This window comes from Rhinoraja longicauda, chromosome 3 (assembly GCF_053455715.1).
Source record: "Rhinoraja longicauda isolate Sanriku21f chromosome 3, sRhiLon1.1, whole genome shotgun sequence".
NCBI lineage: Eukaryota > Metazoa > Chordata > Chondrichthyes > Rajiformes > Arhynchobatidae > Rhinoraja > Rhinoraja longicauda.
The window spans coordinates 509,697-629,936 of NC_135955.1; the positions used below are offsets into that span (position 1 = coordinate 509,697).

General features: G+C 47.7%; 1 protein-coding gene across 1 annotated transcript; it reads right to left on the minus strand.

Annotated features, from left to right (window-relative positions):
* Positions 1 to 2,317: 2,317 nt before the first annotated feature.
* nup155 (nucleoporin 155) lies at positions 2,318 to 114,184 on the minus strand. The gene is made up of 35 exons (XM_078430845.1): positions 113,858 to 114,184; positions 111,318 to 111,455; positions 110,442 to 110,538; positions 106,644 to 106,714; positions 105,294 to 105,386; positions 100,568 to 100,734; positions 100,352 to 100,457; positions 98,323 to 98,396; positions 97,991 to 98,082; positions 92,386 to 92,483; positions 90,789 to 90,941; positions 81,292 to 81,392; positions 78,737 to 78,907; positions 77,973 to 78,083; positions 72,336 to 72,430; positions 69,749 to 69,834; positions 66,458 to 66,520; positions 66,064 to 66,223; positions 57,670 to 57,736; positions 53,679 to 53,794; positions 53,009 to 53,106; positions 45,533 to 45,666; positions 41,206 to 41,397; positions 35,717 to 35,855; positions 35,483 to 35,618; positions 30,686 to 30,839; positions 29,158 to 29,262; positions 26,229 to 26,383; positions 21,986 to 22,115; positions 9,398 to 9,511; positions 8,367 to 8,487; positions 5,170 to 5,280; positions 4,610 to 4,746; positions 3,382 to 3,488; positions 2,318 to 3,285 (listed from the first exon to the last, which is right to left on the minus strand). The coding sequence occupies exons 1-35, from the start codon at positions 113,994 to 113,996 to the stop codon at positions 3,147 to 3,149; spliced, it is 4,170 nt and encodes a 1,389-aa protein (XP_078286971.1). The 5' UTR covers positions 113,997 to 114,184; the 3' UTR covers positions 2,318 to 3,146.
* Positions 114,185 to 120,240: the final 6,056 nt, after the last annotated feature.

A 120,240-nucleotide genomic window follows, 5' to 3' on the forward strand; every position in this document is an offset into this window, starting at 1 on the left:
TCGGGGCGCGGCTCGGCCGCGGGACAACAGCGCCCGGTGCGGCTTGGCCGCGGGGCCTTCCATCACCCGGCGCGGCCGCGGGATTTTCCATCACCCGTGCGGCTCGGCCATGGGACTTACCATCGTCCGGTGCGGCTCGGCTACGGGGCCTTCCATCGCCCGGTGCGGCTCGGCCACGGGGCCTTCCAACGCCCGGTGCAGCTCGGCCACGGGTCCTTCCATCGCCCGGTGCGGCTCAGCCACGGGACTTACCATCGTCCGGTACGGCTCGGCCACGGGGTCTTCCATCGCCCGGTACGGCTCGGCCACGGGGCCTTCCATCGCCCGGTACGGCTCGGCCACGGGGCCTTCCATCGCCCGGTACGGCTCGGCCACGGGGCCTTCCATCGCCCGGTGCGGCTCAGCCACGGGAGTTACCATCGTCCGGTACGGCTCGGCCACAGGGCTTTCCATCGCCCGGTACGGCTCGGCCACAGGGCCTTCCATCGCCCGGTACAGCCGCGGGACGTTCCAGCGCCCGGTGCAGCTCGGCCGCGGGACCTTCCATCTCCTTGTGCGGGTCAGTCGCCTCGGTAGGGGTCGAGCTGTCTGTCCGTGGGAAGGGCATGGGGGAAGAGAGAGGAAGTTTTTTTTGCCTCCATCACAGTGATGGGGTGTTTGGAGTCACTGTGATGGATGTTTGTGTTGGGGTTGTGTGTCTTGTGTTTTTTTGCTCTGTGACTGCTGGCAAATTAATTTTGTTCGGTAAAACGAATGACAATAAAGCTATTCTGTATTCTTTCTGTAACTCAGCAGGCCAGACAGCATCTCTGGAGAAAAGGCATATTCCTTTTCTCCAGAGATGCTGTCTGACCTGCTGAGTTACTCCAGCTTCTTGTGTCTATCTTTGGTTTAAACCAGCATCTGCAGTTCCTTCCTAAACATTTAAACTTATGGAGTTGTGATCACTATCCCCAAAATGCTGGAGTATCCATATTGTTTTAGATACACCAAATTCTGCTCTGTCCAAGTGCCAGTCATTGTGGGGGAAGTTGCAGTCACCCACTATGTCAACCCTGTCATATCTTTCTGTAACTTGTCAACATATTTGTTCCACCATCTCCAGCTGGCTATTGTCAGGTTGCAGTACAATTTCATTAGAGTAATTGCAGCTTTTGGGCTCCACCTTTGCAATAAATTGGTGAAATATTTCATGGCATCATGTTGTCTTTCCCTTCTGAGTTTGAGTTTGAATGTCCTGCTTTGAAGCCTTCGTCAGCAGCTTCCTACATTCTCCCCATGTCAATGTTAACGTGATTGGTCTCTTTATGAAGTAAATATAACAGGTAATAGCAAGACGGTGGCAGCACGGTGACGCAGCGTAGAGTTGCTGCCTTACAGTGAATGCAGCGCCGGAGACCCGGGTTCCATCCCGACTACGGGTGCTGTCTGTACGGAGTTTGTACGTTCTCCTCGTGACCTGCGTGGGTTTTCTCCGAGATCTTTGGTTTCCTCCCACACTACAAAGACGTACAGGTTGGTAGGTTAATTGGCTTGGTAAGTGTAAATTGTCCCTAGTGGGTATAGGATAGTGTTAGTGTGCGGGGATCGCTGGTCGGCGCGGATCCGGTGGGCCGAAGGGCCTGTTTCCACGCTGTATCTCTAAACTAAAAAACACTAAACTAAGACCAAGAGGGACATTTAGTAAAATACCATTTAAAAAAAATTGATTGGAACTGAAATTTATTTTCTGCCAGGATAATGGAAACAGGGCCTTCAAAATGGAACTCAATAGGTACTAGATACAGAGCTATACAGCAAGGAAACAGGCCTTTAACCCATCTTGTCCATTACAACCAAGTGTTCTTGGGGAAGCAACAGGGCTAATGGGTGAATCTGTGCATGAGGGTCATGGGTGTGGTGTTTCATAAAAGGCCTCAGTACGAAGAGCTCGTTTCCATGCAGGGCTGGTCCGCAAGGAACCTTGTTAGTTGTGTCTTTTCTGAAAAGGATTCTGCTCTTCCCCTAATGGACTGCATGATTCAAGATCTGCATCAACAATTCCCACACCGAACAGAATTGTGAAATGGCAAGGACCCGCTCACTTTACAAGACAGGTGAATGGGTGATGAGCAGCGATTGCCACCGCCTGTGAATGGATGTGAAACAGAGCTGCATCATCCCAGGAGCACTGCATGCATCACCGCGACAATGCAAGTCTTGGGCATGTGCTGTTACTCTATCAAGCAAATTTGAGTGTGAACTTGTGTGCCTCAGTGCCCATGTGTGAGTGCTGTGAGGGAGCACACTTGCTAACACACCCTTTAAACTATCCAAGGTTCACTTTTATTCAACTGCTGCAGAAAATTAATTTACATTAAAAAAATGAAAATATATTTAAATTGAGTAGATAAAAAAGGGTTTGGGTGCTGGGAGTGGGAGAGAGCTGAGATAGATGCTCCTGAATAACCTCTTCCATGAGGCTGTCACTGAGATCAGTGGAGACACACCCTGAGCTGGTCACAGCTCCCAAAAAAGAGAGCTCTGTCATTGGGAATCTGCTTCTGAGCAGTCATGCAACATGCACGAGCTGAATCGAGCCGTTGTGAGCAGTGAGACTCCAGTCCCCAGCTCCAGCGACCAGCCCCAGTCCACAGGTTGGATCTAGCCGCTGGAGTGGTGAGACTCCAGTCCCCAGCTCCAGCGACCAGCCCCAGTCCACAGGTTGGATCTAGCCGCTGGAGTGGTGAGACTCCAGTCCCCAGCTCCAGCGACCAGCCCCAGTCCACAGGTTGGATCTAGCCGCTGGAGTGGTGAGACTCCAGTCCCCAGCTCCAGCGACCAGCCCCAGTCCACAGGTTGGATCTAGCCGCTGGAGTGGTGAGACTCCAGTCCCCGGCCCCAGTCCACTGGCTTGATATCAACCATTGGAGTGGTGAGACTCCAGTCCCTGGTTCCAGGGACCGGCCCCAGTCCCTGGTTCCAGGGACCGGCCCCAGTCCACGGGCTGGATTGAGCCGTTGGAGCGGTGAGACTCCAGGGACGGGCTCACTGGTCACAGACTGTGATGCAGGATCCCAGCTCAGGGAGCACCTGGACTGAGCACAGCGCAGACCCCTGGAGAAAGCCCAGAAACGCCATGGATGTGCGAGTGTCCAGGCGAGCTGTCAGTGCAGGCGGTCGAGCTTGGCTTGGAGGGACTTGAAATTTCCAATCGTTGCTTGTAGGACACCGGTGGGGCTCATTGACTGAAGCTCGACAAGGAAGCGGCCGATCGCATCCAGGCAGTAGTTGGTGAATCTCCGTCTGGAACACAGCAACGTTCAGTGAGCCTTCAGAAAAACAGACACCATCAAATACAGCAGGGAGCAAGAGGCTCTCCACAGAGCACCCAGAACTCACCTCTCGTGGGCTGGAACTTTGCTGGGTTCTTGCACATACGCACTCAGAAGAACATGAATACACTCCAGCAAGTGCAAGGGCTTTTTAACCCTCTGCCAATATGGATCCTAAAATGAGGGCATATTAAAGTATGTTAGAAACTGCAGCAAGCGTAGGACATAGGCTCATGGTAGAGGCGTGCATTAATGAAGCATACACACCCTTACTATACAGTCACACAATGCAAAAACAGGCCCTTCAGCCCGATTCACCCATACCAACTAAGCTAGTCCCGTTTGCCTGCAGTTGGCTCATATCTCTCTAAACCGTTCCCATCCACATACCTGTGCAAATGGCTTAAACATTGCCATTGTACGCATTTCCACAGCTTCCTCTGACCACGTTCCACAAATGCAATATCCTCTGCATGAAGAAATGACACCTCTGGTCTCAAATTTTTCCCTGAGCTCACGTTAAACCTGTGCCCTCTAGTTCTGGACTCCTCTACCCTGGGAACAAGACTGTGATGATTCATCTAATGTATGTTCCTGATTATTTTGTGTGACTCTCAGCCTCCAACCCTCCAGGGTCAGTCCCAGCCTGTCCAGGCTCTCCATCAAGCCTTCCAGTCCTGTCAATATTTTCTGCACCATTTCAAGCTTATGACATCCGATCTTTTCTAAGATTGGAAAGACTGGGCTTGTGTTCACTGGAGTTTAGCAGGATGAGAGGGGATCTTATAGAGACATATAAAATTATAAAAGGACTGGACAAGCTAGATGCAGGAAAAATGTTCCCAATGTTGGGCGAGTCCAGAACCAGGGGCCACAGTCTAAGAATAAAGGGAAGGCCATTGAAAACTGAGGTGAGAAAAAACATTTTCACCCAGAGAGTTGTGAATTTGTGGAATTCTCTGGCAGAGGGCAGTGGAGGCCAATTCACTGGATGAATTTAAAAGAGTTAGATAGAGCTCTCGGGACTTGTGGAGTCAAGGGATATGGGGAGAAGGCAGGCACGGGTTATTGATTGTGGATGATCAGCCATGATCACAATGAATGGCGTGCTGGCTCGAAGAGCCAAATGGCCTCCTCTTGCACCCATTTTCTATGCTTCCATGTAACAGTATATGCACACACACACAAACATTAATCCTAATGCCTGCAGCACACACACTCATACACATATCCAAACACACATACACACACACACACATACACACAGCCGAAAGTGCATATTCCACGGCTCGTACCCTTGTCTTGAAGAGTTGTGTGTAGACCTCCAGCAGTCTCGGTAAGGCTATTCCTATCTCCTGCATCGTGTAGGTCACAAAGCCAGTGTCCCAGGTGAGCACACACGATTGCTGTTCCAGATACTGCACCAGGTACTCTGCAAAGACAAGACAGTCAAAGACCCATCCAGATGACTCCACCTTACACCCTACCATTAGGCAAATACGCGTCGAGATGACTCCACATCTTACCCTACCTCCAGTCCACCAGAGCTTCCTACTACTCACTCATAGCTCTAAGGTGTGTGTGTGTGTGTGTCTGTCTGTGTGTGTGGGGTGTGTGCATGTGTGTGGGGTGCGTGTGTGTGTGTGTGTCTGTGTGTGTGGGGTGTGTCTGTGTGTGCGCGCGTGTGCATCTGCATGTGTTTCATGTCCAACTGCGAAAGCCAGATACAGTGTGGATGGAGATATTGAAAGATGATCTCCTTCCCACAGCAGTTGCAATGTGTTGCTACTACTCCTTTCCCTGCCCTCCCAAACATTTAATTACACAACTCTCGGAATCATGGACCTGTACTTACCTAGTGGGAAATAGCGTGGTGTCCCAGCATAAACCTTTCCCAGAGACACAAGCTTCATGCTCAGCGTCTGCATCCGATCCATGGAACTCATCAGCCTGCTGTCACCCAACTCTGGAAAAACACCAACGGCAGCAGAAAGTCAGCAGAGGGGAAGGATGCGATTACATTTGAGGGACTGTGAAGGGATTCACCAAGCTGTTGCCAAATACGGAGCATCTTGGTTTACGAGGAGAGATTCGGTTTGTTAATTTCAAACATACAACATAGAAACATGCCCTTCAGCCCACTGGGTCCACACTGACCATCAAACACTCCTTCACAGTAGTCCTGTGGATTGGAGGATAGCTAATGTTATCCCACTTTTCAAGAAAGGAGCGAGAGTGAAAACGGGGAATTACAGACCAGTTAGTCTGACATCGGTGGTGGGGAAGATGCTGGACTCAATTATTAAAGAGGTAATAACGGTGCATTTGGATAGCAGTAAAAGGATAAGTCCAAGTCAGCATGGATTTATGAAAGGGAAATCATGCTTGACTAATCTTCTGGAATTTTTTGAGGATGTGACAAATAAAATGGATGAAGGGGAGCCAGTGGATGTAGTGTATCTAGACTTTCAGAAAGCCTTTGATAAGGTCTCACACAGGAGATTGGTGAGCAACATTAGAGCACATGGGATTGGAGGTAGGGTGTTGGCATGGATAAAGAATTGGTTGGCAGACAGGAAGCAAAGAGTAGGAGTAAACGGGTCCTTTTCAGAATGGCAGGCAGTGGTGAGTGGAGTGCCGCAAGGCTCGGTGTTGGGGGCGCAACTGTTTACCACACATATTAATGATTTGGACGAAGGAATTAGAAGTAACACTAGCAAGTTTGCAGATGACACAAAGCTGGGTGGCAGTGTGAACTGCAAAGAGGATGTTAGGAGGTTGCAGGATGACCGGGACAGGTTGAGTGAGTGGGCAGATGCGTGGCAGATGCAGTATAACATAGATAAATGTGAGGTTATCCACTTTGCCGGCAAAAACAAGGAGGCAGATTATTATCTCAATGGTGTCAGGTTAGATAAGGGGGAAGTGCAGCGAGACTTGTACACCAGTCACTGAAAGATGGCATGCAGGTAAAGCAGGCAGTGAAGAAAGTTAATGCCATGTTGGCCTTCATAACGAGAGGATTTGAGTATAGGAGTAGAGGTTCTTCTGTAATTGTATAGGGCCCTGGTATGACCACATCTGGAGTATTGTATACAGTTTTGGTCTCCTAATTTGAGGAAGGACATCCTTGTAATTGAGGCAGTGCAGCATAGGTTCACAAGATTGATCCCTGGGATGGTGGGACTATCATATGAGAAAAGATTGAAAAGACTACGCTTGTATTCACTGGAGTTTAGAAGGATGAGAGGGAATCTTATAGAGACATATAAAATTATAAAATGACTGGACAAGCTAGATGCAGGAAAAAAGTTCCTAATGTTGGGGGAGTCCAGAACCAGAGGCCACAGTGTAAGAATAAAGGGGAGGCCATTTAAAACTGAGACGCAAAAAAAACTTTTTCACCCGGAGAGTTGTGAAATTGTGGAATTCTCTGCCACAGAAGGTAGCGGAGGCGAATTCACTGGATGCAATTAAAAGAGAGTTTGATAGAGCTCCAGGGGCTAGCAGAATCAAGGGATGTGGGGAGAAGGCAGGCATGGGTTACCGATTGTGGATGATCAGCCATGATCACAATGAATGGCGGTGCTGGCTTGAAGGGCCAAATGGCCTCCTCCTGCCCCTATTTTCTATGTTTCTATGGCTGAGGGCTAGGACTGGCAGTTCTAGTGTTCTGGGGTAAAATGCTACTGGATACAGGTGAAGAAAGAGAGGAAGTGTGTTTTTGATTAGGGAAATCATTACAAAGTATATCGAGGGGATACTCCTGCAGGATTATTGAGTGAACTGGGAAATAAAAAGAGTTGATCATTTTGATGGGGTTGTGCTATCAGCCCTGCAAGTTGTTAGTGAGAATTAGGTGAGCAAATATTTAGGGAGATTACAAATAATTGTAATAGTGATTGCAATACACTGCAATTTAGAAGGATGAGGAGATCTTATTGAAACGTATAAGATTATTAAGGGGTTGGACACGTTAGAGGCAAGAAACATGTTCCCAATGTTGGGGGAGTCCAGAACAAGGTGCCACAGTTTAAGAATAAGGGGTAGGCCATTTAGAAGTGAGATGAGGAAAAACGTTTTCAGTCAGAGACTTGTGAATATGTGGAATTCTCTGCCTCAGAAGGCAGTGGAGGCCAATTCTCTGAATGCATTCAAGAGAGAGCTAGATAGAGCTCTTAAGGATAGTGGAGTCAGGGGGTATGGGGAGAAGGCAGGAACGGGGTACTGATTGAGAATGATCGACCATGATCACATTGAGTGGCGGTGCTGGCCTGAAGGGCCGAATGGCCTCCTCCTGCACCTATTGTCTATAATAGTGGCAGATTTGCTCTTTCCAAATATGAACTGTGGCTGCCATGGTGCTTGGGCCTTGAATGCAATTAGGATTAGCGTCAGGGTAAAGTTTATCAGGAGCATTTTCTCAATATGTAAATGGCCCGACGAAAGAAAGACCAAGATGTGACCTCAGTCATAAAAGACAGAAACAGTCCCTTCAGCTCAACTTGTCCATGGTGACCAAGATACCTCATCTAAGCTAGTCCCACCTGTCCACGATTGGCCAATATACTCCAAAACCTTTCCTATCCATGTACCTGTCCAAATGTCTATTAAATGTTGTTATAGTACCTGCCTCAACTACCTTCCCTGGCAGCTTCTTCCAGAAACAGAGGGTGGAGAGTGGGTGGAATGCCCTGCCAGGGTTGAAGGTTGAGGCAGATAGGATTGTGGCATTTCAGCAGCTTCGGATAGGCAAATGGATATGCAGGGAATGAGGAGACGTGGATTATGTGCATGTAGGTAAGAGATGGTTCTGGCATCATGTTCAGCAAAGACTTTATGGACCAAAGAGCCTGTTTTTCTGTACTGTTCTTTGTTCTATACCTACCACCCTCATATGGAAAAAGTTGCCCATTAGGCTCCTTTTAAATCTTTCCCCTCTCACCTTAAACCTTTGCTCCTGGGTCTTGATTGCCCTCCTCTGGGTAAAAGACTGTGCATTCACCTCATGATTTTATACACATCACTAAGTTTGACATTTTCCACACTCACCTTTCTCTATAATTTCTTGCCAGAGTGCCTGCACGAGGATAGTGTCCGAGTGACCTGCACAATGGATGATGGCCAGCTTACACTCAGAGAGTCGGAAGTGATCTGCAAACTCTCCATACAACTGCAGAAAATAATCTCAGTGTTATACAACAACATTGGTCACAGCGGTTCACCTCACTATGCCTTCCGCTAAAGAGCTGACACAATTAGTTCTCCCTTTACTCACAGCCCTTCAATTTTCTTCATCCAGCATTTATTCAGCTCATTTTGGAAAGTTATTCCATCTGATTTCATAACTTTCTCAGGCACCATATTCTGGAGCACAGCTTGCTGGATGGAAACTTCCTTTCTGCCTCAAACCATGACCTCGTGCTTTAGGCCCAAATGCCATAGAGACATAGTGTGCAAATAGGCCCTTTGGCCTAACTTGCCCATGCCAACCAACATGCTACTGTCTACACTAGGCCCACCTGAAAAGTATCCATGCATTTATTGCTTTGAAACCAACATGTCTTTAAATCAAATCTCACTCCCAATTCCAATTCTCACACCTTACACCTGGGCAGCTTACACCCCAACTGTAAGAATATTGACTTCTCTAACTTCACATAACCCTTGCTTTCCCTCTCTCTCCATCCCTCCCCCTACCTAGTTCTCAGACCAATCTGACTGTTCCCCTGTTTAAATCTTTTCTCTGTTTGCTTCAATGTCACCTTCTTCTGGTTAACAATGATCTATTCTACATTTTCCTTGATTGCCATCTCTTTTGATGTCTTGTTTTCACCCCTTACACTTCCTTATCTCTTTGGGTCTCCCTCTCCCCTGACTCTCAGACCCGAAGAAGGGTCTCGACCCGAAAGGTCACCCATTCCTTCTCTGCAGAGATGCTGCCCGTCCCGCTGAGTTAGTCCAGCATTTTGTGTCTATCTTCCTTTCTCCCTGGATTGTGTTTATCACGGGTGTAAGCTCAACATTTAAAAGTTTTTCTACATTAACTCCCAGTGAAATGCGGGCCCTTCCGCCGTGCTCACCTTGGTGATGTCCATGAGCTCGGAGTCAAGCTGAGAGATAGCTTCCTGCACGGATGGGTGCTGGGAGTAGTTGCGTGCCAGCGTATCCTGAATCTGGAGCTGTATCCTGGCTACCTGGCAGACAATGGAAAATATCTTTTGATGAAATTACACTATAGAGGGAATAAACAGATGCAGTCACCAAGACCTCAGGCGTGAGAGCACTCTGACTCGAGCCAAACGGCTGTGCAGATGCTAACTCATGTGATAAGTCGTGCAATGCTGAACCAAGAGAGGGCCAGCACTGTAAAAGATGGTGCTTCTGTATTGCATCAAGGCCCTTGTAAAACAAAACCCTTACATGCTGGAGATGTGGGGGGAAAAAACAACGTTCCGTAAAACAGTGGCTGTGGAATTTTTTTTTGAGTTAATGTTTCCCATTGAAGATCTTAAATCAAAAGATGGCAAAGTCAGAAAATAATTGTGTTAATTTGCAGAGATGGGGAATGGCACCAACTGGTTGTGAGGGCTCAAGAATCAAACTCATCTATGTCGAGGAGACACAAAGGAAAATCAGGAGTGAGGCAAAAGTATCACATTATCTAAGGGATACAAGTTGCTGGAGATCTGAAGTCAAATACTTGGCATTTTGTAAATGATGCAGCAGCAGTGGAGAGAATAATGTGGTTCCTTTACATTAATGGGGTTAACTTTACAGTTAATGGGGTTAACTTTGATCGTGGCGTTAACTTTAACAGTGGGGTGAACTTTAACAGTGGGGTGAACTTTAACAGTAGGGGTGATCTTTAACAGTAGGGGTGAACTTTAACAGTGGGGTGAACTTTAAACAGTGGGGTGAACTTTGTTGATGGGGTTAACTTTAACATAGAAACATAGAAAACAGGTGCAGGAGGAGGCTATTCGGCCCTTCGAGCCAACACCGCCATTCATTGTGATCATGGCTGATCATCCACAATCAGTAACCTGTGCCCAACTTCTCCCCATATCCCTTGATTCCACTATCTCCCAGAGCTCTATCTTACTCTCTCTTAAATTCATCCAGTGAATTGGCCTCCACTGCCCTCTGTGGCAGAGAATTCCACAAATTCACAACTCTCTGGGTGAAAAGTTCCTTCTCACCTCAGTTTTAAATGGCCTCCCCTTTATTCTAAGACTGTGGCCCCTGGTTCTGGACTCGCCCAACATTGGGAACATTTTTCCTGCGTTTCGCTTGTCCAGTCATTTTATAACTTTATATGTCTCCATAAGATCCCCTCTCATCCTTCTAAACTCCAGTGAATACAATAGACAATAGACAATAGGTGCAGGAGTAGGCCATTCAGCCCTTCGAGCCAGCACCGCCATTCAATGCGATCATGGCTGATCACTCTCAATCAGTACCCCGTTCCTGCCTTCTCCCCATACCCCCTCACTCCGCTATCCTTAAGAGCTCTATCCAGCTCTCTCTTGAAAGCATCCAACGAACTGGCCTCCACTGCCTTCTGAGGCAGAGAATTCCACACCTTCACCACCCTCTGACTGAAAAAGTTCTTCCTCATCTCCGTTCTAAATGGCCTACCCTTTATTCTTAAACTGTGGCCCCTTGTTCTGGACTCCCCCAACATTGGGAACATGTTATCTGCCTCTAATGTGTCCAATCCCCTAATTATCTTATATGTTTCAATAAGATCCCCCCTCATCCTTCTAAATTCCAGTGTATACAAGCCCAATCGCTCCAGCCTTTCAACATACGACAGTCCCGCCATTCCGGGAACTAACCTAGTGAACCTACGCTGCACGCCCTCCATAGCAAGAATATCCTTCCTCAAGCCTAGTCTTTTCAATCTATCCTCATATGACAGTCCCGCCATCCCAGGGATCAATCTCGTGAACCTATGCTGCACTGCCTCAATTACAAGGATGTCCTTCCTCAAATTAGGAGACCAAATCTGCACACAATACTCCAGATGTAGTCTTACCAGGGCCCTATACAACTGCAGAATAACCTCTTTACTCCTATACTGAAATCCTCTCGTTATGAAGGCCAACATGCCATTAGCTTTCTTCACTGCCTGCTGTACCTGCACGCCAACCTTCAGTGACTGGTGTACAAGGACATCCAGGTCTCGCTGCATTCCCCTTACCTAACCTGACACCATTGAGATAATAATCTGCCTCCTTGTTTTCGCCGCCAAATTGGATAACCTCACCTTTATCTATATTATACTGCATCTCCCATGTATCTGCCCACTCACTCAACCTGTCCCGGTCATCCTGCAACCTCCTAACATCCTCTTTGCAGTTCACACTGCCACCCAGCTTTGTGTCATCCGCAAACTTGCTAGTGTTACTTCTAATTCCTTCATCAAAATCATTAATATATATAGTAAACAGTTGCGGCCCCAACACCGAGCCTTGCGGCACTCCACTCACCACTGCCTGCCATTCTGACAGGGACCCGTTTACTCCTACTCTTTGCTTCCTGTCTGCCAACCAATTCTCTATCCATGTCAACACCCGACCCCCAATACCATGTGCTCTAATTTTGCTCACCAATCTCCCGTGTGGGACCTTATCAAAGGCTTTCTGAAAGTCTAGATACACTGCATCCACTGGCTCCCCTTCAACCATTTTACTTGTCACATCATCAAAAAATTCCAGAAGATTAGTCAAGCATGATTTCCCTTTCGTAAATCCGTGCTGACTTGGACTTATCCTTTTACTGCTATCCAAATGCACCGTTATTACCTCTTTAATAATTGACTCCAGCATCTTCCCCACCACCGATGTCAGACTAACTGGTCTGCAATTCCCCGTTTTCTCTTTCGCTCCTTTCTTGAAAAGTGGGATAACATTAGCTATCCTCCAATCCACAGGAACTGATCCTGAATTTATTGAACGTTGGAAAATGATCTCCAATGCGTCCATTATTTCTAGAGCCACCTCCCTGAGTACCCTGGGATGCAGACCATCAGGCCCTGGGGATTTATCAACCTTCAGTCCCATCAGTCTACCCAATACTATTTCTCGCCTAATACAAATTTCTTTCAGTTCCTCTACCCCCTAGATCTTTTGTCCTCTTGTACATCTGGAAGATTGTTTGTGTCTTCCTTAGTGAAGACTGATCCGAAATACCAGTTGAACTCTTCTGCTATTTCCCTGTTACCCATAATAATTTCACCCGTGTCTGCCTTCAAGGGACCCACATTTGACTTTGCTACTCTTATTCTCTTAACATATCTAAAGAAACTTTTACTGTCTTTCTTTATATTTTTGGCCAGCTTCCCTTCGTACTTCAGCTTTTCAGCCCGTATTGCCCGTTTTGTAACCTTCTGTTGTCCTTTGAAAGTCCCAATCCTCTGGCTTCCCGCTACTTTTTGCTGTGTTATACATCTTTTCTTTTAGTTTTATTCCATCCCTAACTTCCCTTGTCAGCCACAGTTGCCTCCTACTCCCCTTAGAATCTTTCTTCCTCTTTGGAATGAAATGATCCTGCGTCTTCCGGATTATGCCCAAAAATTCCTGCCATTGCTGTTCCACCATCATTCCTGCTAGGATCCCTTTCCAGTCGACCTTGGCCAGCTCCTCTCTCATGCCTTCATAGTCCGCTTTGTTCAACTGCAACACTAACACTTCCGATTTAACCTTCTCCCTCTCAAATTGCAGATTAAAACTAATCATATTATGGTCACTACCTCCAAGCGGTTCCTTTACTTTGATTTCTCTTATCAAATCTGGTTCATTGGACAACAATTGGGCAGCAGCAGCAATCAGCAGTAGCACCAGCAGCAATCAGCAGTAGCAATCAGCAGTAGCAGCAGCAGCAATCAGCAGTAGCAGCAATCAGCAGTAGCAGCAGCAGCAATCAGCAATCAGCAGAAGCAGCAGCAGCAGCAATCAGCAATCAGCAATCAGCAGAAGCAGCAGCAGCAAGCAGCAGTACCAAGCTGTGTTGCTTGGGAAGTAGTGTGTGGGGATAGTAAGGAGTAAGACCTGTGTGATCTCCCGGACTAGTTTCGATCGCCTAACTTGGGGTCGGAGAGGAATTTCCCGGATTTTTTCCCAAATTGGCCTGGGTTTTTAATCCGGTTTTTCGCCTCTCCCAGGAGATCACTCAGTTCTTTTGGGTGGGCGGTTGGAGCGGTTGGAGTAGCGGCCAGGCGGTAGGTTTAGTAACCGAGCGCGGGGCTTTGTTTGGAGAGTATGACTGCCAGGGCAGTTTTTTGTTCTGGGTGTCGGATGTGGGGAATCTGGGAGTCTGATAGTCTTCCAGACATCCACATCTGCGCCAGGTGTGACGAGATGGGGCTCCTAAGGGACCGTATTAGGAACCTGGAGCGGCAGATTGATGACCTCCGTCTGATCAGGGAGAGTGAGGAGGTTATAGATAGGAGTTACAGAGAGGTGGTCACTCCTAGACCACGGGAGGTAGACAAGTGGGTCACTGTTAGGGGGGCAAGGAACAGAGGCAGGGACTAGGGAGTACCCCGGTGGCTGTACCCCTTGGAAATAAGTACTCCTGTTTAAGTACTGTTGGGGGGGACAGCCTACCTGGGGGCAACGACGGTGCCCGGGCCTCTGGCAAGGAGTCCGGCCCTGTTGCTCAGAAGGGTAGGGAAAGGAAGAGGAGAGCAGTAGTAATAGGAGACTCTATAGTGAGGGGGTCAGATAGGCGTTTCTGTGGACGCAGTCGGGAGACCCGGATGGTGGTTTGCCTCCCTGGTGCCGGTGTCCGGGATGTGTCTGAGCGTGTCCAGGATATCCTGAAAGGGGAGGGAGAGGAGCCAGAGGTCGTGGTACATATAGGTACCAACAATATAGGTAGGATAAGGGAAGAGGTCCTGAAAGGAGAATTCAGGGGGCTAGGAAGAGAGTTAAAAAAAAGGACTTCCAAAGTAATAATCTCAGGCTTACTGCCTGTGCCACGCGATAGTGAGAATAGGAATGGAGTGAGGTGGAGGATAAATATGTGGCTGAGGAACTGGTGCAGGGAGCAGGGTTTCAAGTTTCTGGATCATTGGGACCTCTTCTGGGGGAAGTATGACCTGTACAAAAAGGACGGGTTGCATCTGAACCCGAGGGGAACCAATATCCTGGCGGGGAGATTTGCTAAAATAACTGCGGAGACTTTAAACTAGTACGGTTGGGGGGAGGGACTCAAACACAGATAGCTAATAGGCAGTGTGTGAGGCAGGAGGCAGAAAAGGGAAACACTCAGACCCAATATGTAGGAGAGAAAGAAGGGAAAAGAAATAAACTGAGAATAAGAAATGATGGGTCCCTTAAATGTGTATATTTTAATGCTAGGAGCATTGTAAGAAAGATGGATGAGCTTAGAGCCGGGATTGACATCTGGAAGTATGATGTTGAGGCGATCAGTGAAACATGGTTGCAGGAGGGTTGCGATTGGCAATTAAATATTCCAGGATTTCATTGTTTCAGATGTGATAGAATCGGAGGGGCAAGAGGTGGGGGTGTTGCATTGCTTGTCAGGGAGGATATCACAGCAGTGCTTTGGCAGGACAGACTAGAAGGCTCGATTAAGGAGGCTGTTTGGGTGGAACTCAGAAATGAGAAAGGTTTGGCAACACTTATAGGGGTGTATTATAGACCGCCAAATTGGGAACGAGAATTGGAAGAGCAAATATGTAAGGAGATAGCAGATATTAGTAGTAAGCACAGAGTGGTGATTGTGAGTGATTTCAATTTTCCATATATAGACTGGGAATCACATTCTGTTAAAGGGCTGGATGGTTTGGAGTTTGTAAAATGTGTGCAGGATAGTTTTTTGCAGCAATACGTAGAGGTGCCTACCAGAGAAGGGGCAGTGTTGGACCTCCTGTTAGGAAATGAGATGGGTCAGGTGACGGAGGTATGTGTTGAGGAGCACTTTGGGTCTAGTGATCATAATGCCATTAGTTTCAATATCATTATGGAGAAGGTCAAATCTGGACCAAGGGTTGAGATTTTGGATTGGAGAAAGGCTAATTTTGAGGAGATGAGAAAGGATTTAAAAGGAGTGAAATGGAAATTGTTGGATTTGTTGAATTAGGAGGATTAAAGAAGAGGAGGTACGGACACTTTTGAAGAATATAAAAGTGGATAAGTCTCCAGGTCCTGATAGGATATTCCCTAGGACATTGAGGGAAGTTAGTGCAGAAATAGCAGGGGCTATGACGGAAATATTTCAAACGTCATTAGAAACAGGGATGGTGCCGGAAGATTGGCGCATTGCGCATGTTGTGCCTTTGTTTAAAAAAGGTTCTAAAAGTAAACCTAGCAATTATAGACCTATTAGTTTGACGTCTGTGGTGGGAAAATTAATGGAAAAGATACTTAGGGACAATATATATAATTATTTGGATAATCAAGGCCTGATTAGAAACAGTCAACATGGATTTGTGCCTGGAAGGTCATGTTTGACTAATCTTCTTGAATTTTTTGAAGAGGTTACCAGGGAAATTGATAAGGGCAAGGCTGTGGATGTTGTCTATATGGACTTCAGTAAGGCATTTGACAAGGTTCCACATGGAAGGTTGATTAAGAAGGTTAAATCGTTGGGTATTAATAGTGAGGTTGCAAGATGGATTCAACAATGGCTGAATGGGAGATACCAGAGGGTAACGGTTGACAATTGTATGTCAGGTTGGAGGCCAGTGTCTAGTGGAGTGCCCCAAGGATCTGTGTTGGGTCCACTGTTGTTTGTCATTTACATTAATGATCTGGATGATGGTGTGGCAAATTGGATTAGTAAATATGCAGATGATACTAAGATAGGTGGAGTAGTTGATAGTGAGGTAGATTTTCAAAGTCTACAGAGAGACTTGGGCCTTTTGGAAGGGTGGGCTGAAAGATGGCAGATGGAGTTTAATGCTGATAAGTGTGAGGTGCTGCATTTTGGTAGGACAAATCAAAATAGGACGTACAAGGTAAATGGTAGGGAATTGAGGAATGCAGTGGAACAGAGGGATCTGGGAATAACTGTGCATTGTTCCCTGAAGGTGGAATCTCATGTGGATAGGGTGGTGAAGAAGGCGTTTGGTATGCTTGCCTTTATAAATCAGAGCATCGAGTATAGAAGTTGGGATGTAATGTTGAAATTGTACAGGGCATTGGTGAGGCCGAATCTGGAGTATGGTGTGCAGTTCTGGTCGCCAAATTATAGGAAGGATGTCGACAAAATGGAGAGGGTACAGAGGAGATTTACTAGAATGTTGCCTGGGTTTCAGCACTTAGGCTACAGAGAGAGGTTGAACAGGTTGGGTCTTTATTCTTTGGAGCGTAGAAGGTTGAGGGGGGACTTGATAGAGGTTTTTAAAATTTTGAGAGGGACGGACAGAGTTGAGGTGGGTAGGCTTTTCCCTTTGAGAGTGGGGAAGATTCCAACAAGGGGACATAGCTTCAGAATTGAGGGACAAAGCTTTAGGGGTAACATGAGGGGGAACTTCTTTACTCAGAGGGTTGTGGCTGTATGGAATGGGCTTCCGGTGGAAGTGGTGGAGGCTGGCTCGATTTTATTATTTAAGAGTAAATTGGATAGGTATATGGATAAGAGGGGATTAGAGGGTTATGGTCTGAGTGCAGGTAGATGAGACTAGGTCAGGGAGAATGGTCGGCGTGGACTGGTAGGGCCGGACAGGCCTGTTTCCATGCTGTAGTTGTTATATGTTATATGTTAACACTAAATCCAGAATTGCCTTTTCTCTGGTAGGCTCCAGTACAAGCTGCTCTAAGAATCCATCTCGGAGGCACTCTACAAACTCTCTTTCTTGGGGTCCAGAACCAACCTGATTTTCCCAGTCTACCTGCATATTGAAATCCCCCATCACCACAGTGGCATTACCTTTGTTACATGCCAGTTATAACTCCTGCAGCAACTTACACCCTACATCCAGGCTACTATTTGGGGGTCTGTAGATAACTCCAATTAGTGTCTTCTTACCTTTACAATTCCTCAACTCAATCCAGTGACTCGACCTCGTCAGTCCCTATGTCACTCCACCGCCTCTGCCCACCTGCCTGTCCTTTCTATAGGCTGTATAACCCTGAATATTAAGTTCCCAGGCCCGATCCTCCTGCAGCCACGTCTCTGTAATCCCCAGAATGTCATATCTACCAACCTCTAACTGAGCCTCAAGCTCATCTACTTTACTTCTTATACTTCGCGCATTCATGTACAATACTTTTAATTCCTTACCCATCTCACCTTTCACATCGATTCCTATTACACTTGGCCATACTCTCCTATCCTTTTGTGAGCTTTCTTTCCCGTTAATTTCTGGGGTCATTAACTATCCATCTACTCTCTTTCCCTTTAACTCCATCCTTGACTATCCCATTTGACACACCACCCCACCTATTTAATTTAAAACCACCCGTGTAGCAGTGGCAAACCTGCCTGCCAGAATGCTGGTCCCCCACCTGTTAAGGTGCAATCCGTCCCTTTTGTACAATTCCCCCTTACCCCAAAACAGATCCTAGTGGTCTAAGAATCTAAATACCTGCCCCCTGCACCAGTTCCTCAGCCACACATTCAGGTCGTGTATCTCCCTGTTCCTGCTCTCACCAGCATGAGGAACTGGAAGCAAACCGGAGATAACCACCCTGGAGATCCTGCTTTTCAGCATTTTCCCAGCTCTCTAAAGTCACGCTGCAGAATATCCATCCCCTTCTTTCTGGTTAACTTTATGAATGGGGTTAACTTTATGAATGGGGTTAACTTTATGAATGGGGTTAACTTTAACAGTGGGGTTAACTTTAACAGTGGGGTTAACTTTAACAGTGGGGTTAACTTTATGAATGGGGTTAACTTTACAAATGGGGTTAACTTTATGAATGGGGTTAACTTTATGAATGGGGTTAACTTTATGGATGCAAGACCTTTGATCACATCGGGTGATGGGGACGACATCACGGTTTGGGAAGCCTATGTGAGTGTCTATGCCTGTACTTACTTATTCTCATTATAGGGGTTTTAAAAACCCTGCTCACCTCCTTTATACACTCCTCCTCAGACCTCAAAGCTCTGCCCTTATTTAACATTCCTACTCTGGCAATGATTCTGACTATCTACAATACCCATGCCTCTTTTGGTTTTATACAATTTCCCCTCAGCCTTTGATGCTCCAGAGGACGACGGATAGAACAGAGTCTCTGAAAACCAAAGAAAGTACACAAAATGCTGGAGTAACTCAGCGGTCAGGCAGCATCTGTGGAGAACATGGATAGGTGACGTTTCACAGAGTGCTGGAGTAACTCAGCGGGTCAGGCAGCATCTGTGGAGAACATGGATAGGTGACATTTCACAGAGTGCTGGAGTAACTCAGCGGGTCAGGCAGCATCTGTGGGGAACATGGATAGGTGACGTTGGATCGGAACCGTCTTCAGATTGAATGTGGTGGGGGGGGGGCGGGGGCAGGGGGAGAGGAAAAGAAAGCTGAGAGGAGGGACAGGCAAAGCCTGGCAAGTGATAGGTGGATGCAGGTGAGGGGGTCTTGGATAGCAGATGGTTGGACAAAGGCCAGAGATGAAAAGAAAGGTTTGAGATATGGATAGAAGAGTTGCAAATCATAAAGACAGGAAGGAATGTAGGTGGAAGGCGAGAGGGACAGGAGAAATGTGTAAGATCCAGGTGCACAGGTGGGGGGGGGGGGGGGGGGGGGTAAAAAAGACAGGTCGGGGAGTTTGGTGAGTTACCTAAAATTGGACATTTCAGTTTTCGTAACTTTGGGTTGTAGGCTACTCAAGTGGAATACGAAGTGCTGTTCCTCCAGTTTGTGTGTGGCCTTTGGCAATGGAGGCAGCCCAGGACAGAGAGGTCAGTGTGGGAATGGGAAGAGAAGTTAAAATGGTTAGCAACTGGGAGACCCAGTAAGCCTTGGCAGACCGAGCAAAAGTGTTCAGTAAAACATCCGCCTTGGCCGCCCAGCTGGCCCACTGCGGACTTAGGAAGGAGAAACCGCTCGGAAACCTCAGCCTGCCTGCCGGAGACCGGGGACTCGCCTGCTGCGGACGGAGGACCCACCCGGTAGGTCAGCCGCGGATCGACGGACCGCGCCGTGGACTGGGAACCCACCAGAAAGCCCCGGCTCACCCACCTAGAGTGGAAGGAGTGAGATGGAGGGCTGGTAAGCAGACCGTCAGCGAGAGGCAGTGCATTGGCTCGGTGGTGGAGTGGGCCATTGGAGGGCTTGCAACCTGCCCCTCCATCTATCTTCATATTATCTGCAATCCTGGCCACATCCAAATCATTTATATGTACCGTGAAGAGTAGAAGCCCCAGCACCGACCCTTGCGGAACACTGCTGGTCAGTGGCAGCCAGCCAGATAAGGTTCCCTTTAGTGCCACTCTCTGCCTTATGCCATCCAGCCAACCTGTTATCCATCTCTCTGATGCCATGGGCTCACATCTTCTTTAGCAACCTCCTTTACCGTTGTACAGGAGGCCACTTCGGGAACATCAGATGCAGTAGATTAGGTTAGAGGAGGTGCAGGTGACTCCGCCTCACCTGGAAGGACTGCTGGGATCCCTGGTTGGATGTGAGGAATGAGGTATTTGGAAAGGTGTTGCCTCCAGTGGTTGGAGGGGAAAGTACCTGGGGAGGGGTTTGTCTGGGTGGGAAGATGCAGCAGAGAAAGAGTTGATGGTGCCAGTGTACATGTGGAACAAGGACTGTTTGACGTAATGCAGAGTGTGACAGTGGAGGGAAAGTGATTGTTCTATCTCTGACTGTCCTCAGTCTGATTTGGAGGAGTCACGACCAAGAGGGCATATGTTGAAGGTGAGAGAGGCAAAATTGAAAGGGGATACGAGAGGCAACTTTTTCACACAAGTGATCGCCGCTATACTGAACAAGTTGAACAGGAGTAGACACAGTTACAGTGTTTAAATTGCATTTGGACAGGTACAGTGCTCTCGATAATGTTTGGGACAGACCCATCATTTATTTATTTGCCTCTGTACTCCACAATTTGAGATTCGTAACAGAAAAAAAACACATGTGGTTTAAGTGCACATTGTCAGATTTATTAAAGGGTATTTGGTTTCACCATTTAGAAATTACAGCTGTGTTTCAGGGCACCCTAATGTTTGGGACACATGGCTTCACATGTGTTTGTAATTGCTCAGATGTGTTTAATTGCCTTCTTAATGCAGGTATAAGAGAGCTTTCAGCACCCAGTCTTTCCTCCAGTCTTTCCATCACCTTTGGAAACTTTTATTGCTGTTTATCAACATGAGGACCAAAGTTGTGCTAATGAAAGTCAAAGAAGCCATTATGAGACTGAGAAACAAGAATAAAACAGTTGGAGACATCAGCCAAACCTTAGGCTTACCAAAATCAACTGTTTGGCACATCATTAAGAAGAAAGAGAGCACTGGTGAGCTTACTAATCGCAAAGGGACTGGCAGGCCAAGGAAGACCTTCACAGCTGATGACAGAAGAACTCTCTCTATAAAAAAGAAAAAAACCCAAACACCTGTCCGACAGATCAGAAACACTCTTCAGGAGTCAGGTGTGGATTTGTCAATGACCACTGTCTGCAGAAGACTTCATGAACAGAAATACAGAGGCTACACTGCAAGATGCAAACCACCGGTTAGCCGCAAAAATAGGATGACCAGGTCACAGTTTGCCAAGAAGTACTTAGAGCAACCACAGTTCTGGAAAAAGGTCTTGTGGACAGATGAGATGAAGATTAACTTGTATCAGAGTGATGGCAAGAGCAAAGTATGGAGGAGAGAAGGAACTGCCCAAGATCCAAAGCATACCACCTCATCTGTGAAACACGGTGGTGGGGGTGTTATGGCCTGGGCATGTATGGCTGCTGAAGGTACTGGCTCACTTATCTTCATTGATGATACAACTGCGGATGGCAGTAACATAATGAATTCTGAAGTGTATAGACACATCCTATCTGCTCAAGTTCAAACAAATGCCTCAAAACTCATTGGCCAGCGGTTCATTCTTCAGCAAGACAATGACCCCAAACATACTGCTAAAGCAACAAGGGAGTTTTTCAAAGCTAAAAAATTGTCAATTCTTGAGTAGTCAATCACCTGATCTGAACCCAATTGAGCATGCCTTTTATATGCTGAAGAGAAAACTGAGGGGGACGAGCCCCCAAAACAAGCATAAGCTAAAGATGGCTGCAATACAGGCCTGGCAGAGCATCACCAGAGAAGACACCCAGCAACTGGTGATAGCCATGAATCGCAGACTTCAAGCAGTCATTGCATGCAAAGGGTATGCAACAAAATACTAAACACGACTACTTTCATTTACATGACATTGCTGTGTCCCAAACATTATGGTGCCCTGAAATGGGGGGACTATGTATAAAGTTCATCATGGCGAAACCAAAATGTAAAAAAATGGCCTTAATTAAAATCTGACAATGTGCACTTTAACAACATGTGATTTTTTTCTATTACAAATCTCAAATTGTGGAGAACAGAGGCAAATAAATAAATGTCTTTGTCCCAAACATTATGGAGGGCACTGTACATTGATAAGAACGCCGATAGATACTGGTTTAGCATGAGCAACAGCAATTTGCATAGACAAGCATGATGGAATGGGAAGGCAGCTCCACAACAGATTTTCTCACCTCCATTTTCTCCTCCAGTTCATGCAGGAACTCGCCATCAGCTGCCTGTGATGATGTTGCTGTGGAGCTTTTCGCACTAAGGATGGCTCGAGATATGTACTCGATCCTCTGTTGCAATGAGATTTCGGAGCTAGTTTAAACAACAAACGGAAGCACAGGTTAGGGCTTTGAACAAATCACATTGGATCCCATGAAATAAAACTACTTTAGCTAAACATCATCATGAGATAACCAGATGGTCCTAAAACCATCCGTTCATCAATATCTGAGGTGACACTGACAACTATATTCTGCACTCTGTATCTTCCCCTTTGCTCTTTCTATTGTACTTGAGTTTGAACTGATTGTATGGTATATCTAGTATAAGAAAATAACTGCAGATGCTGGTACAAATCGAAGGTATTTATTCACAAAATGCTGGAGTAACTCAGCAGGTCAGGCAGCATCTCAGGAGAGAAGGAATGGGTGACGTTTCGGGTCGAGACGTCACCCATTCCTTCTCTCCCGAGATGCTGCCTGACCTGCTGAGTTACTCCAGCATTTTGTGAATAAATACCTTCGTATGGTATATCTGATCTATTTGGATAGCATGCAAAGCCAAACTTGCAGGGGCTGCTCTCTCCCTCACCCAGCGCGATCTGCGCCGCTCCTCCACTCTCTGCCCCGGCCCCATCTCCCTCTAGTGCAGCAAAATAAGAACAAACACAAGTGTTGTAGAAGTTGTTCAGAAGCCCCGGGGTGAGCGGCGGCAGCGAGGAGGGAAAAATAGGTGACAAAGACAAAATGTTTCTCGGCTTTTAATAAAAAAATACGCATTATAAATTATGAAAAAACGCCACATTATTCTGCATGAATTAATACTTTTATCATAAAAAGTGAATTTTCAAGGAGTTTCAAGGCTCTAGGATAAATCCAAGGACTTTCAAGGCCTTGAAAAACAGAGTTTCAAATTCCAGAACTTTCAAGTACCGTCCAAGCCCTGGAAACATCACCCATTCCTTCTCTCCAGAGATGCTGCCTGTCCCGCTGAGTTACTCCAGCACTCTGTGAAATGTCACCCATTCCTTCTCTCCACAGATGCTGCCTGTCCCGCTGATTACTCCAGCACTTCGTGTCTACCTTTGATGTAAACTAGCATTTGCAGTTCTTTCGTCCACAACCTTTCTCTCAATGTCAGTTAGACAAAGGAGATAGTGATCGTCTTCAGGAAGCGAAGCAGTCAACATACGGGCGTATACATTGACGGTGCCGGAATAGAGATTGTTGAAAGCTTCAAGTTGGGAGGAGTAAACATCACCAGTAACGTGTCCTGGACTAGCCATTTCGCAGCAATGGCCAAGAAAGCAAACCAATGCCTCAACTTCCTTAAAGGCTGAGGAAGTTTGGCATGTTCCTTACAACTATCACCAACTTAGATAGATGTGCTGTGGAAAGCATTTTATCAGAATGCATTCAAGCACAGTTGGGGAACAGCTCCATCCAAGACCACAAGAAATGGCAGAAAGTTGGGGATGCACCCAAACCAACCTCCCTTCCATTGACTCCACTTATACCTCACGCTGCCTCAGCAAGGCCAGCAGCATAATCAAGGACGAGTTTCACCCTGGCACGTCCTTTTCTCCCCTCTCCCCCCTCTCCCATCAGACAACAGGTACAGAAGTGTGAAAATGCACAGCTCCAGATTCAGGGACAGTTTCTTCCCAGCTGTTATCAGGCAACTGAATCATCCTATCGCCATGTAGAGAGCGGTCCTGAGCTGCCCTCGGACTATCTTTAATCAGACTTTACTAACTGTATCTTGCAATCAATGTCATTGATTGGAAGAGGTGACTGGTGGAGACTCACTGTGATGGATGTTGTTTTGTTTTATGTTGGTTTTGTGATTGTGGGTTTTATTGCTTCTCATTGTTGACTGTGGGTAACGGAATTTCGTCCAAAATGGATGACAATAAAGGCTATTCTATTCCCTTTACCCTATATCTGTACATTGTGAACAGCTTTGCACATGACAATAAACTAAACTAAAGTATGATTTTGCCCAGCAAACTCTGATTCTGAATTACCCAGCCCAGAACTGATCTCATTTCATTGAAATTGTTCCATCCCAACTTTTCATCATGGACTGATCTGTATTCTTTAGCATAGTTGTTCTGTGTATTATAATACCTGTTGCAAGAATGTTCCTCCCCCTGATTTCTGCTCTACCTCACCTGGCTCAGTCATTCAGTTGCTCAGCATTGAAACAGACCATTCAACCCATCGAGTCTTTGTTGACCATCATCCTAACTATACGAATCCCACTTGCCCACATTGATTCCACATTCATCTGCTGATTGATGTACATGTCCCGATGTCTCTAACATGTCGTTACTATTCCTGCCTCCACATCTTCTGACAGTTCATTCCTGATACCAACTATTCTAACGGGTCCTTTTCAGAGTGGCAGGCATTGGCGAGTGGAGTGCTGCAAGGCTCGGTGTTGGGGCCGCAACTAATATATTAATGATTTGGATGAAGGAATTAGAAGTAACACCAACAAGTTTGCAGATGACACAAAGCTGGGTGGCAGTGTGAACTCCGAAGAGGATGTTGGGATGTTGCAGTGAGACCTAGACAGGTTGAGTGAGTGGGCAGATGCATGGCAGATGCAGTATAATATAGGTAAATGTGAGGTTATCCACTTTGGCGCCAAAAACAAGGAGGCAGATTATTATCTCAATGGTGTCAGGTTAGGTAAGGGGGAAGTGCAGCGAGACCTGGGTGTCCTTGTACACCAGTCACTGAAAGTTGGCATGCAGGTATAGCAAGCAGTGAAGAAAGCTAATGGCATGTTTGCCTTCACAACAAGAGGATTTCAGTATAGAAGTAAAGAGGTTCTTCTGCAGTTGTATAGGGCCCTGGTAAGACCACAACTGGAGTATTGTGTACAGTTTTGGTTTCCTAATTTGAGGAAGGACATCCTTGTAGTTGAGGCAGTGCAGCGTAGGTTCACGAGATTGATCCCTGGGATGGCGGGACTGTCATATGAGGAAAGATTGAAAAGACTAGGCTTGTATTCACTGGAGTTTAGAAGGATGAGAGGGGATCTTATAGAGACATATAAAATTATAAAAGGGCTGGACAAGCTAGATACAGGAAAAATGTTCCCAATGTAGGGGGAGTCCAGAACCAGGGGCCACAGTCTTAGAATAAAGGGGAGGCCATTTAAAACTGAGGTGAGAAGGAACCTTTTCACCCAGAGAGGTGTATATTTGTGGAATTCTCTGCCACAGAGAGCAGTGGAGGTCAAATCACTGGATGAATTTAAGGGAGAGTTAGATAGAGCTCTGGGGGCTAGCGGAATCAGGGGATATGAGGAAAAGTTGGGCACAGGTTATTGACTGTGGATGATCAGCCATGATCACAATGAATGGCGGTGATGGCTCGAAGGGCCAAATGGCCTCCTCCTGCACCTTTTTTCTATGTTTCTATTCTGTGTGAAGAAAGGTACCCTTCTAATTCCCTTTAAATCTCCTCCCTCTCACCTTAAACCTATACCCTCTAGTTTTAGATACCCCTCCAATAGCAAACTGACTGATTATATACCCTGTCTGCGCCTCTCGTAGTTTTATCTACCTGTATTGTGTTACGCCTCACCCTCCTTCATTCCGGGGAACCCAGTCCTGACCTATCCTGCCATTTCTCTGCCAATATTTTCAACTGGTCTAGATGCTGCTGCAGTATTCTATGATAACCTCTGCCATTATGCATACACTGTTGGGATGTTAGAAGAGTAAAGTTCTGAAGGGAGGGGGGGGGAAAGGGCACCGTAACATGGTGATAGGTACAGTTAATGAATGAGCGGGCACCATAACGTGGTGATAGGTACAGTTACAATGGGCGGGCACCATAACGTGATGGGTACAGCTACAATGGGCGGGCACCATAACGTGGTGATGGGTACAGCTACAATGGGTGGGCACCATAATGTGATGGGTAGTTACAATGGGCGGGCATCATAATGTGATGGGTAGTTACAATGGGCGGGCACCATAATGTGATGGGTAGTTACAATGGGCGGGCACCATAATGTGATGGGTAGTTACAATGGGCAGACACCATAACGTGATGGGTACAGTTACAATTGGCAGGCACCATAACGTGGAGATAGGTTGAGCTACAATGAAGGAACAGTGCTTTTACTGCGTGACCAATCCCTTGAACAGACAGAGCTTTGTAAACAGATTGTTCCCTCCTCCTTTACCTGTGCATGTCTGCAAGGCGAGCCAGGATCCGCGCAGCATTGCTGAAATTCCTGTTTTTCTCATAATATCTCCACAGCAAATCCATATAGCGAACTCTGTTCTGATCGTGCTTTGCCATCCGAACTAAATATGGCTCCAGATATGGAGAATTGACCTGCATGGAAACAGAGTGGTGACCAACACTGAGCATGGAGCCGCCCTCTTGCTGCCCACCCAGACCACAGTACAAAGATTAGTCCCAGCTTCCCAGAGCAGCCACACAAAACTGCTCAACGCATTTTCCTTCCCTCTGCACCTCACTAACAGGATCCGCCTCCCAGATATCATCTCAAAAGTCTATCTATCAAAAGTCCAATAATGTTGCACAACTCAACCAGGTTCCCGTTCAATGTCCTTCATAGACATAGAAAATAGGTGCAGGAGTAGGCCATTCGGCCCTTCAATATGATCATGGCTGATCATCCAGCTCAGTAGTCTGTACCTGCCTTCTCTCCATACCCCCTGATCCCTTTAGCAAAAAGGGCCACATCTAACTCCCTCTTAAATATAGCCAATGAACTGGCCTCAACTACCTTCTGTGGCAGAGAATTCCACAGACTCACGACTCTCTGTGTGAAAAAATGTTTTCTCATCTCGGTCCTAAAAGACTTCCCCCTTATCCTTAAGCTGTGACCCCTGGTTCTGGATTCCCCCAACATCGGGAACAATCTTCCCGCATCTATCCTCTCCAACCCCTTAAGAATTTTATATGTTTCTATCAGATCCCCCCTCAGTCTTCTAAATTCCAGCGAGTACAAGCCCAGTCTATCCAGTCTTTCCTCATATGTAAGTCCCGCCATCCCAGGGATCAATCTGGTGAACCTTCTATGTACTCCCTCTAAGGCAAGAACGTCTTTCCTCAGATTAGGAGACCAAAACTGCACACAATACTCCAGGTCCGGTCTCACCAAGGCCCTGTACAACTGCAGCAGAACCTCCCTGCTCCTAAACTCAAATCCTCTTGCTTATGAATGCCAACATACCATTCGCATACCTTCATTTCAAAGAAAACAATCTCTCCTTGTAGCTGAAACATCTTGGAAATATATTAGTGTTTCTCTTCCACACACACTATCGTGCCCACAATGCCCTCAGACAACACTTAGTTATCTTTCACATCAGTCAGATAGGAGCAATAATCAGCAGCGGGATAGACACAAAATGCTGGAGAAACTCAGCGGGACAGGCAGCATCTCTGGATCGAATGAATGGGCGACGTTTTGGGTCGAGACCCTTCTTCAGACTCCCGTTTAACTAGTCAGAAAGGTTCTTCCTTTGACAAATCCATGCTGCCTATTCATGATTAACCCTATCCTCTCCAAGTGCAGATTAATCCAGGTCCTCAGAACGTATCCCAATAATTTCTCTACAAATGATGTTGTGCTCACCAGCCTATTAGCTGATGAATCCCTGCTGCTGCACAGATAGGGTAAAGAGTCAGAACGTTTCCCCCAGGGCAGAAATGTCAAAGATGAGAGGGCATAGCTTTAAGGTGACTGGGCCAACGTTTAAAGGAAATATTTTACACAGAGTGGTGGGTACCTGGAGTCCTTGCCAGGGGAGATCGTGAAAACCAAGATGACAGTCTGATACAACGTGCAACAGTAGAGCTATTGCCTCACTGTGACAGAGACCCGGGTTAGATCCTGACTACGGGTGCTGTCTGTACGGAGTTTGTACGTTCTCCCCGTGACCTGCGTGGATTTTCTCCGCAATCTTAGGTTTCCTCCCACAATCCAAAAGATGTACAGGTTTGTAGATTAATTGGCTTGGAATAAAATTGTCAATAGTACTGTATTAATGTGCGGGGATCACTGGTCGGTGCGGAGGCGGAGGGTCGAAGAGCCTGTTACCGCGCTGTATCTCCCAACTAAACTAAAACTAAACATCTTTCCTATAACATTGTGACCAAAATTGGGGCCACAGTTTAAGAACAAGGGGTAGGCCATTTAGAACGGTAGTTACTGCAGCACATTGTGTCAGTGTCGCGCGAGATAACCACTCATATCAAGAGGAGTTGAGTATAGGAGCAAATAGGTCCTTCTGCAGTTGTACAGGGCCCTAGTGAGACTGCACCTGGAGTACTGTGTGCAGTTTTTGTCTCCAAATTTGAGGAAGGATATTCTTGCAGCGTAGGTTTACTAGGTTAATTCCCGGAATGGCGGGACTGTCATATATTGAAAGACTGGAGCGACTAGGCTTGTATACACTGGAATTTAGAAGTATGGGAGGAGATCTTATCGAAACGTATAAGATTATTATGGGGTTGGACACGTTAGAGGCAGGAAACATGTTCCCAATGTTGGGGGAGTCCAGAACAAGGGGCCACAGTTTAAGAATAAGGGGTAGGCCATTCAGAACGGAGATGAGGAAAAACTTTTTCAGTCAGAGAGTTGTGAATCTGTGGAATTCTCTGCCTCAGAAGGCAGTGGAGGCCAATTCTCTGAATGCATTCAAGGGAGAGCCAGATAGAGCTCTTAAGGATAGCGGAGTCAGGGGGTATGGGGAGAAGGCAGGAACGGGGTACTGATTGTGAATGATCAGCCATGATCACATTGAATGGCGGTGCTGGCTCGAAGGGCCGAATGGCCTCCTCCTGCACCTATTGTCTATTGTCTATAAAATTGAACACAATACTCTAAATGTGGCCCCACCAATGCCTTATACAACTACAGCATGACCACCCCACTTCCACACTCAATACTCTGACTGATGAAAGCCAATGTGCTGAAAGAGTGATCAAAATGGTGTCTGGATTATTCAGCACTTTGAGCCTCTACATAAGTAGCACATATGTAAATAACTGTGGCTGGTCACTGAGCAGAAGGCAAGCTGTGCCAGTGGTCTGGAGCTATCACAGGTCATTTCTACATTGCTGCAGTTCCTTACCTCCAGAAGCTTGTCTGTTAGATCCACCTGGATCAGCCAGTTGAATAGGGCAATGTTGAAAAGTTCATCTGTTGAGCACTGTGTAAGTTTCAACATCTGTTCAAACTGGGGAAAGCAAACATGATTAAAGTATTGTAGGAAAATAACTGCAGATGCTGGTACAAATCGAAGGTATCACAAAATGCTGAAGTAACTCAGCAGGTCAGGCAGCATCTAGGAGAGAGGGAATGGGTGACGTTTCGGGTCGAGACCCTTCTTAAAGTATTGTTCAGCTCAGCTCTTGCCCCACAACAATGCACAACGCACATCCTCCCTCACACTGAGAAACTCATGATCCTTGCCACTCCAAACCAACACAACTTCAATTACCACCCATCACACTGCGGCACAGTGGTGCAGCGGTAGAGTTGCTACCTTACAGCGAATGCCGTGCCGGGGACCCGGGTTCCATCCTGACTACGGGTGCTGTCTGTATGGAGTTTGCACGTTCTCCCCATGACCTGCGTGGGTTTTCCCAGAGACCTTCAGTTTCCTCCCACACTCCAAAGACGTGCAGGTTTGTAGGTTAATTGGCTGGCTAAATGAAAACATTGTCCCTAGTGGGTATAGGATAGTGTTAGTGTGCGGGGATCGCTGGTCGGCGCGGAGCCGGGGGACCAGAAGGGCCTGTTTCCGCGCTGTATCTCTACACTAAAAATTAAGCGAAAATTTTACATCACTCACTGGGCATGTGATCCAATGTGTTCTCCTCACCTGGGTGCATGCAGTCCCAACAGTGCTGCAAGCTCAGCACCAGCCAGCACACAATGCACCAACTCAACTGGAAGCACACACTTCAGTTGTGTTGCCCTGAACATGAGGGACATGACGCTGATCTCTTCCCACCATCTATTCCTCAACACCCACTGCTTTGGCTAAGAGTCTCCACTCCAAACTGTGGAGCCTTTCATCCATCTTCAGTGCTCCCAATCCACCTGCACACCACTCCCTGGACAATTATCCTCTCCAGATCTATTCATTGCTAACCACTGATGCAACATTGACCATCTTGACATTTCCACTCCTCTCTCACGTTTTTAACCTACCCTTCAGTACTTGTCTTTAACCTTTGTTATTGAGGCTGAAGTTCTCTTTATCCTATATCGCTTTTCCCCCACTGACACACTTGTTTTTAGAACACTACTTTCTGCAACACAAGATTTTCTTTGTAAAACATAATTATTAGTTACAGCAGATCCACCTGTATCTTAATAACGTACCCCATTGCAAGGAAGGAACCCTCAAGGAGTGTGGAAGAAGGAACTACAGGCTGGTTTAAACCGTAGACACAAAAAGCTGGAGTAACTCAGCGGGACAGGCAGCATCTCGGGAGAAGGAATAGGTGACGTTTTGGGTCGAGACCCTTCTTCAGGCTATCAGACCCGAAATGTCACCCATTCCGAGTTACTCCAGTTTTTTGTAAATACCCTCAATGAATGTGGAAGGATCACACAGTAAGGCACCCGATCCACCCAAAGCAGATACTCACATGCTGTGTTGCCTCTTCGTTACTCAGCATGTTGGGATCAGATGATAGAACTGGAGGTCCTGGTAGTTTGGGAACACTGGGAGACTGCGGAGCTGCTTTGCTCTGGTTCACCAGTTCCTGCAGTGTGTCTGAGATACACTTGTAACAATTCACCCTGAAAAATACAAGTATAATGTAGAACCGTACAGTCCTTCAGCTCTCTGACTGCAATGACCAGGAAGGCAAAACAAAAGTCATCCCACCTGCCTTCACACGGTCTGTATTGGCATTGTTTTATTATTGTCATGTGTACAGTGGAACAGTGAAATATTTTGTTGTGTGCTATCTAGTAACACGTGAGTGCAATCAAGCCATACACAAGTGCGACAGGTGGTGCAAAGAAAAAAGAGTACAGAATATACACCGATCAGCCAAAACATCATGACCTGACGAGCCAAAACATTATGACCACCTGCCTAATATGCTGTTGGTCCTCCGTGTGCAGCCCCATACGCAGCAGGGTGCGATGCACTGTGTATTGTGACACATTCCTCCCGTGACCACCATTAAAACTTTCTGTGACTTGTGCCACAGTCGACCTTCTGTCGGTTCAGACCAGACGGGACAGTCTTTGCTGCCCTCGCGCATCGATGAGCCTCAGGCGCCCAACACCCGTTTGTGGTTTGTCCCTCCTCGGACCACTTTCTAGGTACTCACCACTACTGACCGGGAGCACCCCACAAGCCTTGCCGTTTCAGAGATGCTCTGACCCAGTTGTCTGGCCATAACAATTTAGCCCTTCTCAAAGTCGCTCAGGTCTTTACTCCTGCCCATTTCTTCTGCATCCAACACATCAACTTCAAGAACTGACTGTTCACATACAGAAACATAGAGAATTGGGCCCTTCGAGCCAGCACTGCCATTCATTGTGATCGTGGCTGATCATCCACAATCAGTAACCTGTGCCCAACTTCTCCCCATATCCCTTGATTCCACTAGCCCCCAGAGCTCTATCGAACTCTCTCTTAAATTCATCCAGTGATTTGGCCGCCACTGTCCTCTGCCCCATATTCTGCATCTGCCATGCATCTGCCCACTCACTCAACCTGTCCAGTTCACCTTGCAACTTCTTAACATCCTCTTCGCAGTTCACACTGCCATTCAGCTTTGCGTCATCTACAAACTTGCTAGTGTTACTTCTAATTCCTCCATCCAAATTATTAATATATATGGTAAATAGTTGCAGCCCTAACACCGAGCCTTGCGGCACTCCATTCACCACTGCCTGCCATTCTGAAAAGCACCCGTTTACTTCTACTCTTTGCTTCCTGTCTGCCAACCAATTCTCTATCCATGTCAACACCCTACCCCCAATACCATGTGCTCGAATTTTGCTCAACAATCTCCCGTGTGGGACCTGATCAAAGGCTTTCTGAAAGTCTTGATACACTACATCCACTGGCTCCCCTTCATCCATTTTACTTGTCACATCTTCAAAAAATTCCAGAGGATTAGTCAAGCATGATCTCCCTTCCTGCCTAATATATCCCACCCCTTGACAGGTGCCATCTTAACAAGATAATCAATGTTATTCACTTCACCTGTCAGTGGTCATAATGTTTTGGCTGATCGATTTAGTGTCACAGCATTACATTGATACAGGACTAAGGCAGATGAGAGGTTAGAGGTTGGTGTGGAGGGTGTTGAGAGGAAGTATTGAGGACAATATAGGCAGGGGAAAGGCAGGGAGCGTGGAAGGAATGTCGGTTTAAATTGCATGTATTTTAATGCAAGAGGGCTGGCGGGTAAAGCAGTGAGGCAGATGAACGTGGGGCATGGATAGGCCCGGGCGATCAGGTTGTTGTAGCCATTGCAGAAACCCAGTTAAGAAAGGGGCAGGACTGGCAGTTCAATGTTCTAGGTGTTTCAGGAGAGACAGAGGTGAGGGTATAAGAGGAAGAACGGTTGTGTTATTGGTTAAGGAGGATGTTACAGCGGTGGTCAGGGGTGACATTACAGATGGTTTGTCTAGTGAGGTTATATGGGTGGAGCTGAGGAACAAGAAAGGGATGATCACCTTGTTGGGGGTGTACTACTGACTCCCAAGCAGTCCATGGGAATGAGAAGAGCAAATATGCCAGGAGATTGCGGGCAGCTACAGGTCTAATAAAGTTGCCGCTGTGGGGATTTTAGTTTTCCCAACATTGACTGGGAATGTCATAGTGTGAAAGGTTTAGATGAGATTAAATTTGTCAAAGGTGTTTGGGAACGTTTCCTCCTGCAATATGTTGGGGCCCACACAGGAGAGGGCAACGCTTGATGTAGTCTTGGGAAATTGAGAGGGGCAAGTGGATGAAGTGTTTGTGGGTCAGCATTTTGGGAGCAGTGTCCACTGTTCTACGATGTTTAAAACAGTTAAGGATCAGGACAGAGAACGCCCACGTGCTAAAATGCTAAATTGGGGGCAAAGACAACTTTGAGGGTGTGAGACAGGAACTCGCTCAAGTTTATTGGAGTAGGTTGTTTCATGGAAAAGGAATGTCAAGAAGGTGGGATGTTTTTATAATTGTTTAAAAGTTCAGGACATGCACGTTCCTGTTTGAATGAAGGGCAAGTCAGGCACACGTAAGGAGGCCTGATGATGAGGGAAACTGAGGCTCTGGTCAAAAGTACGAAGGAGGCAGGGGACAGGTATAGGCAGCTGGGATTAAGTGTATCCCTGAAGGAGTTTTGGGAACTGAGTAAGGTAAAAAAGGAAATCAGAAGGGCAAAAAGGGGACAGGGATAAATCTGGCAGATAGTACTAAGGATAATCCCAAGTTTTTTAAGCACATAAAGGGAAAAAGGGTAACCAGAGAGAGTGGGACCTCTTCAGGAATCAAAGCATTCAACTCTGTGTGGAGCCACAGGAGATGGGCATGGTCTTCAACAAGTATCTCTCCTCTGTTTTTACCATGGAGAAAGACAAGGGGACAGGGGAATCAAAGTAGTCACTGGAAGTGTCTTGAGAGCAGTCAGTATTACAGTTGCAGAGGTGCTGAAGAACCTGACGTATGAAGACAGACAAATCTCCCGGGCCTGATCAGATATATCCAGGATCATTGTGGGAAGCGAGAGAGGAAATTGCAGGAGCTTTATGAACTGATTCATGAGTTGTCGTTAAATACAGGCGGGATGCTGGAAGACTGGAGGGTGCCAAATCTTGTGCCTCTATTCAAGGACTGCAGGGAAAAGGCTGGGAACTACAGGCCAGTGAGCTTAACATCTGTGGTGGGAAAGTTACTGGAGGGTATACTGAAGGAAAGGATATACACGCACTTAGATGAACAAGTGCTGATTAGGGATAGTCAACGTGGTTTGTACGTGGGAGGTCGAGTCTTAAGTATCTGGTTGAGTTATTTGAGGGTGTGACAAAAAGGCAGCGCTGTAGATGTATATATGGATTTTACCTCTACCTTCACAACCAAGTAAAAAAAACCCTAACATTTCTTGGTCCACGCCCCACCACCCTCTCCCTTACTTCTTTCCTCAGTATTCCAGGATAGATTCCATCAGGCCCTCGGGACTTACCCACCTTTAAGCTTTTCAAGATAACAATCACCTCCTTGTTAATATAAACATGGCTCAAAATATCAACATACCCCTCCTCCATTTCACTCACCTAATTTTGTTGTTTACGCTCTCTTCCTTTATCTTCTTCAAGGGCCTTACCTTATTTCAGCTTCATATGGAAGCAATAATCCTTACACATGCTTCCTTTTTCCACTAAACTTATTTATTATTTGTTATCCACAATTCCTGAACCTTACCATTCTTATCTTTCAGGAACATGCCAGTCCTAAACACTCACCAGCTTGTCTCCAAACAAATTCCACATTGATGTGAATTTAGCCTCAAACGGCTGACTCCAATCTACTGGCTGCTGGTTCATATCTTTCCCCCAATTTACCGGATTACAACAAGGATCATCATTATCCTGAAACGCGGGATTACAGTCACTGTTCCCAGAATGCTCCCCACTGAAGCTCATCTGGCCAGGTGCATTCCCCAATACCAGGTATCTGCTGCCCATCTCTCATTATACTATCCACATGCTGTGTCAAACCCTCCTGTAAGCAAGTAACAAATGCTGCCCCATCTAAACCCACTGCACAAAAAGGGCCCGAGCCAATATTGGGGAAGTTAAAATCACTGCAACACTGCTGCTTTTACGAGTTTCCATAAGCTGCTGACAGGGGCTCTATCTGCCCCTTGGATTTGTGATCCTGTGATAGAACCGTATCATGGTGATGGCACCTTTCTTATTCCTGAGTTCCACACATATGGCCTCACTGGACGAGCCCTCCAAAATGTAGGCTCTTAGTGCAGCCATGATATTCTGTCTAATCACTGATACAGTACCCTCACCCCTTTTAAATCCCTCTGTTATGTCCGAGACATCTATACCCAAGAATGATGAGCTCCCAGTCCAGTCTTTCTCTCTGTATGCATATTCCAAGGCTGGAGTGTGCAGTTTCTTTCCCTAAGTTCATCTGCCTAGTCTGTGACAAGCCCTGTGTCACCTTACTCCATCAATCCCACTGTGTTCACAAACTTAGGCATGCTTCTTCTATCCATAAGGCTTTTATGAGCGAAGCTCTACCTTCACAACCATTTCTCCAGCTGACCTCCTCCTATCCTTCCCATCCCCACCATATAAGTTGAAACAATGAGAGTAAGGGCTTCCTAGCCTGGGCAGGGCAAGGGGCCAGGTGCCCTCACTGTCTGATGTTCAGGTTAAATGTCTACACATCGTCACTATGAAGCCACTGCACACACCTCTCCTGGAAGGCTTGCTGTCCCACGGGATCTTCCTCAGGCTCTCCATTCTTGTAATAATGAAGCCCCAGACCCTGTGGATCTTTCTTTTCAGCCGCACTCAGGCTCAGTTCAGCCACAGCTTCGTAAAAACGTACTGGAAAGACAGACCAAACAGAATTAATTGCAAATGTTGTGTCTCTTTTGAAGGTCTTGTGGGCTCCCGTCCAGGGTCCACCTCCCCGTGGCTCTCACCTTGTCTAAACTGTGCGCACACATTGGAAAGGTCAACCTGGTGTCCAATCACTTGATATAGTCGCAAAGACTCTCTCAAGGCCTTCTCTTTCTCCATTTTATTCTGAATCTGCCGTGCACTCTGTAGCAGCTCATTTGCCTGGTGTTAATTAACAAAAAAGTATTGGACAAATTAGTAGGATTAAAAAATGATAAATTCCTCAGGATTTAATGACTTGCTTGCCAAAGTTTTCAAGACGAGCAGTAGCAACAACTCAACAACCAAAAGTCTACTCAACAACCAAAAGTCTGTAGCCTCCTTTTGCTCTGGTATTTTATTTAATTCTTCACATGTGTAAATTATAATGTTTTATTCTTAATTGGTTACAGTATGTCATGTTGTTACTTGCAAAGCACCAAGGCAAATTCCTTGTATACTTTTTTGTATACTTGTATACATACTTGGTTAACAAAATGTATTCAATTCAATTCAAAATTAGAAGATGACTACCTGAGCACTTGATAATGCTCAGGATTCCATAACTGTTCCCACAAATTGGAAGGTCATAGGTGGAATCTCAATACTTATGAAAGCAGCAGAGAAATCATGGAACCGCAGACCAATTAGATTGTCATTAAAATTGAGAAGATTCTCACATTTATTGAAAGGTGCTTGGAAAACAATTATAAAAATGTACTGCACCTTGGATTTCTGAAAAGGAAAACAGCAAATATGTTGTAATTTTAACAGTAATAAGCAGAAATGATTGATGTGGGAAGAGGTGAGGGCTAACAATGTGGTACATTTGGACTGCGATACGAGGCCACACAGGTTTTATTTCATAATTAGAACATACAGCATTACAAGTTAATACACTGGCAAGGAGCGTGGATTAGTTAACAGACACAGAAAAGCAGTGCCAGAGAATTCAGCAGGTCAGGCAGCATCTGTGGAGGAAAATTAACAAACTACGATTCAGTTCAGACGGCAGAGTCTTGCCCGAGCCGTTGTCGGTCCATTCCGCTCCAAAGATGCAGCCAACCTGCTGAGATCCGCCAGCAGTTTGTTTTTTGCTCGAGATTTCAGCAGATGCAGTTTCTATGTCTTAATTAACAGACAGAAAATTGAGTAGGCAGACACAGGGCATAGTGAGTAGTGAGGCTGTGACCTGTGCATGTCACAGTGCGGCTCACAATCCATTTCCATGATTTGGATGACCAGACTTTGTGAATGGTTCACATCTTGATGGTTATGCAGGTTGTGAGGATTGTGAAGTAGATTCAGGAGTTCCAAGGAAATGCAGACAGACAAAGTGAAGGATGAGGTGATGGTAAATAGACCAGAAGGGCAACAAGAGGTAAAAACATAGTGTCATAGTCATAGAGTGATACAATGTGGAAACAGGCCCTTCGGCCCAACTCGTCCACACCGGCCAACAATGTCCCAGCTACACTAGTCCCACTTGCCTGCGCTTGGTCCATATCCCTCCAAACCCGTCCTATCCATGTACCTGTCTAACTGTTTCTTAAACAATGGGATAGTCCCAGCCTCAACTACCTCCTCCGACAGTTTGTTCCATACACCCACCACCCTCTGTGAGAAAAGGTTACCCCTCAGATTCCTATTAAATCTTTTCCCCTTCACCTTGAACCTTCCTCAATTCCCCTACTCTGGGCAAGAGACTCTGTGCATCTACCCACTCTATTCCTCTCATGATTTTGTACACCTCTATGAGATCTCCTCTCATCCTCCTGCGCTCCATGGAATAGAGACCCAGCCTACTCAACCTCTCTCTACATCTCACACCCTCTAGTCCTGGCAACATCCTCGTAAATCTTTTCTGAGCCCTTTCAAGCTTGACAATATCTTTCCTATCACATGGTGCCCAGAACTGAACATAATATTCTAAATGCAGTCTCACTAACGTCTTATACAACTACAACATGACCTCCCAACCTCAATACAGGTGCTTCCCGGTTTACAATGCTTTGACATGCGATATTTCGACTTTGCGATGTGCAAATGACAGCGACCAGTAGCGAGCTGCAGCTCACTTCCGGCCACATGATCAGGTGCATTAAATGCATTTCCATGTACGATATTTTCGGTTTCCGATGGGTTTCTTGCAACAGAACCTCATAGTAAGCTGAGGAGCACCTGCACTCAACACTCTGACTTTTTTTCCCGCTGGTGTGTCAGACGACGTTCTGCCATCGCTTTGCCACAGCCAGTGCCACATCTGTGCCTCTGCGGAGATCGTCTGTAGGTGCAAGTCAGCAGGTGGGCCATTGTCTGTACCTCTCCACAGTTGCATTTGTCAGAGTCCGTGAAGCCCCCCTTCTTCAGGTTGAGTCTGCAGCGCCCCACTCCAGTGCGGAGGTGGTTTGAGGCTTTCCAGGTAGTATAAGGCTGGTGGTGTCCTGGTGCCATCTGTTGTTTGGTTTTGGTACCTGGCACGGTTGGCTCTAGTTCCATGAATCTGTTCCGACTCTTCAAGCGTTTCTTGGCGTGTTGGTGATTGTGCAAGGGGTGACGGAGGTCTGTGTCCGCATTGACGCGTTCTACTGCAGCTGCCCCATCACGTCCTCCAGATGGTTCGTCGATGCCAGCCAGCTCGTACAGATGTTCAACCTTTGTCGGCATCAGGCATCCTGTGATGTTCCTGCAGCCAGTGTTCAATGTAGTGTCCACCTTGCGTGCATGTTTAGAGCGGCTCCAGATGGGGCTTGCATATTCTGCCACTGAGAAACAGCGTGCCAGGGCTGCAGTTGTTGGGTCACTTCCTAGTTTTTTGATGACATTGTTCCGGGTGTTGACCCTTGCCTTGGTTTTCTCAACATGAAGTCTGAGGATTGGGTTGCGATGCGTAAGTCATCGACATACAGAAACAACCTAGTTTTCGGGGTGATGGGTTGGTCATTAGTGTATGTATTGAACAACGTTGGGGCAAGGACACTGCCCTGTGGTAGACCATTCCTTTGGCGTCTCCAGCGGTTGTTCTGACTATTCAGGCATACAAAGAAGCAGCGATCCTCCATCATTGTGTCGATGAACTGGACAAGATGAGAGTCCTGTAGTGTTTGTTGCAGTTTGGCTTTCATGGTACGGTGGTTTACAGTGTCATGTGCTGCGGACAAGTCAACGAATACTGCACTTGTGATCAGCTTCCACTCAAAGCCATCTTCAGTGTGCTGAGTGAGGGTCAGCAGTTGTCCTGTTGTTGGCTTTCCGTGGTGGAACCCAGCCTGTTCAGGTGTCAGGACATTGTCTACATCCAGTGTGATGCAGATCGGGATGCATCTTTCCATCAGTTTGTACGGGTGGCACAGCAAGGATGTAGGCTGGTAGTTGCGGGGAAGATTGGCATCTTTCCATCAGTTTGTACGGGTGGCACAGCAAGGATACAGGCCGGTAGATGCTGGGAAGATTGGCATCTTTGCCTGGTTTTGGTAAAGCAACAACCTTCGATTTGCGCCAGGCTCTTGGAATGGAGTTGGTTGCGATGCAGATGTCAAACATCTCCAGCAGCCATTCTCGTGCTCTGGGACCCAGATGTTGCAGCATCTCAGTTCTGATGTTGTCTAAGCCAGCTGCCTGGTTAGGTTTCATCACTTTCAGGACTTTGTTCAGTTCATCCATGGTGAAAGGTTGAGTGTACCATCCTTCGTTTGGGTTGTTGCCATCAGCAATCTTTGGGGGTGGAGGTTTCTTACCACTACTCTTGCCGTTTCGCAATAACTGGTGGGCAATCTGGTTAGCATTCACATTTCCACGTGGTTTACTGTGGGTCGGGTCATTACCGAGACGTCTCAGTGTTGCCCATGCATTCCTGCTGCTGTGTCGTAGGTCTGTTGTTTCTATTAGCTCCTGCCATTGTCTGCATTTTGCCTCATTGAGTGCATCTGTGAGCTGTTTCCCCATCTCAGCTGTTTTGTCTGCGAATGGGCCTTCATCGTAAATAGATAGTAAATCAGCAGTTTCACAGTTTCAGGCCTGCAGTGTAGTTAAGCCGGCAGCCCCGCGGAATGGTATTGCATGCTGCTGAGTGGATCACATCAACAAACTGGTTGTAGTTTTGTGGTGAACTTTCTATATCTTGCACAAGTTCATCAGTAGCCTTAGCAAAAGCCTCGCAGTCCGCCTTTCTGAAATTGTCCGCCGTTGGAATACGGGAGGGTGTTTTGCAGTCACTGCGGCCGTGATGCGGATCCCAATTGGTCGATGCTGAGACCCTGGAATTGGCTGTTCAAGCGTTTTGTGGCAATTGGCGATATTTCTTGTGAAGGTCAGGTTAGGGTTGTAGCTTGTCTTCCATCTACAGCTGTTGAACGATTGAACTGATGAAGGCCAAAGTGCAAAAGCCTTTTTGACCACCATATCTAGCTGCGACTCGACCTTCAAGGAACCATGCACTTGTACTCCTAGATCCCCCTGCTCCACAACACCCCACAGAGCCCTAATATTTATTGTGTAGGTCCTGCCCTTGTTCAACGTCCCAAAATAACTTTTGTATCATCTGCTTTTGTAGAAAAAGTAAAATTGCTGAATATTTGTTTGACTGTTAAGACACTGAAAAATGCTTATGTTCTATAGGAAATGATCTTTGTACAAATATTAAAGTTGTATAATTGCAGGTACATGAAGCAATTAGGAAGCAAAAATGATACTTGATTGGTAGGAAGACTTGAGCACAACATTAGAAACGCCTTGTTCCAATTATACAGACCTGGCGAGATCGCACCTAAAATATTTGCACAATTCCGGTCTCGCAAGCGAAGGAAGGATATAGTTGAAAGACAGGTACAGGTTCATCAAATTGACTGATTTTGGGAGGGAAGGGGGAAGGGGGGGAAAGGTGGTAGAGGTTAGGTTTTTGAAGAATTCGTGCAGACTGGACCATAATTCACCTGAGTCTAGAAAAACGAGATGTCATTGAAATACACAACATTTTTTCAGATCTTGAAAGGGTAAATGCAGGGGTGATGCACATCCTGGCTGGGTGCCCAGGAGGAGAAATCACTGTCTCAAGTCTAGAAGCTGGGTATTGAGAGGACATGGAGTCTGTTAATAGTTCTGCAGATGGTGGACTGGCTAAGAGTGGGGGGAATCAGCCAATGGTTGCGGCGTGGTTTTGATGGGGAGAGGGATTCTGGTATGGGTTGGCCAGAGGCCCACATGGCTGTTTTCATGCTCTATCTCCCTGTGACTCTGTTAATGGATGGATTGACTGTGGGTAAGGGTCAGACAACTCATGTCCCTGTGCCTCTAGTTTCTTCAATTCTAGCATATCATAGTGTCATCTGTAATATTCTGCATTTGAATATGTCATTCTTGGAGAGGACTGATCTAGTTTTTGGGGGAGAATTTGATCCTCATACTGAGAAATGAACTGAACCAACATGTACAGTGACTTTACTCTAAGACTGGATCTTCCCAGCCCCATGATCATCACCCTGACCCATGAAGCCATCTTCCATGCACGTCCCACAACCCAGTTCCCACCACGTACCTTGGAGCAAAGAGCGTCATCATTGCTGTACAGCAAGGGGCAGGTTTCTCTCAGGTGTTTACTGATGGCGTCGACTGAGGCATTGTCTCCGATGTATCTGTTTATAAGTGAGGTAATGAGTGCCCCACACAACTCCTTCCCCCGGATAACCAAGTCCCGAAAAGGAGTCGATTTCAACTGCTCCTGGAGCTCCTGGATAAAGGAAGAACAAAGAGTCATTGGAGACTGTCTCCCCGGCATAGAAATGGTACAGCACTCTTAAATTGTGCCTAAGCAGCTGTCGAACGAGAATTCAGTTGCTGAACCTCAAAGTTTAGTTTAGATTGGTTTAGAGACACAGCATGGAAACAGGCCATTCGGCCCACTGACCATCGATCACCCATTCACACCCGTTCTATGTTATCCCACTTTCGTATATCTACACTGCGGGCAATTTACAGAAGCCAACTAACCTACAAACCTGTTGGTCTAGGGGTGTGGGAGGGAACCGGAACACCGGTCACAGAGAGAACGCGCAAACTCCACACAGACAGCACCCGTGGTCAGGATCGAACCCAGGTCTCTGGCGCTCTACTGCTGCGCCACTGTGCTGCCTTAAACAGCTCTGAAACTGAAGTGAAGTAGGCATACACACGAAGCAGATACAAGACAGATCAAAGGCTAGGAATCCTGCAACAACCGCTGCTCCCCAAAGACTCTGCAAAGCTCATGTTCATAAGTCATAGGAGCAGAACTAGGCTCATCAGGTCTACTCCGTCACTCAATCGTAGCTGATCTACATTTCCCTCTCAACCCCATTCTCCTGCCTTCGCCCTGTAATGTTTGACACCCATACCAATAAAATATTCCGCTTGCACAATACTCAATCACAGCCTCCGCAGCCTTCTGTGGCAATGAACTCCACAGATTCACCACCCTCTAGCCAAAGAAATTCATCCTCTTCTCCTTTTTAAAGGTACATCCTTTTATTCTGAGGCTATGCACTCTGGTCCTAGATTCTCCCACCAGTGGAAACATCCTCTCCGCATCCACTCTATCCAGGCCTTTCACTATTCAATGCGTTTCAATGATGTCCCCCATCATCCATCTAAACTCCAGCGAGTACAGGCCCAGAGCCATCAAACACTCCTCATACGTTAACGCAATCATCCCCAGGATCGTTTAATGTAAACCTCCTCTTGCCCCGCTCCAACACCAGCACATCCCTCCTTAGATACAAGACCCAAAACTGCCCACAATACTCCAAATGCAGTCTGAGCAGCGCCTTATAAAGCCTCAGCTTCCCATCCCTGCTTTTATACTCTTGTCCTCTTGAATGAATGCTAGCATTGCACGTGGCTTCCCTACTACTGCCTCAACCTGCAAATTAACCTCTTGCAATCCCTGCACCAGCACTCCCAAGTCCCTTTGGTTTCTGAATCTTCTTCCCATTTACAAAATAGTCTAGGCCTTCATTCCTACTGCCAAAGTGCATAACCACACAATTCGCTGCACTATATTCCATCTCTCACTTCTTTACTCACTCGGCAAACCTGTCCAAGTCCTTCTGCAGACTCCATGCTTCCTCTACTCCACCTGCCCCTCCACCTTTCTTTGTATCGTTCGTAAACTTGGTCATAAAGCCATTAATCCTCTCATCCAAATCATTAATATACAACGTGAAGAGCAGCGGCCCCAGCACCGAGCCCTGCGGAACTCCGCTAGTCCCTGGCAGCCAACCAGACAAACGACCCAGCTCATTCTATACATCCACACCCACTATGTGTTAAATTAAATCTTCCTTATATCGATGCCTTTAGTTCTTGATTCCCCTATTCTGGGAAAGAGACTGCGCATTCATTCCTTCTATTCCCCTCATGATTTTATGCACCTCTAGATTCAAGATTCAAGATATCTTTATTTGTCATCCAAAAAACAAGTTTTTTGGACGAAATTTCGTCACCCACAGTCCAACAATAAGAGCAATAAAATAAGCAAATTACACAACCCCAACCAACACAAAACCCCCCAAAAAGAAACATCCATCACAGTGAGTCTCCTCCAGTCCCCTCCTCACTGTGATGGAAGGCCAGAATGTCTTTTTCTCTTCCCCTGCCGTCTTCTCCTGCGGTCAGGCTGTTGTCGTTGCCATGTTCCAGGCTGCGCCGGACGGTGAAATGTCCGCAACGGGCCGACCCAAGCCCCGCTGCAAGTCGGGGCAGTCGGGGCTCCCGACATTGAAGCCCCCGCCGAGCAGAGAAAATTCCGTGGCCTATTTCAGGCCGCGCCGGACGGTGAAATATCCGCGGCGGGCTGACCCAAGCCCCGCGATCCGGGGCGGGCGAACACGCTGCCGCTGCCGGAGCTCCCGATGTCGGCATCCACGCAGCCCGAGCCTAAGGCGAGTCGCAGCCGCTCCCGCAGCCTCCGAGGACGGCCGGCTCCGGTGGTGATAAGTCCGATCCGCGGGCTCTGCGAACCAGAGCCCTGGAGGCCGCCAGCTCCAGGAGTTGGGCCGATGGTAGGCCGCAGCAGGAACGGAGACACGGCCCAGAACACAAAGGTCGGGTCTCCGTTCGGAAGGGACACATATTTACAATGTTACAGTTCCCCCCCTCCCCCCCCCCCCCCCACATACACACATAGTACAAAAACACAAAAACACCACATCACAACTACAATTAAGACAACAAAAACAACAAAAACACAAAGACAAATGGACTGCAGGTAAGCCGCAGCTGCTAGGGCAGCGCCGCCATCTTGTCTCTACAATACCATTCCACAGCTTCCTGCGCTCCAGAGTTGAAGTGTATCCCTGGAAGAATATCCCGGGAACTGAGGAGCATACTCAAGATCTCAGGAAAACAGGAGGGCAAAAAGGGGGCAAAAAATTGCTCTGGCAGATAAAATTAAGGAAAATCCAAAGAGATTTTATGTTCATTAAGGGAAAGAGGGTAACTAGAGAGAGAATAGGGCCCCTCAGCAACCAAGTCGGTGGGTTATGTCTTCAATGAGTATTGCTGCTGTTTTAACTGTGGTGAAAGACACGAAGACTGGGTAACTTGCGACAGGAAATTTTGATGTTTTGAGACCAATCCATATACGGTCAAGGAGATGCTGGATGCCTCAAGGTGTGTGAAGGTAGATAAATCTCCTCGGCCAAACAAGAGTGGACATTGGACCACTGGAAAGTTATGCTAGAAAAGTAGTAATGGAGAGTAAAGAAATGGCAGACGGAATGAATAACTTATTTGTGTCAATAGTCGCAGCAGAAGACACCAACGTGCCTGTAATTCAAGAAAGTTGGGGAGCAGATATTAGTGGAGTTGCTATTACTGAGGAGAAGGTGCTAGCGAAGCTGAAAGGTCTAAAGGTGGATTAGTCACTTTCATCCCAGGTCTGAAAGGGGTAGCTTTAGAGAATGTGGAGACATTAGTGTAGATCTTTCAAGAGTCACTAGATTCAGGAGATTCAGAGGACAGTAAAATTGCATATAACAGACACAAAAAGCTGGAATAACTCAGCGGGACAGGCAGCATCTCTGGAGAGAAGGAATGGGTGATGTTTCGGGTCGAGACCCTTCTTCCGTGTCTCGACCCGAGACGTCACCCATTCCGTCTCTCCAAAAAAGTGACGATGATAAAGGAAACAGGCCTTTGTTAGCTGTGGGCTAGGAACAGGAAAAAAAAACTGCAGATGCTGATTTAAATTGAAGGTAGACACAAAATGCTGGAGTAACTCAGCAGGTCAGGCAGCATCTCGGGAAAGAAGGAATGGGTGATGTCGCTGGTCGAGACCCTTCTTCAGACTGATGTCAGGGGAGGGGGTGGGACAAAGATAGAATGTAGTCGGAGACAGGAAGATTAGTGGGAGAATTGGGAAGGGGGAGGGGATAGAGGGAAAGCAGGGACTATCTGAAGTTAGAGAGGTCAATGTTCATACCGCTGGGGTGTAAACTACCCAAGCGAAATACGAGGTGCTGTTCCTCCAATTTGTGCTGGGTCTCACTCTGACAATGGTGGAGGCCCAGGACAGACAGGAGAGGGCTAGCTGAAAATGAGTTACAGACAATGCGACTCAACAAGACAACTTTGAAGCTGGTATGACTTGGGTGGGGGAGGGATGGAGAGGGAGGGGATGCAAGGGTTGCTTGAAATTAGAGAAATCAATATTCATACTGCTGGATTGTAAGCTGTCCAAGCAAAATGTGAGGTTTCCTTTAACATGGTGCTCACAACTGAACACAATACTCTAAATGTGACCTCAATAAGCGTGGAACAGTATTGTGGGCAGGTTGAATGGAGAAACATTTTGAGACAGATTATGGCACAATTAACGATGTTGCTACCTTCTGTAAATCTGCGATGACAATGCTGAATTGGTGATCACACAGTAGCTTCCACAAAGCAAGGGTCTGACTGGTGTAATGGATCAACTGCTGCATCCCCTGCAGTGACAGCTTTTCATAGGCCTGGGCTTCAGCTGTGGGAGAAAGCCATTGCTTAGTACTGAGGCAGAAACAAAGTCCATTATAGTGATAGAGAACAATATCAATACTTGCAGAGTTTAGGAAAATAATTTCATATATCCCAACTCCACGCAGTTTATTTTATTTATTCATTCACTTGCGGCAAGTTTTGTTAAGAAGTGACCAAGAAGATCAACAAGGCCAGGGTGGTAGATGTTAACTACGTGGATTTTGCAAGGCCTTTGACAAGGTCCACATGGTAGGCTGGTTTGGAAGATCAGATTGTATATAAGGGTAAGATAGTCAGATGGATTGGTGGTAAGAGACAGAGGGCGGTAGTGGAAGGTTGTTTTCTAGATTGGATGCCTATGACCTGTGGTGTGCCACAGAGATCAGTGCTGGGTAAGAGTTTCATTCTTCCAGTCCTTGTCCAAAGAACAATAAAACACTCTTGTCTCTTAGGATCCACTGACGCGCCATTATTTGCCGAGCTACATTCCCTGAGATTAGATGTACAAAACATTGGTTAGACTGCACTTAAGACTGGACAGTTCTAGTGGCCACATTAAAGTCATACAGCGTGGAAACGGGCCCTTTGGCCCAATTTACCCACAGTGACCAACATGACCCATCTGCATTAGTCCCACCTGCCTTGCCTGCATTTGGCCCATAACCCTCTAAGCCTATACTATCCACAAATGATTCTTAAACTTTGTAATAGTACTTGCCTCACCTACCTCTGTACTCTCTGTGTCAAAAAAGTGCCCTCTCAGGTCCCCATGAAATCTTTCTCCCCTCACCTTAAACAGGAATGATGTGCAGAAGGGATTCTCCAGGCTGATCCCTGGAACGGAAAGTTGTCATGATACGGAGATGGGATCGGCTGGGATTATCACTAAAGTATAGCAGGATGACAGATGCCCCCATGAGGGTTTATAAAGTTATGAGGGCCACATATTGGAGAGACTTTTTATTTTGGGGGGGTGGGGGGGAGTCTGCAACTAGAGGACGCAGGTTTAAGAGAGGTGGGAAAATTGAAGGAGATCTGACGGGTAAATGCCTGACACAATGCCAGAGGAGATGGTGGAGGCAGGTACATTCTGAAGGGTCTATTGTCTATTGTCCCGATCCAAAACGTCACCCATCCTTGTTCTCCAGGGATGCTGCCTGACGTACTCCAGCACTTTATATCTTTGTCTGTAGACAAGCATCTACAGTTCCTCGTTTCTACAATTGCAAAGTTTCAAAGGTATTTGGACAGGTACATGGATAGAAAAAGTATAGAGGAATGCAGGCCTAACACAGACAAATGGGGTGAGCATAGATATCAGGATGAGGTGGATTGAAAGGGCCCATTTCAGTGCTTTACGATTCTATGGTTGGATCCAGTATTACCCTTTCTCTTGGGTAGACACAAAATGCTGGAGTAACTCAGCGGGTCAGACAGCATCTCCGGAGAGAAGGAATGGGTGACATTTCGGGTCAAGACCCTTCTTCAGACTGATGTCAGGGGAGTGATCAAGACAGATGTGTATAACAATTCATTCTTCCCTCGCACAATTAAAGCATGGAGTAGTCTTCACCCTACTATAGTTACTCAACCAGGCGCAACTAAATTTAAGGCAGCTCTTCTTCTCCAAGAAGCCCTTCTTGCTTAAGTCCATACTCCACCACCTCCAATTTAAATTCTATTTGGAATATTTTGGAGGACCAAGAACCAAGTGGGCGATACAGTGATAAAATGTAGTCGGAGACAGTAAGACTGGTGGGAGAACTAGGAAGGGGGAGGGGATAGAGAGGGAGGGAAAGCAAGGACTACTTGAAGTAAGAGAAGTCAATGTTCATACCGCTGGGGTGCAAGCTACCCTTTCTCTGGGACGATATCTAAGTAAAGGCTCATAACGATCTCCAGGACACACATAGAAAAACTCTATCCCTCTACACCTTTCATCCCATTCGGTAATGGAAAGTTGAAATCCCTTACCACAATAATTCTACTACTTTTACATCTCTTTGATTTGTCTACATATCTGTTCAATCCTCTGTTAACAGTTAAGAGGCCTGTGGTTTACCAGCAGGAACGTCACCCCTGCCGTTCCCCCCCATCAACTCTGCTGATGTGAGGCTCACTGGCCTATAATTTCCTGGATTCTCTATACTTCCCTTCTTACACAAAGGAACAACATTGGCTACTCTCCAGTTCTCTAGCACCTCACCTGTGGCTAGAGAAGTTACAAATATCTTCGCCAAGGCCTCTCCAATCTCTTCTCTCACTTCTGTCAATAACCTAGGGTAGATTTTGTCAGGCCCTGGGGATTTATCCACCTTCATACTCTTCAAGAGTCCCCGCACTACCATGATCTCAAACTAACATATTAATATTCTCCACACTTTGTTCACTGGCTGGCTCCTTTAGTTTGGCTCCTTTAGTTTAGTTTAGTATACAGCTCAGAAACAGGCTCTTCCACCCACCGAATCCGCACCAACCAGTTATCTCCGCACATTAACACTACCCTACACACACTAGGGATCATTTTGCATTTATAACCAAGCCAATTAACGTACAAACCTGTACGTCTTTGGAGTGTGGGATGAAACCGAAGATCTCAGAGAAAACACATGCAGGTCACGAGGAGCACGTACAAAATCCGTACAGACAAGCACCTGTAGTCAGGATTGAACCCGGGTCTCTGGTGCTTTAAGGCAGTAGATCCACTGCTACTGATGAACGCTGATGCAAAGTACTCATTTGGAACCTTACCTGCATCATCTGAATTCAAGTGCAAATTCTCTCCTTTACCCTTGAGTGGCCCTACCTTCTCCCCACTTAGCTTTGTTTTATTACATACGTATAAAAAGCCCTGATATTTTCTTTAATCCAACTTCCTAATAACATTTTACGACCCCTTTTGGCCCTTCTATTTGTCCACCCGAGTTCTTTCCTGCTTGCTTTATATTCCTCAAAGTCTAATCTAATCTTTCTAAACCTTGTATGTTTTTATTTTCTTTTTGATCAAATCCACAATATCTTTGGTCATCCCTTTCTTTGCTATTCTTATCCTTATTGGAACAAACCTTTAAGCAACTCCAGGTCAGGAGTGGGCTCACCCAATAACAACTGTTCCTAATTTACTCTTCTTAAGTCCTGCCTAAAAATGCAAAAATCTGCCTTATCCTAATTTGGTATCTTTCCCAAAGGTCCAGACTTATCCTCACAGGAATCCTTCTGGGAAACACTGAAGAAATTCCGCTTGGTCTGACCCGTTTGCACTGACAATAATGGGAAAGTTAAAGTCGCCCAGACAACCAAGATTTACCCATACCACAAGGCTTGGATTCATTGGATTCATCCATGCCAACCTGGATGCCTACCTGAGCTAGTACATATGCCTGTGTTTGGCTCATATTTCCCTAAACCTTTCCTATCCTTGTATCTAAATGTCTATGCTGTAATTGTACCTTCCCTGGCATTTCGTTCCACAAACCCATAACCTTGTGTGAAGAATTCGCACCGCAGATCCCCTTAAAACCTGTCCCTTTCAGCAGAAACCCATGTACTATAGTTTTAGATTTAGACAGGGCAGCACGGTGGCGCAGCAGTAGAGTTGTGGCATTACAGCAAGTGCAGCGCCGGAGACCCGGGTTCCATCCCGACTACGGGTGCTGTCTGTACGGAGTTTATACGTTCTCCCCGTGACCTGCGTGGGTTTTCTCCGAGAACTTCGGTTTCCTCCCACACTACAAAGACGTACAGGTTTGTAGGTTAATTGGCTTGGTAAATGTAAAAATTGTCCCTAGTGGGTATAGGATAGTGTTAATGTGCAGGAATCGCTGGTCGGTGGGCCGAAAGGGCCTGTTCCCGCGTTGTAGCTCGAAACTAAACTAAATTTCCCTACCCTGGGTAAAAGATGTAACCATCCACACTATCCATGCCCTTGATATGGTCACATCCGTCCTATAATCTGGCTACCAGAACTGCACACAATATTCCACGTGCGGTCTCACTAATGCCTTGTACTCAATACCCTGTCCAATGAAGACAAGCGTGCCATAAATCGTTTTCACCACCTTGTCTACTTGTGTTGCCTTCTCACATATTACCCTTCATTACTGCAGGAATTGACTTCTTAATCAATAGTGACATTTTTCTCACTTTTACATTTTCCCTGCCCCTCTTGAAGCTTCAATGCCCTGGATGTTGAGTTGCCAGGCCTGCCCTTATTTCAGCTCAGTGCTAAACAACACAAGTTTATGTATTAGGAACAGAATCAGGCCATTTGGCGCATCGTCTACTCCGCCATTCAATCATGGCTGATCTATCTTTCCCCCTCAACTCCATTCTCCTGTCCTTTTCCCCATAACCCCAAACTCTTTACTAATAAAGAATCTGTCAAATTCTGCCTTAAAAATATCCATTGACGGCCTCCACAGCTGTCTAAGGCAATGAATTTCCACAAATTCACCACACTCTGACTGAAGAAAGTCCTCTTCATCTCCTTTCTGAAGGTACGTCCTTTTATTCTGAGGCTGTGCCCTCTGGACCTAGACTCTCCCACTAGTGGAAACATCCTCTCCACATTCACTCTATCCAGGCCTTTCACTATTTGATAAATTCCAATGAGGTTGCCCCTCATCCTTCAAAGCTCCAGCAACTGCAGGCCCAGTGTCATCAAACGCTCATTATATGTTAACCCAATCATTCCTGTGATCATTCTCGTAAACTTCCTCTAGACCCTCTCTGACACCAGCACATCCTTCCTCAGATATGGGGCCCACACTGTCAATCTATCGCTTTACTTCTGAGACTCGCTGCATTAAAATATGTGCTCTTTAACCTCCCGTTCAAGTCGAGTTGATTTCCATATGCACAAATTCAGTGGGGTACAAATATAATGAAAACCCTGCTTGCAGCAGGATCACAGGCACACACACTCAGAACACACAGCAGTAATTCCACATCAATTTTTCACAACCATGTCTGTGATTGAGTCTGAGCTTTTTCAGTGGACAAGCAAGTCTTGAAGGTGACGAGAGGCTGGCTGTGTCCGACCAACATCACCATTACAATAACTACTGGCCACATAAAAACATAGACATAGAAAATAGGTGCAGGAGGAGGCCATTCGAGCCAGCACCGCCATTCATTGTCATCATGGCTGATCATCCACAATCAGTAACCCGTGCCTGCCTTCTCCCCATATCCCTTGATTCCACTAGCCCCATGAGCTCTATTTAACATCTTCCCATCTCCACCCTTTTCTGCTTTCCAGAGACCGTTCCGTCCGAAACTCCCTGGTCAACTAGTCCCTTCCCACCCAAACCACCCCCTCCACAGGTACTTTCCCCTGCAACCGCAAGAGATGCCACACCTGTCCGTTTGCCTCCCCCCTCAACTCCATCCCAGGACCCCGACAGTCTTTCCAGGTGAGGCAGAGGTTCACCTGCACCTCCTCCAACATCATCTATTGTATCCGCTGTTCCAGATGTCAACCTCTCTACATTGGTGAGACTAAGCGCAGGCCCGGCGATCGTTTCGCTCAACACCTCCGCTCAGTCCGACCAAAGGCAAATCATGTCTGACGAATCTTATAGAATTTTTCGAGGATGTAACTAGTAGAGTGGATAAGGAAGAACCAGTCGATGTGTTATATCTGGACTTTCAGAAGGCCTTCGACAAGGTCCCACATAGGAGATTGGTGTACAAACTTAAAGCACACGGTATTGAGGGTTCAGTGTTGAGGTGGATAGAAAATTGGTTGGCGGACAGGAAGCAAAGAGTAGGAATAAACGGGTCCTTTTCGGAATGGCAGGCAGTGACTAGTGGGGTACCGCAAGGCTCAGTGCTGGGACCCCAGTTATTTACAGTGTATATTAATGATTTGGACGAGGGAATTGAATGCAACATCTCTAAGTTTGCGGATGACACGAAGCTGGGTGGCAGTGTTAGCTGCGAGGAGGATGCTAGGAGGCTGCAGAGTGACTTGGATAGATAAGCGAGTGGGCAAATGCATGGCAGATGCAATATAATGTGGATAAATGTGAGGTTATCCACTTTGGCGGCAAGAACAGGAAAGCAGAGTATTACCTGAATGGTGACCGATTGGGAGAAGGGGAGATGCAACGTGACCTGGGTGTCATGGTGCACCAGTCATTGAAAGCAAACATGCAGGTGCAGCAGGCAGTGAAGAAAGCGAATGGTATGTTGGCATTCACAGCAAGAGGATTTGAGTTTAGGAGCAGGGAGGTTCTGCTGCAGTTGTACAGGGCCTTGGTGAGACCGCACCTGGAGTATTGTGTGCAGTTTTGGTCTCCTAACCTGAGGAAAGACGTTCTTGCCTTAGAGGGAGTACAGAGAAGGTTCACCAGATTGATCCCTGGGATGGCGGGACTTTCATATGAGGAAAGACTGGATAGACTGGGCTTGTACTCGCTGGAATTTAGAAGACTGAGGGGGGATCTTATAGAAACATATAAAATTCTTAAGGGGTTGGAGAGGCTAGATGCGGGAAGATTGTTCCCGATGTTGGGGGAGTCCAGAACCAGGGGTCACAGCTTAAGGATAAGGGGGAAGTCTTTTAGGACCGAGATGAGAAAACATTTCTTCACACAGAGAGTGGTGAGTCTGTGGAATTCTCTGCCACAGAAGGTAGTTGAGGCCAGTTCATTGGCTATATTTAAGAGGGAGTTAGATGTGGCCCTTTTTGCTAAAGGGATCAGGGGGTATGGAGAGAAGGCAGGTACAGGTTACTGAGCTGGATGATCAGCCATGATCATATTGAATGGCGGTGCAGGCTCGAAGGGCCGAATGGCCTACTCCTGCACCTATTTTCTATGTTTCTATGTTTCTATGTTAACCTAGTTGATCTCCCGGTGGCTCAACACTTCAACACCCCCTCCCACTCCCAGTCTGACCTTTCTGTCCTGAGCCTCCTCCATTGTCAGAGTGAAGCCCAGCGCAAATTGGAGGAACAGCACCTCATATTTCGCTTGGGTAGTTTACACCCCAGCAGTATGAACATTGACTTCTCTAACTTCAGATACTCCCTGCTTTCCCTCTCTATCCCCTCCCTCTTCCCAGTTCTCCCACTAGTCTTCCTGTCTCCGACGACACCCTATCTTTGTCCCGCCCCCTCTCCTGACATCAGACTGAAGGGTCTCGACCCAAAACGTCACCCATTCCTTGTCTCCCGAGATGCTGCCTGTCCCACTGAGTTACTCCAGCATTTTGTGTCTACCATTACAATAAATATCATAGCCTGCAGTTATGATACAAAACGTAATGTGGATCAGGTAAATACCGCAGGCATAAGATGTGTTATAGTTATTCAACTGTTGGGACGAATTGAAGCTACTCACTGTGGAACTTCCTCTGCAACTCCTGTTGGACTTGCTGTGAGCCTCCGTCAGGGCGCATGAACCCTAACAGCCGCTGGGGCACGTTGGAAGCACTGAAACTGGAAAAGCAGTCACACATCACGTCTGTGTCACAGTGGACAGCTGCCCCTGCTGTGTTCAATCTACTGTCAGTACGGAGCTCTTGGTGATGGCAATGAGGGTGACAGGTGGAGTACCGGGCAAAGACATCCGACAAAGACGCTTCCAAACAATCAGGAGAAGGTGAGGAGATAAAGAGTTCTTTCAGTATCAGAATGTTCAAAGAAGAGCGAGGCAGAGACCAGAGCACGTGAGGATAGAGGGAGGGAGAGGGAGAGGGGGGAGAGAGAGAGAGAGAGAGAGAGAGAGAGGGAGGCGCGGGGCAAGAGAGAGAGATGTGTGTAGGATAATGCTAATTTGCGGGGATCGCTGGTCGGTGCTAACTCGGTGGGCCAAAGGACTTGTTTCCGCGCAGTATCCCTAAACTAAATTAAAACTTAACTGAACCGATACTTTTAAGAGAAGATACAAAAGCATTAACGGATGTAAAGAGGATGCCTTAAACTGTTGGGACCAGGTGAATGGCTCGTCTCCCATGTTGCACATTCTGTCTAATTCAAGATAAGCAGCCTCTGCTTCACATTGATCTTACCTCGCGATTCCCAGAGTTCCCGACCCAAACTGAGAGTTCCTGTCCAGGAATTCCCGCAATCCATTGAGTTCCAGCAGAACATTGGCCAGAATCTTGGCAGTAACGCTGCTCTCCAACTACAGAAGAAAAGCCAGTCAGCAAGGTGAAAAACTCACAGAAAAACAACTGCACACAGGTGGGGAGAGCTGCGGCCTTACAGCACCAGGGAAGCAGGTTCTATCCTGACTACGGGTGCTTATCTGTATGGAGTTTGTACATTCTCCTCATGACCACGTGGGTTTTCTCCGAGATCTTTGGTTTCCTCCCACACTACAAAGGCATATAGTTTTGTAGGTTAATTAGCTTGGTAAAAATGTAAATTTTCCCTAGTGTGTGTAGGATAGTATAAGTGTGCGGGGATCGCTGGTCGGCACGGACCCGGTGGGCTGAAGGGCTTGTTTCCACACTGTATCTCTAACCTAAACATGTGTGAAATTGGCCACTCTGGGCGGGTCTCATTGTCCCTGTCCACACACGGGCAGATCGGGCAGATGGTCAGTCTTGCCCCAGGCATGGGGAGTCTTAAACTCCTAGTTGGCTGAAAATGGGAGAGGAAAGATTTAATAGGAACCTGAGGGGCGCCTTTTCCTCAGATGGGTGCGTATATGTAACGAGCTGTTCGAGGAAGAATCGATGCAGGTACAATAGCAATATTTAAACGACATTTGGACAGATTCATTGATAAGAAAGTTTGAGAGAGAAATGAACTATGTGCGGGAAAATGGGATTTACATCAATAGTCATCTTGGTCACCAAGGACATTGGCCAAATAGCCTGCTTCCATGCTGTGGGCACAAATGACATCGGGAGGAAGAGGAAGGAGGTTCTGCAACGTGAGTTTGAAGAGTTAAGGGCCTGTCCCACTTAGGCAATTTTTTAGGCGACTACCGGCGACTGTACCCGACGACAATGCCGAGTCAGGTCGAGATTATACCGTCTTCGGAAACATCGTGAAATTTCCACGCTGTCAATGCTTCTCCGGCGTCCTAATTTTCGCTGAAATCACTGACAAGTCAGTAAGTACTTGAGAGTTTTGAAATGTAACATCTTGCCCGGGTTACTTGAAAACCAAGCTTCATGGTAACAAGGCATAAACTGGATTGACTTCCAGTTTACTAATAGCAGTATTAAGAAATTTAATTTTAAAAGTGGTTAAATGGAATTTTGTGAAAAGTGCGTGGGCATTCTTTGAAAATGTACGGGAGATGCATATCTGGTTCCTGGGTTGCATATCTGGGTTGGGAGCCTACTTTAAATGTGGAGTGCCTCCGAGATGGATTCTTAGGGCAGCTTGTACTGGAGCCTACCAGGGAGAAGGCAATTCTGGATGTAGTGTTGCGTAATTGCAAATTGTGGATTTGAAAAGGGAACTCAAGGTAAAAGAGCCATTAGGAGGTAATGATCATAATATGATAAGTTTTAATCTAGAATTTGAGAGATAGAAGGGAAAATCGGAAGTGTCAGCGCTACAGTTGAACAGTTATGGAGGCATGTGGGAGGAGCTGGCCAGAGTTGACTGGAAAGAGACCCTAGCAGAGAAGACGGTGGAACAACAATGGCAGGTATTTCTGGGAATAATACAGAAGGTGCAGGATCAGTTCATTCCAAAGAGGAAGAAAGATTCTAAGGGGAGTAAGAGGCGACCGTGGCTGACAAGGGAAGTCAAGGACAGTATAAAAATAAAAGAGAAGTACTATAACATAGCAAAGATGAGCAGGAAGCCAGAGGATTGGGACTGTATTAAAGAGCATCAGAAGATAACTAAAAAGGCAATACGGGGAGAAAAGATGAGATAAGAAGGTAAGCTAGCCAATAATATAAAAGAGGATAGTAAAAGCTTCTTTAGGTATGTGAAGAGGAAAAAAATATTTAGGACAAATGTGGGTCCCTTGAAGACAGAAGCAGGTGAATTTATTATGAGGAACAACGAGTTGAACCGGTACTTTGGATCTGTCTTCACTAAGGAGGACACAAACAATCTCCCAGATGTTCTAGTGGCCAGAGATCCTAAGATGATGGAAAAACTGAAGGAAATTCAGATTAGGCAGGAAATGGTGTTGGGCAGACTGATGGGACTGAAGGCTGATAAATCCCCAGGGCCTGATGGTCTGCATCCCAGGGTACTTAAGGAAGTGGCTCTAGAAATCGTGGACGTATTGGTGATCATTTTCATGTTCTCTCGATTCAGGATCAGTTCCTGTGGATTGGAGGGTAGCTAATGTTATCCCACTTTTTAAGAAAGGAGGGAGAGATAAAACAGGAAATTATAGACCAGTTAGGCTGACATCGGTGGTGGGGAAGATGCTGGAGTCAATTATACAATAAGAAACTGCAGAACGTTTGGATAGCAGTAACAGGATCGTTCCAAGTCAGCATGGATTTATGAAGGGGAAATCATGCTTGACTAATCTTCTGGAATTTTTAGAGGATTTTTTTTTTAGATTTAGAGATACAGCACAGAAACAGGCCCTTCGGCCCACCGGGTCCGCGCCGCCCAGCGATCCCCGCACACTAACACTATCCTACACCCACTAGGGACAATTTTTACATTTGCCCAGCCAATTAACCTACATACCTGTACGTCTTTGGAGTGTGGGAGGAAACCGAAGATCTCGGAGAAAACCTACGCAGGTCACGGGGAGAACGTACAAACTCCGTACAGACGGCGCCTGTAGTCAGGATCGCACCTGAGTCTCCGGCGCTGCATTCGCTGTAAGGCAGCAACTGTAGCGCTGCGCCACCGTGCCGCCCAAGGATGTAACTAGGAAAATGGACAAGGGAGAGCCAGTGGATGTAGTGTACCTGGACTTTCAGAAAGCCTTTGATAAGGTCCCACATAGGAGATTAGTGGGCAAAATTAGAGCACATGGTATTGGGGGTAGGGTGCTGATATGGATCGAAAATTGGTTGGCAGACAGGAAACAAAGAGTTGGGATAAACGGGTCCCTTTCAGAATGGCGGTCAGCGATTAGTGGGGTACCGCAAGGTTTGGTGCTGGGACCGCAGCTATTTACAATATACATTAATGACTTGGATGAAGGGATTAAAAGCAACATTAGCAAATTTGCAGGCGACACAAAGCTGGGTGGCAGTGTGAGCTGTGAGGAAGATGCTATGAGGATGCAGGAAGATTATTATATGAATGATGTCAAGTTACGAAAAGGGGAAGTACAATGAGATCTGGGTGTCCTAGTTCTCAGTCACTGAAAGTAAGCATGCAGGTACAGCAGGCAGTGAAGAAAGCCAATGGAATGTTGGCCTTCATAACAAGAGGAGTTGAGTATAGGAGCAAAGAGGTCTTTCTGCAGTTGTACAGGGCGCTAGTGAGCCACATCTGGAGTATTGTGTGCAGTTTTGGTCTCCAAATTTGAGGAAGGACATTATTACTATTGAGGGTGTGCAGCGCAGGTTCACGAGGTTAATTCCCGGAATGGCGGGATTTCCGTATGTTGAAAGACTGGAGCGACTGGGCTTGTATACTCTGGAATTTAGGATGAGAGGGGATCTCATTGAAACAAATGAGATTATTAAGGGATTGGACACGTTAGAGGCAAGAAACATGTTCCCGATGTTGGGGGAGTCCCGAACCAGGGGCCATAGTTTAAGAATAAGGGGTAGGCCATTTAGAATGGAGATGAGGGAAAACCTTTTTCACTCAGAGTTGTGAAGCTGTGGAATTCTCTGCCTGATTAGGCGGTGGAGGCCAATTCTCTGGATGCTTTCAAGACAGAGTTAGATAGAGCTCTTAATGATAGCTCTTTCTCTGTAGCTGTTACACAATATTTTGCAGTTTACTTTCCTCATTGCATGACCTGGTGTGCTTGTATTCTTTTATTGTACTCCTGCATATGATTTGACTGATCAGCAGGCAAAACAAGATGTTTCATTGTTTCTCAGTACGTGCATTAATACACAGCTTCCCATCGCAAGTCCCTTTAAAATGTGTACTCACCAGTACTGCCTGCTGCCTGCAATACTGCATTGTCTGTTCCATCACAATACTGCTGTCCCAAATGTTCCTGAAATATCAACGGCATGCTTGCTGTAACACTAAAACATTGTAACACTATACGCCATTATGACCTGATGAGCCAAAACATTATGACCACCTGCCTAATATGCTGTTGGTCCTCCGTGTGCAGCCCCATACGCAGCAGCGTGCGATGCACTGTGTATTGTGACACATTCCTCCCGTGACCATCATTAAAGTTTTCTGTGACTCGTGCCACAGTCGACCTTCTGTCGGACCAGACGGGATAGCCTTCGTTGCCCACGAGCATCGATGAGCCTTGGGCGCCCAACACCCTGTCGCTGTTTTGTGGTTTGTCCCTCCTCGGACCACTGTCGGTAGGTACTCACCACTGCTGACCGGGAGCACCCCACAAGCCTTGCCGTTTCAGAGATGCTCTGACCCAGTCGTCTGGCCATAACAATTTGGCCCTTGTCAAAGTCGCTCAGGTTTTACTCCTGCCCATCTCTCCTGCATCCAACACATCAACTTCAAGAACTGACTGTTCACTAGCTGCCTAATATATCCCACCCCTTGACAGGTGCCATTGTAACAAGATAATCAATGTTATTCACTTCGCCTGTCAGTGGTCACAATCTTTTGGCTGATCGGTGTAATCTGCATTACGGTATTTTTCTCCTTGCGCTGTTGTTCTTAAGAATGGGAGAATTGTACTAAAAAATGGTAGATTGACTGGATAGCACATAAAACCTTTCACTGTATCTCAGAACACATGACAATAATACACCAATCATCCCAACTCAGGAATCCACCCCAGTTACGATTTGTGTACAATCTTCTAACATGTATTGTGTACAGTTTTGGTCTCCTAATTTGAGGAAGGACATCCTTGTAATTGAGGCAGTGCAGCATAGGTTCACGAGATTGATCCCTGGGATGGCGGGACTGTCATAGGAGGAAAGATTGAAAAGACTAGGCTTGTATTCACTGGAGTTTAGAAGGATGAGGGGGGATCTTATAGAGACATATAAAATTATAAAAGGACTGGACAAGCTAGATGCAGGAAAAATGTACCCAATGTTGGGAGAGTCCAGAACCAGGGGCCACAGTCTTAGAATAAAGGGGAGGCCATTTAAAATGAGGTGAGAGGGAACTTTTTCACCCAGAGAGTTGTGAATTTGTGGAATGCTCTGCCACAGAGGGCAGAGGCCAAATCACTGGATGAATTTAAGAGAGTTAGATAGAGCTCTGGGGTCTAGTGGAATCAAGGGATATGGGGAGAGGTTGGGCACAGGTTACTGATTGTGGATGATCAGCCATGATCATAATGGATGGCGGTGCTGGCTCGAAGGGCCGAATGGCCTCCGCCTGCACCTGTTTTCTATGTTTCTATGTTTCTCGCAAGAATGTCCTTCCTCAAATTTGGAGAGGGTCCAAAGATCCTTCTGAAGAAGGGTCTCGACCGGAAACATCACCCATTCCTTCTCTGCAGAGATGCTGCCTGAGCCGCTGAGTTACTCCAGCATTTTGTGTCTATATTCAGTGGTGGGATAGGTTTGATGGCCTGAGGCCCTACTCCTGTTACCACCTTCTTGTATTCTTGAGAATTTCCTGTCAGCTCTCCAATGCACGTGTGTCTTTCCTGTTGCGCGGCTACCAGGATTGCACACACTACTACGATTGTGGCTGAACTAAAATTTATAAACTTGTCTCAAAACCCTTGACTAATAAGACAAATAGCCTTTTGGCCTAGTTCACCTACTAGACCGCCATGTTCAGAGATCTTTGGACTTTATTATGTGCATCCTATCCTTATTAGTTCTTAAACCACCTCACTTTTCCGAATTAAATTACATCTGGCAACGACCATTTTACAAACTAACCCATATCATGCAGAAGCCAAAGACACCGATAAACAATATTACTATTTTCAAATCATAGAAACATAGAAAATAGGTGCAGGAGTAGGCCATTTGGCCCTTCCAGCCAGCACCGTCATTCAATATGATCATGGCTGATTATCCAAAATCAGTATCCCTTCCTGCTTTCTCCCCATATTCATTGATTCCGTTAGCCCGAAGACCAAATCTAACTCTCTCTTGAAAACATCCAGTGAATTGGTCTCCACTGCCTTCTGTGGCAGAGAATTCCACAGATTCACAACTCTCTGGGAGAAAAGGTTTTTCCCCATCTCAGTCCTAAATGGCCGACCCCTTATTCTTAAATTGTGACCCCCGGTTCTGGACTTCCCCAACATCGGGAACATTTTTTCTACACAGTTCCGTAAAGTATATTATACATAAGTACAATCTTAGCTTGGGTACAAAATGTTCAGCAATGGTCCACTGAGACAATATACAGGTTGCCAGGTTTTATTTGAGAAGGGGGGCAAGGGTTACTCGAGTCTGAAGGGTCCCGTCCCAAAACGTCACCCATCTGAGTTCTCCTGTGCCTGACCTGCTGATCATCTGCAAATATTGATCATACCTCCAAATTGATAACATAGGACAACAAACGTTAAGGGTCATGCCACTGTTCCATGTGGTAAATCTGTTAACAAGCTAATTTTGGCTCCAATTTGCCAACTTGTCCTCTACCCCCAGGGACTACAACCTCTCAGGCCAGTCTCAACGTGGAACCATCACACCACATCAACTGCACTGCCCTCCTTTCTGGAGCTGATCTTCATCTCACTGTGTACTCAGACAGTTTTCCTCACTGTCCAGAATTCCAGTAGAGCCATTACATTACATTACATTCCCTTGATTCAGATGACCAGATGAGCCAAAAGAGTCCATAAATTGTCTATAGCGAGTCGGATTAAAGAAAAACACAAGGCTTTTAAACATACATTAAAAATAAGAAGGTGACCAAGGAGAAGGTGGGATTGCCTGAGGATAAAGGAACGAGTGAACTATTATTGGTTATTTATTCGTCTGTTTGTTTTTTTTAATACATATACATACTGAATTTTTTTGTTGTTTATTATGGGTTTTTACAGAATACTATGTTACATTTCAGTTGTGCTGCTACAAGTAAGAATTTCATTGTTTTAGGACTCTTGACTCTCGACTCTTGAAATTGAGCTTGGCGTCAGAGGATGTAGGCGAGGTACTAAACAAGTACTTTGCATCTGTGTTCACAAATGTGAAGGACATGGAGGACAGCGAGATCAGCTTTGAGAATATTACTATGTCTGTGATCAAGGTGATGGTGGTTTGGGCCTCTTGAGCTTAACACCTTCTTTGCCCGCTTTGAAACTGGCAAAACCACCTTGAGTGAAAGAACCCCAGCCGAGGCGGTGGGACAGGTCTTGCAACTGAGCACACAGGAGGTACAACGCGCTCTGCAAAGGGTCAACCCACGCAAGGCTGCAGGACCGGATGGTGTTCAAGGAAGGGTACTGAAGGACTGTGCTGAACAGCTGGCTGAGGTATTCACCAGGATCTTTAACCTGTCATTATCTCTGGCTACGGTCCCCAAGTGCCTGAAGTCGGCTATCATAGTTCCGGTGCCGAAAAAAGCAAAGATCTCCAACCTGAACGACTACCGCCCGGTTGCCCTAACGCCGATTGTCATGAAGTGCTTTGAGAGGCTAGTCCTCTCACACATCAAATCCAGCATCCCTGACTCACTGGACCCACATCAATTTGCATACAGGGCAAATAGATCTACAGAGGACGCCATCTCTCTGGCTCTTCACACTGTCCTGACTCACCTAGAGAGACAGGGCACGTACGTGAGGATGCTATTCATAGACTATAGCTCCGCCTTCAACACGGTCATCCCCACCAAGCTCATCACCAAACTCCACCAGCTAGGCCTTAGCTCGTCATTATGTGACTGGATCCTGGACTTCCTGCTGGAACGACCGCAGGCAGTGAGAATGGGCCCGCACCTGTCCTCCACTATCACCCTGAGTACCGGCACACCACAGGGCTGTGTTCTGAGCCCCATGCTCTACTCCCTCTTCACACACGACTGTGTTCCTGCATTCGACACCAACACCATTGTCAAGTTTGCAGATGACACAACGGTGATCGGGCTGATCATCAACGGGGATGAAACAAACTATAGAGCGGAGGTGCAGAACCTGGCGGACTGGTGCTCGGATAACAACCTGTCCCTAAATACCACCAAGACCAAGGAGCTGATCATCAACTTCCGTAGGTCACATAACGGGGAATATGCCCCGATCTCTATCAATGGGGTCAGTGTGGAGAGAGTGTCCAGCTTCAAGTTTCTGGGCACTCACATTTCGGAGGACCTAACATGGTCCAATAACACTGCTGCGCTGGTCAAGAAGGCACAACAAAGACTGTTCTACTTAAGAACACTGAAAAAGTCTGGTCTACCCCAACAGCTGCTGACGACCTTCTACCGCTGCACCATAGAGAGCATCCTAACGCATGGAATCCCTGTGTGGTACCTCAGCTGCACGGAGGCAGAAAGGAAAGCTCTACAGCGGGTAGTCCATAGAGCTCAGAGGGCCATCGGAACACAGCTACCAGACTTGGAGGGCATCTACAACACACGATGCCTCAGAAAAGCCACCAGCATCCACAAAGACTCTTCACACCCCTGCAACAGTCTGTTCGAACTCCTTCCATCGGGCAGACGATACAAGGCCTTCTATGCCCGCACCTCCAGACTCAGGAACAGCTTCATACCCAGGGCCATAGCTGCTATGAACCGGTCCTGCTGAGCCGGATGGCCACAACGCATAGATCAACTTGCACTTTACCCTGTCCAAAACTGTTACAACTGTTCGTTTCGTTGGGTTGCTGCTGTCTAAATTACCTAAATTAGTGCATCGTATGGGAGGCGCATTCCCAATCTCGTTGTACCCCTGGGTACAATGACAATAAAGATATATTGTATTGTATTGTATTGTATTGTATTGAAGAGCATCAAGCTGGATAAATCCCCAGGACCTGATGGGATCTACCCCAGGTTATAAAGAGAAACAAGAGCGGAGATTGCAGAGGCCGAGATGAAGATCATTGCAACTTTCTAGTAAAAGGAGAGGTCCTAGAGGACTGGAGAGTAGCCAATGATGTTCCTCTGGTTCCCTTCCTTAGGAAGGGAAGATGAGCGTCATAGTCATACAGCGTGGAAACAGGCCGTTCGGCCCAAGTTGCCCACACGACCAACATGGCCCATCTACAGTCCCTCTAAACCTATCATACCTATCATATCTAAGTACGTTTGGCCCATATCCGTCTAAACCTATCCTATTAATGTACCTGTCTAAATGCTTCTAAATGAAAATTTAAGTCATTGTTAGCCGGTGAGCCTCACGTCAGCAATGGGGAAGTTACACCAATCATCCCAACTCAGGAATCCACCCCAGTCACGATTTGTGTACAATCTTCTAACATGTATTGTGTACAGTTTTGGTCCCCCAATTTGAGGAAGGGCATCCTTGTAATTGAGGCAGTGCAGCGTCGGTTCACGAGATTGATCCCGGGATGGCGGGACTGTCATAGGAGGAAAGATTGAAAAGACTAGGCTTGTATTCACTGGAGTTTAGAAGGATGAGGGGGGATCTTATAGAGACATATAAAATTATAAAAGGACTGGACAAGCTAGATGCAGGAAAAATGTACCAGAACCAGGGGCCACAGTCTTAGAGGATTCTTTGGGATATGATTTACTCCCCATTTGCAAGGTAATGGGGGTAATTGGAGACAGTCAGCATGGCTTTGCACACAGCAGATCGTGTCTTACAAACTTAATTGTGTGATACAGCTTTATAAGACTTTGGTTAAGCTGCATACGGAGTGTAGTGTGCAATTCTGGTAACTCCATTACAGGAAGGACCAGGAGCTCTGGAGATGGTGAAGAAGACATTTATCAGAATCCTGCGAAGATTATGTGCTATGCGTTGCAGAAGCGTGGACTGTTTTCTCTGGAACGGCAGATGCTGAGGGGAGATCTGATAGAAGTATATAAAATGATGAAAGGCATAGACTGTTGGGAGTCTTTTTTTCCCAGGATGAATATGGCAAAATGCTAGAAGGCATAGCTGTCAGGTAAGCAGGGCAAAGTTTAATGGTGATGTACAGGGCGTGTTTATTTTATTTTTACACAGAGGGCGATTGATGCCTGCAATATACTGCAATATACTGCCAGGGCTGGTGGAAGAAGCAGAGACAGAGAGGCGTTTAGACAGGTACACAGATATGTTGAGAATGGAAGGATATGGATCATGTTCAGGCAGATGAGATGACATCTTTCCACAGATAAGGAATTGAGACCTGTACGCAATATTCCAATGTAGCCTCATGAAGATGAATTACCAGACTGGAGGGGGGCTAATGTGCTTTTATTCAAGGACAACAGGGAGAAGTCTAGGATATACAGGCCGATTGGCCAAACATCAGTGGTGAGTACATTACTGCAAAGAATTCTGAGAGACATAATCTACCAGAAGAGTAGACAAGGACTTGGTAAGATGAAGACTGATGAGAGATAGTCAGCATGGCTTTGTTCCTGGGAGATCACCTGTCACAAAGTTAATTGAGTTTTTTTGAACAAGTGACAAAGGGAAAAGATTGACACAAAATGCTGGAGTAACTAAGCGGGACAGGCAGCATCACTGGAGAGAAGGAATGGGTGACGTCTTGGGTCGAGACCCTTCTTCAGATGATAAGGGCAAGGCAGTTGACGCTGTCAACTGGACCTTTGACAAGGTCCCATGTGGTAGGATGCAAAATTGGTGGGAGGAGGTGTGCTTTTCATATTGAAGAACTGAGTGGCCATATGGTGAACACTGCCCGGTGCATCATGGGTTCTGACCTCTCCATCATAGAAGGGATTTACAGGAGTCGCTGCCTCAAAAGGCAGCCAGCATCATCACTGACCCACACCCCCCTGGCCACACACTCACTGACCCACACACTCACTGACCCACAACCCCCTGGCCACACACTCACTGACCCACACACTCACTGACCCACACCCCCCTGGCCACACACTCACTGACCCACACACTCACTGACCCACAACCCCCTGGCCACACACTCACTGACCCACACACTCACTGACCCACACCCCCCTGGTCACACACTCACTGACCCACACACTCACTGACCCACACCCCCCTGACCACACATTCACTGACCCACACTCACTGACCCACACACTCACTGACCCACTCTCACTGACCCACACACTCACTGACCCACTCTCACTGACCCACACTCACTGACCCACACACTCACTGACCCACACTCACTGACCCACACCCCCCTGGCCACACACTCACTGACCCACACACTCACTGACCCACACACTCACTGACCCACACACTCACTGACCCACACACTCACTGACCCACACCACCCTGACCACACTCACTGACCCACACACTCACTGACCCACACACTCACTGACCCACACACTCACTGACCCACACTCACTGACCCACACACTCACTGACCCACACCCCCCTGGCCACACTCACTGACCCACACACTCACTGACCCACACCCCCCTGGCCACACTCTCACTGACCCACACCACCCTGACCACACTCACTGACCCACACTCACTGACCCACACTCACTGACCCACACTCACTGACCCACACACTCACTGACCCACACACTCACTGACCCACACCCCCCTGGCCACACACTCACTGACCCACACACTCACTGACCCACACCCCCCTGGCCACACTCTCACTGACCCACACCACCCTGACCACACTCACTGACCCACACTCACTGACCCACACACTCACTGACCCACACACTCACTGACCCACACTCTCACTGACCCACACACTCACTGACCCACACACTCACTGACCCACACCCCCCCTGGCCACACACTCACTGACCCACACCCCCCTGGCCACACACTCATTTCATCCCTGCCATCGGGAAGAAGGTACAGGGGTCTGCAAACTGTGAGGTCCAGATTCAGGAATAGCTTCTTCCTGACAGCCATTAGGCTATTAAACACTACAAGTTCAAATAAGCTCTGAACTACATAGAGTTGGGGGCATTGGTTTTATCTTTTTGCACTATTATTGTTCATTTTTATGTGAATAGGTGTGTGTGCATATACACACTGAACTTTTTTTTCTCTTTCATTATATTGTTTAGAGTGTACTATGTTTACATAGCTCTTAGGGCTAACGGAATCACGATGAAAATGCAGGAATGGGGTAGTGATTGTGGATGATCAGCCATGATCATATTGAATGGCTCGAAGGGCCGAATGGCTTCCTCCTGCACCTATTTTCTGTGTTTCCATGTTACATATTCTGCTGTGCTGCTGCAAATAAGAATGTCATTGTTCTATCTGGGACGATAAAGCACTCTTGACTGCTTGATACATTTGTAAGTAAGCTCAGACACATACCCTGTGATCCTGGTGAAGTAAATGCAGATCCCATTATGCTTTCCGGAAAACACGACTTCTGGGCCAGACATGGTGGGGATCTGGGGCTGAGGAACACCGGCATAGTGTGAGATGCTCCCGGGAGAGAAGAGAGGCGTTGACATTCCCACAGGCTTCAAAACTGCAAAGTAACACAAATCATGGAGACACAAGCAAACCGACCACACATGAGAACCTGGGGGCCAGAGATATTGGAAAGGGGGTGGGGGCAGACTGCGGCGGGGGAGGGGTGTACCGAAGAGGTGGACGGGCAAATGGGGACAGGGGGCTGGGAACACAAATGAAGGGTGTGATAAACAAATGAGAGGAGTGAAGACATTGTATAGCAGTGATCAGTTGACAATTTAAACTGTACCTGAAGCTTGCATGGCTGATAGACATGGGCTGAGGAACGGACTCCCAGGAGGCACCGTAGGACCTGAGGGGGAATGGGGAGGTGAAGAAAGAGAAATACAGACAGGGGAAGAGAGAGGGGGGAGAGGGAGGGGGGGAGAGGGGAGGGGAGAGAGAGAGAGGGGAGGGAGAGGAGGGGAAGGGGAGAGGAGAGGGGAGAGGAGAGGAGAGAGGGGAGAGGGGAGGGGGGGAGAAGAGAGAGAGAGACGGGGGAGGAGAGGGAGAGGGAGAGGGAGAGGGAGAGGGAGAGGGAGAGGGAGAGGGAGAGGGAGAGGGAGAGGGAGAGGGAGAGGGAGAGGGAGAGGGAGAGGGAGAGGGAGAGGGAGAGGGAGAGGGAGAGGGAGAGGGAGAGGGAGAGGGAGAGGGAGAGGGAGAGGGAGAGGGAGAGGGAGAGGGAGAGGGAGAGGGAGAGGGAGAGGGAGAGAGAGAGGTGTCATTTAGGGTCAACATGGAGTCAGAGTCTGGTTAGAAAACTGGTCAAGCTTAGTCTAATCAATTATCAGGGATGACTTAAAAATATCATCCTGACCAGTTTGTGTGATAGACCCATTTGTCCCATATCTCTCAAAACTTTTTAAATCCATGTACTTGTCCAAATGCCTTTTAAACATTGTATTTCCCCTTGCCTCTGACACTCAATCCATTTCCACACCCCATATGCATGAAAAAGTTGCCCCTCAGATCCCCTTTAATTCTTTCCCCACTCACCTTAAACCTGGAGAAACATACTCTCAACATTTAAGAAGTATCTGTACAAATACTAGAGTCGGCAAGGTTATGAAGCAAGTGCTGATAAATGGGATGAGCAGAGATGGGTACGGAGATACAAGACTGCAGATCTGGAATCATCAGCAAAACACAAAGTGCCGGGGGAACTGAGCGGGTCAGGCAACATCCGTGGAGGAAATGGACAGATGACGTTTTGGAGATGGATACTCAATCTGTTCCCTGCAAAGGTAGAGACAAAATGTCTTTTGCCTTCCCAGGAGGCACCGTAGGACCTGAGGGGGAATGGGGAGGTGAAGAAAGAGAAATACAGACAGGGGAAGAGGGGGGAGAGAGAGGGGGGGGGGAGAGGGGAGGGGAGAGAGAGAGGGGAGGGGAGAGAGAGAGAGGAGGGGAGAGAGAGAGAGGGGAGGGAGAGGAGAGGGGGGGAGAGGAGAGAGGGAGGGAGATTTGGACGAGGGAATTCCTTAATGATTTGGACGAGGGAATTGAATGCAACATCTCCAAGTTTGCGGATGACACGAAGCTGGGGGGCAGTGTTAGCTGTGAGGAGGATGCTAGGAGGCTGCAACGTGACTTGGATAGGTTAGGTGAGTGGGCAAATGCATGGCAGATGCAGTATAATGTGGATAAATGTGAGGTTATCCACGTTGGTGGCAAGAACAGGAAAGCAGACTATTATCTGAATGGTGGCCGGCCGATTAGGAGAAGGGGAGATGCAGCGAGACCTGGGTGTCGTGGTACACCAGTCATTGAAAGTAGGCATGCAGGTGCAGCAGGCAGTGAAGAAAGCGAATGGTATGTTGGCATTCATAGCGAGGGGATTTGAGTATAGGAGCAGGGAGGTTCTGCTGCAGTTGTACAGGGCATTGGTGAGACCACACCTGGAGTATTGCGTACAGTTTTGGTCTCCTGATCTGAGGAAAGACATTCTTGCCATAGAGGGAGTACAGAGAAGGTTCACCAGATTGATTCCTGGGATGGCAGGACTTTCATATGAAGAAAGACTGGATAGACTCGGCTTGTACTCGCTGGAATTTAGAAGATTGAGGGGGGATCTTATAGAAACGTACAAAATTCTTAAGGGGTTGGACAGGCTAGATGCAGGAAGATTGTTCCCGATGTTGGGGAAGTCCAGAACAAGGGGTCACAGTTTAAGGATAAGGGGGAAGTCTTTTAGGACCGAGATGAGAAGGGTTTTTTCACACAGAGAGTGGTGAATCTGTGGAATTCTCTGCCACAGAAGGTAGTTGAGGCCAGTTCATTGGCTATATTTAAGAGGGAGTTAGATGTGGCCCTTGTGGCTAAAGGGATCAGGGGGTATGGAGAGAAGGCAGGTGCGGGATACTGAGTTGGATGATCAGCCATGATCATATTGAATGGCGGTGCAGGCTCGAAGGGCCGAATGGCCTACTCCTGCACCTATTTTCTATGTTTCTATGTTTCCTCACAGCGAGGAATGTGGAATGCACTGTGGTAGATGTCTATGGTTAAATTTTATTTTATGTGGCTGTGTGTCTGTCTTGTTGCTTTTTACTTATTATGCCTGTTTTGTAACTCAAATTTCACTGTACCTTAATTGGTATATGTGATAATAAATTGAATCTTGAAAATGCTGGAGTAACTCAGCAGGACAGGCAGCATCTCAGGAGAGAAGGAATGGGTGACGTTTCGGGTCAAGACCCTTCTTCAAACTGAAGAAGGGTCTCGACCCGAAACGTCACCCATTCCTTCTCTCCAGAGGTGCTGCCTGTCCCGCTGAGTTACTCCAGCATTTTGTGTCTACCTTCGATTTAAACCAGCACCTGCAGTTTTTTTCCTGTTCACTGCAGTTTTTTTCAGTATTGGCGTTGACCCGAGTATACCCGAGAGTGGCACTGAACAGGTTAATAGTTGTCGTGGACGTTGTGGATCAAAAGGCCATTTGCTGTGTTCAACGACTCCATGGAAGTTGGTGCATGGGATCAGCGCCAATGGTTGCTTTGAAACGCACACCATCCTGGTTAGTACCGGTGTCAGGGCGAGGGGGAGACGGCAAGAGAATGGGGCTGAGAGAGAAAGATACATCAGCCATGATTGAATGGCGGAGTAGACTTGATGGGCCAAATGCCACCGAAGGCAGTGGAGGCCAATTCACCGGATGAATTTAAAAGAATTAGACAGAGCTCTAGGGGCTAGCAGAACCAAGGGATACGGGAAGAAGGCAGGCATGGGTTACTGATTGTGAATGATCAGCCATGATCACTATGAATGCTGGTGCTGGCTCGAAGGGCCAAATGGCCTCCTCCTGCACCTATTTTCTATGTTTCTACGTTTCGAAATGGCCTAATTCTGCTCCTATAACTTATGAACTGAAATATGTATTGCCATTCTTTATCTTCACTGGAATTAATCTCTTATTTTCAAACCCTGGCCCTAGTTCTTGGTTATGGGCTGAACAATTGAAGTCTTGCTTGGGACCAGGGATGCTATCTGAGCCGCTGAGTTACTCCAGCTTTTTGTCTCTTTCTTCAGGAGCAATACTGACCTGGGTGTGGGGAGCTGAAGATGGGTCCCACGTTCATTGGCTGCTGAATGGCAGCTGGGAAACGCATCTGTGCTTCTCCACCGTACCTGCAAGAGATGAGTTGTCACAGCTGTAGCCTGGGCTGTGTTGCTCTGGCTTCTATCACACTCTGCCCCACTACCTCACCTCCACGGCAAAACCTTGTAAACTGCGCCATCGCATTAACCCACTCAGTGCCAAACAAGCACATAGATCTCTTTCAATCAACAATACAAAACTAGGTGTGCTTGTGAGGTGTAAAGAGGACAGCAAGAGGCATTGAGGTGATTTAGTTTAGTTTCGATACAGCCTGGAAACAGGCCCACCTAGTCCACGCCGACCAGCGATCCCCGCACACGAACACTATCCTACACACACTACAGACAATTTACATTTACACCAAGCCAATTAACCTACAAACCTGCACGTCTTTGGAGTGTGGAAGGAAACCGAAGATCTCCGAGAAAACCCACGCAGGTAACAGAGAGAACGTACAAACTCCATACAGACAGCAACCATAGTCAGGATCGAACGCGGGTCTCTGGCGTTGTAAGGCAGCAACTCTACCGCTGCACCACCATGTGGATTTCAACAAGATTATGCAGGATAATGTGCATAAAATGTACCCATTAGTAAGAAATACAAAAAGGCACGAAATTATGTAAAAATCCTGATACACAGGGAAACGTTGACTTACAGTGACCCAAGTGAACTAAACCAGACTATTAGGGGCAGGACTTACTTGCATCTGGAAAAGCATGGACTAAACCAGATTATTCAGGCAAGTGAGTGAGGTCAAAAAAAAGGAAAAGAGCTGAGCGCTTACACAAGGTGTACAACGGGGGTCAAACAAAAAAGGGGGGTTTGAAAATTTACACAAAATTACCAGTTTCAAGTCTCTTTTAGTGCATTTTAAAGTAAAAACAGTCATTAAAAAATAACGTGAATATGACACTGTACACTAATAACAGTTTGAAGTAAATTCGCACATTAATTGATAATCAGCCCAAAAAGCTGATAATTGGCTTTTCTGCTGTTTTATATTTTAACGCTGTCTTAATTAATTTAGTTATATAATCTTGCGCTTAAATTTAATATTTACTGATTTTCTGGCACTCTTGGTTTCAGAGCTGTGCTGGTTTATCCAGCTGGCCAAGGAAGTCGACTATGGGGATAGATGTGCTGGCTCCAGCTGGGCTGGAGTTCCAGAGCCCCGGCCGCAGGTTGTAAATTCAACCCACCAATCGATCGGCCGTGGAAGTCCCGATGAGGTTGAGATTGGCAGCCTTGCCCAGCCTAGGTGCCACATTTCCGAGGAGACTTCCAGGGCACGCAGGGGGGGATTTCTCGTGGAACCCCTAGCGACCTCCAGCGGAACCCTAGTGTTCATTACAAGTCTATACATCTTTTTTTTCCTTTCTTTTCTTCGATCCGATTTCTCCGTTTATTTGGCACAGTGAAAAAAGCGGATACTATGCAAAAAGCGCGGAAAATGGATTTTACAAATGCTGAAATCCGCGGAAAATTCACATGCCTGATTATTAAGGGCAGGACTTACTCACATCTGGAAAAGCATGGACATATTAAAGACAGTCAGTTCACCTTTGTGGGGGCAAGGTTATGTTTTACAAATCTGACGGAGATTTTTGATGGTGATGAAGTTGACCGATGTGAATAAGGCAGATGATTTTGCCGACCAGGACTTCAGAAAGTATTTAACAAGGTCCCTCAGGGTAAGATGGTTCAAAAGATTCACAAAGGATACCCAAGTGAGTTGTTAAATTGGATCCATATTTGGCTTGGCGTGGAAGTAGAGGAGTGATTTTCTGACTGGCAATGTTGGTGGAAAATGGAGTTTAATCCAAACAAGTGTGAAATGATGTATTTTGGGAAGTTAAATGCGAGAGGAAAATGTTGTTAATGCCAGGACCTTTCAAAGCATTGATGGACAGAGGAGTGCAGATGTCACGATGTTTCATTGATGGGAGTATTACGAATGAGTGGACATCACTTTGAACAAGAAATGCATCAAAATGTCACCTTGCACAGGTCAGTGAATCAGGAATTCATTGCAGAGAGTTGCAGCTGGATTATTAGAAGTATCTAAGATCATGACATAGGGACAGAATTGGGCCATTCATCCCACTGTCTACTTCCCAACAAGGGACAACACCCTGCAGTTACAGACCTCTCCTATCGTGCCTTCTTTCCTGTGTTATTCTTGTTACTACACCCAAAATGGGTACACTCAAGGTTGGTGGGTACATGGAACGATCTGCCAGAGGGGTAGTTGAGGCAGGTACCATCACGATATTTAAAAGGTAATTAGACAAGGATATGGATCGGAAAGTTTTAGAGGCATATGGGCCAGACAAGGGCAGGTGGGACTAGTGTAGATGGGGCATCTTAGTCGGCAGAGTCGGTCTCAATACTTCAACGACTTTATGACAGGAATCACTGTATGCCTTGATTAACATCTCCACCCCTTGAAAGCAAGTTCAAAAGACAGGTCACTCTGCATCCCTGGAAACTGCAGTTGAACGGGGACTATCACACTGTGTTTTTGTACCTGAAGAAAGCACGGGTTGCCCAAACTGAGACCTCCCGGTCACATGCTGCGGTTGAACAGGCAAGGATGAGGCATGATGCACAAGCTTGCTCCTCCTGAACAGAAGACAAAAATTCATTAGCAACAAGAACAGCAACACTTTTTACTGATCATTTCATAATCTCCAAATCATCTCACATATAGTCTAACTTTCAGTTAAGATCATGGAGATATTTGTTCCACTGAATGTTGGTTTAACCCAACTGTTCATCCTTAAACCGGTCAACAATTCCACCCCCAAGCCCTTGCTTTCCTTTTCATTCAAACAAACGGAACTGCCAAAAATCTGCAGATGCTGAAAATCTGAAATGAAAACAGAAAAGGTCAACATGGAGATGGGGAGGGGAGACATGGAAGGGCCTGTCTCCTTACAGGACAACTCTGTATGACTGAAAGGCTGGAAATGCTCAGCAGATCATGGAGGAATGAGAGCTAACGTTTGAGGTTAATGACCTTTAACAAAGGAACAAAGGAGGACCAGCCATGGGGGAGGGAGAAGAACATTGAGGGAAAGCAACGAGGGAGGACGCGGAGTGGGTGGGACCACCATGGGGGGGAGAGAACAGTGGAGGACGCGGAGTGGGTGGGACCACCATGGGGGGGGTGGGGAGAGAACAGTGGAGGACACGGAGTGGGAGGGACCGCCATGGGGGAGGGGGGGGGAACAGTGGAGGACGCGGAGTGGGAGGGACCACCATGGGGGGGGGGGGGAGAGAGAACAGTGGAGGACGAGGAGTGGGAGAGACTGCCATGGGAGGGGGGGAGAGAACAGTGGAGGACGAGGAGTGGGAGGGACAGCCATGGGGGGGGGGGGGGAGGGGGGTAGGAACAGTGGAGGATGCGGAGTGCGGTGGACCGCCATGGGGGGTGGGAGGGAGAACAAAGGAAGACCTGGTGCGAATACTTTGTAACTTTGTCCGCGCCCTTTATGTGGCGACTATTTGCATACCCTAGGTTTGCAAGCACAGAATTTCACTGTGACTTGTCACATGCGACAATAAAGTTTTCATTCATTCATTCATTCAACAGAAGGGTAGAGCCCAGAGCCAGAATCATAACACTCGTATAGCGTAGAAGCAAGCCCTTTGGCCCACCATGTCCACGTTGACCATCAAGCCCACAGAATGTACAATATGGAAAAATACAGCACACAATGTCTGTACTGAACATGATGCCAAGCTAAACTAATCTCATCTGCCTGCAAATGATCCAGGCCCCTTTATTCCCTCTAAAAGCAGTCACTTATTTATCTGGTTGAACACCTTACTGAACCTCCTTCTGCCTCCTGTATGCTCTTCCAAGACTCCAAATGTTGCTCCACGCAGTTCCTGCAGTCTCAGGAGCTGCAGCTGGACACATTTCCTGCATCGGTTGCTGACCACTTTAACTCCCAGCCCATCCTCACACTGTCTTTTCTGATCTCGGCCTCCTCCATTGTCAGAGTGTGGCCACGCACAAACTGGAGGAACAGCACCTCATATTCCACTTGGGTAGCTTTCAATGTAATGGCATGAACATTGAATTCCCCAATTGTAGGTAATTAACCTCTAACCCCTTTCCATCCCACCCCCCCACTGGACTTACACCCACTCTTCTCACCATATTTCTTCCTTTTGCTTCACAGGTCACACTTTTTCACTCCCCATCTCCTTTTGTCTTTTCATTTCTGCACTTTGTCCAACATTTGCACCTCAAAAAAAACCCTCACCTGATTCCACCTTTAACTTTTAGTTTAGAGAAACAGGCCCTTCGGCCCTCCGACTCTGCGGCGACCAGCGATCCCCGCACACTAACACTATCCTACACACACTAGGCACAATTTTTACATTTGCCCAGCCAATTAACCTACAAACCTGAACGTCTTTGGAGTGTGGGAGGAAACAGAAGATCTCGGAGAAAACCCACGCAGGTCACGGGGAGAACGTACAAACTCCGTACAGATCCGTCGTTGGGATGGAACCCGGGTCTCTAGCGCTGCATTCACCGTAAGGCAGCAACTCTACCGCTGTGCCACTATGACCGGCAGATCAAAGGTCCCAGGCTTCGATCTGCCCCTCCTCCTCACCAGTTTTCTTCCCCCCCCCCCCCCCCCCCGCAATCGGTCTGTCCCCTCAGCTACATTACCTAATGCAAGGTAACAACTTCCTTTGCTACCTGTAACGCTACCAATTTTCATATCTGCAAACTTACTAATCACATCACCTACATTCTCACCAACCTCTGCTATACATCACTCGTTACAGAAAAACCACCCATGCATCCACCTCCACCTCCACCTCCACCTCCACCCTCTGCCTCCACCTCCACCCTCTGCCTCCACCTCCACCTCCACCTCCACCTCCACCTCCACCCTCTGCCTCCACCTCCACCTCCACCTCCACCTCCACCTCCACCTCCACCTCCACCTCCACCCTCTGCCTCCACCTCCACCTCCACCTCCACCCTCTGCCTCCACCTCCACCCTCTGCCTCCACCTCCACCTCCACCTCCACCCTCTGCCTCCACCTCCACCTCCACCTCCACCTCCACCTCCACCTCCACCTCCACCTCCACCTCCACCCTCTGCCTCCACCTCCACCTCCACCTCCACCTCCACCTCCACCCTCTGCCTCCACCTCCACCTCCACCTCCACCTCCACCTCCACCTCCACCTCCACCTCCACCCTCTGCCTCCACCTCCACCTCCACCTCCACCTCCACCTCCACCTCCACCCTCTGCCTCCACCTCCACCTCCACCTCCACCTCCACCTCCACCTCCACCTCCACCTCCACCTCCACCTCCACCCTCTGCCTCCACCTCCACCTCCACCTCCACCTCCACCTCCACCTCCACCTCCACCCTCTGCCTCCACCTCCACCTCCACCTCCACCTCCACCCTCTGCCTCCACCTCCACCTCCACCTCCACCTCCACCTCCACCCTCTGCCTCCACCTCCACCTCCACCTCCACCTCCACCTCCACCTCCACCCTCTGCCTCCACCTCCACCTCCACCTCCACCTCCACCCTCTGCCTCCACCTCCACCTCCACCTCCACCTCCACCTCCACCCTCCACCTCCACCCTCCACCCTCCACCTCCACCCTCCACCTCCACCCTCCACCTCCACCTCCACCTCCACCCTCTGCCTCCACCTCCACCTCCACCTCCACCTCCACCTCCACCCTCTGCCTCCACCTCCACCTCCACCTCCACCTCCACCTCCACCTCCACCTCCACCTCCACCTCCACCTCCACCTCCACCTCCACCCTCCACCCTCCACCTCCACCCTCCACCTCCACCCTCCACCTCCACCCTCTGCCTTTCATCTACAAGAAAACTGCACATCCAGTATGCCAACAGATGATCACTTATACCTTAACCTTCTGGACTAAACTACCATGTGCCACCTTGTCAAAAGCCTTAAACCACATCAACCGTGCAGGAGATGCAACACCTGTCCCTGTACCTCATCCCTCGACTCCGTACAAGGATTCACTTGCGCCTCCTCCAACCTGATATACCGTATCCACTTTTCCAGGTATGAACTCAAGCTTGGGCTCTGCCATTCACTGAACACCCCACTCAGTCCATGATCTCCCAGTTGCTAAACATTTTAACTGCCCCTCCCATTCCCACACTGCCTTTTCTGTCCTGGGCCTCCTCCACTGTCAGAGTGAGGCCCAACGCAAATTAGAGGAACAGCACCTCATATTTCGCTTGGGTAGCTTACAACAATGGTATATTGATTTCTCTAACTTTAAGTAACCCTTGCTTTCCCTCTCTCTCTACCCCTCCGCCACCCTAGTTTTCCGACTAGTTTCACTGTCCTTTGATTAATTTTACTGATTGAATGCCTCCTTGTCACCTTCCCCTCAGCTAACAATGAACCCTTCTACATTTCCTCATCATCGTCTGCTTTGATCTGTCGTTTTCACACCTTATCCCTCCATATCTCTACACCAATTCCTTGTCTCCAGAGACGCTGCCTATCCCGCTGTTACTCCAGCATTTTGTGTCTATCTTCGGTGTAAACCAGCATTTGCAGTTCCAAGTAACCTTTCCTTTCCCTTTCTTCCATCCCCTCCCCTTCCCAGTTCTCTGACCAGTCTCACTGTCTCCGATTACATCTTATCTCTGTTTACGTTGTTGTTAAACTTCTCCCAACTAACCAATGATCTATTCTACATTTTCCTTGATCTAAATCACCAATGTCCTGTTTTCACACCTTACACTTCCTTATCTATACACTTCCTTATCTATGTACCGCCTACTCCCCTGACATCACTCTGAAGAAGGGTCTCGATTGGAAATGTCACCCATTCCTTCTCTCCAGAGATGTTGCCTGTCCCACTGAGTTACTCTCTGAATTAAACCAGCATCTGCAGTTCCAACACATTCTGCCTTTATTGAGTTTCTTATTTACCTCCTCGGAAAGCTCCCTCAGATTTATGGACATAATCTCCCCTGCACAAAATGATGCTAACTCCTCGTAATCGGAGGGACAGCACGGTGGCGCAGCGGTAGAGTTGCTGCCTTACAGCGAATGCAGCCCCGGTTCCATCCCGACTACAGGTGCTGTCCGTATGGAGTTTGTACGTTCTCCCCGTGACCTGCATCGGTTTTCTCCGAGATCTTCAGTTTCCTCCCACACTCCAAAGACGTACAGGTTTGTAGGTTAATTGGCTTGGTAAATGTAAAAACTGTCCCTAGTGGGTGAAGGATAGTGTTAATGTGCGGGGATCGCTGGTCGGCGCGGACCCGGTGGGCCAAAAGGGCCTGTTTCCTTGCTGTATCTCTAAACTAAACTAATCACCTCGTGCCTTTCCAAGTGAACATAAATACTGTCTCAGCATTCTTTGCAACACTTCCCTTCCCCTGATACTCAATGGCCTGTGGTTTCCAGTTTTACCGCATCTGACCTCTGAACAAGACAATAGAATTAGCTAGATACCTCACCCGTGGCTAACAAAGATGCATTACCTGTTACAGCCCCAGCCATTTCTTCCTTTAGCATCACAGGATAGATGCCACCAGACTCTGGGAATTCATCCCCCCAATGTGCTCCAGTACTTCCAGCACTTTGGCCTTCCTGAAGCCACTGTACCCCGCAATACCAGCCTACCCCTCCTTTAACTCTCCACTTCCACATCCTTCTTTGTCAATTAATTTAGTTTAGTGATAGAGCGCAGAAACAGGCCCTTCAGTCCACTGAGTCCGCACCAAGTACGATCCCCGTACACTCACACTATCCTAAGCACACTGGGAACAATTTATGCACGACTTAAATGTGGGAGGAAATCGAAAATATCGGAGAAAACCAACACAGCAACTCTACCACTGCGCCACCGTGTCGCTCCCCAAATATCGATGAGTATTCCCTTCGGATCTCGCTCGGATCCCCTGCCTCCACACATCATTAAGAGGCATTTTTCCAGGATAAGGAATTTCAAGTATGGCAAGCCCCCAGCACACTCGGATTATTATCAATAAAGTGAAAAATTTACAGGCGACCCCATCATGTGGACTTTTGATAAAGTAAGGAGAATCCATTTCCTTTGGCATGGGAGAGTAGCCATAGATTTCAGACAAGCAGCAGAGATGCAGGACTGTCCTTACCCGATAGAGTTTGAAGAATCGCTCAACCTCCTCTCCTTCGCCACCTGTAGTGCTCACCAGGAGGTGACGCAGTTGGTCAACAGGACGCAGCTTCTGAAAGAAGTGGCTGCCCTACAGCAAGCAACGAGAGATTGGTGGTTACTGCGGCTCATGGATTATAATAGTCAAGGAGCATTCCCAACCCAGCACGGGTGTGAAACCGCTGCAGGCTCTGGAAGACGGGTGTGGGCAGCGGTGTGTGCTGGCAAGCACCAGCATTCCAGCACGGGCGGAAAGCAGGAATCGCAGCATGGGGAGGGGCAGGCAGGGCAGGAGGAGGGGGGCCACAGTGGGGGGGGGGGGGGGGTCAGATCAGGGTGGAGACCAGGACGGGGGGATTGGAGCCCAGGGTGGGGTAGGGGAGGCTCAAGGCAGGGTGGGGGCCAGGGTGAGGGGACCCAGGGTAAGAGGGCTCAGCGCAGGGTGGGTGGAGAAGGGGCTCAGGGCAGGGTGGGAGCAAGGGCCAGGGGAGGGGGCCCAGGGTGGGGAGGGGGAGGCGGATTAGGGCAGTTTGGGGCGGGAGGATAAAGGAGGGAGGAGCACGGTGGGGTTCACGTTGGTGGCCTCGAGTCGGGGGGAGGAGGCTTGGGGGAAGGGCAGGGTGAGGGGGCGAGGATACTTAGGGCAGTGGCCAGGGCGGGAGGGCAGAGTGGGGGGGGAGAGAGAGCGTGGGCGCAGACACAAGAAGGAGAGTTCACTCTGCAGCACCAGCTCACTTCAATTACCTGTGCGGTGAGTAGAATGAATCGCTTGGGTGGAACGAGGTGCTGATGGATCACAACCGGTGGGTCGGTGAGTGGAATGCGGTCCTTGTTGAGGGGTGTAATAATCCTCTGAGGTTGGGAGTTGTCAATGGAGGCGAGGGCCCATGAATGGCCGTCGATGTTTGCTGTCGTCTGGAGTCGCAGTTTCACGAATTGAGGAAGATGATTAGGCAATACGAAATATTGGCTGCAGACCATGCATAGAAACATAGAAAATAGGTGCAGGAGGAGGCCATTTGGCCCTTCGAGCCAGCACCGCCAATCATTGTGATCATGGCTGATCATCCACAATCAGTAACCCGTGCCTGCCTTCTCCCCATATCCCTTGATTCCACTAGCCCCGAGAGCTCTATCTCTCTTTTAAAATCAACCAGTGAATTGGCCTCCACTGCCCTCTGTGGCAGAGAATTCCACAAATTCACAACTCTCTGGGTGAAAAAGCTTTTCTCACCTCAGTTTTAAATGGCCTCCCCTTTATTCTAAGACTGTGGCTCCTGGTTCTGGACTCCCCCAACATTGGGAACATTTTTCCTGCATCTAGCTTGTCCAGTCCTTTTATAATTTTATACGTTTCTATAAGATCCCCTCTCGTCCTTCTAAATTCCAGTGAATACAAGCCCAGTCTTCTTTCCTCATATGACAGTCCCACCATTTGGGGTTGGGTGGTTGGAGTGCCTGTTTGATGCTTTTATTGTTGGACTGTGTTTTTGGGGGTTTTTGGGGTTGGGTAATTTGGGTGCCTGTTTAGTGCTTTTATTGTCGGACTGTTTTTTTTGGGGGTGTAATTTTGATGCTTATTTAATGCTTTTGTTGTTGGACTGTGGGTGATTGAATTAACATTTTGTTCAAGATGGCCGCGCCGTTGTGTTTGGCTGCCTGCCACTGTATGTTTCTTTTTTTTCCTAGTCAGATGTGCAGCACTTTGGTCAACGTGGGTTGTTTTTAAATGTGCTATACAAATAAATTGACTTGACTTGACTTGACCATCCCGGGGATTAACCTCGAGAACCTACGCTGCACCGCCTCAATAGCAAGGATGTCCTTCCTCAAATTAGGAGATCAAAACTGCACACAATACTCCAGATGTGGTCTCACCAGGGCCCTGTGCAACTGCAGGACTTCTTTACTCCTATACTCAAATCCTCTTGTTATGAAGGCCAACATGCCATTAGCTTTCTTCACTGCCGGCTGTACCTGCATGTTTACTTTCAGTGACTGGTGTACATGGACACCCAGGTCTCGTTGCACTTCCCTTTTACCTAATCTGACACAATTGAGATAATAATCTGTCTCAATTGACATAACAAATGGGTGGAGAAATGGCAGACGAAGTTCAATCTGAGCAAGTGTGAGGTTTTGCCCGATCAATACAACAGCTTGACCATACAGTTGTGAAAGTTAAATAGTATGAAATCATTGTATCAAAAATAAAACAATATAATTTTACGATATTTTCTGACCGAAAAAAAAGCTGTTGGCAGAAGTCAAAGCTTATTGTGCCTACCCTTAATACTTAACAAAATATAATTAAAAAACACATCATAAGTCAGAAGCAGATAAACAAAACATAGAAAGAAACACAAATCAAGTCAAGAACCATCATTTCTGTCATGTCAGTCATTTCTCAGTGCTGATGACATATTTTGTATCTTTCAAATATAATATTTTTGAACATTTTCTTGAATTTACACATATTACTACACTCTTTTAATACATTGTTGCCACTATTCCATAAATTGACCCCTTTAACAGTCACACGTCTATTTTTCACATTTGTTCTTACTCTCTTTTTTTCAAACATATAATTTCCCCTGAGTGGATCCATGCTCTCCCTCACTGAAAACAAACCTTGGATACAGTCAGGGTGTTCTTTCTTTTGCTCTAAACATTATTTGTAGAGTATTAAAGTCGACTAGGTCCATAAATGTTAGGGCATATGATTTCATAAATAATGGGTTGGTTGGGTCATTATAACCAGCCTTACTGACAATTCTTATAGCTCTTTTTTGCAATATAATGCTTGAATTGGTGCTAGTTTTGTAGGTGTTTCACTCTGACTCTATAACTAGTGTAGCTGGGACATGTTGGTCGGTGTGGGCAAGTTGGACTGAAGGCCTGTTTCCACACTGTAATACTCTATGACTCTATGAATCCAAAAGTCTCACCTGACCCTGAGGGAGAGCTGCGTTGTGTGGACGGGAGAGGCGTTAGTCTTGGGGCAAGAGCCTGGTGAAAATGTGGAATTCATTACCATAGATGGCTGTGAAAATGTGGAATTCATTGCCATAGATGGCTGTGGAGGCCAAGACATTAGGTGTTTTTAAGGCGGAGATTGGCAGATACTTGATTGGTAAGGATATCAAGGGTTATGGGGAGAAGGCAGGAGAATGGCATTGAGAGGGAAAGATTGATCAGCCATGATTGAATGGCGGAGTAGACTTGATGGGCCGAATGGCCTAATTCGACTCCTCTGACTTATGAAGCCCATCAAAAAGCCCAGACAGTTCCAGTCTTACCTGTACTTCCATGAGTGGTCTCTGGAAGGGGAAAGAGTCGTGATTGATGCACCAAAGGACATCGTTGTCATCAGTCTCAGCAGCTGCCAACAGCAGAACACCTGCGGAATCGGATACTGGCATCAATTCAGCTTTCATGCAGCAAGGCAGGCGAATCACAAAGTCCAATGCAAGAACAACCACAGTTCATTCACCAATCAAGTACCAACGTCAATGCACTGCCCACCAATCCGGTGTCATTCCTAACCATAGGAGCATGGGCAGACCAATCAGCCATTTGAGCTATTCCTCAATTCATTCAGATCGCAGCTGACCTGCTAGATGTCATTTACCTGCATTATCCACCGTCCGTTGATTCATTCCATGCGCTGTAACATTCAGGATATCTTTATTTGTCATCCAAAAAACAAGTCTTTTGGACGAGATTTCGTCACCCACAGTCCAACAATAGAGCAATAAAATAAGCAAATTACACAACCCCAACCAACACAAAACACAAAACGTACAAAGTCCATGCAGACAGCACCCGTAGTGGGGATGGAACCTGGGTCTCCGGTGCTGCATTCGCTGTAAGGCAGCAACTCTACCGCTGCACCACCGTGGTGTTAGGGGATTTAGTTAGAACGGGGGAAGACATTGTTATAATTATACAGGGTGGTGGTGAGGCCAACTCTGGAGGACTGTGTACAAGTTTGGCCCCTGAGTTAAGACAGCATGCAGTACTCTGGCTGGCAGATTCACTAGGATTGTTTTATCACAAATGGCTATGGGGCCTGTTTCCAAGCTGTGTATCTTCTGACTCAAAAAGAGATTCACCAGGATCTCGTGGGCAGCCTTAAAGTTGCTGCCTTCCAGCGCTTGCAGCGCCGGAGACCTGGGTTCCATCCCGACTACGGGTACTGACTGTACGGGTTGTACATTCTCCTCGTGACCTGCGTGGGTTTTCTCCGAGATCTTCGGTTTCCTCCCACACTCCAAAGACGTGCAGGTTTGTAGGTTAATTGACTTGGTAAATGTGAAAATTGGCACTAAAGTATGTAGGATAATGATAATGAGCGGGGATCGCTGGTTGGCACGGACTCGGTCCCCCCTGAACTAAAGGATGTTGCCTGGATTGGAGAGTATTAGCTACAAGGAGAGTTTAGACAAACTTGGATTTTTTTCTCCCCAATACCAGAAGCCAAGGGGAGACCTGATAGAAGCTTATAAAATAATGAGAGGCAAAGAAAGCAATTAGAGTCCTTTTCCCAGGGTGGAAATGGCAAAGACCAGAGGGCATAGTTTTAAGATGAGAATAGTAAAGTTTAAAAGAGACCTGTAGAGCAAGGGGTTTTTTGTTTTTACAGAGTGGTGGGTATCTGGGACAGGCTGCCAGGGGTGGTGGTGGAAGCAGATACCATAGTGGTGTTTAACAGGCTTTTAGATAGACACATGATTATGCAGGGAATGGAGGGATATGGATCATGTACCGCAGAGACCGTTCCCTCCGTAACTCCCTGGTCCACTCGTCCCTTCCTACCCAAATCACCCCATCCCCGGGCACTTTCCCCTGCAACCGCACGAGATGCAACACCTGTCCCTTTACCTCCCCCCTCAACTCCATCCAAGGACCCAAACAGCCTTTCCAGATGAGACAGAGGTTCACCTACACCTCCTCCAGCCTCATCTATTGCATCCGCTGCTCCAGATGTCAACTTATTTACATCGGCGAGAACAAACGCAGGCTCAGCGATCGCTTCGCTCAACACCTGCGCTCGGTCCGCGTTGGCCAAACTGATCTCCCGGTGGCCGAGCACTTCAACTCCCCCTCCCATTCCCAGTCTGACCTCTCTGTCATGGGCCTCCTCCAGTGCCCTAGTGAGGCCCACCAGAAATTGGAGGAACAGCACCTCATATTTCGCCTGGGCAGCTTGCAGCCCAGTGGTATGAACATCGACTTCTCCAACTTTAGATAGTTCCTCTGTCCCTCTCTTCCCCTCCCCCTTCCCAGATCTCCCTCTATCTTCTTGTCTCCACCTATATCCTTCCTTTGTCCCGCCCCCTCCCCTGACATCAGTCTGAAGAAGGGTCTCGACCCGAAACGTCACCCATTCCTTCTCTCCTGAGATGCTGCCTGACCTGCTGAGTTACTCCAGCATTTTGTGAATAAATACCTTCGATTTGTACCAGCATCTGCAGTTATTTTCTTATATGTACAGAGAATAATTAGCTTAACTTGGCAGACTTTCCGCACAGATATTGTGGACTGACAGGCCTCCTCCTGTGCTGTACTGCTCTACAAAAGTAAGTGTGCTAAACGCCTTCTTCACCACTTTCTCTACCCGAGCGCCAATTTCAGGCAACTATGTACCTGCAGCTGAGGTCTATTGGTTTTACCATTAAGGCTCTATTATTTACCGTGTACGTTCAGCCTTGGTTTAACCACAGCACGGCCATTCCCTGGCCACTTCCCCAGTTCATCTGTATCCTGATGTAATCTTCAATTACCTTTTTCACTGTCCACAACACACCAACTTTAATGTCATCCCCATACGTACTCACCATGTTGACAACATTGTCACCTATGTGGCGGCTCCCGAGGGTCGGGCCATACCACTCACGACCCCTCGGCACGGGAATGGGTCGATCCAAGGAGGCGGACTTCGGCCGGGAGTATAAAGGTCAAGGACCGCATGACTCTCATTCCCTTTTGGAGTTCCAGAGATACAGTAAACACACTTTTGTTAACCTTGACTACTTGTCGTTATTTCGGCCTACTTGGCCCACTACATTGGTGACCCCGAACGGTCCATTATAGAAAAATGGACAAGACATGGAGCTCAGCCTTCGCCTCGCTGTCCGAGGGCGCTACACCGGCTATCGAGGCAATTTCTGTAGCCCTCCCTACCTTTTGGACCCACCGACCCCACGTCTGGTTCCAGCAAGCTGAGGTATATTTCCAGCTTAAGTCCATCCGGTCGGATGATACACGGTTTTTCTACCTGGTTGGAGCCCTGGACCAGGACACGGTCCAGCGGGTAACAGAGTTCCTCGCCGACCTACCGACCCAAGGTAAATACGATGCGCTAAAAGTTCTATTGCTGGAAACTTACCGGCTCCCGAGGATGGAGCGGGCCAAAAGAATCCTCCACATGCCTCCCCTGGGCGCCCGGCGCCCATCCGCGCTGCTTGGTGACATGCTCGAGTTGCTGGACGGTCACAAACCTTGCCTTCTTTTTGACTATGTATTTCTCCACTTACTGCCGTCCGACATTCGCATGCAGCTCAGTGAAGGGCCTTTTGATGATCTCCAGGCCCTCGGCAGGCGTGCAGACGCCCTTTGGGCGGCGCGCAGTGATGACGTCATGACGCTGCGCGTCACTCCGGCAGCGCCCGAAATAGCCTGGTCGGGAGGGGCGTTTGTGGAAGGAGTCAAACCTGCGCCCCGGAGGCCTGCACGGGCTCCCCCGGCGGCAGCCGCAGGTACTGCACCTGCTTTTCAACGACAGCAGGCTTCAGACAACACCTTGGTTAAGAACTGGTGTTATTACCACCAGCGCTGGGGTGCTGCAGCCCGACGATGCCGCCTGCCATGCGCGTATCCGGGAAACGCTGTGGCCGGCTGCCAGTAGACCCCGCGGCGGCCGGCCAGATTCACCGCCTTTTTGCTTGGGATCGGGTTTCGGGTAATCGTTTTCTTGTGGATACCGGGGCAGAGTTGAGCGTGCTGCCTCCTTCGATGCAGGACATTCATTCTGGGAAGCGCGGTTCCGCCCTCACCGCTGCGAATGGAACCAGCATTCGCACCTATGGTGTGCGCACGGTGAAGATCACCTTCGGCTCTTGCCACTTTACTTGGCAGTTCACCGTGGCCGACGTCTCCCAACCGTTGCTCGGGGCGGACTTTTTGCGGGCGCATTCCCTCCTGGTGGATGTCAGGAGGCAGCAATTGGTCCACAGTGCAACAATGCAGCCCATTACATTAGGGTTGGTCTGTCCTGTTGCTCGACTGCTGTCATCGGTCGAATCCACCTATGTTCGAATCCTGGCAGAATTCCCGGACATCATGGCGCCACAATTTCGTACGTCAAACCCCAAGCATGGGGTGGTGCATTTCATCGTCACGACCGGCCCACCCCTCCACGCACGAGCGCGCCGACTTCCGCCGGATAAATTGCGTCTGGCGCGGCAGGAATTCCGCGACATGGAATCCTTGGGGATCGTTCGACCATCGAACAGTCCATGGGCGTCCCCACTTCACATGGTCCCCAAGGCAAGCGGTGGCTGGCGGCCTTGCGGGGATTATCGGCGACTGAACGCCGCTACCGCGGCGGACCGATACCCCGTACCCCACATTCAGGATTTCAACACCCACCTCGCCGGGGCTACTATATTCTCCAAAGTGGATCTGGTGCGGGGTTACAACCAGATCCCCGTCAATCCGGACGACGTACCAAAGACGGCGATCATCACACCGTTTGGCCTGTATGAGTTTGTGCGCATGCCATTCGGCCTCAAAAACGCGGCGCAGGCATTTCAGCGCCTGATGGATGGCGTGTGTCGTGGGCTGGACTTCATATTTGTGTACCTCGATGACATATTGATAGCCAGCCGCTCGCGGAAAGAGCACTGTGCCCACCTTCGACAGCTGTTTCAAAGGCTGAGTGAGCACGGCTTGGCCATCAACATCGCCAAGTGCCAGCTCGGCGTGGAGACCATCGATTTCCTCGGCCACCGCGTGGCTTCGCAGGGTGCGGTTCCTCTGCCGGACAAAGTTGAGGCCATCCGCCGGTTTCCCCGTCCCTTCTCGTTACGTGGCCTGCAGGAATTCGTGGGCATGGTGGCTTTTTACCACCGTTTTTTGCCATCTGCGGCCCACATCATGGAGCCGCTGTATCATCTTCTGGCAGGCGGACGTAAGGACATTGCGTGGACCGATGAGGCGGCGACGGCTTTCGATGGCGCAAAGGAGGCCCTGGCTCGGGCTGTGCTGCTCGTCCACCCACGGGAAAATGCCCCGACGGCCCTTACAGTGGACGCATCAGAGGTAGCTATCGGCGCCGTGCTGGAACAACTGACAGACAGGGGTTGGTGTCCCCTGGCCTTTTTCAGCCGACACCTTACCAGCGCCCAGAAGAAGTATAGTGCATTTGACCGCGAGCTCCTGGCCCTGTACCAGGCGGTACGTCACTTCCGCTACTTTCTGGAGGGACATCCGTTCACAGCATTCACGGACCACAAGCCACTAACTTTCGCCTTCACGAAGGTTGCAGACCCGTGGTCCGCCCGACAACAGCGTCAGTTGGCGTACATTTCAGAGTATACAACCTCCATCCGTTTCGTGGAGGGGAAAGAAAACCGGGTGGCCGACGCGTTGTCGCGCCCCGCCGTCGAGGTGGTTTTGGATGTGGCGCCTGGCATTGACTATTCAGCCCTGGCGGTGGCGCAACTGGCGGATGACGAGATACCCGCCTACCGGACTGCCATCTCCGGCCTCCGCCTTGAGGATGTCCCTCTCGGCCCCAATGGAGCGACAATTTTGTGCGACGTGTCATTGGGCCAACCACGCCCCATCGTGCCTGCTGCCTGGCGCAGGCGGATTTTCGATGTAATCCACGGGTTGGCTCACCCATCCATCCGGACGACAGTCGCACTGGTGGCCACACGGTTCATGTGGCACGGTCTCCGCAAGCAGGTTGGCAATTGGGCCCGCACCTGCGTCGCGTGCCAGACGGCGAAGATCCAGCGCCACGTCCGGGCGCCTCTCCAGCAAATCGGTCTGCCAAACCGCCGATTTGACCACCTGCACGTGGACATTGTGGGTCCCCTCCCGACTTCGAGGGGCATTACTCACCTCCTCACGGTGGTTGACAGATTCACCCGGTGGCCAGAGGCCATACCATTGACCGGCACGTCCACGGCCACGTGTGCTCGAGCGTTGGCTGCAAATTGGATCGCACGCTTTGGGGTGCCGGTGGACCTTGCATCAGACCGGGGACCACAGTTCACCTCTGAGTTGTGGTCAGCCATGGCTGAGCTGTTAGGGGTTCGGCTTCACCACACCACGGCCTACCATCCGCAGGCTAACGGCCTGGTGGAGAGGTTCCACCGGCAGCTCAAGGCTGCGTTGAAGGCACGACTCTCCGGCCCCGATTGGATGGACGCACTGCCGTGGGTCTTATTAGGCATCCGGACGGCACCCAAGGAGGACCTCGCAACGTCATCAGCCGAGCTCGTCTACGGGTCGCCGCTCACCGTGCCCGGGGAGTTCGTGCCCTCGTCGCCGGGGCAGGAGGAACCGTCCTCGTCCACCCTACAGCGCCTTCGTGAGCGAGTGGGAAAACTGGCACCCGTCCCTACGTCTCACCATGGGACGTTCCACCCGCACGTCCCATTGGCCCTTCGGGATTGTGCCTATGTTTTTCTCCGCCGCGACGCCCATCGAGCACAGCTTCAGAGACCTTATGAGGGCCCTTTCAAGGTGCTGAAGCACGGTGAGACAACTTTTGTGTTGGACATGGGGGGCCGACCGGAGGCCGTGTCAATTAATCGCCTCAAGCCAGCGCACTTGGACATTGACCAGCCGGTGCGGGTTGCACAGCCTCGGCCGCGCGGGCGCCCCCCTTTACAAGTGCCTCCAACACCGCACCCGCCGATCCCCTCATCTCAACCGGTATTTGTACCCCCTTCTCCGCCCCCGTTTGTCCCTCCAGCAGTGCCCCCGCCAGCCCCCCCGGTCGTCCCTCCAGCTGTGCCCCCGCCAGACCCCCCGTCGGACGGGTACCGTACACGGTTCGGTCGACTAGTGCGACCACCGGTGCGTTTCGTGCCTCTGGTTCTGGGGGGGGGTCCTGTGGCGGCTCCCGAGGGTCGGGCCATACCACTCACGACCCCTCGGCACGGGAATGGGTCGATCCAAGGAGGCGGACTTCGGCCGGGAGTATAAAGGTCAAGGACCGCATGACTCTCATTCCCTTTTGGAGTTCCAGAGATACAGTAAACACACTTTCGTTAACCTTGACTACTTGTCGTTATTTCGGCCTACTTGGCCCACTACACCTAAGTCGTTAATGTAGATGACAAACAACAGTGGATCCAGCACTTATCCCAGTGGCATACTTCTGGTCAGACTGCCAATCGAACCAACAACCCTCCACTACTAACCCGGACTCACTCCAAACAAGCTGTAGGAGCCATTTATGTTTAGGCTAGCTGCTGTTGGCATATTATATTACTTTGTTTAGATATATCTTGCAGTTTATATCTTGCAATATATATTTTGGACACTTGGGGATGGTCATTAGATGCACAGGGCATAGGGGACAGGGAGTGTCAGGCACAGGGAAGGAGAGTATACAGTTCTTACCAGACCTGGGAACGACTGGACAGACCTGGGAACGACTGGACAGACCTGTGACCAGACCTGGGAACGACTGGACAGACCTGTGACCAGACCTGGGAACGACTGGACAGACCTGGGAACGACTGGACAGACCTGGGAATGACTGGACAGAACAGGGACCAGACCTGGGAACAACTGGACAGAGCAGGGACAGAGCAGCCAATTACAACTTGTATGCAGAATAGGTAAAGCCTGGTACGATCATCTCCTTGTTTGTACAACTACTTCAATAAACAACCAATTAAACTGGAAATAACGACTGGAAGATCTGTTCTATTAAGTCTGCATAAGATCACTCCTACTTCCTGTGTAGTAATGGCAAGTGGAAAAGAAGTCACTGGAGAAGTGGAAAGTTGCCATTACACAAGCCATTTTGTATTCATTGGCAAGTCGCACCAAATTCCCCTGTGATTTATCTGCAGACTAGCCTACCATGTAGGACCTTACCAGAAACCTTGCTGAAGTCCACGTGGACAATGACTACTGCCATTCCATGGACAATCCACTTTGTGACCTTTTCAAAAAAGTCACAAAGTTGTGAGACACGATTTCCCAAGCACAAAAACCACGCTGGCCATCCTTAAATAGTCTATCGAAATGTTGGGAGATCCTACACCTCAAAATCCTCCCCAGTAATTTACCAACCAAGAATGTCTGCCTCATCAGCCTGTAGTTCCTCGGCTTGTCCTCAGCTGCCCTTCTTAAATAAAAACATGAGCCATTCTTCAGGCGTCTGGTACTCTGCTTTGCTCTTAAGCTACTGCCAAGAAAGCACGCCACTGCCTCCACTTCCTCAGAAGAATATGGAAGTTCAACATGTCAATGATTCTTATAAATTTTTACAGATACACCAGAGAATACATCACAGCCTGGTTTGGCAATAGCTCTGCCCAAGACCACAAGAATTTGCAGAGCTTAGGTGTGGCCCAGTCCATCCCACAGACCAGACTCCCTGCCATCAACTCCATCTACACTTCACACTGCCTTGGAAAAGCAGCCAACATAATCAAGGACCACTCACACCCCAGTCATTCTGTCAGAAGCAGAAGGTACAAAAGCTTGAAAGTGCAGACCACCAGTCAGCATCAGCCAAAATCTTTTCTTTCCCTCAATATCCATTGTCAACCAAGATCCCTAATCCTGCCACACTTGCCCTTCATTCTAACAGGAATGTGCTGTCCCTGAATTCTCCCCATCTCACTTTTAAAAGTTTCCCACTTGCCAGATGTCCATTTGGGACCAATTTGCAGACCAGATCTATCCTCGCCATGACTAAATGAACATGTTGTGACCACTGGTCCCAAGGTGCTCCCACACTGACACTTCAGTCACTTGCCCAGTCTCATTTCCCACTAGTTCCTCCCCCTCAAGTCAGGTCATCTACATTCGCGCAGCTCTGCTATCATCGCACCCCGAAGAAGTTTTGTCTAATTTAAAATACTGTGAGAAAACAATCCTGTCAATGGGGAAAAGAGGCTAGACAGTTTTAGAAGCAACAGTAGTTATTTTTCCCTGCAGAATTTTCAAAAATAATGGTCCTTTTAAAAAACATGTTTTATGATTGTTAATGCAAGCTAAAAATACTAAAAGCTGCACGTTACATTGTTTGACAAAGTACCATTGCACGTGTCAGTAGAAGCAATCGCTTGCAAATTCATAACCATCCTTGGTGAAACTGTCACCCTGGATTCTTCAAAGGCAATGCATCTAATTACTGCAGAGAATTTACATGCAAGCACCTTCTTTTCTACTTGCTAATTTTCAAAGTAACTTATGTTGTTCTCAGAATTCCAATCAAAAATGCATTGTAACCAATTTGGCCTGCATAATGCAAATATAATTCATCAATCAATCTTGTAAATTCATCCATTGAATTGGCCTCCACTGCCTTCTGTGGCAGAGAATTCCACAGATTCACAACTCTCTGGGTGAAAAAGTTTCTTCTCACCTCAGTTTTAAATGGCCTTCCCTTTATTCTTTGACCCAGAACCAGGGGTCACAGTTTAAGAATAAAGTAGGTTAGTAGTGACTGACCAATTCCTGCACCACAGTCCTTTTTCATGTCCTGAGACTAATGTGCGGGACACTTGTCATTATTCCCCTGCAAAGCAAGTACCTTTCGTGTGCAGAGCTTTGTGGACTTTGCTGGGTCTCTGCGGTGTTGCAGAAGCAGAGAATCCTGGCGGCAGACGGACATGTACCAACAGCAGCACACTGGGCCTTGCAGCTGGATTTCTGAAAGGCATTGTGCTGAAATACAGTCGGACACCTGGATGCAAAGAAACAACAGCAATCACTTACACATCATCACGCAAGTCCTCACACAGACAATATTCCAAATATGACAAATGAGAAATAAAAAGATGATCACCTTGTTGGGACTGTATTACAGTTCCTGTAATCTCTAATGTACAGAATCTATAATGTACAGAATCTCCTGGTATTCTTGTTCCTGTAATTGACTAGTTGGGGGACTAGTTAATTACAGGAACAAGAATACCAGGAGATTGCAGCCAACTGCAAGACCTATAATGATATCAGAGTGGGGATTTCAACTTTCCTAATATAGACTGGGATTGCCATAGTGACAAGGGCTTAATTGACGTAGAGTTTGTCGAATAAACCTTCCTGTCAATACATTGTGGGTCCTACGAGGGAGAGGGTTGACCTTATCTTGAAAAATGCGACATGGTAAGTGACTGAGCTGCCAAGGAGGAGCACTTTGGGACCAGTGATCACAATTTTATTAGTTTTTAAATAATTCTAAATAAGGATAGGGCTAGTCCACAAGTTAATTTTCTAAATTGGTGCAATTTAAATGGTATCAGACAGAAACTTGTAAAAATCCTATTGGAGTTTGCAGGCAAAGAGACATTCAGAAAGTGGGAGTTTTCTTCTTAATTGTGACAGAGAGAGCTCAAGGCACAAATGACCCTTCTTCTTCTTAAGCCCTTTGCTCCTCTAGGGAGCATAGGCCATTGACAAATGTCCTCCACCTCACTCCATTGTTGGCAGTTCTTTCGAGATCTCCCCAGTTGAGCCCACTCCCAGACATTACTGCTCGAGTGAAATGCAAGACAGGCAAGAATAAGGAACCCTGGATGATGATGGAAATTGAGGCTCTGGTCAGGAAGAAGGCATGGGCCAGGTATAGGCACTTGGGCTCAAGTATCCCTGGATGAGTTTAGGGGATTCAGCAGCATTCTTAATAAGGAAATCAGCAGAGCAAAAAGGGGGCAAGATATAGTTCCGGCAGGGAGGACGAAGAGATATTATAATTGCATTGGGGGGGAAAGTATGACTAGAAAGAGACTATGGCCCCGTAGAAAGCAAAGTGATCATCTTGGGTGGAGCTGCAGGTGATGGTCCAGAGGGGGGGAGGAAATCAGATTAAATGGGATTAATGGGCTAAAATGGTATTGGTGTAGAAAGACATCATGGTCGAGATAAGCCAAAAGTGTCCATTCCTGTGGACCCATTCCAAGACGGTTCTATGATTATGTTTAAGAGGTAGAAAGACAAGCTCTTGAATAGGCAGAGCAGAGGAGATGGACCAAAAGTGAGCAAACGAGATTAATGTAGATGGACAAAAAAGCCAGCATCAATATTGTGGGCTGTGGGGCCCTTCTTGTTACCGTTCAGCTTGATGACACCATGACCTGATCAGCTCCACCCCTGCACACCCGCCGTTCACCAAAGCTGCAGCTACTCACCTGCATGAGTCACAGCCAACAGGTGACAATCCACAGACTCCGAGCTTTCAATCACAGCAATGTGCACAATCGGTTTGAAGACTGCCCGATCGATAGTTCTGAAATTGGCAAAGAATCAGTAAACAAAGTGGAAAGAGTCAGAGGAGGACCATGCAAAAGTGACACCAGAATGGAAATTGCCAGCAAGTTATGAGAATTTAAGTTCCCCATGTGTGCTGGAAGCAAATCCAACAGTCGTCAACATACCAGAATTAGAGTCAAAGGAGGAGGCCAACTAGGATTGAAGCAATAACTGTTATAAACATCCCACACGAAGACAGACTAGTTTAGTTTGAAGAAGGGTCTCGACCCAAAACATCGCCCATTCCTTCTCTCCAGAGATGCTGCCTGTCCCACTGAGTTACTCCAGCATTTTGTGTCTACCCAAGTTTAGTTTGATTTAGTTTCGAGATACAGCAAAGGAAATAGGCCCTTTGGCCCACCAGGTCCGCGCCAACCAACAAAAACCCGTACACTAGTTCCATCCTACATCCTAGGGACAATTTACAGAAGTCATTTAACCTACAAAGGTCTTTGGGGTATGGGAAGAATCCGGCACCCACAGAAAACCGACACGGTTACAGGGAGAACATTCAAGCTCCGTTGAGCATTTAGGAAAGTGGCTGTCGAGAGGTTGCAGAGTAGAAGGGGAAGCACATCCCACTGTTGTATAAGACGTTGGTGAGGCCACACTTAGAATACTGTGTTCAGCACTGGGCACCATGTTATAGGAAAGGTACTGTCAAGCAGGAAAGGGTACAGAGAAGATTTACGAAGATGTTGGCAGGACTAGAGGGTTTGAGCTATAGGGGGAGGTTGAGTTGGTGAGGGACGAAATTCAGTCCCGTCCGAGGGGTGACATAGGGACTGACGAGGTCGAGTCACTGTGGATAGAGTTGAGGAATTGTAAAGGTAAGAAAACACTAATTGGAGTTATCTACAGACCCCCAAACACTAGCCCGGATGTAGAGTGTAAGTTGCAGCAGGAGTTAAAACTGGCTGTAACAAAGGTCATGCCACTGTGGTGATGGGGGATTACAATATGCAGGTAGACTGGGAAAATCAGGTTGGTTCTGGACCCCAAGAAAGTGAGTTTGTAGAGTGCCTCCGAGATGGATTCTTAGAGCAGTTTGTACTGGAGCCTACCAGAGAAAAGGCATTCTGGATTCAGTGTTGTCCAATCAACCAGATTTGATAAGAGAATTCAAGGTAAAGGAACCGCTTGGAGGGAGTGACCATAATATGATTAGTTTTAATCTGCAATTTGAGAGGGAGAAGGTTAAATCAGAAGTGTTAGTGTTGCAGTTGAACAAAGGGGAGTATGAAGACATGAGGGAGGAGCTGGCCATGGTCGACTGGAAAGGGATCCTAGCAGGAATGACGGTGGAACAGCAATGGCAGGAATTTCTGGGCATAATCCGGATTTTAATGATTTGGACGAAGGAATTAGAAGTAACACTAGCAAGTTTGCAGATGACACAAAGGTGGGTGGCAGTGTGAACTGCGAAGAGGATGTTAGGACGTTGCAGGATGACCTGGACAGGTTGATTGAGTGGGCAGATGCGTGGCAGATGCAGTATAATATAGATAAATGTGAGGTTATCCACTTTGGCGGCAAAAACAAGGAGGCAGATTATTATCTCAATGGTATCAGATAAGGTAAGGGGGAAGTGCAGCGAGACCCGAGTCCTTGTACACCAGTCACTGAAAACTGGCGTGCAGGTACAGCAGGCAGTGAAGAAAGCTAATGGCATGTTGGCCTTCATAACGAGAGGATTTCAGTATAGACAATAGACAATAGACAATAGACAATAGGTGCAGGAGTAGGCCATTCAGCCCTTCGAGCCAGCACCGCCATTCAATGCGATCATGGCTGATCACTATCAATCAGTACCCCGTTCCTGCCTTCTCCCCATACCCCCTCACTCCGCTATCCTTAAGAGCTCTATCCAGCTCTCTCTTGAAAGCATCCAACGAACTGGCCTCCACTGCCTTCTGAGGCAGAGAATTCCACACCTTCACCACCCTCTGACTGAAAAAGTTCTTCCTCATCTCCGTTCTAAATGGCCTACCCCTTATTCTCAAACTGTGGCCCCTTGTTCTGGACTCCCCCAACATTGGGAACATGTTATCTGCCTCTAATGTGTCCAATCCCCTAATTATCTTATATGTTTCAATAAGATCCCCCCTCATCCTTCTAAATTCCAGTGTATACAAGCCCAATCGCTCCAGCCTTTCAACATACGACAGTCCCGCCATTCCGGGAATTAATCTAGTGAACCTACGCTGCACGCCCTCCATAGCAAGAATATCCTTCCTCAAATTTGGAGACCAAAACTGCACACAGTACTCCAGGTGCGGTCTCACCAGGGCCCGGTACAACTGTAGAAGGACCTCTTTGCTCCTATACTCAACTCCTCTTGTTACGAAGGCCAACATTCCATTGGCTTTCTTCACTGCCTGCTGAACCTGCATGCTTCCTTTCATTGACTGATGCACTAGGACACCCAGATCTCGTTGAACTCCCCCTCCTCCTAACTTGACACCATTCAGATAATAATCTGCCTTTCTATTCTTACTTCCAAAGTGAAGAACCTCACACTTATCTACATTAAACTGCATCTGCCATGTATCCGCCCACTCACACAACCTGTCCAGGTCACCCTGCAGCCTTATTGCATCTTCCTCACAATTCACACTACCCCCCAACTTAGTATCATCTGCAAATTTGCTAATGGTACTTTTAATCCCTTCGTCTAAGTCATTAATGTATATCGTAAATAGCTGGGGTCCCAGCACCGAACCTTGCGGTACCCCACTGGTCACTGCCTGCCATTCCGAAAGGGACCCATTTATCCCCACTCTTTGCTTTCTGTCTGTTAACCAATTTTCTATCCATGTCAGTACCCTACCCCCAATACCATGTGCCCTAATTTTGCCCACTAATCTCCTATGTGGGACCTTGTCGAAGGCTTTCTGAAAGTCGAGGTACACCACATCCACTGACTCTCCCTTGTCAATTTTCCTAGTTACATCCTCAAAAAATTCCAGTAGATTTGTCAAGCATGATTTCCCCTTCGTAAATCCATGCTGACTCGGAACGATCCCGTTACTGCTATCCAAATGCTCAGCAATTTCGTCTTTTATAATTGACTCCAGCATTTTCCCCACCACTGATGTCAGACTAACTGGTCTATAATTACCCGTTTTCTCTCTCCCTCCTTTCTTAAAAAGTGGGATAAGTATAGGAGTAAAGAGATTCTTCTGCAGTTGTATAGGGCCCTGGTAAGACCACATCTGGAGTATTGTGTACAGTTTTGGTCTCCTAATTTGAGGAAGGACATCCTTGTAATTGAGGCAGTGCAGTGTAGGTTCACGAGATTGATCCCTGGGATGATCTGTGGAATTATCTGCCACAGAATGTGAGTCTGTGGAATTCTCTGCCACATAAGGTAGTTGAGGCCAGTTCATTGGCTATATTTAAGAGGGAGTCAGATGTGGCCCTTTTTGCTAAAGGGATCAGGGGATATGGAGAGAAGGCAGGTACAGGCTACTGAGCTGGATGATCAGCCATGATCATATTGAATGGCGGTGCAGGCTCGAAAGGCCGAATGGCCTACTCCTGCACCTATTTTCTATGTTTCTATGACGGGACTTTCATATGAGGAAAGATTGAAAAGACTGGGCTTGTATTCACTGGAGTTAGAAGGATGAGAGGGGATTTATGGACACATGTAAAATTATAAAAGGACTGGACAAGCTAGATGCAGGAAAAATGTTCCCAATGTTGGGGGTTTCCAGAACCAGGGGCCGGTCTTAGAATAAAGGGGAGGTCATTTAAAACTGAGGTGAGAAGGAACTTTTTCACCCAGAGAGTTGTGAATTTGTGGAATTCTCTGCCACAGAGGGCAGTGGAGGCCAAATCACTGGATGAATTTAAGAGAGTTAGATAGAGCTCTGGGGGCTTGTGGAATCAAGGGATATGGGGATAAGTTGGGCACAGGTTACTGATTGTGGATAATCAGCCATGATCACAATGAATGGTGATGCTGGCTCGAAGAGCCGAATGGCTTCCCCTGCACCTATTTTCTATGTTTCTATGACTCTATTCCTTTGAGCACAGGAGGATGAGGGGTGATCTTATAGAGGTGTATAAGACCATGAGAGGAATAGATCGGGAAGATTCAGTCTCTTGCCCAGAGCAGACGAATCGAGGACCAGAGGACATAGGTTTAAGGTGAAGGGGAAAAGATTTAATAGAAACCAAGGGGTAACTTTTTCACACAGAGGGTGGTAGATGTATGGAACAAGCTGCCAGAGGAGGTACTTGAGGCAGAGACAATCCCAGCGTTTAAGAAACAGTTAGATAGGTACATGGATAGGACAGGTTTGGAGGAATATGGACCAAATGCTGGCAGGTGGGACATGTTGGGCCAAAGGCCTTGTTTCCACACTGTGTCACTCTATGACTCTATGAAGAGCAGGCAAATAACAACAATATACCAGTGAACAAAGCAAAATTGTATATTAAACAAAATGTTGCAATTATTTAGAGCGTTTGTTAGGTCAGTTCATTTCTATTCACTTAAGCTTGTAATTGAATTATGTTTACAAAGTTCAGTTGGTAAAGGACTTCAATCTGATAATGCAGCAATAAACAGAGCATAAAACTATCAAACAATTCAAACTTGGCGTCTGCAACTGGTGAAGCGAGACCCAAATTTTACACAGTCTCAGGAAAACAATTCCAAATAATTGTAGCACTTTTAAACGTGCAGGATTCCACACAATTAAAAAAAAGGAATTAGAGAAAAAACAATAATAGCAACACTTCCATCAATTCTGGCAAAATCCTGTGACTCAGGGTTTGGTGCTGGGCCGTTACTGTTTGTCATCTACATCAATGATTTGGATGAGAACATATGTGGCAAGATTAGAAAAGTTAGTAGATGATACAAAAGTGGTTGGTTTTGCAGATAGTGAAGATGGTTGTGAAGAATTGAAGCAGGATCTTGATCGATTGGCCAGGTGGGCTGAGGAATGGTTGATAGAAGTTAATACAGAGAAATGTGAGGTGTTGCATTTTGGGAAGTCTAACATGGTTAGGACTTACACAGTGAATAGTAGGGTTCTGGGTAGAAGTTGGGAGATTTGCATTTTTACCAACCCAATTAACCTACAAACCTGCATGTCTTTGGAGTGTGGGAGGAAACCGAAGATCTCACAGAAATCCCATGCGGTCAAGGGGAGAACGTACAAACACCGTACAGGCAGCTCCCATCGTTGGGGTGGAACCCGGGTCTCCGGCGCTGCATGCACTGTAATGCAGCAACTCTACTGCTGCGCCACCGTGCTGATCATTGTGTTTGTCTTTTGCTGTGGATCCTGAATCTACAGCCATCAGGCATGTTTGCTTTTAAGGCTGGTGCCATGTCTCAAACTGTTTGTGGTCCTTATTGAAACATTGAGAAAAATGAAACGGTATTGTGAAATGCCTATACCCAGGACAATCATAACTCCCCACTCAAAACTCCCAGCCGTTGATTAAGACAAGTTACACACTCACCTGGCTATGTTACCGGCTGCTGACACTAATGAATTCTGGGATAAGGAAGCCACCCTGCTCATCCCTTGGCCATCTGTACCCAGATCATACACCTGAAAGCAAACAAAGAAGTCAGCACCCATCAAAATCAACAGACCGGTCAAACGTCACACTGGAACACTAACTCTTCTGCACGACAGATTCTCCCGCAGTGGAGCAAAGATACCATCCCACCCCATTGGCAAAGGGAGTCTGTCTTGCCCTCACCCTAATACAGTAAATAGAATTAAACCTAGAGCACTGAATAGAAGTCATCCTCTCTTGCTAACACCGAGCATAAAGGAGCAGCTTACCTGCAGAACCCCCTTCTCAGAGCGAGTGTACAAGATGTTTCTGGAGTTATCAATGGCAATCTGCACCAAGGGATCTGGAGAAAAGTAAAATTGTGAAAATAAATGTTTTGACAAAATCTGGCTGCAAATATGTCCAACATTAGGGATAGTCAGCATGACTTTGTGCATGGGGAAATAGTGTCTCATTACTCTGACAGAGATTTTTGAAGAGTAGGAAAATAACTGCAGATGCAGGTACAAATCGAAGGTATCACAAAATGCTGGAGTAACTCAGCAGGTCAGGCAGCACCTTGGAGAGAAGGAATGGATGACGTTTCGGGTCGACCTGCTGAGATTTTTGAAGAGGTTATCAACAGGATTGATCAGGGCAAGATTTTTATCAAGGTCCCACACAGTGGACTCGACTCCTCTGGAAGGTTAGATTGCATTAAATCCAAGGGGAGCGAGCCAACTGAATTCAACATTTCTTGGAAGGAGGGGTCAAATGGTGGTTGTGGGTCAGGTCTGGTGAGTCTGAGTTATAAGAGGAGGTTGAATAGGTTGTGTCATGGTCTGTAGATCGTAGGAGGTTAATGGGTGACTTTGGAGGTACATAAAATCTTGAGGCATACATAAGGTGAAAATCCTTTTCCCTGGGCTAGGATAGTCTAAAACTGGAGGGCCTATGTTCAATATGAAAGAAAATTTGTAAAGGGACCTAAGGGGCAACTTTTTCCACATAGAGGATGATACGTATATGGAACAAACTGCCAGAGGATATGGTTCCGACAGGTACAATAACAACATTTCAACGACACCTACATGGATCAGAAATGTTTGGAGGGATATGGGTCAGGAAAGTGGGACTAGCATGGTTAGTCAACTGGTTGGCATGTTTGGCCGAAGGGCCTGTTTCCGTGCTGTACAGCTCTAAGTGGATAACCTCACGTTTTCCCAAATGCAATTCGACCTGTCATATTCTATAAAATAATCTGTATCGCTGTAGAGGTTCCTTCCTCACAGCTTACAAACACGCCCTTCCTCACAGCTTACAAAACACGCCCTTCCTCACCTTACAAACACGCCCTTCCTCAGCTTACAAACACGCCCTTCCTCACAGCTTACAAACACGCCCTTCCTCACAGCTTACAAACACGCCCTTCCTGTTTACAAACATGCCCTTCCTCACAGTTTAAACATGCCCTTCCTCACAGCTTACAAACACGCCCTTCCTCAGTTTACAAACACGCCCTTCCTCACAGCTTACAAACATGCCCTTCCTCAGTTTACAAACACGCCCTTCCTCAGTTTACAAACACGCCCTTCCTCACAGCTTACAAACACGCCCTTCCTCAGTTTACAAACATGCCCTTCCTCACAGCTCACAAACATGCCCTTCCTCAGTTTACAAACACGCCCTTCCTCAGCTTACAAACACGCCCTTCCTCACAGCTTACAAACACGCCCTTCCTCAGTTTACAAACATGCCCTTCCTCACAGCTTACAAACACGCCCTTCCTCACAGCTTACAAACACGCCCTTCCTCAGTTTACAAACATGCCCTTCCTCACAGCATACAAACACGCCCTTCCTCACAGCTTACAAACATGCCCTTCCTCAGTTTACAAACATGCCCTTCCTCACAGCTTACAAACACGCCCTTCCTCACAGTTTACAAACACGCCCTTCCTCAGTTTACAAACATGCCCTTCCTCACAGCATACAAACACGCCCTTCCTCACAGCTTACAAACATGCCCTTCCTCAGTTTACAAACATGCCCTTCCTCACAGTTTACAAACACGCCCTTCCTCAGTTTACAAACATGCCCTTCCTCACAGCATACAAACACGCCCTTCCTCACAGCATGCAAACACGCCCTTATTATAAACAAACTTGATTACAGGATACCGAGTCATCAATTGATAGAATGTTTCCCGCAGAAAACTGGCTTTCAATAAGAACAAGTCATCAGTTCCACACTCTGATATCTTCTGTCACTTTGAACACTACAATGCTTCTCGTGCTTATCTGGAGCGCACTTAACTCACCGTCTTCAGAAAAGGTGAACTGCAGCAACGATGGGATGAGGAATGACAAGGAACTCTTGGAATGATTTATTTTCCTGCATCGTTGGCTGAACCAACCTGCTTCTGCCTGGAAAGTCAGGAACGGTCAATTAGAAAGAACACTTTTATCAGCATGACCATGATGCATTGATATAACATTGTGCAGCAAAAACAAGAGAGGAAGGTGATTACACTGACCTGATAGGCAACCTCGTACAAACATCCGTCCTTGCCCGCAAGGAAGATGCGGCCATTGTCGGAGGCAGCGACTGCCAGCAGATAGGTGTTGTCCGTAGGGATGGAGAACAGAGGATCCGGTAGGAGCTGCATCCCTCCACACAGACTATCATTCAGGACTCCCACTCCTCAAACATTGCAAAAAAATTAATAGAGTAATTGGAAACCAGCCACACACAGATATGGCAGAATTGGCAAAAATGAATCCAAAATTGGCTTTACGGCTGGAACCCTTTCTTGATTCTGTCTGAAGAAGGGTCTCGACCCCAAACGCCACCTATTCCTTTTCTCCAGAGATGCTGTCTGACCGGCTGAGTTTCTCCAGTTTTTTTATATCTAACCCCAGCTTCTACCCTGACCAGTCCTCAACCCGTGTACATACATTACCCCAGCTTCTACCCTGACCAGTCCTCAACCCGTGTACATACATTACCCCAGCTTCTCCCCTGACCAGTCATCCACCTGTGTACATACATTACCTCAGCTTCTACTCTGAAAATGACCAGTCATCCACCCGTGTACATACATTACCCCAGCTTCTACCCTGACCAGTCATCCACCTGTGTACATACATTACCCCAGCTTCTACCCTGACCAGTCATCCACCTGTGTACATACATTACCCCAGCTTCTACCCTGACCAGTCATCCACCTGTGTACATACATTACCCCAGCTTCTACCCTGACCAGTCATCCACCTGTGTACATACATTACCCCAGCTTCTACCCTGACCAGTCATCCACCTGTGTACATACATTACCCCAGCTTCTACCCTGAAGATGACCAGTCCTCCTGCAGTCGCCTCAGCAAATAGATTTTTGAAATCCAAACTGTCCCCTTTATTCATCCTGCCATGACCTCCAGTAAGGTTGTCACTAATTCTGCTGGTACTAACTTTTGAAGTGTTCCATTACGGCTTCCTGGGAAAATTAAATCTACGATTTAGTTGAAGTGATAGAATCAAGCATTTTCCTGAGACTAGATGTGAAGAGGACTGGACTAGATATCACTTCTATTTCTCCTTGTTTCTTGACCTGCACTGTTACAATAATTATTTAACAATAAGTCATAGGTAACAGGCCCTTTGGCTCAACTGGACCATACCGACCTAGATGCCCCATCCAGACTAGTTCCACCTGCATGCATTTGGCACATATCCCGCTAAACGTTTCCTATCCTTGCACCTGTCCAAATGTCTGTGAAATGTTGTTATAGCACCTCCCTCAACTACCTTCTCCGCACTCTTTACAGCTTAATGACATTCTTCCTATTGCAGGGTGAACAAAACTGAACACAGTACTCCAAATGACTTCCCAATATGCAACACCTCACACTAATCTGCATTAAACTCCATTAACTATTCCTTTGCCCACTTGCCCAGCTGATCAAGATACTGATGCAATTTTTGAGAACCATCTTCACAATCTACAATATCGCCAACTTTAGTGTCATCTGCAATGCCTTGTACATTCTCATCCAAATTGTTGATATAAACCACAAACAGCAATGGGCCTGGCCACAACTCACAGGCCTCCAGTCTGAAAAACAACTGCTTCCTTCCATAAAGCCAGTTCTCTATCCAGTCAGCTATCTCTCCCTGGATCCCATGCAATCTAACCATCCAGAGCAGCCTGCCATGTGGAACATTATCTATTGTTTGCTGAAATCTCTATAGACATCTCTGGCCCTGCCCTCATCTGAAGTATATCTGATCAAGATCAGAAATGAATCTACCTTCATACACTTGAGAACAGCCAGCACATCCTCAACTGTGATATGGACTCTCGTCAAGATATCTCCAGTAACTGTCCCAGGTTCCCCAATCTTCATGTCTTTCTCCGCAATAAAAACAGAGGGGAAATACTAGTTGAGAACCTTGCCCACATACTGCAGCTCCACACAGGGATGACCAATTTGGTTTCTGAGGGGCCCTTGTCTCTAATTCTCCTCTTTCCAAACCATTGGCTTCTCACCAGAAACCACAAACCATAAACAGCCCAGGGTTGCTTCAATCTCTGCCTTATGGCATTTGGATTAGTGAGGGCAAAAATCAGGCAGGTTCCTTCTCCTGACCACTGCCATGTTTCCTGCAAACCTGATTTAACAAAACTGGACACTCAGCAGCCTAACTCAAACAGCCCCCATTCTCATGGTGGAGGAAAGAACTGCAGATGCTGGTTTAAATCGAAGGTAGACACAAAATGCTGGAGTAACTCAGCGGGTCAGGCAGCATCTCTGGCGAGAAGGAATGGGTGACGTTTCGGGTCGAGACCCTTCTTCAGACTGATGTCCGTGGGCGGTACAGAGATAAAATGTAGTCGGAGACAGGAAGACTTGGTGGCAGAACTGGGAAGGGGGAGTGGATGGAGAGGGAGGAAAGCAAGGGCTACGAAGTTAGATTAGTCAATGTTCATACCGCTGGGGTGTAAGCTACCCAAGCGAAATATGAGGTGCTGTTCTTCGAATTTGCGCTGGGCCTCACTCTGACAATGGAGGAGGCCTAGGACAGAAAGGTCAGACTGGGAGTGGGAGGGGGAGTTAAAGTACTGAGCAACCGGGAGATCAGGTAGGTTTAGGTGGACTGAACGGAGGTGTTCAGCGAAACGATCGCCAAGTCTGCGCTTGGTCTTGCTGGTAAACGGAGTCGACACCTGGAACAGTGGATACAGTAGATGAGGTTGGAGGAGGTGCAAGTGAACCTCCGTCTCACCTGAAAACACTGTCGGGGGTCCTTGGACAGAGATGAAGGGGGAGGTAAAGGGTTGCATGTCCTGCGGTTGCAGGCGAAAGTACCCGGGTGGTTTGCGTGGGAAGGGACAAGTTGACCAGGGAGTTGCGGAGACAACAGTCTCTGCGGAAAGCAGAAAGGGGTGGAGATGGGAAGATGTGGCCAGTAGTGGGATCTCGGTGGAGGTGGCTGAAAATGTCAGAGGATTATGTGCTGTATGCGACTGCCCTTGGGGTGGAAGGTGAGGACAAGGGGGACTCTGTCCTTGTTACGAATGAGGGGAGGGGGAGCAAGAGCGGAGCTGGGGGATATCGAGGAGACCCCAGTGAGAGCCTCATCTATAATGGAAGTGGGGAATCCTAAAGAATGAGGACATCTCCGATGACCTGGTATGGAAAACTCATCCTGGATGCAGATGCGGCGTAGACGGAGGAATTGGGAGTAGGGGATAAGAGTCTTTACAGGAAGCAGGGTGGGAAGAAGTGTACTCTAACTAGCTATGGGAGTCAGTGGGTTTGTAGTAGATGTCAGTCGATAGTCTGTCTCCAGTAATGGAGACGGTGAGATCTTGAAACGGGAGGGAGGTGTCGGAGATGTTCCGTGAATTTGAGTGTAGGATGGAAATTAGTGGTGAAGTTGATGAAGCCAGTGAGTTGTACATGAGTGCAGGAGGTAGCACCAATGCAGTCGTCAATGTAGTGATGGGAGAGTTCGGGGATAGGACCATTGCACGCCTGGAACAGTGATTGTTCAACGTATCCTACAAAGAGGCAGGCATAGCTGGGGCCCATGCCAGTGCCCATAGCTACGCCTTGGATTTGGAGGAAGTGGGAGGAGTCGGAGGAGAAGTTGTTGAGGATAAGGACCAGCTCTGCCAGGCGGAGGAGAGTATTAGTAGACAGAAATTGTCTGGTTCTGCGGTCAAGGAAGAAATGGAGGGCTTTAAGACTTTCCTGGTGGGGGATGGAGATGTAGAGTGACTGGACATCCACAGTGAAGATGAGGTAGTGGGTATCAGGAAAACGGAAGTCGTTGAAGAGACAAAGAATGTGTGAGGTGTCTTGCAAATAGGTAGGAAGGGATTGCACCAGGGGGGATAGGATGGAGTCAAGGTACGTGTCAATTAATTCAGTGGGACATAAACAGGCAGAAACAATGGGTCTGCCAGGGCAGTTCTGTTTGTGGATTTTAGGGAGAAGATAAAATCAGGCAGTGCAGGGCTGGGGAACGATAAGGTTGGAGGCTTCAGAGGGCAGAGAGCCGGAAGTGCTGAAATCAGTAATGGTATATGATATTAAGGCCAGGTGCTCGTCTGGGGGGGTCATGGTCCAAGGATAAGTAGGTGGAGGTGTCTGAGAGTTGTCGCCTGTCCTCGGCCCGGTAGAGGTCTGTGCGCCAGGTTACCACAGCACCTCCCTTGTCAGCGGATTTGATTAAAATGTCAGGGGGTTGCTGCAGAGTGAGTGGAGGGCTGTACGTCGGAGTTGCTGCAGAGTGAGTGGAGGGCTGTACGTCGGAGTTGCTGCAGAGTGAGTGGAGGGCTGTACGTCGGGGTTACTGCAGAGTGAGTGGAGGGCTGTACGTCGGAGTTGCTGCAGAGTGAGTGGAGGGCTGTACGTCGGGGTTACTGCAGAGTGAGTGGAGGGCTGTACGTGCAGAGTGAGTGGAGGGCTGTAAGTCGAGATTGCTGCAGAGTGAGTGGAGGGCTGTACGTCAGGGTTACTGCAGAGTGAGTGGAGGGCTGTACGTCGGGGTTACTGCAGAGTGAGTGGTGGGCTGTACGTCAGGGTTACTGCAGAGTGAGTGGAGGGCTGTACGTCGGGGTTGCTGCAGAGTGAGTGGTGGGCTGTACGTCGGGATTGCTGCAGAGTGGAGGGCTGTACGTCGGGATTGCTGCAGAGTGGAGGGCTGTACGTCGGCAGAGTGAGTGGAGGGCTGTACATTCTCATGGTCTGTACCTGACTGGGAATTGGTTAAGCTGATGCCAAGGATCACGATGTCCACGGGTGTGGCAAGGACCAGTAGCTGTCGTATATGAGGCTGGAATATTCCTGAAAACACAGATTGGATTGACATTAATCAGTTACATGGGAAGAGCCGAGGCAAATGGACCCTCGCTGTCCAGCTCAGGTAATGGGAAATCAAAACCAAAACTGTCCAAGCACTTATTTCAAACAAAATGCATCTTAAACATTGGTTAGGCTGCATTGCAAGTATGAAGTGCAGTTCTGGTCGCCATGGTACAGTAAGGATGTGATTAAGCAGGAGAGGGTGCAGGAAATATTCACAAGGAATGTTTCTTCGATGGAGGGCTTGAGTTAGAAGGAAAGATTGGATCAGTGGGATTTTCCCTGGAGCAAAAGAATCTGAGGGCTGTAAGCTGAAGTTTATAAAATCATGAGGGGCAGAGATAGGGTAGATAGGTTTTTACGTGTAAGAACGAACTGCAGATGCTGGTTTAAATCGAAGGTAGACACAAAATGCTGGAGTAACACAGCAGGCAGCATCTCTGGAGAGAAGGGTTGGGTGACGTTTTGGGTCGAGACCCTTCTTCAGCGTTTTTACTCCAGGGTAAGGAGTTTAAAACTAGAGGGCTCATGTTTAACGTGAGAGGGGAAAAAATTAAAGGGGTCCTGAGAAGCAGCTTTTTCGGACAGAGGGTGGTAAGTATGTGGAACGAGCTGCCAGAGGAAGTATTTGAGGCTGGTACGGTAACAATGCTTTCAAAAATCGTAGACACAAGGAACTGCATATGCTGGTTTACAAATTTAAAAAACACAGCGTGCTGGAGTAACTCAGAGGGTCAGGCAGCATCTCTGAATTTGAATTGCTTTCTGAAACACCGGAAGTTGAGAGGAGAATAAGAAAGTTGAGAGAAGTATAAGAAATTATGATGGGCATAGCTAGGGTAGACAGTCAGACCTTTTTTCGCCACGACAGAAATATCACAGAATAGTGACGTTGTTTTAAGGCAAGAAGAGGAAAGTGTAAAGGCGAGGTGCAGACCAAGTGCTTTCTTTTTTTTTTTACACAAAGTGATAGGTAGCCTGAATGCGTGGCCAGGTGTAGTGGTGGTGGCAGCAGATACAATAGTAGTGGTGTTTAAAAGGCTTTTCGATGGGCACATGGGAATGCAGGGAGTGGAGGGATATAGATCACATGCAGGCAGAGGAGATTAGTTTGTCGGCATCGTTTGGCATGGGCATTGTAGGCCAAAGGGCCTGTTCCTGTGCTGTAGCTTTCTATATTCTATGTTCAAAGATGGGATCCAAGCCTAATAACCAGAACTTTAAAAGTAACCTACTTACCTGCTCTGGGTTTTACTAGTCCCACTGACAGAATTGTTTCACTCAATCCATCGAAGTACACCAAATCACCCCTGAAAATGACAATAAAACCAGGTGCATAGTCAGGCCAGTCCTATTGTATTGAGCAAGTTGAGAGACTCTACATCAGCTTTTACTCTAAATATCTCATCTCCAAAAGCACATCACCATTCATAATTTGCAATGTGCTCCGTTATTTCCATTTATCGTCACCATTCTCAGCATTTCCCTGTTCGTGCCATGTGCTAAAACAAAGTGGAACCAACTGCCACTTCCCCCGGCAGTACGTCCCCACACCCACCACTCTGTTCACAACACACAGCTTGCCTCAAATCTCCGTTCAATTGCACCTGCCTCCACCCCCGGCACCATGTTCCAGGCACCCACCACTCTGTTACCAAACCAAACATTGCCTCAAATCCTCGCTCTGACCAATGTGATGGCCGCCTGGGGCCGGGGTGAGTGGCTCCCTCTACTCTCCCCCCTCGCCCGCCCAGGGCCCCCGGGGAGGCTCCCCAGCCAGCAACGGGTCCACGGGACGTCAGTTGGGGGAGGGTTGCCGGGCCCGCAGGGGAGGGTTGCACCCAACGGGGGTTGCCGTGCCCGCAGGAGAGGTTTGGTCCCAACGGGTCCATGCCCGTCTAGTATGTAACTAAAACTCTCATCTTGTATGTATGCATGCATGCATGTTCCCAAAGTACAGCCAAAACGGTACATGATAGCACAACAATTTTAGGCCCACCTTACTCACCGCTCGCCTGCGGTGTGCATTGATCAAGTTTCGTTACATTTTAAAAGTAATTAACAATAAACTTTAATAAATGCGCTCCCCCCCATCCCCTGCGTAGCCTCGCCGAGAGGACCGGCGCCCGTCCCGGCTTGCCCCGCGCCTGACCTTCCTCCCGTGGTGCCAGAAGATGGCCGCCAGCAGGAGGAGCATGTGGCAGCGCCTTGCAGCTGCTCTCCTGCTGATGGCCGCCCGGGGCCGTGGTGAGTGGCTCCCTCTCCCCTTTCCTCTTCCCCTTGGCCCGCACCCAGCATCGGGGGAAACTCCCCGACCGGCAACAGTCCACGGGTCATCAGTTGGGGAGGCTTGCCGGGCCTGGCGGCCGCTCTCCTACTGCTGGCCGCTGCGTTCTCTACCCGGGGCTGGGATAAGTGACTCCCTCCCCCCTTTCCTCTCTCCCCTTGCCCGCCCCCGGCCCCACAACGGAGACCCAACTAGTTTAGTCTCCTTTAAACTTTACTCCTTTCAGCTGAAAACGATGTCCTACCCTAATATTTCATTCCCATCCTGGGTAAAGGGTTCTGACAGTCTACCCTATCTATACTTATCATAATTTTTAGTTCAGTTGAGATGCAGCACGGAAACAGGCCCTTCGGCCCATCGAGTCTGCACCGACCAGCGATCCCCACACACTTACACCATCCTACACACACGAGGGACAATTTACAATTTTTACCAAGCCAATTAACCTACAAACATGTACGTATTTGGAGCATGGGAGGAAACCGGAGATCTCGGAGAAAACCCACGCAGCTCACGGGGAGAACGTACAAACTCCGTACAGACAGCACCTGAGGTCACAATTGAACCCGGGTCTCTGACGCCATAAGGCAGCAACTCTACTGCTGCGCCACCGTGCCACCCCAATATTATGATCTCCCATCAGATCTCCCCCTAATACACCAGAAAAAAAATCAGTTTGTCCATCCTCTTATAACTAATACCCTCTAATCAAAGCAATATCATAATAAACCTCTTCTGCACCCTCTCCAAAACCTCCACATTCTTCCTATATTACTAAAAATCTCATATATATAATGAATGTTCCTGACGGTACACGATAGCGCAACAAATTTAGGGGCACTTTACTCATCATTCGCCTGCAGTGTGTAGTATCAAGTTTCATTCAAATTGTTGCACTACCATGTACCGTTTTGCCTGTATTTCGGACACATACCCCATAAAATTAACATCGCCATTTTAGAAACATAGACATAGAAAACATAGAAAATAGGTGCAGGAGTAGGCCATTCAGCCCTTCGAGCCTGCACCACCATTCAATATGATCATGGCTGATCATCCAACTCAGTATCCCGTACCTGCCTTCTCTCCATACCCCCTGATCCCTTTAGCCACAAGGGCCACATCTAACTCCCTCTTAAATATAGCCAATAAACTGGCCTCAACTACCTTCTGTGGCAGAGAATTCCACAGATTCACCACTCTCTGTGTGAAAAAAAACGTTCTCATGTTCACCTGTTCAGTACTGCCTTCAACCACTGAAGGTCACCTCACCTTCTGTCTCCTTTCTCTGTTCGTTTACTTATTTATCTATTTATTCACTTCCCTATGTTCTCTAAATCCCTGTAAAGCGTCTTTGAGTATATGAAAAGCGCTATATAAATGTAATGCATTATTATTATTATTATTAAACAGTGACCCCTTGTTCTGGACTTCCCCAACATCGGGAACAATCTTCCTGCATCTAGCCTGTCCAACCCCTTAAGAATTTTGTAAGTTTCTATAAGATCCCCCCTCAATCTTCTAAATTCCAGCGAGTACAAGCCGAGTCTATCCAGTCTTTCTTCATATGAAAGTCCTGCCATCCCAGGAATCAATCTGGTGAACCTTCTCTGTACTCCCTCTATGGCAAGAATGTCTTTCCTCAGATTAGGAGACCAAAACTGTATGCAATACCTCAGGTGTGGTCTCACCAATGCCCTGTAGAACTGCAGCAGAACCTCCCTGCTCCTATACTCAAATCCCCTCGCTATGAATGCCAACATTTTGATCTAACACTTCCGTGTTTAGTGTTATTAAACGTGTGCTTCGTGGAACGATGGCTCCTGAGGTAAGTGCTCATATTTTCTTCACGTTAAAGTTTGACCACTTAATAATATTAAAATTGTGTGTCTTAAAGATAGCGGAGTCAAGGGATATGGGGAGAAGGCAGGCTCGGGTTATTGTGGATGATCAGCCATGATCACAGTGAATGGTGGTGCTGGCTCAAAGGGCTGAATGGCCTCCTCCTGCACTTATTGTCTATTGCAGGGGGGTTTTAGTGTGCAAGTTCATAGCTCTCTGAACTATAGATAGAATGGTAAAAAATTGGTATGCTTGCCTCCATCAATCAAGACATTTGTGTGCAAGAGTTAGGAAGTCAAGTCACAATCGCAGGAAGGATCTGGAATCTTTAGAGAGGGTGCCAAAGAGATTTACCATGATGTCAAAAGTTTTACTTAAGTCCATGTGTACATCATCCACTATCTTACCCTCAATCATATACATCACCTCCTCAAATAACTCAAATGATTGTGAGACATGACCTTCCCTGCAGAACCCACACTATGATTCTGGAGTCTCGAAAGGGTGAATGGCCTTTTGCACCAAACTGCTTTGAAGCAGGCCGGATGGCATCTGTGCGTGGAAATGGACAATCAACATTTTGAGTCGAGATCGTCATCTTCAGCTAGATCCATCTCCCTCCACAAATGCTGCCTGGCTTGCTTAGTGCCTCCAGTACCTCCCCCTTTTTTACGCTCTGGAGGAAAGCACAATTGTTGGACAACACAATTGTTGCTTCTTCATTGGTACCCAGTTTAAATCTTGGAACTCCCAGCCTAAAAGCATGGTAGAAGTTCCTTCAGCTGAAGTGTACTGACTCACCATCTTCAGAGAAATTCAAAGGGATGTTAAACGTTACTTTGTCAGACATGCCTACATTTTCATGAATTTAAAAATCACTCCACAGCCTAACACGCCCATTCACTTACCCATCCTCATAATTCCACATGAAGATGTCACTATCGATGGTCAGCCAGGCCTTGGCGATGTCAGGAAACACACCCATCATGCAGTTACACTGCATATCTGAGATACACGATGTAAGGTTACAACAGGTGTCCTGAAGGTTCACAGACCCATCAAATCAGCCATGCCGAGTCAGTTATGGGAAGATGGCTTTTCACTATTGGCAGCATGCTTCACAGCTGGATATGCGTCCACACGCATATACGTTAGTGTGATAGAGTGATAGTGTGGAAACAGGCCCTTCGGCCCAACTCGCCCACACCGGCTACATTAGTCCCACTTGCCTGCGCTTGGTCCATAATCCTCCAAACCTGCCCTATCCATGTATCTGTCCAATTGTTTCTTAAACGATGGGATAGTCTCAGCCTCAACTACCTCCTCTGGCAGCTTGTTCCATTCACCCACCACCCTCTGTGTGAAAAAGTTACCCCTCGGATTTCTATTAAATCTTTTTCCCTTCACCTTGAACCCATGTCCTCTGGTCCTCGATTCCCCTACTCTGGGTAAAAGACTGTGCATTATCCCGATCTATTCCTCTCACGATTTTGTATAGCTCTCTAAGATCTCCTTCATCCTCCTACGCTCCATGGAATAGAGACCCAGCCTACTCAGCCTCTCCCTAAAGCTCATTCATGTATTAACACATATCACTCCACCAGTGTGTGTATTAACACTCATACTCACCAGTCAGTATGTCAGAAGCCACATTAACATCTGCATCTGCATACCATGTCTGCATCTGTGTGCACGAGAGACAGTGAAGTCAGATGATAAACTGAACCGAGTCTTGGCCTGACACGAGTTAACCCAGTTGGCCATGCTCCAAAACTAAAGGATACGTCCAAACTGCTCAACCAACTCTGGAGGAAGAGGCACTCTCCGGATCGGACTGATCTCTGGGAGATTGGGGAGAGACACCAGACCAGGTCCTTGTAGTGGATAATCCATGTCAGTCATCCCCGATAGTGAAGGGTTATCTGTGTAGAGATGGAAATTTGATCCGTAAATAGATGCTTCATGCGGAGTCTGAATTGATCAGTTTGAAGAAGGATATAGAAGTTGGGAGGTCATTTTGCGGTTGTACAAGACGTTGGGGTGAGACCGCATTAAGAGTACTACGTTCAGTTCTGGGCACCATGTTATAGGAAAGATATTGTCAAGCTGGAAAGGGTACAGAGAAGATTTATGAGGATGCTGCCAGGACTTGAGGGCCTGAGCTATGGGAAGAGATTGAGTAGGCTGGGGCTCCATTCCTTGGAGCACAAGAGGATGTGATCTTATAGAGGTGTATAAAAACATGAGAGTAATAGATGAAGAGTCTCTTGTCCAGAGTAAATTAATCGAGGACCAGAGGACATAGGTTTACGGTGAAGGGGAAAAGATTTAATAAGAATCTGAGTAACTTTTTTCACACAAACAGTGGTGGTTGTATGGAACGAGCTGCCAGAGAAGGTAGTTAAGAGTTTATCCAACACTTAAGAAACAGTGAAGGCAGGTACAAGGCTAGATGCAAGAAAAATGTTCCCAATTTTGGGGGAGTCCAGAACCAGGGGTCACAGTTTAAGAATGAGATGAGGAAAAACCTTTTCACCCAGAGAGTTGTGAATCTGTGGAATTCTCTGCCACAGAAGGCAGTGGAGGCCAATTCACTGGATGTTTTCAAGGGAGAGGTAGATTTAGTTCTTAGGGCTAATAGAATCAAGGGATATGGGAAAAAAGCAGGAACAAGGTACTGATTTTGGATGATCAGCCATGATCATACTGAATGGCTGGCTCAAAGGGCGAATGCCTTTTGTTTCTATGTTTCTATAGATAGGACAAGTTTGGAGTAACATGGGCCAAACACGGGCAGGTGGGACTAGTGTCGCTGGAACATGCTGGCCGGTGAGGGCAATGTGGACCGAAGAGCCAATTTCCGCGCTATATGTCTAAACGTCTGAAGCACCCGATCTGAAATGTCACCCATCTATGCTCTCCAGAGATGCTGCCTGACCCGCTGAGTTACTCCAGCACTCTGTGAAACGTCACCTATCCATGTTCTCCACGATGTTGCCACACTCCAAAGACGTGTAGGCAGTGTAAATGTAAAAATTGTCCCTAGTGTGTGTAGGGTAGTGTTAATGTGCGGGGATCGCTGGTCGGTACAGATTTGAGGGCCAAAGGCTTGTTTCCGCACTGTACCTCTAAAGTAAAAATTAAACGGACCAAAAGTGCTGGAGGAACTCAGTAGGTCAAGCAGCGTCAGTGGAGGGATTGGACAGATTGTTTTGGGTCAAGACTGTTCTTCAAACGTATCCCAGAACGCTGCCTGGATTAGGGGGTATTGACAGTCGGGAGAGATTGGACAGGTTTGGATTGTTTTTTTCTGCAACATCAGAGGTTGTGGGGAGACTTGAGAAACATATAAAATGATGAGAGGCAAAGGTAGGGTAGAGCTTTAAGGTGAAAGGGGCAAAGTTTAGAGGTGTTGTGTGGGACTTTTACACAGAACGTGATGGGCGACTGGAAGGAGCTACCAGGGGTGGTGGAGGCAGATACACTAGTGGTGTTTATGAGGCTTTTGGACAGGCACATGGATATGCAGGGAATGGAGGGAAAGGAATTATCTACAGGCAGAGATCAGTTTAGCCCAGGCAGGATGGCGATGGGCTAGTCGGGGACAGCGCGGCCGAGCGGTGGGGGTGGGCTAGTCTGGGGCAGGGCGGTGGGCTAGGCTGGGGCAGGGCGGTGGGCTAGGCTGGGGCAGGGCGGTGAGCTAGGCTGGGGCAGGGCGGTGGGCTAGGCTGGGGCAGGGTGGTGGGCTAGGCTGGGGCAGGGCAGTGGTGGTGGGCTAGGCTGGGGCAGGGCGGTGGTGGTGGGCTAGGCTGGGGCAGGGCGGTGGGCTAGGCTGGGGCAGGGTGGTGGGCTAGGCTGGGGCAGGGTGGTGGTGGTGGGCTAGGCTGGGGCAGGGTGGTGGTGGTGGGCTAGGCTGGGGCAGGGTGGTGGTGGTGGGCTAGGCTGGGGCAGGGTGGTGGTGGTGGGCTAGGCTGGGGCAGGGTGGTGGTGGTGGGCTAGGCTGGGGCAGTGTGGTGGGCTAGGCTGGGGCAGGATGGTGGGCTAGGCTGGGGCAGGGTGGTGGTGGTGGGCTAGGCTGGGGCAGGGTGGTGGGCTAGGCTGGGGCAGTGTGGTGGGCTAGGCTGGGGCAGGGTGGTGGGCTAGGCTGGGGCAGGGCAGTGGTGGTGGGCTAGGCTGGGGCAGGGTGGTGGGCTAGGCTGGGGCAGGGCGGCGGGGGTGGGCTAGTCTGAGGCAGGACAGCCGAGCGGCGGTGGTGGGCTAGTCTGGGGCGGGGCGGCTGAATGAGGGTGGGCTAGTCTGGGGCGGGGCGGCCGAGCGGCCTCACTGAAGTTGGGCACGGCGAGCAGGTCGGTCAGGTCCGGGTAGAGCCGGTCGTCCAGCAGGTGTTTGTCGATGAGGCGGCCCGCGTTCTCCAGCGAGTCGAGGGTGGCGGGCCCGGGCAGCGGGCACAGGCCGGGCGGCATGGCGGCGATGAAGATGGCGGCGGCCGGCACCGGGGGCACGGGCACGGGCGGATCCGGGGCTCCGTCACCGGGGACCGGGGTCACGTGGTCCCGGGGCTCTGTCACCGATGAGGTCACCGGCGGCGCGGGGTCACGTGGTCGCGGTCTCCGTTTCCCGCTCGCCCGCCTCGCCGCCAACGGTCGGTCCCGCCGGCTCTCAACGGACAAACGCGCGCACGGCTGGAGACAAGAGGGCACGGCGCTCGGCCACGCCCCCCCCCCTTCCCCCTGCGCCCGGCACAGCGCAGCGTAGCGGAGGCACAAGCAAGTGCAGGAGCTGAACGCTGGCCCTGGTTGACCCCTACCCCTCATAACACCTCAAGTCAAGTCAAGTTTATTTGTCACATACACATACACGATGTGCAGTGAAGTGAAAGTGGCAATGCCTGCGGATTGTGCAAAAAAAAAATTAACAAATTTCAGCATATAAATTAAAATTAATACAGAAAAGAGAATTTAGTCCCTGTAGTTATAATAGTTATAATAATAATAATAATAATGCATTACATTTGTATAGTGCTTTTCTAAACACTCAAAGACGCTTTACAGGGTTTACTAAAACATAGAACAAAATAAATAGATAAATAAGTAAACGAACAGAAAAGGAGACAGAAGGTGAGGTGACGGTCAGTGTTTGAAGGCAGTGTTGAACAGGTGAGACTTCAGTGATGTTTTGAATGTGGTGAGTGAGGAGGAGTCTCTGACGGTTTGGGGTAGTGAGTTCCAGAGGGTGGGAGCAGCCATGGAGAAAGCCCTGTCCCCCCAGGATCTGAGTTTGGTCCGGATGGGGGGGGACAGGAGGTTGGCAGCAGCAGAGCGGAGGGTGCGGGTGGGAGTGTGTCTGTGGAGGAGGTCAGTCAGGTAGGATGGGGCCAGGTTATGGAGGGCTTTGTAGGTCATGAGGAGGATTTTGTATTGGATTCTCTGGGGGATGGGGAGCCAGTGGAGTTTGTAAAGGACGGGGGTGATATGGTCACGGATCGGGGAGTGGGTGAGTAGACGGGCAGCGGAGTTCTGGATGTATTGGAGTTTATTGATGATTTTTGAGGGTGAACCATAGAGGAGGCTGTTGCAGTAGTCCAGACGGGAGGTGATGAAGGCGTGGATGAGGGTTTCTGCAGCTGTGGAGGAGAGGGACGGACGGAGACGGGCGATGTTTTTGAGGTGGAAGAAGGCTGTCTTGGTGATGTGTTTGTCGAAGGAGAGGGTTTGATCAAAGATGATTCCAAGATTCCGGATGTGAGGGGAGGTGATACTGGGAAACCATCAATATTGAGGGTGAAGTTGTGGGTGGATTTGGTGAGCGCTTTTGGTCCAATGATGATGATTTCAGATTTGTCGCAGTTGAGTTTGAGGAAATTGAATTGAAGCCAAGATTTTATTTAACAGTCCTGATGGCCTGTGGGAAGAAACTCCGTCTCATCCTCTCCATTTTCACAGCGTGACAGCGGTGTCGTTTGCTTGACCATAGCAGCTGGAACAGTCTGTTGCTGGGGTGGCAGGGGTCCCTCATAATCATGCTGGCTCTAGATCTGCACCTCCTGATATAGACAATAGACAATAGGTGCAGGAGGAGGCCATTCGGCCCTTCGAGCCAGCACCGCCATTCTATGTGATCATGGCTGATCATTCTCAATCAGTACCCCGTTCCTGCCTTCTCCCCATACCCCCTGACTCCGTTATCCTTAAGAGCTCTATCTAGCTCTCTCTTGAATGCATTCAGAGAATTGGCCTCCACTGCCTTCTGAGGCAGAGAATTCCACAGATTCACAACTCTCTGACTGAAAAAGTTTTTCCTCATCTCCGTTCTGAATGGCCTACCCCTTATTCTTAAACTGTGGCCCTTTGTTCTGGACTCCCCCAACATTGGGAACATGTTTCCTGCCTCTAACATGTCCAACCCCATAATAATCTTATACGTTTCGATAAGATCTCCTCTCATACTTCTAAATTCCAGTGTATACAAGCCTAGTCACTCCAGTCTTTCAATATATGACAGTCCCGCCATTCCGGGAATTAACCTAGTAAACCTACGCTGCAAGAATATCCTTCCTCAAATTTGGAGACAAAAACTGCACACAGTACTCCAGTTGCAGTCTCACTAGGGCCCTGTACAACTGCAGAAGGACCTATTTGCTCCTAACCTCAACTCTTCTTGATATGAGTGGTTATCTCGCGCGACACTGATACAATGTGCTGCAGTAACTCACTGGTCCAGGCAGCATCTCTACACACACTGTGCTGGAGTAACAGTAGTCCAGGCAGCATCTCTGGACACACAGTGCTGCAGTAACTCAGTGGTCCAAGCAGCATCTCTGGACACAAAGTGCTGGAGTAACAGTGGTCCAGGCAGCATTTCTGCACACACAGTGCTGGAGTAACTCAGCAGAACAGGCAGCATCTCTGGAGAAAAGGAATGGGTGGCGTTACTCCAGCATTTTGTGTCTACCTTCGGTGTAAACCAGCGTCTGTGGTTCCTCCATACAAGGAAGGGCAAACGAGGAACTGCAGACGCTGGTTTACAACAGACACAAAGTGCTGGAGTCACTCAGCAAGTCAGGTAGATCATGGATAGGTACCATTTCATGTCAGGATCCTACTTCAGAGTGAGAGAATGTGTTACGACCCGAATCGTTGTCCCTCATTCCCTCCATAGATGCTGCCTGGCGTGCTGAATTCCTCCAGTATTTTTGGTCAGAGAACAGGCCATTCAGCCCACATGTCTGTGATGAACATGATGCCAAGTTACGCTAATCTCCTCTGCCTGCATGTGGTCCACATCCCTCCATTCCCTGAATATCCATGTGCTTATCTAAAGCCCCTTCAACATCACTGATGTACCTGCCACCACCACCACCCATGGCAGCACGATCCAGGCACCATCTGTGTAAAAATAACTTGCCCCCCACATCTCCTTTAAACTTTGCCCCTTTCACCTTAAAGCTGTGCCCTCCAGTATTTGATATTTCCATCTGGGAAAAAGGTTCTGACTGTCTATCCTATCGATGCCTCTCATAACTTTATATATTTCTACATCGTCTCCACACAACCTGCGCCGTTCCAGAGAAAACAATCCACTTCTCCAACCTCAGAAGTTGCTGCAGCACAAAGCCATCACGATGAGGAAATACAGTCCAACTGCGCAGAAGAGGACCTTCTGCCCATCATGTGCATGTCAACCATTAACTACCCATCCCATTTACAACTAGTTGGTTTGATGCCTTCTACAACTTGGTATTTTAATAGTTCGTAGATTTTTTTGAGTCTCACAACACAGTCCTTTTGTCTAACTTGTCCGCATCGACTCAGCTAGTCCCTCTTGGCTGCGTTTGGTCCGTAGCTCTCTGAACCTCTCCTATCCATTTATTTGTCCAAATGTCTTTCACTGGAGTTTAGAAGGATGAGAGGAGATCTTATAGAAACGCATAAAATTATAAAAGGACTGGACAAGCTAGATGCAGGGAAAATGTTCCCAATGTTGTGGGAGTCCAGAACCAGGGGCCACAGTCTAAGAATAAAGGGGAGGCCATTTAAAACTGAGGTGAGAAAAAACTTTTTCACCCAGAGAGTTGTGAATTTGTGGAATTCTCTGCCACAGAAGGCAGTGGAGGCCAATTCACTGGATGAATTTAAAAGAGAGTTAGATAGAGCTCTAGGGGCTAGTGGAATCAACGGATATGGGGAGAAGGCAAGCACAGGTTACTGATTGTGGATGATCAGGTATGATCACAATGAATGACGGTGCTGGCTAGAAGGCCCAAATGGCCTCCTCCTGCACCTATTTTCTACGTTATGTTTCTACAAATGCTCCTATTGTAACTGCCTCAACTGCCTCCTCTGGCAGCTCGTTCCACACACCCACCATTCTCTGACAAAGTTGTTCCGATTACATCATTCCGGCATGGGGGATGGTGTCGAGAACTGCAGGGGGGGGGAGGGGAATGGGGGTTCTGGATGAAGAGGGGATGAGTACTTTTAGTAACTTTGTCAACACCTTTGTGGCCACTTGTGTACTTTGTATGCAAAGAATTTCACTGTACCTAGGTACAAGTGACAATAAAGTATCGTCATGATCAGAGATAGACACAAAATGCTGGAGTAACTCAGCGGGTCAGGCGGAATCTCTAGAGAGAGATCTATCTCTGGTTATCGATTCCCCTACCCTGGGTGAAAGACTCGAAGATTCACCCTATCTATTTCATCCGTGATTCTATACCCCTCAGCCTCATATGCCTCCAGGAATAAAGTCCTAGTCTGCTCAACCTCTTCCTGTAACTCAGGCCCTCGAGTCCAGGGAACATTTACGTAATTAATTTTCCTATAGCAGGATAAATTTAAATTAAATTAAATACAATATTCCATGTGCAGCCTCACAATATCTTGTACAACTGTAACATGTCCAAACTTCTATAATTGATTAGGAAGGAACTGCAGATGCTGATTTACACTAAAGATAGACACAGGTCTGAAGAAGGGTCTCGAACAGAAACGTCACCCTTTCCTTCTATCCAGAGATGCTGCCTGTCTTGCTGAGTTACTCTAGCGTTTTGTGTCTGTCTTCTATATTTGATTCCCTGACTGATGAAGGCCAATGCATTAAATGCCTTCTATGTACCTTCACTTTCAGGGAACTCCTTGAATCGCAGGTAATCAAACCTTGTAGAGATGCCTACCAAAAAGCACACCAACTTGTCAAATGCTTTGCTGAAGTCCATACCGACTGCGTCTGTGGCTTTGCATGTCATCCTTTCAGTTACTTCTTAAAAAAACTCAGATTTTTGAGACAAAATCTCCCACATACAAAACTGGGGTTCATGTTGTCGACCTCTCCGTGGTGAGCCCTGTCAACTGACCTCAGTCAGGCGAACGACAACAAACAGAGACAGCAGAGGCAGAAGCAGCTTCATAACTTCTGCTGCCTCAAACGCAAGAAGGCATACAAAACTCATACTCATACTTTATTAGCCAAGTATGTTTTGCAACATACGAGGAATTTGATTTTGCCAATAAAAAGCAACAAAACACACAAAATACATGTTAACATGAACATCCACCACAGTGACTCCTCCACATTCCTCACTGATGGAAGGCGAAAAAAAACTTCAACCCCTTCCCCTTTTTGTCCTCCAGCGGTCGGGGGCCTCGAGCCTTCCGTTGACTGGACGATCTTGGCTCCCGTAGCCGGCGGTCGGGCCCACCGTGTTGGGGCGATCCAGCTCCTGCATCGGGGGGAATCTCAGCTCCCCCATGCCGTGCTGAGTATCCCTAATAATATATATTCCTTTATTTGTCCCACACCGGGGAAATTTGCAGTGTTACAGCAGCAAAGTGGATAGCAAGAGACATTCATTATAAATAAAAGTAAAGACAAGGGTAATTGTCATCATTTACTGTGGTTTTTTTTACTGTTACTGTTAACTGGTCTTTGACTGGTCTGCTGGGAGTAGTGCTGGTTGTGCAGTCTCATAGCAGCGGGAAGGAAGGACCTCCTATATCTCTCCTTCACGCACTTGGGGTGAAGGAGTCTGTCACTGAAGGGGCTACTTAGTGCAGTGACAGTGTCCTGCGTGGGGTGGGAGTCGTTGTCCAGCAGCAATGTTAGCTTTGCCATCATCCTCCTCTCTCCCACCACCTGCACTGAGTCGAGGGGGCAACCCAGGACAGAGCTGGCCTTCCTGGCCAGCTTGTCAAGTCTCTTCCCCTCCACTGCTCTAATCAGCCCGTGTCCATCCAAATACATACATATCTTATCCTTCAGAATTCTGTCCAGTAACTTAGACATCAGGCTTACAAATCAAATAAGAAATAGGGTGATGTGCACACCCCTAGTCAGCATCTATGGTGCTGGAGTGGAGATGGTTGACAACTTCAACTTCTCAGTGTAAATACCAAATGGCCTAATTTTGCTCCTATCACTTATGATCTTGTAACGTAACAAAATGTGGAAAAAGTGAAGGGGTCTGAATACTTTCTGAATGCACTGTAGATTACTGAACGATGCTAAAACAACAGGGCTGGCTGGATGGGTGACTATATGTAGGTTAATTGGCTGGGTAAAATGTAAAAAATTGTCCCTAGTGGGTGTAGGATAGTGTTAATGTACGGGGATCACTGGGCGGCACGGACTTGGAGGGCCGAAAAGGCCTGTTTCCGGCTGTATATATATGATATGATATGATAACTTCCCCCATATTGACTGGGAAGT

Excerpts from the sequence above, each read along its gene's own strand:
- nup155 (XM_078430845.1), bottom strand. The coding sequence starts at position 113,996 with ATGCCGCCCGGCCTGTGCCCGCTGCCCGGGCCCGCCACCCTCGACTCG. Across the intron at positions 9,512-21,985 it reads AACTGGAGGAGAAAATGGAG|GTAGCCAGGATACAGCTCCA; the intron begins GTGAGAAAATCT and ends ATTGTCTGCCAG. Across the intron at positions 8,488-9,397 it reads AGCTCATGGACATCACCAAG|TTGTATGGAGAGTTTGCAGA; the intron begins GTGAGCACGGCG and ends TATTTTCTGCAG.